The sequence below is a fragment of the Orcinus orca genome, chromosome 16 (assembly GCF_937001465.1).
Source record: "Orcinus orca chromosome 16, mOrcOrc1.1, whole genome shotgun sequence".
Taxonomy (NCBI): Eukaryota; Metazoa; Chordata; class Mammalia; order Artiodactyla; family Delphinidae; genus Orcinus; species Orcinus orca.
Genome location: NC_064574.1, coordinates 53,669,389 through 53,775,167, shown reverse-complemented (window position 1 = coordinate 53,775,167; position 105,779 = coordinate 53,669,389). Strand labels below are relative to the sequence as shown.

At 44.6% G+C, this 105,779-nt stretch overlaps 1 pseudogene; it reads left to right on the top strand.

Moving 5' to 3' along the window:
- Positions 1–21,473: 21,473 nt before the first annotated feature.
- Positions 21,474–98,881, top strand: LOC101271105 (ectonucleotide pyrophosphatase/phosphodiesterase family member 7-like; annotated as a pseudogene).
- Positions 98,882–105,779: the final 6,898 nt, after the last annotated feature.

The following is a 105,779-nucleotide window of genomic DNA, read 5'->3' as shown; positions in this document are numbered from 1 at the left end:
GGGAGAAACACTCCCAAACTCATTCTACGAGGCCACCAACCCTGATACCAAAACGAGAAAAAGATGTCATAAAAAGAGAAAACTACATGCCAATATCACTGATGAACATAGGTGCAAAAATCCTCAACAAAATACTAGCAAACAGAATGCAACAGCACATTAAAAGGATCATACACCATGATCAAGTGGGGTTTATCCCAAGAATGCAAGGATTCTCCAATGTATGCAAATCATTCAATGTGATAAACCATATTAACAAATTGAAGGAGAAAAACCATATGATCATCTCAATAGATGTAGAAAAAAAACTTTCGACAAAATTCAACATCCATTTAGGATAAAAACCCTCCAGAAAGCATGCATAGAGGGAACTTACCTCAACATAATAAAGGCCATATATGACAAACCCACAGCCAGTATCGTTCTCAATGGTGAAAAACTGAAACCATTTCCTCTAAGATCAGGAACAAGGTTGTCCACTCTCACCACTATTATTCAACATAGTTTTGGAAGTTTTAGACACAGCAGTCAGAGAAGAAAAAAAAATAAAAGCAATCCAAGTCAGAAAAGAAGAAGTTAAGCTGTCACTTTTTGCAGATAACATGTTACTATACATAGAGAATCCTAAAGACACTACCAGAAAACTACTAGAGCTAATCAATGAATTTGGTAAAGTAGCAGGATACAAAATTAATGCACAGAAATATCTTGCATTCCTATACACTAATGATAAAAAATCTGAAAGAGAAATTAAGAAAACACTCCCATTTTCCATTGCAACAAAAAGAATAAAATACCTAGGAATAAACCTACTTAAGGAGAGAAAGACCTGTAAGCAGAAAACTGTAAGACACTGATGAAAGAAATTAAAGATGATACAAACAGATAGATATACCATGTTCTTGGATTGGAAGAATCAACACTGTGTAAATGACTCTACTACCCAAAGCAATCTACAGATTCAATGCAATCCCTATCAAACTACCAATGGCACTTTTCACAGAACTAGAACAAAAGATTTCACAATTTGTATGGAAACACAAAAGACCCCAAATAGCCAAAGCAATCTTGAGAACGAAAATGGAGCTGGAGGAATCAGGCTCCCTGACTTCAGACTATACTACAAAGCTACAGTAATCAAGACAGTATGGTACTGGCACAAAAACAGAAATATAGATCAATGGAACAGGATAGAAAGCCCAGAGATAAGCCCACGCACACACAGTCACCTTATATTTGATAAAGGAGGCAAGAATATACAATGGAGAAAAGACAGCCTCTTCAATAAGTGGTGCTGGGAAAACTGGACAGTTACGTGTAAAAGAATGAGATTAGAACACTCCCTAACACCATACACAAAAATAAAGTCAAATGGATTAAAGCCATAAATGTAAGGCCAGACACTATCAAACTCTTAGAGTTGAAAACATAGGCAGAACAGTCTATGACATAAATCACAGCAAGATCCTTTTTGACCCACCTCCTAGAGAAATGGAAATAAAAACAAAAATAAACAAATGGGACCTAATGAAGCTTAAAAGCTTTTGCACAGCAAAGGAAACCATAAACAAGACCAAAAGACAACCCCCAAAATGGGAGAAAATATTTGCAAATGAAGCAACTGACAAAGGATTAATCTCCAAAATTTACAAGTAGTTCATGCAGCTCAATATCAAAAGAACAAACAACCCAATCCAAAAATGGGCAGAAGACCTAAATAGACATTTCTCCTAAGTAGACATACAGATTGCCAGCAAACACATTAAAAGTTGCTCAACATCACTAATCATTAGAGAAATGCAAATCAAAACCACATTGAGGTATCACCTCACACCGGTCAGAATGGCCATCATCAAAAAATCTACAAACAATAAATGCTGGAGAGGGTGTGGAGAAAAGGAAACCCTCTTGAACTGTTGGTGGGAATGTAAATTGATAAAGCCACTATAGAGAACAGTATGGAGGTTCCTTAAAAAACTAAAAATAGGGGCTTCCCTGGTGGCGCAGTGGTTGAGAGTCCACCTGCCGATGCAGGGGACACAGGTTCGTGCCCCCGTTCTGGGAAGATCCCACATGCCGCAGAGCAGCTGGGCCTGTGAGCCATGGCCACTGAGCCTGCACGTCCAGAGCCTGTGCTCCGCAACGGGAGAGGCCACAACGGTGAGAGGCCCACGTATCGCAAAAAAAAAAAAAAAAACTAAAAATAGAACTACCGTATGACCCAGCAATCCCACTACTGGCATATACCCTGAGAAAACCATAATTCAAAAAGAGACATGTACCACAATGGTCATTGCAGCACTATTTACAATAGCCAGTACATGGAAGCAACCTAAGTGTCCATCAACAGATGAATGGAAAATGATGATGTGGCACATATATACAATGGAATATTACTCAGCCATAAAAAGAAATGAAATTGAGTTATTTGTAGTGGGGTGGATGGACCTAGAGTCGGTCATACAGAGTGAAGTAAGTCAGAAAGAGAAAAACAAATACCGTATGCTAACACATATATATGGAATCTAGAAAAAAAATGGATCTGAAGAACTTACCGGCAGTACAGGAATAAAGGCGCAGACGTAGAGAATGGACTTGAGGACACGGGGTTGGGGGAAGGGTAAGCTGGGATGAAGTGAGAGAGTGGCATGGACATATATATACATTACCAAATGTAAAACAGATAGCTAGTGGGAAGCAGCCACATAGCACAGGGAAGTTAGCTCCGTGCTTTGTGACCATCTAGAGGGGTGGGATAGGGAGGATGGGAGGGAGGCGCAAGAGGGAGAGGATATGGGGATATATGTACAGCTGATTCACTTTGTTATACAGCAGAAACTAACTCACCATTGTAAAGCAATTATACGCTGATAAAGATGTAAAAAAAAAAAAAAAAAAAACAGATGGTCAGGACCCCTCAATCAATTCCCAGACTTGACCAGTTTACAGACCCAGGAAGGCTGGGTCCCCTTGAGGAAGGACCTTGATTCACAGACAAAAACGTATGCTCTTAATCTTTCTCCCACCTTTCCCCAAAGGGACCTATGCCTTTTATCAGAGTGACTGCATTGGGAAAAAGGGGGAAAATCAGACATTTCCAGGATCACTGAACACAGGCTCTGAACTGACACTAATTCCAGGAGACCCAAAACATCATTGGGGTCCACCAGTCAGAGTAGGGCTTAGGTGCGTCAGATCATCAGTGGAGTTTTAGCTCCACCATCTCACAGTGGGCCCAGTGGGTCCCCAAACCCATCCAGTGGTTATTAACACAGTGGCAGAGCTGGGATTCAAACCCAGGATGTCCAGGCTGTGCTCTTAACCACAAAACAGTCTGACATCTCTAGGAAGAAAGTATAATTCAGGGTTTCGGTCCCCATGCCCCAAGCCCAGCCCAAGGTCATGGTGTCAACCTTATTTTCTTGAAACTAGGCAGGAAAATTAGAGACAATCAAAAAGTCATAGGGCCTGACATCAAAAGAAAGGACATGAGTTAACTAAGCCAGCGGGGCTAGATCCCCCAGGACCATTCCTCACCTTCACGGCAGTTTGACTAGATCTGATGGTCAAGGTGGGGGAATGCCCAGAACAAAGGTAAGCCCTTTTACTCTCACCTGGGAAAAGGCCTGTAAATTGTTTGGGAGGCCTCTCAGATATAGAATAAACAAGTAATAAAACAACAAGCGACAGTGATGGAAACTGTGAAAGAGCTTATGGACTGTTTGAAAGAAGATATACACCCTCTGCATTGGTGGGGTCTTTGGATTGCCATCCTAACCCACACACCCACAAAAAAGATGCACCTGATCCCAAAGAGAGCCTGGAAAAGCAGATTCCAACACAAGGATTTAAATAAAAGTAGTTTATTTTGGAGGTGATTCCAGGAAAACGAATGATAAATTGAGGACATGGGACGGAGCAGGGAAGGCAGCTTATAAGGGGTTTGTTGGCAGCCAAGTTACCACTGTGGACCTAGAGCTTATCCAACTGGGAGAAAGTGTAGATGGTGCACCTCAGAGTTAACCCAACTAGGGGTGCGGGAGCTGGGTATTCACTCAGTCTTGACTGACAGCTACTCCCTGGAGGGTCCTAATTCCCGTATGATTCTGGCAAAGTGGGTATTGGTGGCCATAGAGTGCCTCAGGCAAAGCAAGTCAGCATGTGCAGAAGTGGTGAGGGCAAGCGATGGGGGTAAGGGCACCAACAACATCTGCTGCAAAGCCGAACCCCATCCTTTGGCAGGTCCCAAAGGTACCTGAATTCTCACCTGTCCACGGTGGGGCTTAGAGAGCAGGTTAGTTCAGCTGGGGTTGTGGGGGCAGAGCTCAGTGGGGTTCTGGTTTTACTCTTAACCACACAACCTCAGGCAGGAAAACGGACCTTTAGGAGCTTCAGTTTTCTCACCTGTAAAATGAGTGTAATAGTACCTTGTGGATTATTGTAAGAAGTGAACATAATTCTGCATATAAAGCTCTTAGCCTAACATATAATAAGGGCTCAAAAAGAAAGTGTATTTATTGGGAATTCCCTGGCGGTCCAGTGGTTAGGTCTCGGCGCTTTCACTGCTGGGGCCAGGGTTCAATCCCTGGTCGGGGAACTAAGATCCCACAAGCTGCACAGCATGGCCAAGAAAAGAAAATAAATAAGTAGAGGGGAGAAAATTTTTTTTAAGTGTATTGAATAAAATCGTTAACTCATATGCTTTTCTTACAAGGAAGGTAAGTCTGGCCCTGAAGTTGGCAGGCCCTGAGGCTTCCAGATGCAGTGGTGGAGAGAAGGAGGGAGACTGAATAAGGATGAGACTGACAGCCAAAGTCAGGAAGTCAGAGCAAGGGCCGGGGGGGACAGCAGCATCCCACACTGGAACCAGGTCAGCCACGAGAAGCTGTGCGTCTGACATCTTAAGCTGGTCATAAATTGGAGCATGAGGAACATAAACCCCATTGCTTCCCTGCTGAAATCCTTCTTGCAAATATCTAGCTATCGGGGAGATGTAGGGAGGAATCCAGTGGGTTGGGACCACCCTCTTCCCACTAACACCTGCCTTAGGTTGTTAGCTGAGGGACAGGGCTCCATCAAGGTGAGACAAACACTCTCCCCAAGCTCCCATCCATCCAGGTTGTCTGGGCACTGATCCTCCCATAAGGACAGACCCCTGATCCCAAGGAATTGCTGTTTCCTCTCCAGTGAGAAATCCCAACAGGGGTATTGACCCCTCCAAACCCATAACTTCTTCAGGCAACTGACCCACAAGCCATGTATCTCCTGGTGCCAACTACACATCACCCACAGCATGTCCATTGCCTGTATGGACCCCCAATGGACCCCCAAATGCTAGCCATGACCCCCAATGTCAGCCAGGACCCCCAATGTACTCAAAAGTCAGGATTTGTGCTGTTCTGCATCATTCCTGAGAATCCCATAAATCCCATCTAACTTCCATCAGCAGTCACTGGGGTTAGGTAATTTTCTCCTCCACACTGTACCCCAGGTCACGGTGCATCTTTGCTCAGAGTCTCTCAGCTTCTACTTCATTTGGAATGCACATGTACCTGTGTGTCCTGCACCTATAATTACACAAGGACTCATAGTTCCTACCAGGGACATCAATGAGCTTTCCATCAGCCCAACTATGAGGGCATAATCTTGCTGGTGGTTTATTCTTAACTTTAATTTTTTTGTTAAATGTTTTATATTATCAAGGTGCAAATGACAGTCCAACAAGTCACCAGATTCCAGGTTCAAAAATGTCACTTTTTGCCTTTGTCACATCTCACCTTTAATTCTGGGATGTGACTGGAATCCCGTGTTTTTCTTCCCCTCCTCCCAAGGATCATCACAATCCAACTCTTTATCTACTTGAGCAGTTCACACACAGCGTTTCTGAGGGTCTCGTCTAAGCCCCCAGCACCCAAATTTTTCCCTCCTCAGCTCTGAACCAAACTGGTGAGCAGGCATCTGCCAGGATGAGAATGCAAACACCAGACATCAGCATTTATATAAAACATTCCTGCCAGCCCTTCCTACAGGCGACCTGGGCACATGGATATTTGTCTTGATTATCCAAATCTCCCCTCCTCTTGTTCTTACTAACTGGGTACGCACTGTGTCCCATTGTTTTCTGCCATGAGGTGCTGATTGCTGCAAGAGCCTTTTAATACACATACAACACTTAGAACAAAGACGAATTCCTGCCTTTTCTCTGGAACGACTGTACCATAAATTGCAGAGTTTAGAGAAGAGAGCGTCAAAGGCAGCACCCACACGGCCTGTGCTTGCAAGAGACAGCCCTGGGAGAGGAGGGAAGCAGCCCCATCCCCAGCACCCTCATCTTGAGCCATGAGCAGCCCAGACAGGGTCATGGGACAGCAGTGAGAGTGAGCACAGTGAGTCCTGGGGCAGGCAGAGGCCCTGAGCTCAGAGCTTCTGGACAGAACCAAAGCCAAGCCCTCTGTGGCCCTAGGACTCTCAGCATCTCACCATCACCATCTTGATGTTCAAGGGCTCATTTCTGTGTGTCACTTTTTTTTCCAGAAAATAATATGTAATGCATTGTGTGAAGGGGAGATTAAAATGAGTTTCTATGGGCCATGGGATAAAAACCCATAATAGCTCATGAACTATTGAACCCACTGAGATTATATGTGTGTGTTTCCCTTTTTTCCAGAGAAAGATTCTGAATTCAAAATCACAAAGGGTTCCATGACCCCCAAGGCAAGAACAACCAAACTCTGCATTCACTTCAATATTTAATATACCTTGATCTTAAATATGACCAAGGAAGGGAGAAAAGGGGAAATGTCATTGTCTGGATGCCTCCACTACACAAGGCACTAATGTGAACCATCTCATTTCTTTTTCACATTAACTCTATGAAGTACTTATTAACAACAGCCCCATTTTTTAGATAAGGAGACTGAGGACAGAGAGTACAAATTACTTCCACATGCCATCCAGTTGATAAGAGTTATGGTGATAATATCAGCAAGATAATAATTGCTGATGTTCCTGAGACCTTACTATGTCTCAGGCACTGTTCTAAACACTTTATGTATGTTAACTAATTAAATCCTCACTACAGCCCATTGAGGTGATTACTATTATTGTTATTACTATTACTATCACCATTTCATAGACGAGGAAGCTGAAGGAGAGAGCTGAAACGTGCATCTCCATTATCTGCCTTGAGCCCATGCTCTTAACCTTTCAGTGACACCACCTCCCAGAACTTTCTGGTGATCACTGTAAGATCAGGCTGACTTGACTGTTTAGAACCAGCGAAGACCACAATGTGTTCTGTAATCATTCCAGGTTTAACATTAGCAAGTCTCATCCTTAGTTCAAACACCACTTGACACCCAGAAGCCTGCACATCCATGCCAGTAAAAAAACAAGAGGTGAAGAAAGCTCACCCAAGACCACAGTGAGTGATGGAAATAAGGTTTGAAGCCAAGTATGTTTGTCTTGTGAGCCTGAGCTCTTAGCCACAATGCAGTCACCTGCCCAACATCTTACCTTCCTGCACGGAAAGCCCTGGCTTGATGGAAGGCAGTGAGGTCCCTGGAAGGTCCACGTGAGGCACAGAAGGTAGACGGCAAACCCCTGGTCACCTCCAGAAGATTATACCTGAGAAGACCAAATACCAACCATGTAGGTTGGAAGACACCCTTGATTAACCAGATAGAGGAGGAAATTCCCCACCCCTTGGGCTGAGAAAAGAGTCTCCTAAGACATATCAGAAGTGGCTTTCATCTTTCCTCCCACATTGCTGACAACACTCAGCAAGAGTCCCAGTGGGTAAGGTTACCTGTGTTTGCATCCCAGCTATGCCACTGTACTATTTTATGAGCATGAGTAAAATCAGTTTCCAAGTAATGCTTCCAATGCTGAGTAGAATTCATACATTAATAATTACCACTGTTCTTACACACATGCATGCACGAGCACACATATTCATACATACACAGACAAAATTTAATGATCCTGAGGGAGTGAACACTTGCAAAAAAGATATGTGTTATCTCCCTACCGTGGACCTGTGGCATCTTACCCCTCATCTACACCTAGGTAGGATTAATATCTCTCTCTCTCTCTCTCTCTCTCTCTCCCCTAACTATTATCTCTCTTCCTCCTTGGCTTTATCAGTACAGAAACCCTGATAACCCTAGTCACATACCCCTTTTCTTGCTGGCTGGCTCCCTGCTTTCCAATCCCTCGAAGTTGGACCTGTACTTCAGCACCATGGCCAGAGCAAATTTCCCCCTTTCCTTCAGGGCAGTGGATGACTAAATTTCTGACTCACTCTCTGTCCCCATCCATCCCTCTCACTCCCTCTTGCTCTCCTTCTCTCTACCCCCTCCCTCCCCCTCTCATCCTTCCTCCTACGCTCTACTGCTCTTCCCCTCTACGTAATGCTGTTGCGGTGATGTCAAAGTTTTGCCCAAGGAGAGAAGTTGCTATGACATACAGAGACACAATCCAGCTGGCCAAGAAAACAGTTTCCCAGGCACAAGCACCACCTAGAGATACCATGACTTGGCTCTGACATCTGAATCATTTGGGCACTGAGCCCCTGTAGAAGGGACTAGGGGTCAAAAGGGTAAATACTGAGAACCACACTGCATTTACCAGTCCTAGGATGCACTCAGTCCAAACATGACATTTTCATCCCAGTCCAGAGCAGGGAAAATATTGAGGAATAAATGGGCTAAGAAGTGAGCACTCAGGTTCTTCCTCACTGCCCACACTTGCTACCCTCTCCTACCTGCAACTAAGAAAGGACAGTGTGTGTTATGTATACCCAAGTGTGTGTGTAATTGGCTCTGTATGTACATATATGCTGTGGGGTAGGCAGAGAGGATTAGGGAGAGAGGGAGGTGTCCATGAACAGCCTTAGTAATAGGATGGGATGCAGTCCACATCAATCCGAGAACAGAAAAAAAAAACAAAAACAGATGTTCACTACCTGGGGAGAGGTTCATTACCCTGTGCAAATAATCTTAAAATAGCTAACATTTTTGAGCAATTGACACAGCTAGGCACTGATAACTGCTTTATATGAATCATGCCATCCAATCATGACAACTCTATGAGGTAGGCACTATTCCCGTTATACAGATGAGAACACTAAGGCTCGGAGAGGTTGAGTAACTTGATCAGAGTCACACAGCTAGTAAGTGACAGACAGACATAAGCATGAGCATAAAAAAGGCAAGAGCAATCTGGTTTAAAGGGCAGAAACTAGTCCTATGCAGAAAAGTTCAGTGAATTAGGGTTTCACAAGCTTGGAGATTATCTTTTCCCCTGTCTTCCAATCTCAACAAAGAATTTTTATAAAGACAGTGCTGATGAGTTCTTCTCCATGTGTGTGGGATATCAAAGAAAAGAAAAGTGACAAATCAAAGCATAATTGTTTTTAGTTGGATAAATGATAGACCTTACTGTCAGGGTGTAATTTTTTTTAAGCCAGGACATTAATGCTGTGATGCAAACAACACTGGGCAAGAGAACTGGGAGGCTTGAATTTGAATTCTGGCTACTCTGATAGTTTGCTCAGTCCTCTGGGTCTTAGCCTCCCTCCACTCCACCCACCCTCCAGCTATCAAAAAGGAGGGGCTCCAACCAGGTTATCTGATCCTTCCAGCTACAGTAGTGCTTATGTTCCCAAAAGATGCTTCATGACAAGGCCTCCTTTTCAAGAGCAGGAAAAAAAAAACCAGCAGCACTGGACACTCTCTCCCCACCGAGGAGATTAAGGATTAAGGAGCAGGGCATCCGGCCACCAGTGGGGGCTACATCTGACTTCAGTCCCCCAGAAAAATGTTTGCTGAGTCTGCCTGGAGTGCCAGCTGCCTCCCAGTCCCCTCTGAAGCCAGTCACACACCCACCCCCCTTCAGGTGCTAATCCATCAGCTAGGTTTCCTGGGGAAACAGAACTCATTCTTAAGCTCTCTTTTATGGCTTTTACCCAGAATTGATTTGAATAAATCAGTCTAATGCTCTCTCTACAATGGAAACAATTGTAAAAAAGCTTTATTTGCTCAGCTTTGAAAGCCTGTTGGAGCTTTCTTCTTCCCATTCCAGGGCTGATGGGAAAAAAGGAAGCACACACATTAAATTTGACAAAGGAGGATTCCTCAAAAAGTGGGGACCCAAAACCCTCCCAGGATTCCCTAGCAAGGGGGTCCCCTGCAGGACTCACACCTGGAAAAGGAGGTCAGAGGTAACTAAATGGGGTTTATCTGCTCCTGATGCTAATACCTTGATATATGATACCTGCTGTGCTCAGTCAGAGGCTTGAGGAAGCAAGCCTTCCCGAAATCTCCTGTTTTCCTGGTCCTTCTGATTTCTCTCATAAAGGACACAGCAAGAGCTAACCTCCACTGAGTCCTGCCAACAGGCCAGGCACTGCATCAAATCTCAAAGGCACCTCTAGTTCAACGATCCCAGTGACGAGGGCTTTCTTTCTGTTCTGCAAATGCCCCCAAGGTCTTGCCTACCTCAGGACCTTTGCATGTGCAGTCCCTCTGCCTCTCTCCAATTCCCACACACACCCAGCCCTGCAAGGCTGGCCCTTTCTCTTCCTTCATCTCTTTTCCCCAATGCCACCTCATCCTAGGGGTGTTCCCAAAACACACTGGTACAAATGATATTCTCTCATGGACCATCCTACTCTTTTTCCCCATATCACTTTATAGCATAGAAGCAAAACACCATCTTGTCTAAGGATGCAGGTTTGGGAGCCAGGGACCTGAGAAAGATTCCTCACTTCTCCTCTTATTAGATGCTGACTTGGAGAAAGTGACTTGATCACTCTCAGCCTCAGTTTCCTCACCTGTAAAGTAGGGTTATAAAAGTGCCCCCTTCTTGGAGCGGCTGTAAAGATTAACTGAGCTGACATCTGTAAGGTGTTTAGAAATGCGCCTGGCAAGAGGTAACTACTCCATCACTGTTTGCTGCTACTTGTGTTGTGACTGTTTGATGCATGTCTGTCCCCCCACCTGCCTGTGTGCTCCAAGAGCACAGAGCTTGGTCATCCTGTTTCTCATAAGAGCCCCACGGCCGAGTTCAGGACCCGGCACACCTGGATACTAAAGAAATACTTGTCCAGTGAATGGAAATTTTGTTTGTTTGTTTTATGTTCACCTCACACAGGCTTTAGAGAGACAAAGAGAAATGGCACTGATTTTTACTATTTTACAAATGGAAAACTAAGGCTGAAAACCTCGGTTTATCCAAGCCTGTCCAATCAGGTGTCCAAGCAAGGCAAAAGCTGTGTGGCCAGCACATTTCCCACCAGAGGGCAGGAAGCAGAAACCTGGGGCTGCCCCTCTCCCTCTGGGACCTGAGACCACCACACCTTCAGCAAAAAGGAAGTCATAGCTCAGTTCCAGGCCCAGAGAATAGGTTTACAGGGCTGCCACAATCTTGCCCCACCTGCCCCTCCCAGGGGATCCTGATGAGCTGCAAAGATCAGGCCCAGGGCTCTGCCTGATGGTACAAGAGGTGGGCAGAGGCCACGATACAGGGACTGAGGACCCAGGGCTCAGAGGGTCCTCAATCTCAAATGAACACGTCGAACAGGGGAGCACACTCACAAAGCGGATTGATCTTCAAAATCAAGTAGAGGTACGGACCACATATTTGTTGAATGAGTGAGTAAATAAACTGATGATTGAATAAATCAGTGAATCGCAGCAACAACGATAGCCCTTATTTGTCCAGCTTCCTCCCTCCTCTCTCTAACTCCTGATTTGGGGAGGTAGAGACTCATAATGGCTAAGAGGGCATACTGTGAAACTGCTAGGGTTCAAATCCCAGCTCTACCATTTACTAACCCTGTGACACTAAACAAGTAATCTAGCCCCTCTGTGCCTCAGCTTCCCCATCTATGAAACGAGGGTGTTAATAGTTCCTTCCTAGTGAGACTGCGAGGTGTAGATGAATTCATACATGCAAAGCACTTGGAACAGTGTCTGGCACACAGCAAGTGCTGAAAATAAGTGTTAGCTGTCACCGTTACCGTACTGGCTTTTCTCTGTATGTTTATTATTTTCAGCCTTTATTTGATTTGCCTCTTGCTATAAGCTTCCTTGAGCCCTTTTGGGGAAGAGGCAGAACACAAATCAATTTAATAAATGAACTACTCAAATATAACATTTACAGGCTGGACTTAATCTAACAGATTTTCTACTAATAAGACACACTTGCAAATTAAACTGTCTAATTTGGCAATATCTTTCGAAATGTTAAATGCTCATACTCTCTGCCCCAGAAATCTCACTTCTAGGGATTGATTTTAGAGATACGCTCACATGAGTGAACCAAGGTGGCGTAAAAGGAAATTCACTGCAGCATCATTTGAGAAAGCAAACAGCCAGAAACAATCTACATGTCCATGCATGGAAGATTGGCTAAATGAATTTATGGTGTAGCCTAAAGCAGGATGTATGTTGCTACTAAAAATGGAGCAAAGTTTTATGCATTGACATGGAAAGATCTCTAAGATATAAGGTTTATGAAAAAAAAGTTGCAGAATGTTGTAGAGATCATGACTTCATTTGTGCCTCTAAATACACAGGCGCGCGCGCACACACACACACACACACACACACACACACCACAGTCATTATGGACATTTTAAAGATGAAGAAACTGAGGCTCAGAACCCTAAGATCCCACAGCTAGAAAATGACAACCTACACTCTTACCCACTCTGCCTTGTGACGGGATCTCAGCACAGGGAGACACAGTGGAGATCAGAGCACAGCTCCAAGGAGCCATCCTGGTAACAGATAAAGAGAAGCTAAACAGCCAAAAGTGCTGACACTGAGCAGAGCCTGGGAGTATGAACTGGCTCTTTTTTCTCCACTAGTTCCAATGTCTTGTTTTGTCTCTCTCTTTCGGACTTCAGCATTTAGGATAACACTTTCTAAAAATGTGCCATCCTCCAAAAAATAAATAAATACAATAAATAGGTAAAAATAAAAAATAAACAAAATGTAGTATATGCACACATGGAATATTATTCAGTCTTAAAAAGAAAATAGAATTGACACATGCTACAACATGGATGAAACTTGAGGACATTGTGCAGTGACATAAGTCAGACACAAGAGGACAAATGTTGCATGAATACACTTATATGAGGTTCTTAGAGCAGTCAAATTTGTAGAGACAAAAAGTAGAATGGTGGTGGGGGGAGGGGAGAGTGGGAATGAGTGTTTAATGGGTAAGGAGTTTCAGTTTGGGAAAATGAAAAAGTTCTGGAGATGGTTGGTGGTGGGGGCTATACAACAACGTGAATGTACTTAATGCCACTCAACTGTACACTTAAAATTGGTTAAAATGGTAAATTTTATGTTACATCTACTTTACCACCAAAAAAATAGAAAAGTTTTTAAAAATACGCTATTCTCCTAAACCATATAGAAAATCCATGGAAATCCATGTAGAAAAAACCTGAGGGAGATGAATGGGATCAGGGTTGGCGACAGTGGCTCAGCTGTGAGTACCACCCACCCCTCACCCCAGGTGCCTCTGCCCTACCCCCTGCCTTCAACCTAAAGCAGTTGGTTGAAACCCTTTGTTTTGATTTTCTTTGAGAAAATATCTCACCCTAAATCAATAGATCCATAACAATTATAAATTACTTTCAAATTTAGTCAGAAGACCAGACGGTGGCTCCATGACAACATTCAGGGGTCCCAAATTCACACTCTCCTGCTCTGAGCACATTTTCCACCTAACAGGAATTTCCACCCTGGTAATTGGTCCTGGTTTTGTGTGGTTTGAAGGATGTGTGGCTTCCCCTCATGACATTGTTCTCAGAAGTTTAAGGCCAAGTCCTCAAACCACTCAGGTTCACTCAATGACTGGTGATGCACAGACTCATCCAAATCTACTTGAAGTCTGTATTGGTTAGGATGCTCTTGGAGTCAAGTAACAAAAAATCTGGACTCAAGCTGGTTCACCCAGTAGAGAAATGTATTTTCTCATACAAGTGGCAGGCCAGAGGGAGGGCAGGGTCCAGGTGCCTTATGCATCTGGATAATTCCATCAAGACCTTGGCTCTTCCCATTTCTCTCCTCTGCCAACCTCAATCTGCACTCCATCCTGAGGCTGGTTCCCCTCCTGGTCACAGGATGGGTGGGATGGTATTTGGGGCTTCATGCTCTACTTTCATGTCCAGGACAATGCAGGGAACCTCTCTCTGTCACTCAGGAAATGCAAGTTCCCTTCAGCAAAACTAGGTCAACTTGAGGGGACATTGACCAGACAACAAGAAATATGTAGCTAATGATGAGAATATACAGTGTCAAACTGGAGAGGGACAAAATGGTTCTAGTGACAAAATTATCTCTATCAGAGAGAAAAACTCTTCAGTGGGATTTTTTCACAGCCTCCCATTCACTGCTCTGAGGAGTTCCCTTGCAAATGTCCATTATTACTCTGCTCAGTCATACCCTAGGACAGCTCTAGCCCTCATTACTCATGTTTAATAATAATAATACCTTGCATTTAATGTACTGCTTATCATATATATATGTCATATAACATTATATATTTATTTACATTTAATTATAATTTAATAATTTGATGTATGTATGTTATAATGTACTGCTTTATCATATATGTATATATAGTACATTAAATTCATGATAATTTGATACCTATCTGTGAAGTAAAGAATTAACCCAGCAGCCTTGAGTTACTCAAATCTTGTACATTCTCAGAGGGGCCTACTTGTATGACTAGCTTTTGGCTGGCTCCTAGGAACTGAGGTCTTAGAATGTTCCCTATGCTACTAACTGATTAGGGCACTGTGCATGCTTGAGGTCTTGAACCAGCTTGTGTGGATAGTTTGTGCAAAAAATATGATTTATAGGGCTTCCCTGGTGGTGCAGTGGTTGAGAGTCCGCCTGCCGATGCAGGGGACATGGGTTCGTGCCCCGGTCCGGGAAGATCCCACATGCCGTGGAGCGGCTGGGCCCGTGAGCCATGGCCACTGAGCCTGTGCGTCCGGAGCCTGTGCTCCGCAACGGGAGAGGCCACAACAGTGAGAGGCCCGCGTACCGCAAAAAAAAAAAAAAAAAAAAAAATGGGATTTATGGTGAGCACCTGCTTTCCTTCTGGGGAGTCTGAAGTTTCAGTAACTGCAATCAGCACTGCAGTTACCCCAATAAAAACCCTGGACTTTTAGGCGCAAGCAAACTTCCCTGGCAGAAAACATTTTGCATGTGTTTCTGCAGTTCATTGCTGGGGGATTTAGTATGTTCTGTGTGACTCCCCTGGGAGAGGACTCTTGGAAGCTTATACCTGGTATCCTCCAGCTTCTGCTTGATGTACCTTTTTCCTTCATTGATCCTGCTTTTTATCCCTTTGCTGTAATAAACTATAGCCTGACTATAATGAAGAAAATAAAAAATAGTCACCAGGGTAATGACATACACTAATTAGGCTAACTCAGGGGGTCAGCAAACTACAATCTGCAGGTCAAACCTGGCCCACCATTTGGTTTTGTAAATGAAGTTTTATTGGAACACAGCTATGCCCATTCATTCATATATTGCCCATGACTACTTTCTCTCTACAGTGGCACAGTTGAATAGTTGCAACAGACCACATAACCTACAAAGCCTAAAATCGTTACTATCTGGCCCTTTACGGAAAGAGTTTACTGGCCCCTGGATTAACTGGCCTGATGAGGTATAAAGGCCATTGGGCAGTCCAACTCCAGTGCCCACCACACCCCTGTTTATTAGTTTCAGTCAACATTACCTCTTAGACCAACAAGGTTCTATTTTAGTTTATCATCCACTGGGTAAAATAGTACTTCCTTTTGAATGCTCTTGTCTCTTTCCTTTTAAACCACAAGGACTTTCATTAAGTTATTTTATTTATTTATTTATTTATTTGTTGGCTGCATCGGGTCTTAGTTGTGGCACACGGGGTCTTTGTTGAGGCGTGCGGGATCTTTCCTTGCAGCATGGGCTCTTCCTTGTGGCGCACGGGCTTCTCTCTAGTTGTGGCGTGCAGGGTTTTTTTTCTCTCTCTAGTCGTAGCATGCAGGCTCCAGGGCACGTGGGCTCTGTAGTTTGTGGCACCCGGGCTCCCTCGTTGAGGTGTGCAAGCTCAGTAGTTGTGGCACGCAGGCTTCGTTGCCCCACAGCATGTGGGATCTTAGTTCCCTGACCAGGGATCAAACCCACATCCCCTGCATTGCAAGGCAGATTCTTTACCACTGGACCACCAGGGAAGTCCCTCATTAAGTTCTTTCAATCCAGGATTTAGTGTTTGTGAGCAAACTGATATAACAGAATGCACATGAGGTCTGGAGTAAATAGCCAAGCCAGCAGCCAAGTGGCAGCATTGTGATGGACATCTGATGTTACCGCCCACCACGCATACATTCCCCTTTCTCTTAGTGAGGTCACCCCCACTTTTCCTTTAGGGCCTGTATCAGTTGTCTATCACTGCACAACAAACGACCCCAAAACTCAGTGGCTTAAAACAACAACAACCATTTATTCTGCTCACAAATCTGCAGTCTTGGCAGGGCTCAGCCGGGCAGCTCACCTCTGTTCCATGCAGCCTCACCCTGGTTAATGGAACTGTTTACTTTCAAGACGGCAAATAGGTGCTTGCTGTTGGCTGGGAGCTCAGTGAAAGCTGTGAGCTTTGGGCCTCAGTTCCTCTCCATGTGGTCCTCTCAGTGGGCTGCTTGGGCTTCCTCATGACATGGTGGCTAGGTTCCGAGATCAAGTGTCCCAGTAGACAGGAGGAACGAGGAAGCTGTATTGTCTTTTATGACATAGCCTCAGAAGTCACAAATTGCCATTCCTACCATAGTCACGTGCCCAGATTCAAGGGGAGGGAACAGAGATCCCACCTCTCAGTGGGAGGGGGGCTGGTTAGAACCATTCTAGCTGGAGCCATTGGATATTCTTGTTTTAATAAAAACAGTTCGGCACTGTATATTTTTTTTCATTTGGTTGTGCCGGGTCTTAGTTGTGGTAGGCGGGCTCCTTAGTTGGGGCACACGGGCTCCTTAGTTGTGGCATGTGAACTCTTAGTTGCAGCATGCATGTGGGATTTAGTTCCCTGACCAGGGATCAAACCCAGGTCCCACACTGGGAGCACAGGGTCTTAACCACTGCACCACCAGGGAAGTCCCATATTTTTGCCTTATTTGTTGACACCACCTCTCTCTGGATGGAATAGTATGTTTGCAACATTCCAGACTCAACCAATACGTTCATTAAAACTCTTTGACTTGCAAACAGCAGAAAAACAATTCAAACTAGTTTGTATTAAAATGCTGTTGACTTATATACCCAGGAAGCTTGAACGAATGGTCCTAGCTTCAAGCTCAGCTGGATCCAGGTTCAAATAGGGTCATCAGGGCTCTCTGTATCTCTCTCTCTCTTTTTATCCCTCATCTCAGCTCTGCTTTATTATCAGACAAGCTTGATCCAGGTGGACACAAGATGGTAATTCAGAGCCTCAAGACTACGTCCTAGACACAGCTCTCAATGCCAATTTATGAAGAACCATCTTTCCCGAAACCTCTAAGAAAACATTTGTGGAAAACCATGATGGGCCCCATTCTTATAATATGACATTCCTGAACCAATCAATAGCCGTTGGGATCAAGCCTTCCAGTTGGATGAGCTTGAGTCACATGACTACCCTGAACTACAGGAACTGAACAAGATTATTCTGAAAGTGGGAAAGAGTGGTCCACCTAAGGTAGAGGTGCTGACCTGTCCTTTGTACCCAGTGGTCAACAAGCATGATCTGAAGAAGTGAGGAAATCACAAAGGGCTCTAAGACAGTATCAAGTAATGCTCTAGGACCCCCAAACCACATCTGTTCCCAAATTCCAAAAGGACAACTGGGTGAGCTGCTTGTTTGTTGGTTGGTTTTGATTCAATAAAGAAAGATGTGAGCTCCAGGATCTCTTGGGAGGCTGCCAGTTAAAGAACAATGTGGTTAAAATTCACTCTTGGAGCCCACACTCACGACAAATGCAATCATGGTTCTATATGGCTGGCATCAAGAGACAGTAATCTTTCAGCAACTTTGAAATCTTACTTGGTGTATTTTTCTCAGCCTTGTCACTAGAACTTCAAAGTTAACCTGAAGATACTCCTGAGTTAGTAGGAAGCTTAGCATTATTTCTTTCCTGACAAATCTTTGCCCTTCAGCTCCAGCGATCTCCAGGAATGCAAGGTGACTCTTCGTTGGGAAAATACTGCATTTGTCCCTTCCATAGGAAGGGCTGTTGCTCACCATACGTGGTGAGGTTTTTCCAAACCCAAGAAAGAAATATGTCCCCTTTGCTCCATAACCCGAGAAGAAAATAAAACACAGATTCTCACAAATAGGAGAAGGTTGAATTGTGTTTGTTATTCTCAGCTTCAAGGCTGCATTGATTACTTCTAGAAAAAAAAAGAGTTCTGTTTCTAATATACAGTCACCCCACATCAGATTTATATACTTGAGTTTAAAGGAAGCCAAGTAAAGTTATCTGTTCTTATTGTACCTGATTAACCTCAATACACAAATCCTACAAATCAATAGTTAATTAAAAATGTGGCACTGCTTCTGTAGTTAAGTTACCTCATCCCTCAGCAAACACTACCCACCTTGTATATTATGAAGCTAAAAGCCATGCAAGCCACCCTCTAGGGCAATGTAGAATTGTACATACAAGAAAATAAACATATTTCCAAAATATTTCTACACAGGGGCCTCAAATGTAATCTTTTGGCTGTACTTATAATTTGAGGCATCCCATAGAAGCTGCCTCGGGTGGTCTGCAGAGCTTCCTAAGTCTTGGAATCATTTTCTCACATGGCCATGCAGCCTGTATCCTCTGCATAGTCAAGGTTTGTAAAGATGCTCCCATGGTAAGCTGAAGCACTGGCTTTCCATTTTCCAATTGTCTCCAGGCTGAGAGCCTAAGAACTCACCCTCACCCTGATCTCATATTCACCCACACCTTCAAAGCTACAAATAATCAAGAACAATAAGGAAAAACTGATTTATTTGTCATTTCCTGGTTACTGGTAACTCTTTGTGGGTTTCTTTGTTTTTAACTTCACACTCCTTTCTTCCATAACAAAATCATACATATTTTTTAAATTATATATATATATTTTGGCCACACCTCCCAGCATGCGGGATCTTAGTTCCCTGACCAGGGATCGAAACTGCATCCCCTGTAGTGAAAGTGCGGAGTCTTAACCACTAGACCACCAGGGAAGTCCCAGAATCATATATTTTTTTGATGAATATACTGGTGCCCTGCCTTATTCCAAAGGGGGATTGAAGTGGCTAAGAAAACAGTGCAGTGGAAATAGCTTTGCCAGAATCACCCATTGCGGTAGACTCAAGTCAGACATTGATTTAACAAGTGATTTCTCCTGATGGTCTTGTCTGTGTCCCCATCACCAGCAGCCTCCTTCTGGTAACAGATGCATCCAACCCTGGCCCTGGACTCAGGTTGAGCCAATCATAGTATCTCAAACCCCTGGTCTACAGGTGGACAAGTGGCTCAGGAGGGCCCATCACAACACTTTTCTGGGAGTTTTCATACTGGAGCTAGGAAAGGGAAATCAATTTTTTTCCTGGTGGCAAAGCCATAAGGATGAATGGTCAAGACACATTTGCCAAGATCTCCACCATACACAAAAATTCCATCTACTGTAGGAGGAAAGAAACTAAGATATAGAAGTGAGAGATGGAGAGGAAATGGGCAAGAGAAAGCTGTTCCATGGTCTGGTTATGTCAACCAACACATTCCCTTTTCTGCTTCAGTGGGATAGATGCTGAAGCCTGGAAAAATACCCCATGAAGAGATAAAGACAAGACACCCATCCTCTGACCTTTACTGAAGTCAATGTTTACATATTTTAACTGATCCTCAATATCCAACTTAGCTGACAAACCCAAAAGACCAAGAATCTCACCAGCCAAGAGCAAGGGCTGTTGGTTCCTGCCCCTCCATCCTCCTCAGTTGCAGGAACTGGGGAAGACGCTATTCCTCCTTTTTATAAACCAACCCCTACCCAGGAACCCAGCAATCAGGGGCACCTGACCCTCCTCTTGGACTGTCAGGGGTTGGATTTTCAAGAACATGAACTTGGCACTTGGTGGGCACCATTAGCCACTGAGCTACCTAAAGAGAAGTGGAATCCTGGGAGACAAGGAAGCAAATTGGGTATCCAAAGAGTCTAGGCAGAAGGATGGGATCTGGGGATCCCAGGGGAGGGGAGTATCAAAGAGAAATGGGAGAGTAGGAGGGGACTGTCTATGGAGGTGAGATAGTTAGTGGCTGTAGCCATTTTAGAGGAAGCCTGCAGCCTCAGAAATGGGCATTAAAGATGTCAACCCAGTTTGGACAACCTAGTTCAGGTCACCAGCAGTGGTTTCTGGAAGCCACCTTGCAGCTGTGGAGTTATTTGTAGTGGTCCTGGGATAAGTCGGGGGCATACCCAGCAAGCCACAGCCTCCCTAGTCTTTATTAACAATAGTTAACATGTTATGAGCACTTTCTAGGTGCCAGGAATTATGGTAAGAGTTTACCAGGCATCATATCAATTATTTCTTGAAATAACCCTATGAGGCATGGATTCCATTTTTTTCTCCATACTACAGATGAGGAGAATTTATAGTCTTATAATTCAGAGAAATTAAGTCAGTTTATAGTCTTATAATTCAGAGAAATTAAGTCAGTTTCACCAAGTCAATGGCACAGCCAGGATTCCAAATGAGCTCTTTCTGACTCCAAAGCCACAATGCCAGGGTGCACTTCTGCCTAGACCCTCCCAGTTCTCCTCCAAGATACTGGACTCTATCACTGACACCCATACCTTCAGGCACTGGGTAGCACCTTTTCTCCAATTCTCAGGCCACCAAAATTGGATCAAGGGTCAGCACTGGTTCAGAATTGCAGTTGCTGGCTCTACATCCATGGCTGGACCACCTTGGATAGCATAAACCCCCATCAAAGCCTGCCTACATTCTCCAACCCTTCTTTACATAGTAATGAGAATGCTGGGGTTCACCATCCCCTCATTAAAGCTGACTCGGTTCCTCCAGCCCCACTCTGCTCAGTCTCCCTGCCCTTCCCCATCAACCCAACCCAGGGCGGCCCAGAATGCCTCATGGTCAAATCCACCCATGTATTGACAAAGGGCCATAATTTTCCCTCTCAATTTCAGAGCCAAGGTCTGTGCACTGGGCACAAAGGAGAGAATGCTTTGGATAATTTCCAATGAAATGAAAGTACAGAGAAGAGGAGAAATGAGGAAGACCAGCCCTAAAGCTGCACCGAGTCCCATAATGACAAATGCTGTACACTCATGTCAGGAAGCCAAGGCTATAAAAGCCACAAGTGAATTAGGAAGGAGTCCAAAGCAGTGATGTCATGTGAGAACATCTTTATGTAGCACTGCTGCCTTGCAATGAAGCTGGCGCTCACCTCCTGGTCAGACAAGTTCTCAGACCCCGATGGTGCCTCCCATCAGGAGAAGGTGAGGAAAAGGCAGAAATGAATCCAAAATGAATTCTGGAGTCACTACTTCTCTCAAGGAAGCCAGGGTGGCCAGGGAACACAGCCACCGTCTCCTTCTCCATGAAAAGCATTCCAAGAAAGATGTGAGAGTGGACTTTTGTCGGTCTCTGCCGACACCCCCATTAGCATCCTGATCTGTCTTTGGGGAGAAGTCCTCACTGTGTACAGCCTTGGCAGGAGGTAAATCCCAAAGCCCATTTCCCACTGCCAACCCCCTTCCCAAACACCCATGATGCTTCCTACCAGGACTTTGACTCTTGATAAAGGATTGCAAAGACAGGGGTCAGTTCTATCCCAATAGGTAGCTCCACCTGGCTGGCTCCAACCGCCACACACACACACACACACACACACACACACAGCATTCCTGCCCATTCCCCAAGCCTGGTTCTGAAGCTACCTGTGGATTCTGCGAGCCCCCAAGAACCTTACAGTAAACTCTCTTCTTGCTTCATAGACCAGGTTAGTTGCTGGTGTTTGCAGCCAAGAATCCTGACTGATGCACACTTCATTGTGTTCATTGGGTTTGGGTTTTGGAGCCAGCAGCTTTGAGGATATTTCAAATCATGGGCATTGGTGCAATTCTATAAAAAGGAGCCAGAAACTACTTAGATACTTGTCAGGAAGAAGCACCGACAGATGCTTGAGGAAATGTGCATGACTGTGATGTACTGAACGAGGCCCAAATTGGGGGAGGTCCTTCCTTTAGAGCCTCAGGGCCTTTGTACATGCTCTTCCCTGGGATTCCCATCTTCTAACACCCACACCTCATCCAAGCCTCAGTCTAAATGTCACTTCCTCAGAAAAGCTATCATAATTGGCCACAATATGTTGCCTTGTTGTTTATCTGTTTAGGGTCCATGTGCCCCACTAGACTGTAAGCTCCAGGAGGGAGAGACCAAGGCTATTTTTCTCATCACTCTCTCCCCCGTGCGTAGAAAAGTGTGGCATCTAATAGGCATTCCAAAAACATGTGTGAAGGAATTCACATTCATGGGATAGAATCACCCATCCAAATTATTATTATTATTATTATTATTATTATTGTTATTATTAAACCTTCATGACATCCATGAGGTAGATGTTATTATCATTCCTATGTTACAGGTGAGGAATCCTAGAAACAAGGAGGTTAAGGAATTTGCTATAAGTCACCTAGATGATGTAGGGTGGTGAGGGGATTTGAACCCAGGCATTCTAACTCCAGTGTCCTCTTAATTATCCCCACAGAGCTTTATGCAAAGTAGATGTTCTGATTATCTTTTGCCGTATAACAAACTGCTCCAAAAGTTAGTGGCTAAAAAAGTACATAATTTGTTCAGGGCTCCACAGGAAAGGCTTATTTCTGCTCTTCGCAGTATCAGCTGGGGTGACTTCAGTGGGAGCTGGAGGGACCATTCTCAAGACAGCCTATTCCGTGGCTAGAGAGTTGATGTCAGAGTCAGCTGAGATCCCAGCCAGGGCTGTGAGCCAGAGGCCTCAGTTCCTCCACTTGGGCCTTGCCACGGGCTGCTTGGGCTTCCTCACAGCATGGTGGCAGATTCAAAGAATAAGTTTGCAAAGAGAACTTAGCCTCCAAAGTCACAGAAGAGTTACTGCCGCTGCATCCTATCTGTGGAAACAGTCAGATTCAAAGGGAGCGAAATAATAGTCTGGCTCTCCATAGGGATGTGACGGGTTTCTAAAAGAATCCATAGGATGGGACTTCCCTGGTGGCTCAGTGGTTAAGATCCGCCTGCCAATGCAGGGGACACGGGTTCGATCCCTGGACCAGGAAGATCCCACATGCCGCGGAGCAACTAAGCCAGTGCGCCACAACTACTGAGCCTGTGCTCTAGAGCCCGCGAGCCACAACTACTGAGCCCACGCACAACTACTGAAGCCCACACACCTAGAGCCTGTGCTCCGCAACAAGAGAAGCCACCGCAGTGAGAAACCTGCTCACCACAACGAAGAGTAGCCCCCACTTGCTGCAACTAGAGAAAGCACGAGCACAGCAATGAAGACCCAGTGCAGCCAAAAATAAATAAATAAATTTATACAAGAAAAAAAAGAATCCATAGGATGGGAGATAGTATTGACATTACGATCGGCCACAGCAAACAGGATAATGCACGACTTCACCAGACTGTCCTAACTTACAAACCTGACTTTAAAATAACCACCCCAATCACCCACCCCCAAGGACCCCAACTAAGAGTTTAGAAAACCAATGGACTCAAAGAAAAGAAACTAGGGAAAGTAAAATTCACTCATGGGGCAGACGTAGAGAAGGGAAACTTCCCCCACAATATTTACATATTTTCACTTCACTTCCCTACAATGCCTGAAGCTTTACTGATTAGAAACTCATTTGAGATAACTAGTAACCAATTTAAAAATGCAAACACCTAAGGGTCTTGCCAGAGTCCTCCAAACCGTCCAAGCAGATTCATCAAGGATTTCCTCCTGCCCCCTGCTGAGAGGCAGTGACAAGGGGAGACTGGAGGAGGGCTACAGGTAACTATTGGTAAAAAGCACTTATGGATAGAGATGTGCCGTAAAGAGCAAATGGAGTTCAGCAGAGGAGGTAGAGAGGTAAGCTTTTTTATGCATCTGAACGAGTGCCCTGGTTTGGGGCTCTGCAAAAATAGCCCCAATCAGGCTGCAGGATCAGTTGCTCCTGTTGGGCCAAGCCACTTTTCAAAATACCCTTGCACAGCTGTGCAGAGTGGCCAGCTCCACTGGCCGCTGGCAGAGCCATAACACACACCATCACCACTCCCCTTAAACCTCTTCTGTAAGCACTTTGAATCAATGAAACAGGAGTGAACGTTTGCTGCTGAGTGGTATGTGCCACAGAGGAACATGGTTCCAGCTGAAATCAAAACCTTCCAGCTGTTTGCACCTATGAGAGCCCACAGAAAAAGCCCTTTATTCTGGTATGGCTGTTAGGCTGGGCAAATTTTCTCCATGGGGTGAGTTTCTCTCTCAGAGTTAACTTGCATTCTGAGGTGCCATCTGTCAATGACACTGTTCTCCAGTTGACTTTTCAAAGCACTGCTTCTCCCTAAATGGTCACCAGCCCTGCCCTGCAAGCCCCCAGATGACACTGAACTTAGGTGAGAAAGCAGGAGGTTTCAGGGGAATTCCAGTTCAGCATCTTAGAATCTCGGTGTGCATATTAACAAATTGAAGGAGAAAAACCATATGATCATCTCAATAGATGCAGAAAAAGCTTTCGACAGAATTCAACACCCATTTATGATAAAAATCCTCCAGAAAGTAGGCATAGAGGGAACTTACCTCAACAAAGGCCAAATATGACAAACCCACAGCCAGCGTTGTTCTCAAGGGTAAAAAAAAAGAAATCATTTCCACTAAGATCAAGAACAAGACAAGGGAGGCCACTCTCACCACTATTATCCAACATAGTTTTGGAAGTTGTAGCCACAGCAATCAGAGAAGAAAAGGAAATAAAAGGAATCCAAATCGGAAAAGAAGAAGTAGAGCTGTCATTGTTTGCAGATGACATGATACTATACATAGAGAATCTTAAAGATGCTACCAGAAAACTACTAGAGCTAACCCATGAATCTGGTAGAGTAGCAGGATACAAAATTAATGGACAGAAATCTCTTGCATTCTTATACACTAATGATGAAAAATCTGAAAGAGAAATTAAGGAAACACTTCCATTTACCATTGCAACAAAAAGAATAAAATACCTAGGAATAAACCTACCTAAGGAGACAAAAAACCTGTATGCAGAAAACTATAAGACACTGATGAAAGAAATTAAAGATGATACAAACAGATGGAGAGATATACCATGTTCTTGGAGTGGAAGAATCAACATTGTGAAAATGACTATACTACCCAAAGCAATCTACAGATTCAATGCAATCCCTATCAAACTACCACTGGCATTTTTCACAGAACTAGAACAAAAAATTTCACAATTTGTATGGAAACACAGAAGACCCCAAATAGCCAAAGCAATCTTGAGAAAGAAAAATGGAGCTGGAGGAAACAGGCTCCCTGACTTCAGACTATTACAAAGCTACAGTAATCAAGACAACATGGTACTGGCACAAAAACAGAAATATAGATCAATGGAACAGGATAGAAAGCCCAGAGATAAACCCACGCACATATGGTCACCTTATCTTTCATAAAGGAGGCAAGAATATACAATGGAGAAAAGACAGCCTCTTCAATAAGTGGTGCTGGGAAAACTGGACAGCTACATGTAAAAGAATGAAATTAGAACACTCCCTAACACCATACACAAAAATAAACTCAAAATGGATTAAAGACCTAAATGTAAGGGCTGACACTATAAAACTCTTAGAGGAAAACATAGGCGGAACACTCTATGACATAAATCACAGCAAAATCTTTTTTGACCCACCTCCTAGAGAAATGGAAATAAAAACAAAAATAAACAAATGGGACCTAGTGAAACTTAAAAGCTTTTGCACAGCAAAGGATACCATAAATAAGACGAAAAGACAACCCTCAGAATGGGAGAAAATATTTGCAAATGAAGCAACTGACAAAGGATTAATCTCCAGAATATACAAGTAGCTCATGCAGCTTAATATCAAAAAAACAAACAACCCAATCCAAAAATGGGCAGAAGATCTAAATAGATATTTCTCCAAAGAAGATATACAGATGGCCAACAAACACATGAAAGGATGCTCAACATCACTAATCATTAGAGAAATGCAAATCAAAACTACAATGAGATATCACCTCATACTGGTCAGAATAGCCATCATCAAAAAATTTACAAACAATAAATGCTGGAGAGGGTGTGGAGAAAAGGGAACCCTCTTGCACTGTTGGTGAGAATGTAAATTGATACAGCCACTATGGAGAACAGTATGGAGGTTCCTTAAAAAACTACAAATAGAACTACCATATGACCCAGCAATCCCACTACTGGGCATATACCCTGAGAAAACCATAATTCAAAAAGAGTCATGTACCACAATGTTCACTGCAGCACTATTTACAATAGCTAAGAGATGGAAGCAACCTAAATGTCCATCGACAGATGAATGGATAAAGAAGATGTGGCACATATATACAATGGAATATTACTCAGCCATAAAAAGAAAGTAAATTGAGTTATTTGTAGTGAGGTGGATGGACCTAGAGACTGTCATACAGAGTGAACTAAGTCAGAAAGACAAAAAACAAATACCGTATGCCAACACATATATATGGAATCTTAAAAAAAAAAAAAGGTTCTGAAGAACCTAGGGGCAGGACAGAAATAAAGACGCAGATGTAGAGAATGGACTTGAAGAGTGGGGAGGGGGAAGGGTAAGCTGGGACGAAGTGAGAGAGTGGCGTGGACATATATATATACTACCAAATGTAAAATAGACAGCTAGTGGGAAGCAACCGCATAGCACAGGGAGCTCCGTGCTTTGTGACGACCTAGAGGGGTGGGATAGGGAAGGTGGGAGGGAGGCGCAAGAGGGAGGGGATATGGGGATATATGTATACGTATAGCTGATTCACTTTGTTATACAGCAGAAACTAACACAGCATTGTAAAGCAATTATATTCCAATAAAAATGTTAAAAGAAAACAGAAAAAATCTCGGTGTAGGAGGAAATTTTTTTTTCCCAAGGTCTGGGCCAAACGTTGTTTATAATCTGCTTTGGTTGTTGGAAAGTGCTAGGATAAGGGTCTGCATGGGCAGTGGAAAGGGCACCTAATCAAGTGTCAGATGGTCAGAAATACTTCCCCATCAGACAACCCTTAAGTTGAAGACTAGAAGGTGATAAGAGTTATCTAGGTAAATAAGGAAGATGGTGGAAGATTGTTCCAAGCAGAGGACCAGCATATGCAAAAAATGATAGATGAAAGAGTTTTTGAGGGACTTCCCTGGTGGCGCAGTGGTTAAGAATCTGCCTGCCAATGCAGGGGACACGGATTCGAGCCCTGGTTCGTGAAGATCCCACATGCCACGGAGCAACTAAGCCTGTGCGACACAACTACAGAGCCTGTGCTCTAGAGCCCGCGAGCCACAACTACTGAGCCCACGTGCCACAACTACTGAAGCCCACGCACCTGGAGCCCGTGCTCCCCAGAACAAGAGAAGTCACAGCAATGAGAAGCCCGCACACCACAACGAAGAGTAGCCCCTGCTCGTTGCAACTAGAGAAAGCCCGCACCCAGCAACAAAGACCCAACACAGCCAAAAATAAAAATTTAATTTAAAAAATAATTAAAATAAAATAAAATAAGTGGATTTAGAAAGTCCTCTCATCCTTTATGAAAAAAGAAAAAGAAAGTGTGTTCATGGAGCTGAAAGAATTTAATCATTAGAGTAAGGGGTGAGGAATGCAGAAGTAAGTTGGAGCCAAACCATAAGGTTTTTCATCAGCCATGTTTACCGTGTGGACAAAGGGAGCCAGAGGAGTAACAATCCTCTTTGTGCTATAAAAACAGAAATCTGTCTCTGGAGGATGGATGGGGGGGCAGGATACCAGGTGGGAGGCTGCTATAAGCCAAGTGAGACAAGATAGTTGTCTGAACCAAGGTTGTGGCCATGTGGATGGAGGGGAGAAGATGGACTAACTTGATTGAGGTGGGGGCGGGGGGAGAATGCAGGATGGCATCTAAGTTTTTTGGAAGCATGATGGATGGTGGGGTGAGTTGGACCTGATGAACCTAAGCAGAAGAAGAAGTCAGGAAAGGAAGGGTAAGCTGAGGTCAGTGCAAGAGGGACATACAAGTGGAAGTGACCCGTGTACAGTTTGATACGCCAGAGTGGAGTCATGCAGAGAGTTCTGGAATGTAAATAAAGATTGAAGTGTTAGGGAACCATTGACTGAAACCACCCACCTTGGCCAGGCACGAGGATAACCACTTACATGAGTTGTCTTGCGAGAGACAAGGAACGTGGTGCTGCCGTAAAAACTAACCAGGAGAATTTGAGAAGGGACAAAAGGAGGGAGGAGATGCCAGTATATATGTCCTACCAACTTCCCAGAATCCTACTCACTGGACTCCATCTTGGCTGAGAGATGCGCGTGCCACCAGGAAGGACCCTGAGTCAGACCAAATATGGGCCAAGCAAGATAACTGGCCAGAGACAACCCAGAAACTAACCCCATTACCATAAAACCTGAGACTGCAAGCTACGTCGCAGAGCAGTTCTCCTGGGTTTGCTTACCCTGCTGCTCTCCGCCCGGGTACCCCTTCCCAATAAAGTATTTTGCTTTGTCAGTAGGTGTGTCTCCTCAGACAATTCATTTCCGAGTGTTAGACAAGAGCCCACTCTCAGGACTTGGAAGGGGTCCCCCTTCCTGCAACAGAAGGATCCTGGGAGTAGGTGATCCCCCAAAAGAAGGTTCAGAGGAATAAGAATAGAACCCGGGGGACAGATGAAGGGAAGAGATCTTCCAACCCTCAGACATCTTCCCAAAAAACACTGATTGGTGGTTTCTTCAGTATGCATTATTCAGGACCATATTTAAAGATCATATTCAAAATAACTCAAAACATTTAATATTGCTTTTTAAAGATTAAGTCTAAAAAACAGGACTTCCGTTATTACACAGACCCTAAAGCAATTTTCCAGCAAGTGTCTATCAAACAAAAATCTGATCTGACTCAAGAGAGTGTCACATCAAGTGTAAGAATCCAATTCCATTGTCTATAAGAGCCTTCTGCCAGGTACAAGACCCTAATCCAGTTGAAGTGATTTTCTATTGATTAACAGACTGGGAGTACACAGATTGTTGGTTTTTGAGATTCCTTCCCTGGGTCTTGATGCCACCTGTGAATAATTTTCACAGAGTCAAAAAGCTCCCGACCATCAAAATAAAAATGACAGTCGGTCACGGAGGCAGATTATAGGTCAATCACCTTGCTTATTTTTTAACTGTGAGTAGCCATTAATGTTACGGAGTAAGAAATCTGTTTGCATAACCAGATTTTTATAGGCTACTGGGAATAAAGGTTTCCTAAGTGGATGATTTTTACAACGATAGCCTTTGGATCTCTGATGGTACAGCTCTAATGGTACAGCTCTGATGAGGAAATGTTCCTTTAATTATGTGGAAGGCCAATTACCACGTTATAGCCACATTGTTTTGCAGATTGCATATAATCTCTCCATTTCCATAGCTTCAGCACTATAATTCTGGAGAAAACGCAGGCACCAAGAAGACACTTGAGGCACATTATGCTGGAGATGAAGATGTTTTAGCGAATTCAATTTAAGCTACAACATTAAAGTTATTTTGTTGAATAAAACATAATGCAATTATGAGCTTGTGTATGTCAACTCTATAGTGGAGGTAATAATAGCTAGAGAGAGAGCATCCTCTCTCCCCTTTTTCATGCTCATTAGAGTAATAGATAATGCTATGGAGAGAACCTTGCTCTAATATGTGCTTCATCTCAGGTTACGTGTGTTTCCTGCAACTGCACTTCGTGGGGGAAAAACAGTAAAGGGACTAATTTGGGAGCCATTCACAGAAGTGCTACTACTTGATGTTTTTAATCCACTGAGATTTCTTGTTCCCAATGCCAACCAGGAAAGCACTTTCTTGAGAAGCTCAGATTAATCACTATCTTTTATGTACTCAGCACTGAGAGGTTTGTAGAGAGAAAGTGAAGAAATCAGTAGAGTGGAGATAGAGGAAGAACATGATGGCGGAGAGGCAAAGATATTGCAGTGTTGATCTCAATCTTGCCACTAATTGGTGGGACCAATGACTTCCCGCTCTAGAACTCAGTTGTTCTTGTCTGTGAAATGGAGGAGTAGAAGGGTCTTCAAGGCCCCCTCAAAGTACTACCATTCCATGAGCACATCCTGAACATGTAGGAAGACTACATTTTCCAGCCTCTCTTGTTGTTACCATGCGACTGCATTTCCACCAAAAGGAATGTAAGAAATCACATGTCCCTTCTGGTCCAAGGTAATTAAAAACAAGTGTGGGTTCTCCATGCTTCCTCTCTTTCCCATCCGCATGGCTATAGGAGATGGCAGAATTACAAGATGGAAACCTCCAAGACCTCTGAAACACTGTTGGAGGAGGGCCACCAAGAGAGCTCCTGACTTGCACTGGACTGTTATGTGGGTGATAAGTAAATGGTTATTGTGTGAAACCTCTGAGATTCCAGGGTTTCTTTGTCACAACAACGCTGTCTAGTGTTACCCTGATTAACATATAAGGTTCTGAGAGATCTAGCAGACAGAGAAAGAAGTTAGACTTCAATTACACTGCTAATTTTGATTATATATTTAAAAATTAAACAGATCGGGCTTCCCTGGTGGCGCAGTGGTTGAGAATCTGCCTGCCAATGCAGAGGACACGGGTTCGAGCCCTGGTCTGGGAAGATCCCACATGCCGCGGAGCAACTAGGCCCGTGAGCCATAACTACTGAGCCTGCGCGTCTGGAGCCTGTGCTCCGCAACAAGAGAGGCCGCGATAGTGAGAGGCCCGCGCGCTGCGATGAAGAGTGGCCCCCGCTTGCCGCAACTAGAGAAAGCCCTCACACAGAAACGAAGACCCAACACAGCCAAAAATAAATAAATAAATAAATATTTAAAAAAAAAAAAATTTAAACAGATCATCCTACAAAGCAGATCATCCACATTCCTTTTAAGCATACATGGCACAAATGCAAAATATTGACCACATACATAGGCCATAAGGAAAATCTCAACAAAATCCACATAATTGTCGTTATACAGATGACATTTTCTCACTATAATGCAGCAAAATTAGAAACTGACAGTAAAAAGACAGCTAAACACAAGCATACATTTGGAAAATTAAAAATATTCTTCTGAACAATCCATGAGTTAAAGGAGAAATCACAATAGAAATTACTAAATATTTACAACTGAACGACAGCAAAACTGTATATTTTATGCCTTTTTTCACATGGATTCATTCAGCTACTTGGCTTTCACTTTCATCATGTTATTCTAGGAGGCAGTGGTTGCTTATTCCACCCCCTACCTACTTTTATGGCGACCTGTAGTTGATAAGAACATACTTCTTTCTTCCAGAGAGCTAAACACTGAGCTGAATTGTGCAGCAACACAACCATGGTAGGAGCAACTATGTGTTACTGGTGGGGCAGACAGTGGGGGCAAGGGACGGTGAGCATGTGCACACTTGCAAACCTGTGCAGTGACAGACACAAATAATCCCCTGGGCATCCCTCTTCTGCCATGTTGAGCATCTAGGCAGCAACTAAAAGCCAATCACTGAGCCATCTCAACACTCATTTTAACTTTTGGTAGCAGGCTGCAACTGAGAGAAAGAAAAGTGACAAAAATGTAAAATAATTTACACACATGTGTAAAGGAAAATGATGAAATCAATTGTATATTTATCTCTCTTTACCTCTTCAGGCCATTTGTCTCATCATATACTAGGTGGCCACCTACAAACTTTTTCCTGGGGTAGTGCCCCAGACACATGAGGCCCTTTCCAGGAGCCACAGTGCAGGTTAGCGTGTGGGGCAAGTGTGCACTCAGGGAATCGTGTAGGAAGGAGCTTCAGACGGTGCTTACCTCTGGGAAGGAGGGATATGGGATTCTGTGGGGTGGCTTGGCTGTATCTGTGATGTTGTTTCTTAAGAAACCAAAAAAGGTCCAAAGCCTATATTGAAAAGTTATGTTGTTAATGGGGGTATTATTTCCTTGTTGTCTGTTTTTTTCTGCATGTTGGAAATGTTGCACAATTTAAAAGAAAATAATAAATTACAAGAAAAAAGAACTTAGAGAAACACCTAAACCTCCTTTGAGGCAACATCCCAACTGACTTGAAGTTGCCGAAAAGCTAAAAGCAGACCTAGCTGGAAAAGTGACTGAGAATTAGTCTGAGAAAGCCTCAAAGGAGGGCCTCCCAAGGAGACATCTTAAGCGGCCCCACCTGTCCCACTGCAGGTTCACCCAGCGCCTAAGAGTCCTACATCTAGCCAAGAGCTAAATACTAGAATGGAGTTTGATTCCTGAGTGTCTGGCTTGATGTGCCTTTGTGAACTCCAAGGTTGATGTTATAATCACAGATGTAACAGCAGATGGGATATAAAATATGGTCCTGGAAGGAGCAGGACAGCAGCCCCACTTCCCCCACTGAGGGATGCCGCAGCAGCACACCCACGTGCCCTCGAATGGAGGCCCCCTTGCACCCCCTACACCCACTCATTCTCCGCCCTGATTTGGGGAAAGGGTGCCTTTAGCCCCATCTTGTATCAACTCTTCAAGGCTCTGGGAATGATCCTGGAACATTTTCAGATCCATCTTGGGCACCAGCAGACCCCAAATGGTTAAGCGCTTTCCCCTCCCACATCTGAAACACCAAAGTTCATCACAAATTTCAGCCTAAATTGGAATGTTTCTCTGCAGGTTTTGTAATTAAATTCTAGCCTAAAAACAGTCATTCACTTACACTTTGTTTATTTGTTTGTTTGTTTTTGTGGTACCAGTTGAATTTCTGATGAAGTTTCCTTATGATGGTGGTGCCTAGTTCAGGGCCCAGCAGCGGGGCAGCCAAACCCTCCCTATACTGCCCAGGGCTCAGGGGGTGCGAGAAGAAACAAAAAGTTTAAGGCTGAGGCCCCAGATGCAACAACCAGGAAAATCTTGTCAATCAAGCAAACAAAAATCCTTCTGAACTCTACAATACTACTGTACTACTGCACACCTAAAAAAAAACAAAAAACTAAACCACTGCTCTCTAGATAATGGACAGCCTGCCCACTCCAAGACAGGGTTGCTGTAATCAGAGCTCCCTGATCAGCCCTGGATCCAGTCATCACTCAAAAAATGGTTATTGAGCACCTACTGTGTGCCAGGCACTGCTTCAGACACTGAGGGTACAGCAGTGAGCAAGATGGACAAAAATCATGGATCTCATGGGGCCGACAGTCTAGGTGAGGGAGACAGACAGTAAAAAATATTAATATATTAACATGTGTTATTGGGGCTTCCCTGGTGGCGCAGTGGTTGAGAATCCGCCTGACAATGCAGGGGATTCGAGCCCTGGTCCAGGAAGATCCCACATGCCGCAGAGCAACTAAGCCCATGCACCACAACTACTGAGCCCGTGCTCTGGAGCCCGTGAGCCAGAACTACCGAGCCCGCATGCCGCAACTACTGAAGCCCACGCGCCTAGAGCCTGTGCTCCACAACGAGAGAAGCCACTGCAATGAGAAGCCTGCACACTGCAACGAAGAGTAGCCCCCGCTCGCCGCAACTAGAGAAAGCCCATGCGCAGCAACGAAGACCCAACAGAGCCAAAAATAAATACATAAAATAAATAATTTTTTTAAATGTTATTAATATATCATGTATGGAATGTATTAATACAGTTATAGCTAATTAATATGTAGTAATGTAATAATATATGTATATATAACTATATATTAAGACATTACATGTATAATACATGCACATTACATATACATATATAGGTGCAGTTAGAAAGCGAGTGACTGAGTTCTAAGTGCTAAAGGGTAAAGTAAAGCAAGAAAGGGAATAAGTGCGGGGCGTGGGTTGCAGCCTCAGCTGAGTGGCCAGGGAAAATGACCCTGAAGGCCAGGGTCAAGTCCTGCAGCTCTCTTATGAGAAGAGCATTCCAGGTGGAGAGCACAGCAAGAATGAGTGACCTACAACTTGGTTGGTTGCAGGATTACCCAGAGCAGGTGAGGAGGGCATGCGTAGAGCAGCAGGAGGTGGGGGGCTTGGCTTTGCCCAGTGAGATGGAGCTGCAGGAGGAGATGTGAGCATGGGGGTGACATATTCTGGCTGCTGCAGGAGGAAGGACAGGAGCCGAAGAGCCAGTCAGATGCACTTTAATGACCAAGAGGAGAGATGCAGTGGGCCTGGAGCAGGGAGGCAGCTATGGAGGCAGAGGCAGGGAAAAGCCCTTGGGAATCGCTGCTGGGAATCACTGCTGGAATGGGAGGGGGATGCAAATCTCAGAAGTGATTTTATTTCTATGTCCTTTCACATTTCTGTGCCTTCTTTTTCTCCATCTTGAAATTGGGCATAACGTCACCTTGCCTGCTTCCCTGGGATGTTTCGTTAGATTCGGTGACTCAGAAAGGAACCAACACTCATGACACTGACGGGAGGATAACTTACCTTCCCGGTTGTGCTGTCATAAATGTAACAGCCTCGAACTCGCCAAGCTAGAGTCCATCCTCCATCAAGATAGGAGTGGTGGAGAAAAGCACACCCCACACACAGAGAGCCAGTCTCCCCAAAAGCCCATCCCCACTGAGATCCTCTTTTATTACTCTCAGAAAAATGGTGCAAAAATTTGATTAGGCAAGATATCAAAGTTCTGGTGTGTGACAGAGAGGGCTCTCACTTGCTGATGACGTGCAGACACGGCAAGTCAGAAGTACTTTTTTATTGCTCTGGGGCCGCTCAGTATCAGAGTTCCAAAGCAGCTGGCTGAGTGAGCTCGTTCCCAGCCACTCAACCTTCCAGAACATCATCTCTGCAAATCTGCAGTGCAAAGCTGATTTCTGAGATCATCCTCTGGGGAGGTTGGGTGGGATGGGCCACTGTCTCCACAACAAGCAGCAATGATAGCAGATGGCAGATGCCCAGCCCTTCCCAGGTTGGGGGTGGGGTGGTCACTGTCCTAGGAACACAGGTGTTCCAAATGTAACATCTGTGAAGGATTCTCCTCTCTGTTCAGTCCCACCACAAGAATCTCATTAACAGATGCTACTGTGTTTAAAACGTTAAAGTCTCTCCTTCGGAATATGCAATGTCTGGATTTTGCTTCTTTAGTACAGAGGCGTTGGGGGCGGGGGTGGAGAGTGTATGAGGGGTGTAGAAGATTGGCCATGAGCTGGGAATTGTTGAATGGCATCATGGGTACACAGCATGCATTAAACTACTCTCTCTACTTTTAATATATTTGAAATTTTCTGTAATAAATTTTTAACCACCTTAGAGCAATTTGGCAATATCTAATAAAATTACATTCCCTTTCACACAGCAATTCCACCTCTTGAAATTCTTCAGATATACTAGCAAAAGTGCCAAATAAAGTGTTATTCCTTGCAGTACCGGTTCTAAGAGCAAGAGGCTGGAAACAAGCTAAGTGTTCATCAAGAGGGGATTGGTTAAATAAATTATGGCACATCAAACAATGGAATAGACCTGTGCAGCCGATAAAAGGAAAAGAACACTCTATGCCCTAACATGGAACAAACTCTAAGATAAAATATAATGGGCAGAATAATGACCCCAAAAGAGTCTATGTTTTATCCCTGAAACCTGAGAATATGTCTCCTCACATGGCAAAAGGGACTTTACAGGTAGGATTAAGTTAAGGATTTTGCAATCAGGAGATTATTCTGGATTATCCAGGTGAGTCCAGTGCAATCACAATAATTATAATAGGGAGGAAGGCGGGTCAGAGTCAGAGAGGGATTTGAAGATGTTACACTGCTGGCTTTGAAGAGGGAGGGAGGAAGGGGCCATGAGTCAAGGACTACAGGCAGCTTTTAGACGCTAGACAAGGCAAGGTAGCAAATTTGGTTTTAGCCCAGAGAGACCCATTTGGGATTTCTGACCTCCAGATTGTACAAAAATTAATTAGTGCTGTTTTAAGTACTAAGTCTGTGGTAATTTGTTATAGTAGCAAATAGGGAACGAATATATCATTTAAATGGAAAAAATAAGATGTAAAACAGTGTTTATAATAAGCTATCATTTATAGGAGATGGGTAGGTATAGGTATAGATATAGTTATAGATATAAGTATACTTTCTGGAAGGAGACAAGAAACTGATAACACTGATTGCCTGTGGGGAGAACTGGAGGCAGAGGAAAGGGATGGAAGGGTGACTTTTCAATGTGTATCCCTGTCTTAGTCCATTCGGGCTGCTACAAGAATATCATAGACTGGGTGGCTTACAAACAACAGAAATTTCTTCCTCACAGTTCTGGAGGCTAGAAAGTCCATGATCAAGGTGTCAGCAGATTTGCTGTCTCCTGGTGTCTTCTTGCTGTATCCTCACATGGCAGAAGGGCTGAGGGAGCTCTCTGGGGTCTCTTTCATAACAGCACTAATCCCATTCATGAGGGCTCCACACTCATGACCTAAACACCTCTCAAAGGCCCCACCTCGTAATACCATCACATTGGGGGGTAGGATTTCAAATTATGAATTTGATGGGGTCGCGGTTGGGGGGTAGGGGACACAGACATTCAGACTGTAGGAGACTTTTGTACCTTTTGAGTTTTGTACCATTTGAATAGTTTGTCTAGAAAAAACAATAAAATTTCAATTAAAATAAACCTCCCTCCATTACCATGATGTACAGATTTTCAAGGTTCAGATTATTTTAAACGTGTAAACTCAAAAGCACGGAAACAGAACGATCACTACCCAGTGGCTGGGGCTCCTGGGTATCTGGGAAGCAGAGACAAAAATGGGAGGAAAATCTTACCAGATTTCATTGCCTACATGGCACTCATCAACTCAGAGGGAGTTGGGCAGTGGGCCCTTTCAGGACTGACTTGGGAAGTTTCTCCCAAATAATAAATAAGCCGATACTATAGACCTTCTCCAGTCTCCGCTGGGTTCTTCTCCCTCCCTGAACACACCCCAAAATGGCAAAAGGAACACAGCCAATGCCACCTTTCCTGGAGCCTGGTCTGTCCTTCCATGCTCCACATGGGCCACAGCTAGGCCCTTCACACCCCTTGCTCCACCTAAAAAAATCCTCAATTCCCCTGATTTTATATATCACCTAGGGAACCAGTGGCAGACTGTAATAGCTCCAGGCAAAAATGCTTCCAGACCTAAAATGATTAGCTTTATGGGAGCTATTATGCAAATGTATGGCCATTTCAAAGCTATTCAGCCTTGCAAAGACCTAGAAGAGAATGGGGAGTCGAGAGGAATTCAAAAGTTTTTGATTATCCAAGTTCACTCAAATTCTAATTTGAATATTAAAACTCACTACAATTATTATGTGACACACACAGACACACACACACACTCGTATCATCAGATTTGCTAAGCCTTACTTCTATCATGCTCAAAATCAGGGTGGTGGAGAACTGACCCAAGAACAAAGGTTGGTCTAGTGTTATCAGTCCCAGTGTGTGGGGGGGGGTTCTCTCCCCTCACCTTTGTACCTGGACCACAGCATCAGCCTGATCTCTTGGACAACCGAGAGGAGGCAGCTGCAGGTACGCCCAAGCTCAAAGACTATGAGCCAGGTCCAGACTGAGATTCCTGACAACCCAGAAAGAGACAGGAGAACATTTACTCAGCACTTGCTACCAGCCAGACACACTTCAGAATATATCACTTGTATTAACTCATTTACTCCTCTCAGCAACCCTATGAAATCGGTATTGTTACTACCAACCACTTTGCCAAATGGGGAAACTGAGGCACCGCTGATGCATGGCAGAGCTGGGCTTCCATCCAGCGATTCAACCACTCTGCCCCCCCATCTCCTGGATCCATGTATGTTTCCCCTCTGAAGCATATAAAACTAGTAGTTTGGGGTTTCTTAAGTATGACATGGGTGGACAAGGATCTGGAAAGGACGGTATAGGACCCTGAAAACAGCCTGAGTTCAACCTTAGCCCTGACAATACTCCTTGTGTCATCATGGTTGAGAGTCTTTTATCAGTGTTGTTGTTCTTATTATTATTAAAATTAAGATATGACTTTTACTGTAATAATCACCCTCATTTTTTATAAGTAGTTTTCTTTTTCTTAATTTTTATTTTACATTGGAGTATAGTTGACACTGGAGTGTAGTTGATTAACAATGATGTGTTAGTTACAGCAAAGTGATTCAGTTATGCCCATGCAAGTATCCATTCTTTTTCAAATTCTTTTCCCATTTAGGCAATTACAGAATATTGAGCTGAGTTCCCTGTGCTATACAGTAGGTCCTTGTTAGTTATCTATTTTAAATATAGTAGTGAAAATTCACCCTCTTAAAGTGTACACTTCAGTAGTTTTTAGTATATTCACAAAGTTATGCAACCATCGCCCCTATCTAATTCCAGAACATTTTCTTCACCTCAAAAGAAACCCCATACCTATTAGCAGTCACTCCCCATGCCCCTCTCCCTGCACGCCCTGAAGCCACTAATCTAGGTTCTGAGGGACCAGACTCTCTTCCTCTCCATCTGCACAGAAGGGTTGGTAACAGCACCCGCCTATTGGTCTGTGATGAGAATGAGATGAGATGGTGTGTAGTAACACACTGTGTAGTGAATAGCATACAACATATGCTGAGATCTAAATCCAGGCACTGGGCTGATAAACACCTCTCCTCTCTACCCGCCATCATCAAGGCTGTGTCAAGAGAGACCCCCAGCTCCAAGGCCTAACTCAGAAATGCAGGATATTGGTCAGCACGTTCTCTCCTTTCCCAAATGAATGACCCTCCTGAGAAGACTTTCATGGATGAGTGCAAACCCTGCCTGATGAGTCCTGGACCCCACACCCAGCAAAGGGCTTGGATGTGACGGTCTCAGACTGTCTGATCACACCATTCCCTTTCTTAATAACCTTCAGTGTCTCCCCATTCTCCAAAGATAAAAAATGCATGCCTGACTCTCCACAATCTGGCCTCCACCTACCTCCTCCAATGATCGCTGAATGTTGGAGAGATTCCAGTTACTCTGGAAAAGCTCCTTTGAACTCAGGTTCCTCCTATTGCTCATTTGTGACCTTAAAAAAATCACTTTACCTAAAGAAGATGTGGTACTTATATACAATGAAATATTACTCAGCCATAAAAAGGAATGAAATAATGCCATTTGCAGCAACATGGATGGACCTAGAGATTATCATACTAAGTGAAGTCAGACAGAGAAAGACAAATACCATACGATATCACTTATATGTGGAATCTTAAAAAAATTATACAAAAGAATTTACTTACAAAACAGAAATAGAGTCACAGATGTTATGTAGAAAACAAACTCATGGTTACCAGGGGGAAAAAGGAGGGGAGGGATAAATTGGGAGATTGGGATTGACACATACACACTACTATATATAAAATAGATAACCAATAAGGACCTACTGTATAGCATAGGGAGCTCTACTCAATACTCTCTAATGACCTATATGGGAAAAGAATCTTAAAAAGAGTGGATATATATATATGTATAACTGAATCACTTTGCTGTACAGCAGAAATTAACACAACATTGTAAATCAACTATACTTCAATGAAAACATTTTTTTAAAAATCACTTTACCTCTCTGAGCCAAAGGATCCTCGTCTTTAAGATGAGGGAGCAACAATGGCTCCCTTGCAGAGCTGCTGTGGTTATTAAACAGGGATATAATTGAAGCGAAACTGTATGGCTCCTGACATACACTAGGCCAGAGCTCATGTATTTTTTTTTTGTAAAGGACCAAATAGTAAATATTTTACGTTTTGTGGGCCACACAACCTATCACAATTACTCAAGGCTGCACTTGTAGCACAAAAGCAACCAAATACCATATGTAAAGGAATGGATGTGACTGTGTTCCAATAAAACTATATTTACAAAAGCAAGTTGTCAGCCTGTTTGGACTGTAGTTTGCCAGTCGATAAATCTCTCTCATTCTCCTACAACACTTTATTCCTGAGCCACACCGGACTCCTCCCAGCTCCCTGCCCACAACGCTGCACCCCTACTCCATGCCTCCATTCCAGCCAGTCCACAATCCCAGAATGTCCAGCATGAGCATCCTACCTCTCTTGTGGACACTTGCCTGGCTTCCCTGTGCTCTGCAGGCTCTCCTAGCCTGTACCCCCAATCAGCAAGCATCCATACCATCTCATGGTTAAGTGGTTTACAATTCTAATTCTCTCTTCCAAACTGGACAAGGAAGCCCTATGGTCCACCTATCCTCAGGGCCCAGCACAGCACCCAGCACATTGTAGGTGATTAGTAAATGTTTATGGAAAGAATCAGCAGTAATCTCCACATACAGCAGGACGAGGAATCTCTCAGACATGACGCTGAGTGAAAGAAGCCAGACACAGAAGAGTTACTACTGGATGATTTCAGTTATACAAAGTTTAAGAATAGGCAAAACAGATCAATGACCATAGAAATCAGAATAGATGGTTACCTCAGTGGAGTAGGAGGTGATGATCTGGGCAGGAGCCCAAGAGAAATGTCTCGGTGCTGAAAAGATACTGTATCTGCATCTCCCTGGTGGTTACAAGGGATATCAGTTTGCTAAGCTACCACAACGAAGTACCCCAAAGCGGGCAGCTAAAGACAACAGATATTTGTGGTCTCAGAGTTCTGGAGGCCAGAAGTCTGAGATAAAGATGTCAGCAGGGCCGTGCTCTCTCTCCAGCGGCCCTAGGGGAGAAATCTTTCCATGCCTCCCTTCAAGCTTCTGGTGGTTGCCAGCAATCTTGACTTCTTAGTTCATAGAGGCATCATCTCAATCTGTGCTTTCATCTTCACATAGCCTTCTCCCTTGTGTGTGTGTGTGTGTGTGTGTGTGCCCAAATTTCTCTCTTCTTACAGGGACACCAGTCATATTGGACTAAGGGCCCACCCCAATCCACTATGACCTCACCCTAACTAATTATATCTGCAACAACCCTGCTACCAAATCAGGTCACATGCTGAGGTCCTGTGGGTTAGGATTTCAACATAACTTTTGTGGGGACACAATTCAACCCACAACAATGATGCACACATGTGTAAAAAACAATCATCAAATTGCACATTTAAGATGAGTGCACTTTACTGTGTAAATATTATGTCTCGATAAAACAAAATGGAAGGAAAAAAATAAATAAGCAATAACCAAAAAGCCCCACTTCTCTGTCAGCATCTGAGAGACACAGCCAGTAATAATACCCCGTACTTATGGTGAAGGTATAATGTGTTTTTAAAAATTATTTTTCCCCTCATGGGATCAGACATGTACATCCTCCCCATAAATTCTGCTGGGTTTCTGGGATCTGCCTCTTCCAGAGGTCAGGGAGAGAATGATGGTGAAGCAGAAATCATTTTCGGAGTGAAGCCGCCTCAAAATTAGCAAGGACCAGCCAGCTGTTCACTTTCCACCCTATGTGCTGCCCTTGGCAGACAAGAAGGAATTTTTAAAGACTGATTACACATTCTTTTTTATTGGTGCCATGTTTGTAGTATTTGCTGTCCCCAGCTGGTGCCACAGTAGGTGATATAAAAAGATGTATGAATAATGTATACAACAGCTCCAGAGTCATCAGAGAACCTAGCTGCCAAAACAGGGAAGGCACGGCGGGCAGAGATAATGGATTTGAGAGGGAAGCAAGGGACATGCATATTCCTGATCAGCTTTCCCTGAAAACCGTGGGCTACTGTCAGCTTGAAGATGAGCAAGTGGGATCTGCATCCGGCCCTAGAGAAAGCTCCCATGAAGAATGCACAGGGGGGGCTTCCCTGGTGGCGCAGTGGTTGGGAGTCCGCCTGCTAATGCAGGGGGCGCAGGTTCGTGCCCCGGTCCGGGAGGATCCCACGTGCCGCGGAGCGGCTGAGCCCGTGAGCCATGGCCACTGGGCCTGCGGGTCCAGAGCCTGTGCTCCGTGGCGGAAGAGGCCACAACAGTGAGAGGCCCGCGTACCAAAAAAAAAAAAGAATGCACAGGGTATGAGACTTCCCTGGTGACGCAGTGGTTAGGAATCAGCCTGGATCCTCCGCACAAATTGCAAACTGTGCGAAACAGGAGGTTAAAGGCGCTGACTCTCCAAGTGGGGAGATTGTTAGCAAAGTGGCTGGAATGGCGAACCCAAGCACCAGGAAATGAAAAACGAGAGTGGGCCCCAACAATGGTCCCCCTGACCAGTGTCACTGGAGTCAATAGATCGAGACTGAGTTTGGTTCAGAAGCAAAGGAAAATTTCTATTTTGATCAAAGAATGGAGAGGAGTTGCCAGGCTGTCACCTGCTAAAGAAGACGATGTGTCACCCATACCTGCACCTGGAATTTCTCCCCGGGCAGAGAAGAGGGGATTTAAGAGCGCTGCTTAAAGGAGCTCCAGAGACGGGCGCGAGCCGCGGCTAAGAGCGTGGACCCCAGAGACAGGCATGGGACGCTAGGGCTGCTGCTGCCACCACCAAGAAGCTTGTATGTGAACACAGGTCACTATCCACACCTCCCTTCCAGGGAGCCTGTGCAGCCCGCCACTGCCAGGTCCCAGGATCCAGGGACAACTTCCCCGGGAGAACACACGGCGCACCTCAGGCTGGTGCAACGTCATGCCGGCCTTTGCCGCCGCAGGCTCGCCCCGCATCCGCACCCCTCCCTCCCCCCGGCCTGAGTGAGCCAGAGCCCCCGAGTCAGCTGCTGCTTTAACCCCGTCCTGTCTGAGCGAAGAACAGACGCCCTCCGCTAACCGACACACAGAGGAGGGGCCAAACCCAAAGCTGAGCGCTGGGAGCTGTGCAAACAAAGAAGAGAAAGGGAAATCTCTCCCAGCAGCCTCAGAAGCAGCGGTTTAAAGCTCCACAATCAACTTGATGCACCCTGCATCTGTGGAATACATGAATAGACAACGAATCATCCCAAATTGAGGAGGTGGACTTTGAGAGCAAGATTTATTATTTTTTCCCCTTTTCCACTTTTTGTGACTATGTGTATGCTTCTGTGTGATATTTTGTCTGTACAGCTTTGCTTTCACCATTTGTCCTAAGGTTCTATCCGTCTGTTGTTTTTTTTTCTTTTTTTAAAAAATTTTTTCTTAATAATAATTTTTTATTTTAATAACGTTATTTTATTTTATCTTACTTTTTTTTTTTTGCGGTACGCGGGCCTCTCACTATTGTGGCCTCTCCCGTTGCAGAGCACAGGCTCCGGACGTGCAAGCTCAGCGGCCATGGCTCACGGGCCTAGCCGCTCAGCAGCATGTGGGATCTTCCCAGACCGGGGCACGAACCCACATCCCCTGCATCAGCAGGCGGACTCTCAACCACTGCATCACCAGGGAAGCCCATCTTACTTTACTATATTTTATTTTATCCTTTCTTTCTTTCTTTCTTCCTTTCTTTCTACTTTTTCTCCCTTTTATTCTGAGCCGTGTGGATGAAAGGCTCTTGGTGCTGCAGCCAGGTATCAGTGCTGTGCCTCTGAGGTGGGAGAGCCAACTTCAGGACACTGGTCCACAAGAGACCTCCCAGCTCCACATAATATCAAACGGCGAAAATCTCCCACAGATCTCCATCTCAAAACCAGCACCCAGCTTCACTCAACGACCAGCAAGCTACAGTGCTGGACACCCTATGCCAAACAACTAGCAAGACAGGAACACAACCCCACCCATTAGCAGAGAGGCTGCCTAAAATCATAATAAGTCCACAGACACCCCAAAGCACACCACCAGACGTGGACCTGCCCACCAGAAACACAAGATCCAGCCCCATCCACCAGAACACAGGCACTAGTCCCCTCCACCAGGAAGCCTACACAACCCACTGAACCAACTTTAGCCACCGGGGAGAGACACCAAAAACAATGGGAACTACGAACCTGCAGCCAGCAAAAAGGAGACCCCAAACACAGTAAGATAAGCTAAATGAGAAGACAGAAAAACACACAGCAGATGAAGGAGCAAGATAAAAACCCACCAGACCTAACAAATGCAGAGGAAATACGCAGTCTACCTGAAAAAGAATTCAGAATAATGATAGTAAAGATGAGCCAAAATCTTGGAAATAGAATAGACAAAATGCAAGAAACATTTAACAAGGACCTAGAAGAACTAAAGATGAAACAAGCAACAATGAACAACACAATAAATGAAATTAAAAATACTCTAGATGGGATCAATAGCAGAATAACTGAGGCAGAAGAACGGATAAGTGACCTGGAACATAAAATAGTGGAAATAACTACTGCAAAGCAGAATAAAGAAAAAAGAATGAAAAGAACTGAGGACACTCTCAGAGACCTCTGGGACAACATTAAACACACAAACATTCGAATTATAGGGTTTCCAGAAGAAGAAGAGAAAAAGAAAGTGACGGAGAAAATATTTGAAGAGATTATAGTTGAAAACTTCCCTAATATGGGAAAGGAAATAGTTAATCAAGTCCAGGAAGCACAGAGAGTCCCATACAGGATAAATCCAAGGAGAAACACGCCAAGACACATATTAATCAAACTGTCAAAAATTAAATGCAAAGAAAACATATTAAAAGCAGCAAGGGAAAAACAAGAAATAACACATAAGGGAATCCCCATAAGGTTAACAGCTGATCTTTCAGCAGAAACTCTGCAAGCCAGAAGGGACAGGCAAGACATATTTAAAGTGATGAAGGAGAAACATCTACAACCCAGATTACTCTACCCAGCAAGGATCTCATTCAGATTTGATGGAGAAATTAAAACCTTTACAGACAAGCAAAAGCTGAGAGAGTTCAGCACCACCAAACCAGCTTTACAACAAATGCTAAAGGAACTTCTCTAGGCAGAAAACACAAGAGAAGGAAAAGACTTATAATAACAAACCCAAAACAATTAACAAAATGGGAATAGGAACATACATATCGATAATTACCTTAAATGTAAATGGATTAAATGCTCCCACCAAAAGACATAGACTGGCTGAATGGATACAAAAACAAGACCCATATATATGCTATCTACAAGAGATCCACTTCAGACCTAGAGACACATACAGACTGAAAGTGAGGGGATGGAAAAAGATATTCCATGTAAATGGAAACCGAAAGAAAGCTGGAGTAGCAATTCTCATATCAGAAAAATAGACTTTAAAATAAAGACTATTAGAAGAGACAAAGAAGGACACTACACAATGATCAAGGGATTGATCCAAGAAGAAGATAAAACAATTGTAAATATTTATGCACCCAACATAGGAGCACCTCAATACATAAGGCAAATACTAACAGCCATAAAAGGGGAAATCGACAGTAACACATTCATAGTAGGGGACTTTAACACCTCACTTTCACCAAAGAACAGATCCAAAATGAAAATAAATAAGGAAACACAAGCTTTAAGTGATACATTAAACAAGATGGACTTAATTGATATTTATAGGACACTCCATCCAAAAACAACAGAATACACATTTTCCTCAAGTGCTCATGGAACATTCTCCAGGATAGATCATATCTTAGGTCACAAATCAAGCCTTGGTAAATTTAAGAAAATTGAAATTGTATCAAGTATCTTTTCCAACCACAACGCTATGAGACTAGATATCAATTACAGGAAAAGATCTGTAAAAAATACAAACACATGGAGGCTAAACAATACACTACTTAATAACCAAGTGATCACTGAAGAAATCAAAGAGGAAATTAAAAAATACCTAAAAACAAATGACAATGGAGACACGACGACCCAAAACCTATGGGATGCAACAAAAGCAGTTCTAAAAGGGAAGTTTATAGCAATACTAGCCCAACTTAATAAACAGGAAACATCTCGAATAAACAACCTAACCTTGCACCTAAACCAATTAGAGAAAGAACAACAAAAAACCCCCAAAGTTAGCAGAAGGAAAGAAATCATAAAAATCAGATCAGAAATAATGAAAAAGAAATGAAGGAAACGATAGCAAAGATCAATAAAACTAAAAGCTGGTTCCTTGAGAAGATAGACAAAATAGATAAACCATTAGCCAGACTCATCAAGAAAAAAAGGGAGAAGACTCAAATCAATAGAATTTAAAATGAAAAAGGAGAAGTAACAACTGACACTGCAGAAATACAAAAGATCATGAGAGATTACTACAAGCAACTCTATGCCAATAAAATGGACAACCTGGAAGAAATGGACAAATTCTTAGAAACGCACAACCTGCCAAGACTGAATCACGAAGAAATAGAAAACATGAACAGACCAATCACAAGCACTGAAATTGAAACTGTGATTAAAACTCTTCCAACAAACAACAGCCTAGGACCAGACGGCTTCACAGGCGAATTCTATCAAACATTTAGAGAAGAGCTAACACATCCTTCTCAAACTCTTCCAAAGTATAGCAGAGGGAGGAACACTCCCGAACTCATTCTACGAGGCCACCATCACCCTGATACCAAAACCAGACAAGGATGTCACAAAGAAAGAAAACTACAGGCCAATATCACTGATGAACATAGATGCAAAAGTCCTCAACAAAATACTAGTAAACAGAATCAAACAGCACATTAAAAGGATCATACACCATGATCAGGTGGGGTTTATTCCAGGAATGCAAGGATTCTGCAATATACGCAAATCAATCAACGTGATACACCATATTAACAAACTGAAGAAGAAAAACCATATTATCATCTTAATAAATGAAGAGAAAGCTTTCGACAAAATTCAACACCCATTTATGATAAAAACCCTGCAAAAAGTAGGCATAGAGGGAACTTTCCTGAACATGATAAAGGCCATATATGACAAACCCACAGCCAACATCGTCCTCAATGGTGAAAAACTGAAACCATTTCCACTAAGATCAGGAACAAGACAAGGTTGCCCACTCTCACCACTATTAATCAACATAGTTTTGGAAGTTTTAGCCACAGCAATCAGAGAAGAAAAAGGAATCCAAATCGGAAGAGAAGAATAAAGCTGTCACTGTTTGCAGATCATACGATACTTTACATAGAGAATCCTAAAGATGCTACCAGAAAACTACTAGAGCTAATCCATGAATTTGGTAAAGTAGCAGGATACAAAATTAATGCACAGAAATCTCTGGCAATCCTATACACTAATGATGAAAAATCTGAAAGTGAAATCAAGAAAACACTCCCATTTACCATTGCAACAAAAAGAATAAAATATCTAGGAATAAACCTACCTAAGGAGACAAAAGACCTGTATTCAGAAAATTATAAGACACTGATGAAAGAAATCAAAGACAATACAAAGAGATGGAGAGATATACCATGTTCTTGGATTGGAAGAATCAACATTGTGAAAATGACTCTACTACCCAAAGCAATCTACAGATTCAACGCAATCCCTATCAAACTACCACTGGCATTTTTCACAGAACTAGAACAAAAAATTTCACAATTTGTATGGAAACATAAAAGACCCTGAATAGCCAAAGCAATCTTGAGAACAAAAAATGGAGCTGGAGGAATCAGGCTCCCTGACTTCAGACTATACTACAAAGCTACAGTAATCAAGACAGTATGGTACTGGCACAAAAACAGAAAGATAGATCAATGGAACAGGATAGAAAGCCCAGAGATAAACCCACGCACATATGGTCACCTTATCTTTGATAAAGGAGGCAGGAATGTACAGTGGAGAAATTACAGCCTCTTCAATAAGTGGTGCTGGCAAAACTGGAGAGGTACATGTTAAAGAATGAGATTAGAACACTCCCTAACACCATACACAAAAATAAGCTCAAAATGGATTAAAAACCTAAATGTAAGGCCAGAAACTATCAAACTCTTAGAGGAAAACATAGGCAGAACACTCTATGACATAAATCACAGCAAGATCCTTTTTGACCCACCTCCTAGAGAAATGGAAGTGGGGGCAAAAATGAACAAACAGTACCTAATGAAACTTCAAAGCTTTTGCACAGCAAAGGAAACCATAAACAAAACCAAAAGACAACCCTCAGAATGGGAGAAAATATTTGCCACTGAAGCAACTGACAAAGGATTAATCTCCAGAATATACAAGTAGCTCATGCAGCTTAATATCAAAAAAACAAACAACCCAATCCTAAAATGGGAAGAAGACCTAAACAGACATTTCTCCAAAGAAGATATACAGGTTGTCAACAAACTCGTAAAAGGATGCTCAATATCACTAATCATTAGAGAAATGCAAATCAAAACTACAATGAGATATCATCTCACACCAGTCAGAATGGCCATCACCAAAACATCTACAAACCATAAATGCTGGAGAGGGTGCGGAGAAAAGGGAACACTCTTGCACTGCTGGTGGGAATGTGAATTGGTTCAGCCACTATGGAGAACAGTATGGAGGTTCCTTAAAAACTACAAATAGGGCTTCCCTGATGGCGCAGTGGTTGAGAGTCCGCCTGCCGATGCAGGGGATATGGGTTCATGACCCAGTCCAGGAAGATCCCACATGCCGCGGTGCAGCTAGGCCCGTGAGCCATGGCTGCTGGGCCTGCGCGTCCGGAGCCTGCGCTCCGCAACAGCAGAGGCCACAACAGTGAGAGGCCCGCGTACGGCAAAAAAAAAAAAAAAAAAAAAACTACAAATAAAACTACCATATGACCCAGCAATCCCACTACTGGGCATATACCCTGAGAAAATCATAATTCAAAAAGAGTCATGTACCAAAATGTTCATTGGCACTCTATTTACAATAGCCAGGAGATGGAAACAACCAAAGTGTACATCATCGGATGAACAGATAAAGAAGATGTGGCACATATATACAATGGAATATTACTCAGCCATAAAAAGAAACGAAATTGAGTTATTTGTAGTGAGGTGGATGGACCTAGAGTCTGTCATACAGAGCGAAATAAGTCAGAAAGAGAAAGACAAATACCGTATGCTAACACATATATATGGAATCTTAAAAAAAAAATGTCATGAAGAACCTAGGGGTAAGACGGGAATAAAGACACAAACCTACTAGAGAATGGACTTGAGGATATGGGGAGGGGGATGTGTAAGCTGTTAAAAAGTGAGAGAGTGGCATGGACATATATACACTACCAAACGTAAAATAGATAGCTAGTGGGAAGCAGCCGCATAGCACAGGGAGATAAGCTCGGTGTTTTGTGACCACCTGGATGGGTGGGATAGGGAGGGTGGGAGGGAGGGAGACGCAAGAGGGAGGAGATATGGGAACATATGTATATGTATAACTGATTCACTTTGTTATAAAGCAGAAACTAACACACCATTGTAAAGCAATTATACTCCAATAAAGATGTAAAAAAAAAAAAAAAGAATCCGCCTGCCAATGCAGGGGACAGGCGTTCGAGCCCTGGTCCAGGAAGATCCCACATGCCGCGGAGCAACTAAGCCTGTGTGTCACAACTACTGAGCCTGCACTCTACAGCCCACAAGCCACAACTACTAAGCCCGCATGCCACAACTACTGCAGCCCATGTGCCTAGAGCCTGTGTTCCACAGCAAAGAGAAGCCACCATAATGAGAAGCCCGCACACCACAACAAAGAGTAGCCCCCACTCACCGCAACTAGAGAAAGCCCGTACACAGCAAGGAAGACCCAACGCAGCCAAAAATAATTAAATAAATTTATTTTTTTAAAAAAAGAATGCACAACGTATGTATTCCAACATAGCAATCCCACATCCGGAAATGCAACCCACCAAAATACAATCATGAATGTACAAATATTTATGGACAAGGATGTTCATTTCAGCACAGTCTGAATTGTGGGGGGAAAAAAACTAAAGCTACTGATAAAATAGGGTTTCTCCAGAAAGTCCCCCTCTTGGGGCAGAAGCCCTCCAAACAGAAGCTGCCTCGTAATGAGACAATCCCTGACATGTGTTGATGCATGGAGATCTTTTTTTTTTTAATATCTTTATTGGAGTATAATAGCTTTACAATGTTGAATTAGTTTCTGCTGTACAACAAAGTAAATCAGCTATATGTATACATATATCCCCATATCCCCTACCTCTTGAGCCTCCCTCCACTCTCCGTATCCCACCCCTCTAGGTTATCACAAAGCATCGAGCTGATCTCCCTGTGCTATGCAGCAGCTTCCCACTAGCCATCCATTTTACTTTTGGTAGTGTATATATGTCAAGGCAACTCTCTCACTTTGTCCCAGCTTCCCCTTCCTACTCTGTGTCCTCAAGTCTGTTCTCTACGTCTGCATCTTTATTCCTGCCCTGCCACTAGGTTCATCAGAACCTTTTTTTTAGATTCCATATATGTGCATTAGCAAACAGCATTTGTTTTTATCTTTCTGACTTACTTCACTCGGTATGACACACTCTAGGTCCATCCACCTCATTACAAATAACTCAATTTCGTTCCTTTTTATGGCTGAGTAATATTCCATTGTGTATATATGCCACATCTTCTTTATCCATTCATCTGTCGATGGACATTTAGGTTGCTTCCATCTCCTGGCTATTGTAAATAGTGCAGCAATGAACACTGTGGTACATGACTCTTTTTGAATTATGGTTTTCTCAGGGTATATGCCCAGTAGTGGGATTGCTGGGTCGTATGGTAGCTCTATTTTTAGCTTTTTAAGGAACTGCCATACTGTTCCCCATAGTGGCTGTATCAATTTACACTCCCACCAACAGTGCAGGAGGGTTCCCTTTTCTCCGCACCCTCTCCAGCATTTATTGTTTGCAGATTATTTGATGATGGCCATTCTGAACGGTGTGAGGTGATACCTCATTGTGTTTTGATTTGCATTTCTCTAATGATTAGTGACGTTGAGCAACTTTTCATGTGTTTGCTGCAATCTGTATGTCTACTTTGGAGAAATGTCTATTTAGGTCTTCTGCCCTTTTTTGGATTGGGTTGTTGGGGTTTTTTTTTTTTTGATATTGAGCTGCATGAACTACTTGTATATTTTGGAGATTAATCCTTTGTCAGTTGCTTCATTTGCAAATATCTTCTCCCATTCTGAGGGTTGTCTTTTCATTCTGCTTATGGTTTCTTTTGCTGTGCGAAACTTTTAAGTTTCATTAGTTTTCGTTGTTTCATTTGTTTATTTTTGTTTTTATTTCCATTTCTCTAGGAGGTGGGTCAAAAAAGAACTTGCTGTGATTTATGTCATAGAGTGTTCTGCCTATGTTTTCCTCCAAGAGTTTGCTAGTGTCTCGCCTTACATTTAGGTCTTTAATCCATTTTGAGTTTATTTTTGTGTATGGTGTTAGGAAGTATTCTAATTTCATTCTTTTACATGGAGCTGTCCAGTTTCCCCAGCACAGCTTATTGAAGAGGCTGTCTTTTCTCCATTGTATATTCCTGCCTCCTTTGTCAAAGATAAGGTGACCATGTGTGTGTGGGTTTATCTCTGGGCTTTCTCTCCTGTTCCATTGATCTATATTTCTGTTTTTGTGCCAGTACCATACTGTCTTGATTACTGTAGCTTTGTAGTATAATCTGAAGTCAGGGAGCCTGATTCCTCCAGCTCCATTTTTCGTTCTCAAGATTGCTTTGGCTATTCAGGGTCTTTTGTGTTTCCACAAAAACTGTGAAATTTTTTGTTCTAGTTCTGTGAAAAAATGCCATTGGTAATTTGATAGGGATTGAACTGAATCTGTAGATTGCTTTGGATAGTAGAGTCATTTTCACAGAGTTGATTCTTCCAATCCAAGAACATAGTATATCTTTCCATCTGTTTGTATCATCTTCGATTTCTTTCATCAGTGTCTTATAGTTTTCTGCATACAGGTCTTTTGTCTCCTTAGGTAGGTTTATTCCTAGGCATTTTATTCTTTTTGTTGCAGTGGTAATTGGGAGTGTTTCCTTAATTTCTCTTTCAGATTTTTCATCATTAGTGTATTGGAATGCAAGAGATTTCTGTGCATTAATTTTGTATCCTGCTACTCTACCAAATTCATTGATTAGCTCTAGTAGTTTTCTGGTGGCATCTTTAGGATTTTCTATGTATAGTATCATGTCATATGCAAACAGTGACAATTTTACTTCTTCTTTTCCGATTTGGATTCCTTTTATTTATTTTTCTTCTCTGATTGCTGTGGCTAAAACTTCCAAAACTATGTTGAATAATAGTGGTGAGAGTGGACACCCTTGTCTTGCTCTTGATCTTAGAGGAAATGCTTTCAGTTTTTCACCATTGGGAATGACGTTGGCTGTGGGTTGTCATATATGGTTTTTAATATGTTGAGATAGGTTCCCTCTATGCCCACTTTCTGGAGAGTTTTTATCATAAATAGGTGTTGAATTTTGTCAAAAGCTTTTTCTGCATTTATTGAGATTATCATATGTTTTTTATCCTTCAATTTGTTAATATGGTGTATCACAGCGATTGATTTCATGCACGTAGATCTTGAGAGACAACAAGATGATAGGACTTTCTTGCAGTGGGGAGACTGAATGTAGTGAAATAGAAGAGCACAACGCATCAGTTGGAAATTTATTTGGAAGAGTTGGGGGGGGTTGCCCATCCATGGGTAGAGGTCCCTCCTCTGCTCTTTCTTTCTCCCTTAGCTCCATCTACAGAGGTTGAACAAAAGAGATGCTTGCTTTCCCAGCCTCCCTTGCAGCTAGGGGCAGCCACGTGACCCAGTCTTGACCAATGGGATGCAAAGGGATGTCTCCTGGGAAGATGTCTACTCCTTCACAGAAAGACTAATCTCATTTCTTCTTCTTCTCTCCTCCTCCCCCTCCTCCTCCTCTTTCCCCTCCTCCTCCTCCTTCCCTCCCTTCCTCCCTCCCTCTCTCTCTCTCTCCAGACCTTTGCATGGAGCTCTATAAAGATTTCCTGCTTGAGCCACAGCAGCCATCTTATAAACATGGGGAAAAAGCCAAGATAGTGGCAGAATCCCCATCCCAGAGCCCTGACATCATGAAGTTTCTGAACCATCCCCAGAAACACCAACCTCTAGGCTTCTTGTGGATCTTCCCAATCACATGCCAAGAAGTGGGTTCTTGGTTGCTTGCAGGTGAATGCGCCCTAACTGCTCTGTGGCCTGGCCTGTAGCACCCATTCAGCCTCAGAAAAGTCTTGGCCTTTTGCCTGGGCACTTGGAAATACCAGGACAATTCCTGTAGTAGGTTGAAGAGTATCCCCCCAAAATAATCACATTTACCCCCAATCTCAGAATATGACCTTATTTGGAAATAGGGTCTTTGCAGATATAATTAAGGTAAGAATTGAGATGAGATTATTAGGGTGGGCCCTAAGTCCAATGACAGTGTCCTTAAAAGAAAAGGACATAGAGATATGTAGGGAAGAAGGCCATAGGAAGACAGAGGCAGGAATTGAGGTGATGCAACCACAAGCCACGGATTGCCAGGAGCCATCAGAATCTGGAAGAGGCAAGAAAGGATTCCCCCCAGAGCCTTCCACGGGAGCATGACCATGCCAACACCTTAATTCCATACTTCTGAACTTCAGAACTGTGAGAGAATAGATTTCTGTTGTTTTAAGCCACCCAGTTATGGTGATTTGTTGCAGCAGCCCCAGGAATCTACAACACTCAAGTCTATTCCATGGCCCTAACACTTGCTGGGACCCACTGGTGAAACTGGTGTGCTTTCCTGACCAGGCTGTGGGGATGACCACCTCACCCCAACACCATGGCCAGCACACCTCCTCCCTTCCTTCCTGGCTCAGAGACCTGTTCCTTCCTCTACACTGGGCCTGGAATAGCAAGATGCAACAACGAAGTGAACTGTCGTTTTACAAGTCTAGACAGTCTGCATCCTCGATGTAAGGTCCCCTTCAGAGGAGAAAAAAATACTTTCATTTAATTCACTTTGCAACTAGAAAATGTGTCTTTATCTAGATTAAACACAGATGAAATGCCCATCGATAGGAGACAGGATAAATAAGTTATGGTATGTTTATCAGTGAATATTAAATAATAGTTAAAAAGGAATAAGGTATACTGAGATATTTATAAATTCAGTGATACAACGTTTGGGATTTTCTTTAAAATAATATGGGAAGTGGGGAAACGGATGGAGGGGGCATCTAGATGAAACATGTTTGGTCAAGAGTTGATCATTGTTGAGTTGGGTAAAGGGGGATTCATCTTACTATTCTACTTTTGTTTATGTTTGAAAGTTTCTGTCACAAGTTTTTTTTAATGAGGCAGTCTTTCTGCACTGTCTTGGAAAGATGTTCATGATATATTCTACATTAAAAGAAGCAGCAAATTGAAGAATAATATATACAGTATAATCCCACTTATTTGTATGTGTGCTTTATATTACTAAGCATGGAGAATCATCTATACTTATTATTATGCATAATAATTACAAGATCTATAATGATTTAATTATGAAATCTATAAATTCTGTAATAATCTATACAACAAATCCAGTAACAGTGATAAAATTTGGCCTACTCTTATTCTCTCTCTAATCACCATTTCTTTTCCACAATAGCACTTCTCGCCAATGTGATTATACATTCACAGGCCCGCAAATGTTAATACTCCATAGATATTTGCCCGGTGATTGTATGACTTCACTGCCTCATACCTCTAGTTCCCAAGAACTTGCTGAATTCACCAAATGAGCAAGTGAGAGACTGGACCCCAGGAGACTCTGGAAGTTTATTACCATTCCAGAGAGGTTTATTATTTACTTCTTTTAAAATAGAAATTCTGCTCTTGGCAGAATAGCCTGTGGGCTCAAGTGCAAAATTATAACATGAAGGCAGACCTTGGGAACCACCCAGGCAGACACAAACAAGATCACAGACTTGAAATCGAGCAACACAAAAACCCTGCAAGCCTTCCAACCAGGAAAAGTCGGTTTTGACAGAAGGATTTCGCTGGGACCCAAAGGTCTGCTCACAGGGGTTGGGGGTTGGCAGCAGTGGTTAGGCCAAGGGCAGTGGGGAGCGGGGGGCTCCACCAGAAATAGTCTATCTTGCCTGGGGTTCGCTCTGCCAAGTTCAGCCCACATAGTTATCAAAAGGCTTGGACACAAGTAAGCCAGGCCCAAGGTAGGCACACTGGCTCAACACGGGGCGTGGTGCCTGATGTCAGGATTCTTGCCTTCTCTACCCACACTGTAAATTTAAAGAGGTGCACCATGAATGCCCTCTCGGCTCGGAGGGGGGCGGGTGTGGCAAGAGAAGATCAGAACTCGCCCAACCCAACACACGCCACATACCACCCACCACTTACCTAAAAACACCGTACAAAGTACAGGCTGAGAGTTTGGGCACTGGTGCCAACAGACCTGGGTTCCAGTCCTGGCTTGGCCAAGTGGCTTCAATTCACTAAGCCCCCATTTCTTCATCTATAAAGTGGGGCATGATGGTTCCTACTGGGCAAGGTTGATGTGAAGATTAAATGAGATGATATGCTTAAGGCAGTTTAAGCAGTCCATGTCCCAGAAGCAGACCCCTTGAGATAAGGGTTTGGGTACAAGTAGTTGATCTGGGAGGTGATCCTAAGAAGCACGACTAGGGAGTAGGGACGTGAGACACTGAGGAAGCCAATACAGGAGGTGTGATGAGCAGGTCCCTACTATGGGCAACTGGGGCTCAGTCACACTGGGAAACTCAGGGAAACGACCTGGAGCGAGTCTCAGAACCTTGTCTCCTGAAGTGGAAGGAAGATGGGTTCTGGAAGGAAGCTGCCTATGGTTGGCTGAGGATGTTTCCAGTGTGGTAACTTCCTGGTACATCTGGTCTACCCCCCGTACAGCTAAGCAAGCAGGTGGTCATGGGTGCAAGAAGAAGCTCTGTGTACAAAGGAGTGTCTGCAACAGCCACATGCTATAGTGGACAAGAGAGCAGACTTCGAAGCCAGGCTGCCGGGGGTGGAATCCTGACTCCACCACCTACAAGCTGTGGGGTCTTGAGGGAGTACCCAGCTGATAACCAGGGCTGTCGACAGAACATGAGGACATGAATGTGAGCAGCAAAGGTCACTCCACTGGGCCACAGTGTTCATTTATAACGTCAACCCAGTGATCCGGGAGAAACACAAGTGCTTTGTAATATACAACACAAGTATAATCAAGACAACCACCCAAAGGTAGGTGGGATGGCCCAGCAGACATGCAGAAAGAACCCTGTGAGTCTCACCTATAGCAGTGATTCTCCAGATTCTGTACATCAGAGTCACCAGGGAGGGTTGGAAAAATGCAGATTCCTGGGTTCCAGCACCAGAGATTTTAATATAGCAGGTCTCTCGTGGTGCCCAGGAATCTGCACCTTAGCACACTCTCCAGGTGATTTGATGCAGGTGGACAAAGGACCCTGTTTTGAGAAACACAATGCTAATAGAACCCAAGGCATTAGTTTTCATATCTCCTGGCAACACTAGGTGGGTAAGAGACGCCTCCAGGGAGAGGTCACTAGTCAGCTTTTAAAACAAATGTGTACATATGACCTCACATGATACACATACATGCACACATCAACACCACCAACAAACAGGTCTTGGAACACCAGCTGTGTTGACTCAACAAAATTAATGACCCTGCTCCCAACATACTCCAGAAATTATCAAAGAATAATTCATAAGTTCCACCACCACCACAACTACCACCAACTCTCCCCCCGATAAAAAAAAAAACCCTCTTGAGAATGAGCCAAGGTTAATGAGGCTGGTGATTATCTGCTCAGTAAGTGCTGGTCACGCAAGTTAAACTGCCCCAAGGTGGATTCAGTCTGTGGGTCCAATTTTTCCAGGAATGCAAAGAAAAATGTTTGCACGAGAAGAGAGGCCAGACGCCACAGGCCTGGGTGAGAAAGAGAGAGAGCAGTGTTCCACCAGGATGAACTCAAAATTTGGTCCAGCGAGGGCAGCTGGTTCCCCAGATGCCTTTGCTTCCTCTCTATCAGACTCACTCTTTTCCCGCTCCATCTCCTGAGCCAAAGGCAGCAAGAAGAACCTCTCCCAAACCTTTCTGTCACCTTGAGCGACTCTCCCTACCCCCTGCATCTGAAAGTGAAGGTAGTTCCCACCTTTTCTGCTTATCCCCCCATCTGTCTCCAGACAGTAGGCAGACAGGCTACATTCAATGCATGCCAGAGCTGAGGAATTTCTCCTCTGATGTGCACAGTGCCTTGAAAACTTTATTGCTCAAAGCCAGGTCCTCTGGCCAGCAGCATCGTCATCAGCACCTACTCAGGATCTCGTCAGAAATGCAGAACCTCAGCCCCCTCCCCCACCCCCGCAGACCCACTGAATTGGAATCTGCATTTTAGTAAGATCCTTATGCGATTTGTATGTACACATTAAAGTCTGAGGTCCCACTGTCCTCAGAATAGGGCCTGAAATTCTCTTCATATGGAGGGACGCTGCCTCAGAAAGTTTGGGGGTGGGGGGATAATAGACCTCTGCTGTCTCTGTGAGGCTCATTTCAGGTCTCCCTGGAGATAGCACCCAGCTCTTCTCCAGTATATGTTTTTTTCCATATTAATGGGAAATTGGTCAATTTTATACTGTCCCGTAACAAACAGAATTGTGTTTGGCAACTTACATAGATAATTTCACTTACTTTTAAACTTCTCTCATGAGGTCTCAGATGGTTAGACCACAGTCCAAATCAGAGCTGCACACCTGTTTGGTTTTGCCTGCACAGTTTTTACATTTTTGTTAACTAGCTGCCAATATTTTTAAATGAGGATTTCCACGTATTTTTAAAAATCTGATTTCTAACTTCTACTAAAAAATCATACCATACGGCACAGTCAACTGAAGCAGAGGGGTGGCTGTACCTCCTGGTGGGGCCTCTGTTTGCCCCCAGCCCCATCCAGCCCTGTGGGCAATGGAGTCGGCAACTCCCGATATCACATTTCTGGTGTTTACACGGCTTTCCTCCTCGTAGAAACTGGAGGAACAGGTATGTTCCCCACACACGTTCCACCCCTCTGTTGGTTTCCCGTGGCTGCTATAGAAAACAAGTTGGCTTAAGACAACAGAAATTAATTCTATCACAGTTCTGGATGCAGAAGTCCAAAATCAAGGTGCCAACAGGGCTGTGCTCCCTCTGAAGACTCTAGGAAAGACTCCTTCCTCCCTCTTCCAGCTGCTGGTGGCTCCTGGCGAGCCTTGACATCCTTGGCTTGTAGCTGCATCACTCCAGTCTCCGCCTTTATCGCACATTCCCTTCTCCCTGTATCTTTGTGTCTCTAGATCTACATCTCCCTCTTCTTTGTCTTGTGAAGACTCTAGTCATTGGATTAGAACTCCCTGCTCCCAATCCAGTATGATCTCACCTTAACTTGATTGCATCTGCAAAGACCCATTTCCAAATAAGGCCACATTCAGGGGTGCCGGGTGTTAGGACTCGGACATATCTTTTCAGGGGACACAATTTAACCCACTGTGTAGACCACTAACCACACTTCCCTCTGCCTCATTTCTTACCCTTCTCCCTGCCCATCCCAGATGCCCACCAAAACCTTGGGAAGCTGTCCCCTGACCCTTTGCAGGGATGCTTTTCAGCATTCCTCCTCCAGGCCCCCATCTCAGTCTCAGCCCAGCCATCACTTCCCCTGGGAAGCCTTCTCACCCCAAGTCCCCCATTAAGGGGTCCTTGTCTTTTCCCAAGCTATATGCCATGCCGTGAAGTTGCCTTTTAGAGTATCTCTCCTACCACTGTCCATAAACTCCCAGAGGGAGTTTGTCCACTATTTTAACTCTAGTATGTAGCACTATGTGTATATGTGGATATGTATGTAGGAACTCAGATATTTGTTAAATGAATGAATGAATGAGCAACAGAATGAATGGAAGGCAGAGAGCAGGGAAGAAGAGGGGGAGACAATAACATGTATCACAGCAAAGGTTTACAAGGATTGTATGCTGTGGCAAGGGACACTTTAAACAAAATGTCAGGAACTGCTCAGCACTTTTTATTTCTTTTCTTAATCAATACTGCCCCATCTCAGTACTTGCTCCTGTCTCATTAACATTTATCAACAAGCTCGATGATACGTGGGCTTTTGCAATTGTTTCCCCACTCTGAATATTAGTTCATCACACAGGCAGCCCATTTAGCATCGGGTGAGAACAAAGGCTTCTTCTAATCTGTATCCCATGGGTGACACCGGATTTATCAATGTCATTCCCAACCCAGGCCGGCTGGGGCCCTCCCTCCTCCTTTGGAGCTGCATCAATTCTAAGAATTCTTCATAATCCAAACTGACCTTCCACCTTACTCTATCATGCCACCCTTTTTGTTGAGAGAGGAGGGTCCTTCCCCATCCTGCCTGGCAGTGATGTACAAGCAAGTAATTTTCGTCCCTTCCGTGGGGCAGCTATTGACAAGTACTGAGTGTGTTTCAAAGCCCAGAAGGAGCTGCATTTGCAGAGTGAGGGAAGGGGGCTCTGGGGCTGATCAAGACGTCACCAGGTATTTCCTTCCCTGCAGTTCCATTAGGAGAGCTGTGGGCATCTGTCACAGGCCAGCCCAAAGCGGTCTCGAAGTGACCCTCTCAGCTTGCTCCCTGGCAATGACCTCGTTACACTCAAGCTTTGGCTGAGAAGAACCTAGAGACCTCAGGGTTAGTGGCTTTTTATGTCTAGCCGACCTATATCACTTGTTATCAAGTGTACCCTACGGCCCCGTGAGCACGAAGAGACTGTTTTTCTGCACAGGTGGTTGGTAATTTGGTTCTCAGAAACTCACACCGCTTCTCTGGGCCTCCTTCCGCGGAACTGAGACAGCATTTGTGTTGTTTCAAAGAGCCTCTGACATCTGGTAGATTCCAAAAAAAATCACCACTTAAAATTCGTCTTCTCTCTGGATTTTATTTCATCCGAGACTTGTTTTCCTTTGCTGGCAGTCTGCGGAACCATTGGGAAGAAGCATCAAGGGTGTTGCTCTGTTCCTGTGGTCCCACCTGTTGCTCACCTGCATCTCTGATCATGGCACCTCATGATTCCAGCTCATGGCTCGTGGGTCTTAGGTTGGGAGGGGGAGGGCTAGGGGACTGCAGACACTGCCTCGGGAGGAAGAGAGAAAAGGAATCTAAACAACCGGGTCTTACCTTGGTTGTGGCTGGTTAGGAAAGCACGGCCCCAACAAAGCACAAATTGGACAAAGTTTTTCACACTTACCTCTCAGCCTCCTCCATCCTAGGCCAACACCAGGCTCTCTCACCCTCTGGGACGTGCTCATCTGTGAAAACCCCTCCTCCCCCACCAATATCTGCTCATCTGGAAGGAAGGAAGTTTCAGTAGGCAGAATCCTAAGATGGCCCCCAAGATTCCCACCCTCTGTTGTCCATGTCCTGCATAATCTCTCCTTGAGTGTGGTCAGAATCTGTGATTAGGTTACGTGGCAAAGGGGAAGGGATTTTCTGATGTAATTAAAGTCCCTAATCAGTCTACCAGGAGTTAAAAGACAGATCACCTGGGGTGGGCCTGACCTAATCAGGGGAGTCCTTTAAAGAAAGTGAAGTTTCAGAGAGATTCACCCCTTGGCCTCCAAGGAGAAACAGAGGGTGATGCTGTGAGCTGCCTGTGGAGAGGGGCAGCCTCTAGGAGTTGAGAGCCTCAGCCCCACAACCACAGAAACTGAATTTGGCCAACAAACTGAATAAGCTTGGAGGAATACCCCAAGCCTCATATGAGACCCCAGCCCTGACTGACACCTTGATTACAGCCTGTGAGACCCAGCTAAGCTCTGCCCAGACTCTTGACCCATCGAAACAGTGAGATAATAAACGGGTGCTATTTTAAGCAGCTAAGTTTGTGGTAATTTGTTACCCAGTAATAGAAATTTAATATGGAAGTAAACTAACACTTTTGATCATCGATGGAAGTTACTTCCATTCCCTCTGACTTAATCATCTTTATTTCCACTCTGAAAAATGGATGCTCTTAACTCCATTTGTTATAGATGAGGCTGAAGCCCAGGAAAGCAATGGAATTTAGCAAAGGCTGCCTCACTATCTGGCACTTGAGATAGAACTCAGCCCCAAGTCTGTACAAATAAAATCCACAATCTTTAAAACACCAACTAAGTTTTGCCCCTCTCCCTAATCCTTACTCTTCAGAAACCTGTTCCTTTGATAAATCCCAACCAAATGTTCAAAGTTGCTGAACTCCTAATTTTGACAAAATTTAGTAACTAACCCCCCAAACCAATAATAATAATAAATAGTACTTTGAGCCCATATGTTTCAATCACTGGGATATCCCCATAGGGATAGATGATAATATTATTGTTGTTGTTGTTATCTCCATTTTACTGATGAAGCATAAAAAGGTAAAGATCACACAACCAACAAGCAGTAGAAATTGCACTTGAACCCAAGCAAACTAACATCAGAGCCCTGCTTTTAACCATTACACCATACTGTCCTCCAAGAACAGTCTTAAGTCTGACATTCTGAAACAAAACAGTGCCCAATAAGAGCTTGGAAATGAACATATCTTCTGAAGGCTAACGGAGTAGAATTCACTTCAGAACTTGGGAGGAATCAGAAATAAGTAACTGTATTTAAGTGAGTTCTTCTGTGTAACTGATGGGAGCAGCCAATGAGGCTGTTCACAAATATTTTGGCTCTCCTTCCAGGCACATGGAAGTTAGGCATGACCATGTGATCTATTTTGTCCAATGAAACATGAGCAGAGGTAACTCATGTCATTTCCAGGTAGAACACTTAAGAGACTGTAGGATTCCCCTGTGCTGGTTATCAAGGAGACACATGCAGATGGAACTTTCAAAAGCCTGGACTCCTGAGTGACTAACAATGGACACACTACCCCCAAAATGCCCAGATATACACTAGACACATAACATGACCAAGAATAAACCTTGCTGTACTGAGCCACTATGATTTGGGGATTGTTGTTACAACAGCATAACCCAAACCATCCTGACTAATACACTGTCCTAACTAGGGCTTCTTACCCAAAGCAAAGGCATTTTTAAAGTTAATGACATTGTAAATAATAGAGCAAATACCAACACAATCTGCCACTTTGTTAGGCTAACGAGCCCAAACAAAGCCAACAGACATAAGTTAAAAGAAACAAATCAGGGCTTCCCTAGTGGCGCAGTGGTTGGGAGTCCGCCTGCCGATGCAGGGGACACGGGTTCGTGCCCCGGTCCGGGAAGATCCCACATGCCGCGGAGCGGCTGGGCCTGTGAGCCATTGCCGCTGAGCCTGCGCGTCCAGAGCCTGTGCTCCACGACAGCAGAGGCCACAGCAGTGAGAGGCCCGTGTACCACAAAAAAAAAAGAAAGAAAGAAAGAAACAAATCATTATATTGAAAGCAGAACTGTCAAAAGAGGCACAACTGACTAATTTAGCGATTGGTGATGAACATCAGGCAAGACACAGATGTTGTCATCATCATCATTTATTGTATGCCTAATTGCACATAATTTCTGACTAAGGAAAACACAAGGTGTTTAATCTCATCATCTATAGTTCAGAGAAGTAACTCTCCATTTTTTTACCCCTTCACTCTGGACTTATTTATCCAGAAATGTGTCAGGCACTGGGCTGGGTGCTGGTGACACAACAATGAACAAGGTAGGTGTGCCTTGGCCCTTGAGGAGCTTATTGCTATTGGGGGAGAAAAAGAAAAAATAATAAAGTCTATGATGAGAGTAGCAAGAGGCTGAAGTGGAGAATAACAAAGAGTCCTCTTCATAAAAGGGGTCAGGAAAGACCTCTCTATGGAGTGGACATTTAAGCTAACACTTAAAGGATGAGCAGAGGCTAGTTTGGGGAGGAGCAGAGGAAAATCATTCCAGGCTAAAATAACAGGTTCTGGGGTAGGAAAAAGATTGCTGAGTCCAAAGACCCAAAAGGAGGCCAGGGTGACTGAAGCAGAGTAGGCAAAGAAGAGGAAGCAGGAAGGAGGTGGAGAGGTGGGCAGGAGCCTGAAGGAGACCCAAGGTCTGGCTTTTTTTTTCTCTATGCAGTGGGAAGCCAAAGCAGGGACCTTAAGATCCCTTTAGCTTCCAGGCGGGAAATGGGTTGCTAAGGGTTGAGAGCAGAAGCAGGAAAACCAGTTAGGAGACCACTGCCATAGCCCGGCTGAGATATGATGTCCTGTCCTGGCAGCAAAGATAGAGAAAACAGACAAGTTGAGATAAAGTTCAGAATCACAGGACTTGCTGATGGAAGAGGGCAAAAGAGGACAATGCCTGGTTTACTGCCTTGAACAGCTGGGTAGCCAGTGCACTATTTAAGGAATGGGGAAGGCATGGCTGGGGCACAGAGAGGGAGGAGGACGAAAAGAAAGAGTTTGCCTTTGCTGGCTTTGGACGTGTTAAGCATGAGATGTTGACTTTGCTGACAAGCGGAAAAAAGAAAGAAAAACACTGGATGTGTAAGCTGGTATTCAAAGGAGACAGAGATGGACCTTTGAGGGTCATCAGCCAAGGAGCAGCAGCTAAAGCTATGGAAATGGAAGGGCCAACCTAGGAGCAAGTCCAGAGAGAGCAGAGGACAGTGTCTGGACTAGGCTGTGAGAACAGCCAACGTTTAAGAGGTGATTGTGTTGGACAAGTAAAGACCTGACTGAATGCCATCCCGCTCCCTCCCAACCCTGCATCATGCCAAGAGGGGGCTCAGCCTCTGGGGACTTCCAGTGAGCTCCCACGTGTCTCTCCTTCTTCTGAGACCTTTTCCAAAATCCTCCTTCCATACTTACTGAAACAGGATTCTCAACATATGTGCCTTTTCCTCCCCCACCCAGTCTAAACAAAAACTTTTGATTATGAGAGGAATAAAGAAGCCTTCAGTGTCTGTCCTGCACTGCTAATTAAATCAGATTTCTTGTTATTCACACCTGGCAGTCTAATTTCTTCTTTCTCCTCTCCCAGCACAGTCGTAGCCTTAATTATTGACCTTTTCACTCTTCTAACACCACTGTTTCCCCTCATCTTTGTTCTCAGGAAGTTCTGCTCACACGATTATCTGCTGGTTCCTCACCTGGGGATAGAAATTATTTTCTGTGGACAAGACCTCCCCTTCTAATCTCAATCAGAAAGCCAGAGATCTCTGTACATCAAATATTAAATTCACGCTCGACAGATCATGCTTCTGGTTTCTTTCCTGCCAGCCTGTGGATGAATAGGTTTATATCCTTCACAGAGATGTCCCACCAAATTTTCACGAAGTTGGAGTTTCCAAGTGTGATAGTGATAGTCACTCCTGCTCCTTTCTCCTGCTCAAAATGCAGCAGGAGAAAGTGTTACATCATCACATTTGCAGAGTATGCATCTTGTTCTCAGGGCCACATTTAAGGGAGATAGACAAACTAACAGGCATTCAGAAAATGGTTGCCACAATGGAGAAGAAAATCAAAGCCACACAAATAAGCAATGGTCAAAAGAGATAGAGATATTCAGTCTAGAGAGAATATGCCAGTGCAAGGGGTCAGGAAAAACGAGACCTGCAGTGTGTTTTTGCAAATAAAGTTTTATTGGAACTCAGCCATGTCCATTTGTTTACATATTGTCTATGGCTGCTTATCATGCTACAGTGGCAGAGCTGAGTAGTTGTGACAGAGGCAGTCAGGGACACAAGGTCTATCTGGCTCATCAGAGAAAAGGTCTGCCAACCCCCGCTCTGGAAAGAAAAGGGAATGAGGGAGGGAGGAAGGGAGGGAAAGAGGGGAAGAGAGGAAATATGGCTGTATTCCAAATATCTATTGTAAGAAAGAGGAATTCGATTTGTTTAGCATGGCCCAAGATATCAAACAAGGAGCAACAGATTTGAAGTTACAAGACAAGAGTTCAGCTGAAGATAGGATGAGCTCTCCAGCAGGCATGGAATCCGCACCAGAAGGGCTGCCTGGAGCAGTGAAGATGATGTCGCTGGATGTCCACATGTGTCAAGTGGACTAAGGTCCCCCAGAGACATGCAGGTTTGCTAAAGATTTTGCCAAAGGAAGCATGCAAGTTGAAGAGGTTTTGAAAGGCACGGTGTGGTTGGAGAAAGGGCTGTGGCTAAAGAGAGCAGAGAGGAGAGATTATGGGGAGGAAGGACAGAATGACGTGGCCATATAGTGAGGAACTTTACAAAAGATGGAGGTTTAACCATGTGATGTGTGACATTACCTCTTCTATGTTCTCCTGAAATCTTCAGTTAAAGCAATATTCTGTCAATGTTTCTGGGGTTGTATTTGTGGAGATTTCTAGGAGGGGATGTGACGTGGCATTTGCCTTAAGGAAACAGCATATTAGCCCAAAGAGACCTGGGTCCATTCCAGCTGAATCCAACCCTTATAGGTATGTCAGAGATGCCGGGAGGCCATTCTAATCCTGCCAACCCTGAGGCCATAGCAGTCTTGGAAAACATTATCTGGCTTATTAACACGAGCACTTAGCTGAACACTCAACATGAACCTTGCCAAAGTGAAGCCACAGGAATACATTTTTTAGATTTTTCTTTCATTTCAGATCCTTCTTAAGAATTGCTAAGGCTCAACCACATGTGGAAGATTCCAGGAGGCAAAATAATTTCTGAGCTTTGGGATTTCCCTGAGGATGGTCCAAATCTGTGAAAATTTCATAGGAATTCTCCAAACCCATACAATGTACAACACTAAGAGTGAGCTGTAAAACTATGGACTTCGGGTGACTATGATGTGCCAGTGTTAGGTCCATCAATTGTAACAAATGTCCCACTCTGGTGAGGATGTTGATAATGGGGGAGGCTGTGCATGTGCAGGGCAGAGGATATATGGGAAATCTCTGTACCTTCTTTTGATTTTGCTGTGAACCTAAAACTGCTCTAAAAATATTGTCTTTAAAGAAAATTTTCATAAAAGTTTCAAACAAGAAGGACATTGAGGACATAAGTTGGCTCTGGGTTGGATCCTAGGAACTCATGGATCTTCAGCAGATGGGAATTGTGTACCCCACATGCTCACACCCTCGTGGGCTATTTCTATTACACTCAAAACTTAGTAGCGGGCTTCCCTGGTGGCGCAGTGGTTGAGAGTCCGCCTGCCGATGCAGGGGACACGGGTTCGTGCCCCGGTCTGGGAGGATCCCACATGCCGCGGAGCAGCTGGGCCCATGAGCCGTGGCCGCTGAGCCGGCGCGTCCAGAGCCTGTGCTCCGCAACGGGAGAGGCCACAACAGCGAGAGGCCCGCATACCGCAAAAAAAAAAAAACTTAGTAGCTTTGAACCACAATAATTTGTTATTTCTCATGATTCTGTCCGATGGCTGGGCATTTCCTCTGCTGGTCTCACGTGGGCTCACTTGTGTGTCTACATGCAGCTGGGGGCTCAGCTGGGCTGGAAGGTCAACATGGCCTCACACGCATGCTTGGCAGATGGTGCTGCTGGTGGCTGGGAGCTTGGTTTTTCTTCATGTGCCCTCTCATCCTCCAGAGCCCTTCTCCACATGGCCCCTTGAGCAGAAGATCCAGGGCTTACTTGGTGCTGGCTTCCAAGAGAGCAAAAATAAGAAGCTACAAGGGCTCTAAAGGCCTAGGACCAAACAACAGACACCCTCACTTCAGCCGCATTCTATTGGTCCAAGCAAGTCATAGGCCAGCCCAGGTTCAAGAGGAGGGAAATAAACTCCACCTCTTAATGAAGAGTTTGCAGTCACACTGCAAAAGGGCATTTGTGGGATGCTGCTCTCATCTTTGGAAAATACCTAACAAACATACACATAAACACACACACAATCCTTTATATGCAACCATCCCTCCAGGTGCATCCACTGCCAGCCAGAACCTAAACTTGACAGTACTCAATGGAAGAAAGAAATTAGAGTGTCCTACATGCCAGTTCTCCTCTTGCTTGACATCAGCCCCATCATAAGCAGACCCTATCAGAGTTTACATCCCTTGAGAAGCATTGTAATTGATCTTTGGATCAATCAATAAGTATTTGAATCCACAGCAACAGCCTGCCCATAGGAAATGTTCAGCTCATGCTAGGATTTTACCTTTCTGCTAAATCATGCTGAAAGAACCACAGTGAAACTTTATATTCAAAAAAATGTTCAAAGCCCCAATCAGTAACAGGTTTAACAGGATGCATCTCCTAATCCTTTCCTTTCATCACAGACATCTCTTTTTTTTTTTTTAGCCTACGGGCCCCTCCCTTCTGTTGAGACTTGCACCTTTTCCTACCCCAGTCACATGGCTCTGGTGGGGGCTGCCATGTTCTTACATGACTCCGCCCCCCTGTCCACAGTTGATTGGTTCAGGGATGGGCATCTAACCCAAACAGGCCAATCAGAGTTCTTCCCTCAGGTTTGTTTTTCCTAGCTGGAACTGGGAAAATATAGACATGCTCTGTGATGACAGGAACTCTGGAGTGAGACAAAGAGGAGCATTTGTGGCCACACTCCTCACCTTATGGAGAAAGCCAGTCCCCACTGAGAGAAAATTGAGGTGATATGCAGACAAAAGCAGACACAGAGATGGAGAGAGAGATCTGGTAATGTGTGAGTCCCTGGTTCCTACAGCCCAGCTGCATCCCTGTCTTTCTGCAGAATGACTTCAGTGACATGGGAAATCATGCCTCAAAAGGCCTCTTGCAGATGCCATGCCCATAGCCCATTGGTACTCACCATTCTAGTACTGCATGCACCCCAGACTAAAACTCGCCATGTTGGCCTTCTTCCCTTCCTTGAATCACTTCCCCACTCCCTTATGGGTGCTCCCTGGAGTAACCTCTCAAATAAACCACTTGCACTCCCATCCTTGTTTCAGGGTCTGCTTTTTTAATATATATAAATTTATTTGTTTTATTTATTTATTTTTGGCTGTGTTGGATCATCATTGCTGCACGCGGGCTTTCTCTAGCTGTGGTGAGCAGGGACTACTTTCGTTGCAGTGCGCGGGCTTCTCATTGTGGTGGCTTCTCTTGTTGCGGAGCACGGGCTCTAGGCATGCAGGCTTCAGTAGTTGTGGCTCGCGGGCTCTAGAGTACAGGCTCAGTAGTTGTGGCGCAAGGGCTTAGTTGCTCCATGGCATGTGGGATCTTCCCAGACCAGGCATCGAACCTGTGTCCCCTGCATTGGCAGGTGGATTCTTAACCACTGTGCCACCAGGGAAGTCCCTCAGGTCTTTGAGGGCAAACCAGACTAAAGCATAGTCCCTTTTCTTACCTACACTAGTAAGACGTGGGTTTCTGTCACTTGCAACCAAGAGTTCTGACTATTACCTTCTGTTGGGATGATTCCTATAATGTGTTTGGAAATTTCTCCATCTCCACTCTAGTAACTATGTCATAAACATGTAGAGTTCTTAACAAAGTTTAATGGGATTCTTGATCAACCGTAAGTTTCACAAAATGCACTGCACTTCTGTAACAATTCCCAGTAACTGATATAACTGCCATGCAAAAGAAAGTAAGAGTCAGAGACGGCTCTACTGGGCTGGCAAAGAAGAATCTGGTCCAGAATGGCATGGGTGGGAGATGCTTCTGGAACTGTGGTACCCTCAAGCCTGCATGACCCACTGCTGAGTACTAGGACAGCTTGAAAACATAATGGCCAGGAAGAGACTTACTCTCTCCTCCATATTTCATCTTCCACCCCATCCAAAGTGCTCAATAAATATTTGCTAAAACAGATGATGGATTTATACCTTCCAAACCAGAGCTCACCAAAGAGAAACCAAGATACACTGCAATGCTGTGACCATAAGCATTATAGTGACTACAATTAGAATTCTCTCTAGCCAGCCACCTCCACTAAGCTCTGTTGATTACACAAAATGTTGCACTTTGGGGAAGTTTCAGTGGCCATGGTGGATTGCTGCATGACTGCTGGCTGTTTTTTATGTGTTTTATGTGTTTTTATGTTTTTCCAGAATATTGAGATATATATGTGTTGTCCCTAAAAGGGCCTAAGTGATTAATATACAATTCCCAAAGAGCCAAACTACTTAGTACCAGTATTCACATTCCCTTGGAGAATCTACATACCAGGGACTCAGAGTTCTCTCCTGACCAAAGAACGCCTGGCCTCGGACAGTCCTGATCCTGGTAACAACAGCTCCCTTCCAGGCCTGGCTTCCCCAGAGTAGCATACGTTGTTCTTTGCCACCAAGGGTATCCAGGGATGCAAACTAAAGATAATGATGTTTTATTGGCCCTCAATCATCTGTCTTTTCCACGTGTCGGAAGGAGTGCCAAGTCCAATTTGTCCAAGCACAAAATAGCATATTGGCATCATTAGATCAGATAAAGAAACTATCGGTAGCAATTTATTATTGTACTGAAAGTAACTAACATTTGTTGAGCACTTACCAGTACTAAGGACCCATGTAAGTGCTTACCTGCTGCATTAGCCAGGATAGACTAGGTTATGCCACAATAACAAATTAACCCCAAAATCTCAGTGGCTTGGCAACAGAGGCTGACTTCTCACATTCCATGTCCACCACGGGTTAGCTGGGGACTATGCTCTATTTGGTCACTCAGAGACCCAGGATGATGGAGACTCTACCATCTCAATGCAAGGCTTCCACACTTACTGTGGCAGGGGATGAGAGGGTGAGATGGTTATGCACCAGCCCTTGAAAGCTTCAGGCTGGAAGTCATAGATGTGGCTTCCACTCAAAACACATGGCCCACGATTACAAGGGGACTGGGAAGTGAGGGGGTGCATGTAGATATCCCATGAGCAGTAAGCATTCCTGTCAACATGCGTCATCTCATTGGAGCCTCACAACCTCAGGAAATATATCATTACTCCTTTTTACAGAGAAAGAAACAGAGGCACAGAGAGGTTATGAGATTTGCCCCAAGTGTAAAATGTAAGCCCAGAGCAGAGATGTGAGCCCAGGCCTGCAAGCTGCAAAATACCCTCAACTGCTTCGCTGCATACTCATCACAAAATTCTACAAAATTCCCTTTTATAGCAAAACACCATGCTAATTAATAAGAGAGGCCAAGTTATGCAAATACAAAATGGAGCACCCCTGACACACCACGTCCTCACCCCAAAAATTCAACCTAAGCAAATACTTGGAACAGAATTATCAGGCAATTTCAGGAAGAGGGAAATGGGTCATCTCCTCTGGGTCTGATATCCAGCCCACAGTCCACCCACATCAAGATAAAAACCTTCTGAAAACTTCACCTGAAAACCTAGGCAGACTGTCACCTCCTGTCACTAGAAAACCCACTGGTGACATCTTTATACAATTCACAGATCTCTCCAAAGCTGCAAAGGTAAATGTCATCCATGTACCTGTAGAAAGCAGCCACAGGCATATCTGTTAGGAGACTGCTGTCATATCTGGATGAGCAGCTGAGTGAAGATGCTTCCAACAGGCTAATTCCTCCCAGCCTGCAAAACTCAATTCTAGCACCACCTCCTCCAGGGAGCCCTCCTCCTCCTGGCTTCTCCAAGTTAGGACCCTCTCCCTGTTCTCCTGTGTCACCTCCCATTCACACCTCTGGCAGGACCCCCCTTATTTGTCTGCCTGTCCCCTGGACTCTGAGCCACCCACAGGCAACCTTGACATCTATACTTCTGTGCCTCTGGCACCTGACACATAGTATGTGCTCAATAAATGTGGGGTGGATGGGTGGATGCTTAAGCCTGTTCCCTTGGGGAATTTAAACCCTTGTGTGCAGCAAATGTGTAGCCAAGTATTAAAATTACAGTCCCAGCCTCACTTCTGCTGTGTGGCCTTGGAGAGGTTCTATAGCCTCTCTGAGCTGTTTATTCAGCTACAAAGTAAAAACCATCTCATAAATATGTTGAGAAACGTTAAGTGGAAAGCAGAGGGTATTGAAACAAAAGCTCATACACAAATGTTCACAGCCAGATTATTCACAATAGCCAAAAGGTGGAAACAACCCAAATGTCCATCAGCCGGTGAATGGATATATAAAAATATTATTCAGCCATGAAATGGAATGAAGTGCTGACACATGCTACAACATGAATGAACCTTGAAAACATGGTGCTTATTATAAGAAGCCAGACACAAAAGGCCAAATATTATGTGATTCCATTTATATGAAATGTCCAGAATAGGTAAATCCAAACAGACAGAAAGGAGATAAGTGGTTGCTAGGGGCTGGGGGAGGGAGGAATGAGGAGTGACTGTTAATGGGTATGAAGTTTCCCTTTGGGTGATGAAAATAGTCTGAAACTAGATAGTGGTAATGGTTGCACAGCACTGTGAATGTACTAAATGTCACTAAATTTGTCCACTTGCAAATGATTAAAATGTTTTTTTTTTTTAATCTCAAAGAGAGATCTGAACTCCCATGTTTATTGCAGCATTATTCACAACAGCTAAGGTATGGAAACAACCTAAGGGCCTGTCAATGGATGAACAGATAAAGAAAATGTGATACTCTCTCTTTCTCTCTCTCTCTCTCTCACACACACATACACACACACACACACACACACACACATACACACACACACACACACCACTGAAATATGATTCAGCCTTAAAAAAGAAGGAAATCTTGTCACTTGCAACAACATAAATGAACATGGAGGGCATTATGCTAAATGAAATAAACCAGAGAAAGACAAATACTGCATGATATCAGTTATATGTGGAACCTGAAAAAAGAAATGGCAAGCTGAACTCATACAAACAAGAGTAGAATGGTCTTTTGCCTCCCCATATAAACTTTAGAATCAGTTTGTTAATAGCCATGAAATAATGTTGCAATTTTGATTGGGACTGCATTGAATCTATAGATTAAGTTGGGAAGAACTGACATTCTGATGATACTAAGCCTACCCATCCATGAACATGAAACATCTCTCCATTTACTTAGTTCTTTGATTTCATTCAACAGAGTTTTCTAGTTTTCCTCATATAGATCTCATACGTATTTTGTTAGATTTACGTTAAGTATTTCTCTACTTACATATATACACATACATATGATATATACATAATTAAATACATTGTTGTTATTACTAGTGTGAACAAACTATTACCTGTTAGATCAACTAAACAGAAGGGAAACAAAAGTTTTAATTTTACATTTACCTTTACTTATTCCTTCTTTGATGTTCTTCCTTTCTTTATACAGAAACAAGTTTCTGACCTATAAAAAATGGTAAATTTTATTGTTATTGGACCACAATGATTTTTTGTAATTCTTATAGGGAATTTTCAACTAATAATCTTTCTAGGGTTTCAAAAAAATTAAATGGGATAGAATAGATGATGTATATACAGTTCCCAGCCCTCTGGGCACTCAATCCACAGTGGCTGTTTCCATAGTCATAATGAACAGTAATTTGTTCTCCCTATAAAAACAGGCTATACTGAGTAAAGGAAAGCTCCAATCTAATTTGTTCTCCAAATGTTCACAATAGTGGAATTCGTGTAAGAGTCCAAAATATTTCACACTGTTTGTCTTTTTTTATCGTGGTAAAATACACATAATATTTAGCATTTTTTACCTTTTTAAAGTGCACAGTGCAGCGGCATTAAGTGCATTCACAGTGCTGTGCAGCCGCCACCACCATCCACCTCCAGAACTTTTCCATCACGTCGAACGTGCCAACTCATTACGCTCCAGGTGTTCTAATCCACAGCAGAGCTGGAGCAGAATTATCAATGTGGACTTTGATCAACTGCAGATAAAAAAAAAAGGGAGAAAGTGGGAGCAGGCCGTGAACTCAGCGATGTGAGCGTGTGAGGCACTGGGGACATGACGGGGCCCAGGGCCTTAGCATTGCTGCTGCCCGTCCTGTTGGGCTGGGCCGGCTGCCACCCCATCCCAGGAGGAAGAGCTTCCACAAGCTGCTGCTGATCTCCTTTCATGGGTTCCGCTAGGACTACGACCAGGACGTGGACCACCTGGCCGGGAGGGCGTGAAGGCCAAGTACCTCACACCGCCCTTCATGACAATGACCTCCCCGTCTCACTTCACCATCACCTCAGGTAAGCTCCGCCCTGCAGCCAGGCCATGATGTGGGCGGAAACCCCGCATCCGCAGTTCCCTGAAACAGAGCTGATTCTCAGTCATCTCTGGGGAGACCGAGGCAGCCAATGCCACTTGGGGTCACCCCCTGGAAGAAGCACTAGCTTAGAATACTAAGGGATGCACAGGGCTGTTTCTAGAACCCATGGCCTGCAGGCAGAATGGGGACCACGGCTGCAGCCTCCTAAGGGATCTCCCCAAAGCCCGGGCCCAGCCTACCCTCCACCCTACCCTCCACCCTACCCTCCACCCCGCCTTTCACATCGTGGCCGGTGATCTTTTTAAAAAGTAAATCATTAAAAGAATTTTATAAAAATAATAAAACATTAAAGTTTAAAGTAATCAGTTAGATCAGGTTACTCCCCTGCTTAATACTGGTGCATTGGAGGGACACGTATGATCTTTGAAGAGAATTCAAATTTTGTCTTTCAGTGATCCAGAAGGTCCCCATGGCCTGGCCCCCGACCTGCTCTCTCCTGACCTCTCTCATCTCTCTTCCCCTCACAAGCTTCCCTCCAGATCACAAAGGTCCCCTGCCTGGGCCTCCAACCAGCTCCCACCGGCCTCAGGGCCTTTGCCTAAGCTGGTCCCTCCAGCTCACCTGAAGCATGTTATCCAACAGGGGAGACAGACAGACATTAGACAAGTAAACACACCAACAGATGCCATTACAAGTTAGAGAGGCACCAAGAAGAAAGAGAAGAGCTTCTCCAGGAGAAGACAGCAAGGGCAAATTGACTTGAACTCAGAGAGGCAGGGAAGGGTTCTCTGAGGAAGGGGCAGTTGAGCTGCGAGTGAAAGAGACCTCAGGAGTCCAGAGGAAGGAAAAGCATTCCAGGCAGAGGGAACAGCATGTACAAGGTCTTTGTGACAGAAAGGAACGTGATTGTTCCAGAATCTCAGTTGCCACTAAGCAAATAAAGAGATTCCAATCTAAAAGAGAGACAGAAAGACATTTACACATTACTATACATAAGACAGATAACTAATAAGAACCTGCTGTATAGCACAGTGAACTCTACTCAGTACTCTGTAATGGCCTATATGGGAAAAGAATCTTAAAAAAAAAAAAAAAAAAAAGGGCTTTCCTGGTGGCGCAGTGGTTGAGAGTCCGCCTGCCAATGCAGGGGACACGGGTTCGTGCCCCGGTCCAGGAAGATCCCACGTGCCGCGGAGCGGCTGGGTCCGTGAGCCATGGCCACTGAGCCTGCGGATCTGGAGCCTGTGCTCCGCAAAGGGAGAGGCCACAACAGGGAGAGGCCCGCGTACCGCAAAAAAAAAGAGTGGATATATGTATATGTATAATTGATTCACTTTGCTGTACAGCTGAAACCAACACAACATTGCAAATCAACTACACTCCAATAAAAATTTGAGAATAGGGACTTCCCTGGTGGTGCAGTGATTAAGAATCCGCCTGCCAATGCAGGGGACACGGGTTCGAGCCCTGGTCCGGGAAGATCCAGCATACCTCAGAGCAACTAAGCCTGTGTGCCACAACTACTGAGCCCGTGCTCTAGAGCCCTCAAGCCACAACCGCTGAGCCTGCACACCTGGACCCCATGCTCTGCAACAAAAGAAGCCACAGCAATGAGAAGACCACGCACTGCAAGGAAGGGTAGCCACGGCTCATTGCAACTAGAGAAAGCCTGTGCACAGCAAAAAAGACCCAACGCAGACAAAAAATTAATTAATTTTTTTAAAAATAAAAATACTTGGCCCTACCACATAACAATTAAATAAAAATCTTTGACGATGGGGGAAAAAAAGGAAAAAAAATAAGAAAAGGAGGCAGTCAGGATGCAAAGGATTCCACTACAATAAGACTAACATTAGCTTCCATTTCTCAAATGTGAGCCTGATGCAGGGCTCTGTGCCAGGTGCTTTGCCTCCATTATCACCAGTACGATACTGCAAAGCAAGCACTGTCCCCGTCCACAGGTGAGAAAACGATGACTCAGCAAAGCTGAGTAACTGACCAGTCACTCGGTCAGAAAGTGGGAAAGGAGAAGCCAGTCTAGGAACAATGGTGTCCCTGGCCACACAAAACTGGTTCTGCCCAGTTCTGAGCTGGGACTCTGCAGACCCCTCTCGCAGGGCAAGGAGGGGTGCTGGTAGCATGAACCTCACCCCCACCCAGAGAGCCACTCACTGGGGTCCGAGGGCAGCTCTAGGAACCTCTGACATGATGGGCAAACTGCCGGTGCCTTCTTGCTGGAAGAGGTTTTCATCACTTCCACCTGACTCTCAAAGGTGCGTTTGAATCAGAAACTCAAAAAATAAAGCTGAGCAACCACTCAGAGAGAGATTGCTGAGAGAGATTTTCCTACATGTAAACTCTTTGAGAGGCAAGTCATTCGGGAACTATTAGCACCAGGAAGCAGGGACTAAAGAGCCCTTTTCTGGAGAAAGCGAACGCCACTTTCCAGGGGCATTAACTTCATAACACTTAAAAGATCTCCCATGGGCAGACTCTGGGTCCCTGAATGCTGAAAATACAATGGGCACAAAATATTGTAAGGTAAGGCACACTCACCTTTTATTTATTCCCAGAAGGCTTCTGATGAGAAGATACAAACAGTGAGAGCAAATTTTTTAAATTACAAAATCCCCCCAACACCTCTCCTACATTCACTGCCAGCAGGGAATGGAAACAGGTACAGCTTCAGTGGAGCGTAATTTGACAACATCCCATACAATTACAAATGCACAAAACTTTCTTATTTGGCAATTCCACTTGTAGGACTCTATCCTACCATTACATACTTGCTTGGTGGAAAATGATGTACATACAAAGATATTCATTACGTTAGTGTTTGTAAGAGCAAAAGAAAATAGAAACAACGTGACTATCCATCCAGAGGGGAGTGGTTAAGTAAAATGCTGGACATGCATAGAATGGCATACTCTGTCACCTTTAAAAGAAAAACTGAGGAAGCTTTTTGTGTCCAGTAAGAAATTATCTCCAAGATGGATTAAGTGACAAAAGCAAGATGCAAAGAATATGTGTAGTATGCATATGTGTGTGTGTATAACATGTGTGTATATATGTGCATACAATTGCTTATAGATGCACAGAGGACCTCTAAAAAGAAGAAATTGGTAACACTGATTCCTCCAGGAAGAGGACGAGGTAGAAGGGAGACTTTGGATTGTACATCCTGTGTACCTTTTAGATCTTGGACCATGTGGATGTATTGCCTATAAATAACAAAATTTATATACATAAGGTACTCTTTTTAATTCACCCCTTATAGAAAAACCATGTTCCTCTGTCCCCCTTATTTATAACCGACCTGCCATTTATTGAGTTGGTGAAGAGTCACTGCTTTAAAACGGGTTTTGCAGCCTCAGCACTACTGACATTTGGGACCAGATGGTTCTCTGTGGTGGGGGCCATCCTGTGCACTGTGGGATGTTGGACAGCATCCCTGGTCTCTATCCTCTAGGTGCCAGGAGTGCCCCCTCCTCCCACGGTGACAACCAAGAATGTCCCCAGACATTGCCCAAAGCTGCCTGGGAGACAAATTGGCCCCCAGCTGAAAACCCGTCTTTTGTTAATATATATATAAATTTATTTTATTTATTTATTTATTGGCTGCATTGGGTCTTCGTTGCTGCGCTCAGGCTTTCTCTAGTTGAGGCAAGCAGGGGTTACTCTTCATTGCAATGAGCGTGCTTCTCATTGCAGTGGCTTCTCTTGTTGCAGAGCACGGGCTCTACGAGCGTGGGCTTCAGTAGTTGTAGCACGAGGGCTCAGTAGTTGTGGCTCGTGAGCTCTTGAGCACAGACTCAGTAGTTGTGGTGCACAAGCTTAGTTGCTCTGCAGCATGTGGGATCTTCCCAGACCAGGGCTTGAACCTGTGTCTCCTGCATTGGCAGGCAGATTCTTAACCACTGCACCATCAGGGAAGTCCTGAAAACCCGTCTTGAGTGGTTGAACCACTACCTGGCTTACAAAAATGCTCAGCAAGTACCACGATCATCATATCCTTCGATTCTCATAACAGTGATAAGAAGTCAGAACAACTGAGATATCCAAGGTCCATGAATGTACAAATCTCTCCTGAGGTCCCACAGCAGCTGAGGGGCAGAAGCAGGATTTGAACTCAGCCCTGGACGGTTCCAGACACTGGTCCTCAATCCTTGCCTCTAGCAGGCCTACAGCCCTCTGGTGTCCTTCCTTCTAATTAAGTAGTCCAAAGGTATTCCAAATACCTTTAAATGTTGCACATCCTCAGAGCTCCCAGGCAGCGGGTAGACACCCTGAATATGTTGTATTAATGACATAGATGCCACCCTAGAACCAGCAAAAGCACCAGCACTTATCTTCATGAGCTGGGCTCAAGCCAACCTCTGTCTGACTCCAGTCCACTGGAAAAGCATCATCCGTAACAGAAAAAATAATGGATAAAAATTGGTGCTGCCAGCACCCAAAGACCTCTTCAGATTCCAGGGGTAGGCCTGACACAAAGTATGATAAAAGGGGCTCTCTGGGCCCAACGACTAATTAAATGGAGTTCTTACGAACACCTTGGGGCAAGTTAACTCAGAGGAGAGGTGAGGAAATGATGCTGCTTCCCTGATTCTCAGCTCAGCTGCACAAGGAGGCAGCTCCCATAAGGGCTCAGGTCTGAGAAGCCACGTAACCACCCCTCCAAGCTTCCTAGACAGAGTCCAAGGGGCCAGGGACCAGGTGGTCCCAGGCAGGGAGCACGGCAGGGAGAGGCCATGCCCTGGGCATAAGGCTTAGCTGACTTGGCTCGTTGGGTCAGAACTCTGGGCCCCCTGGGTCCACATCTGGGCAGCAGGGCCTCTCCATGCCTGGGGGCTGTCAGGTGTGGTGAATAGCTGAGCCCTCACCCCAGAGCTAGAATCACATGGACCCTCATCGGCTTTCCTGATGCTGGTGAAGAAAGTCTTCCTGGAGAATTTTTAGAGGGCTTACAATGTATTCATCCTTTCAGTAGACGAATACTGTTTGAGCATCTCTTGTTGGGCCAAGCAGTGTAGACGGTGGCCAGCTACACACTTACATGTCTCCAGGGTCTGGCCGTCTTTCTAGGGCTTGACGCACAGCTCGGGCTCCCACCCTTTCTGCTCCCAAATCCCACAGATCTTTTGATGCGGGTGTTTCCTTCTCTCTGGAGTTCCACCAGAGTAAAGGACAAACAGCCCCTTTCTTGGGGATCCTTCCACCTCTTTCCTTCCTCTCTCAGGGAATCAGACAGGAGAGATTTGCTCTTACTCCCCTGGGTCCCCCCCAAACCTTCCTCTACACCCGAACTCCTCCATGGCTCCCACAATGGGCTGAGCGTGTGACACCCCAAAGCCAGAAGGAGTCTCTGCTTTCTCCACTTTCTCCCATGGCATCCTTTCCTCGGAGCATGAAAAACAAAAATCCTGACTGTTTGAATGAAGGAAAGAATACAGGAGAGAGGATTTTAAAAATAAAGCTGACTATTAATTCAAAATATCCTACCTCATCATCTCTTCACGTGAGAAAATCTTTGCATCTTTATAAAGGGTGTGTTTTTCCTCCAAGTATTTGGCCCCCAGCACCACCTGCAAGACAGTGGAAGTGGGGCCTCTGTCTAGGGTGGAGGCTCCCAAGACCTGACACTGGGGGCGATGTTCTCCCTCCAGCTCCCAGGGCTGGGCACTGGGCAGGTCTGCATGTTGCTCAAACTGCTCTTCTCTCTCATAAGAAGGGCAATTACTTCCTCCAAGGTAGTTTTCTCCTTCCCACCTGGCTCCATCCCCCACCCTTCATCATCCCCCACCTCCATGTACACACACACACACACACACACACACACACACACAGAGAAACACACACACACAGGGGTCTTAGCCACAGCACCTGGTAGTTCCTTAAAATGGAATGCCGTATTCATTTTCTATGGCTGCATAAAAATTAACCACAAACTTTGCAACTTAGAACAACACCCATTTATTATCTCTCTGTCGTCAGGAGTCCGAGCATAGCTGAATTTAGTCCTCTGCTCAGGGTCTTACAAGGCTGCAATCAAGGTGCCGGCTGAGGTGGTGTCTCATCCGAGGCTCAGGGTCCTCTCCCAAGCTTACGCAATTGTTGGAAGACTTCATTTCCTTGCAGCTGTAGAACCCATGGCAGCTTGGGTCCAGACCCTCTGCTAAGAGCACACCTGAGGAGGTCAGGCCCACCTGGGATAATCTCCCTTTGGATTAACTCACAGTGAACTGATTAGGGCCCTTAGTTACATCTGCAAAATCTCTTCAACTTTTCCATGTCCACTGGTTAGAAGCCAGCCACAGGTCCACCCATGTGCAAGGGGAGGGAATTATACAAGGTGTATATAACCGAGGCAGGAATCTTGGGGCCATCTTAATTCTGCCTACCATGAATAGGTCTTGGATGGGGCCCAGACAACCAGGGGGTGAGCATCAGTCTTTGTGTAAAGGCAACAGGTAACAGGATGATGCCCCAGCATGGAGCTCCAGAAAGCCCCAGAATTATGGTCTAACCCTGGAGGCCTAGGGGCTGATGCAAGAGGGGCACTGACTGGCCATGGAGGCTGGACACCCCACATCACAGTCTCCACATCCATAGGAGACCCTCTCTATTGCTTAGACAAAGGCGATGACAATGAAGATGATTTTGAAGAAGGAGGAGGAAGAGGAAGATTATTAATTTGAAAGTACTTATACTAATCTCCTAGGGCTGCCATAACAAAGCACCACAAACTATGTGGTTTAAAACAACAGAAATTTATTGTCTCACAGTCTAGAGGCCAGAAGTTTGAAATCAAGGTGTTGATAGAGCAATACTCCCTCTGAAAGCTGTAGGGAATCCTTTGTCTCTTCCTAGCTTCTTGTGGTTCGCTGGTGATCTTTGGCATTCCTTGGCTTGTAGATGCATCCCTCCAACCCTCCATCCAAACCATGGAGTTCTTCCTGTGTCTCCGTCTTCACATGACCATATTATTATAAGAACACAGTCACTCAGATTAGGGGCCCACCCTACTCTAGTAGGACCTCACCTCTACAATGACCCTGTTTCGAAATAAGGTCACATTCTGAGGCTCTGGGGTTTAGGACTCCAACATATCTTTTTTGAGGAGCACAGTTCAAACCATAACACATAATTAATTGATAGTTACAGGCATGGCTACATCCAGATCCTCAAATTATATCATCAGAACGATCAAGCTCTCTCTTTACTTCTCCCTCTCCTCCTCTCTATTTCTCTTTCCTAAGAGTGACCACAAAATTCCCAAGATTGACTCTCATTGGATCAATTTGCTTCTCAGAACCAATCTCTGTGGGGGGATGGAATGATGCTGACCACCCAAACTGGGACCACATGCCCACCCCCAGGTCAGGGTGGGGAATGGCAAGTCCCACACAAACCACATCACCCATTGTGGGGGGATGGTAGTGGGTCCCAAGTGGAAAGTCAGGGACTGTTATCAGAGGGAGGAACAATGGAAGAAGGACTGGCAGAAAGCTCAGTGATCTACCACCCAGCCTGAGCCCAACAGCGTGGGGATGGGGCGAGTTGCAGTCGATGACCCAGAGTACTACTGAGTCCCAAGAAACCCCAACTCCATCCATGGGGCTGCCCACAGGGCACAGCCTCCCAGTGGATTCAGTGACCACACCTCCCAGCACTGTCCCTCTGTGTCACTGAACTCTGTCATAATTTCCCTCAGACCTTGCCAAATGAAAAGCCATTCTCTGGGGGTGAGCAACTCATTCTGCTAGTTTAAGTCACGCAATTCCCTCTCCCTCTCCAGAAGCCTGTACTTACTGCTCCATCACTGGTAATGACAATGAACATTTTTGCAATCACAGTTTTTATTGCAAAGTGATTGAAGACCAGCAAGAATAAGTTATGCTGCTGAAACTATGGAAATCCCGCCAAGCAAATAGTGGGTGGATAGGAAGTCTTATGGCAGCAGCTTGTATTTCCTCCCCCAAGGAACTGACTGAAAATAAGAAGCCATCACCACCATGTTTCAAACAAAAGCCATGATATTATAATCTGACAATTTTAGATCTAGTCAAATGGATATGGCCCAGGGGTGAAAAGGAGACGTTCCACAACGAGACAATGGTCTAGAATAATGCAAGTGAGGTCCTCAAAGTTCCACATTTCCTCTTTTCTTGAAAGGACACTCTCTGGCATGCTCAGGGCTCATGGTGGCCAGAAATAAAGTCTCTCCCAGTTCCAGAACCCCCAGGGCAACCCCAAAATTGGAGCAACCACTTATAGCTGTGTAGACCATGTGCTTCACAATTCTGAAAGGGTTGTTTTCATGAATACTATGTGGATGGTGTCCCCTGAAGGTGTGCAGGGCACAACTTGCACAAATGAGCAGTCACTTATATTCTATCTCAAAATCAACTTGTAAGAAGTAAAAATTCCTCAGAGATGTTGTAATCAGTCATGAGTCCACCTCTCCTTCATGGGACAGAGCAAAAAAAGTGTGGCGAAATGCGCTTGGATGATCTTTAAGACTAGATCAGGGTTTCTCAACGTCCCGCTATTGATATTTGGGGCCAGATCCTTCTTTGCCTTGGGGGGGGGGCTGTCCTGTGTGTTGTGGAGTGTTTAGCAGCATCCCTGGCCTCTACTCACTAGATTCCAGCAGCATCCCTCTCCTAGTTGTACCTATCAAAACTGTCTCCAGACACTGCCCCATGTTCCTTGGGAGGTAAAAATCACCCCCTAATTGAGAACCTCTGGACTAGATTGTAATATGCAAATCACATGTAAATCAGAGAGCCAAAGGTCACATACATGATACTCTAGCCAGTGAACAAAAAATCTGAAAGAAGTAAGAGAGGTAGGGAAAGAGAAAGGAAATTAAATTCCTGCTGCCGGTAACAACACAAGCCCAGCAGATGTTGTTGGAAACCCAGTTAGAAGATGCCATAAACCTTATTCAGCTCCCATCCTGCTCCCCCAGAAACAATTTTCTGCTGAAAAAAGTCCTGAAAGCCAGCAAAACCACAAACATGAACAAACAGAGCAAAGAAAACCACAGACTGAGATAGAAAAGATGTCCCTCCAACACCAGCCATTTCCACGAAGGGATAAAAATGGATTCATGGGAAAAAACTGAAAATAAGGAAGGCTGGGAAACTAGGATATTCCCTAACTTTTCACTAGGGAAATTTCCACCTTGCAGAAAAAAGCAGAGAAAATTGCACAATGAAGCCCCGTGTACCTAGCACTGAGCTGCAAAAATGTGTCCACATTTTGCCAGTCTTGTTCCACTGTCCTCACCCAAGGCCCTGTCTTTCCTCCTTCCTTTCCTTCCTTCCTTCCTTCCTTCTTTCCTTCCTTGAATCTTTTATAGCAAATTTCAGACATCATGTCATATTATGCATAACACATCAGCATGCAGTTCTAACCTAAGAGTTTGGTCTGTTTTTACAAAACCTCCATGTCGTATTTAACAGATATGACATGAAGAAACTAGGATACTTGGAGAAAAGATCTGATTGACACCTTAGAGTTTCTCCTACCAGTGCTTCTCAATTTTGAACATGTACATGAATCACCTGGAGATCTGGTTAAAATGCAGACTCCGGTTCAGTGGGTCTGGGGTGGGGCCTGAGAGTCTGCATTTCCAACAAGCTCCCAGATGATACCAGTGCTGCAGGTCCATGCGTCACACAGAGAAAGGGTTGGCCCAAAACACCAGAGCAGTGGAGCAAAAAATCATGACTGCTCAGGATTCCAAGGCCTTGAATGAGAGGAGAAACTGGAACCACCGGAGACTGAGGGCTCAGATGTATTCGTTTCTTGTGGCTGCTGTAACAAAGTACCATAAACTGGGTGGCTTAAAGCAACAGAAAGTCTGGAGGCCAGTAGTCCAAAATCAAGGTGTCAGTGGGCTGTGTTCCCTCTGGAGGCTCCAGGGAAGAAGCCTTCCTTGCCTCTTCCAATTCTGATGGCTGCCGGCATTCCTGGGCTTGTGGCCACATCACTCCAATCTCTGCTTCTGTAGTCACATTGCCTTCTCTGTCTGTGCCTTCTCCTCTTCTGCCTCTTGTAAGGACACTTATCTTTGCACTTAGAGCCCACACAGATAATCTAGGATAATCTCCTCATCTCAAAATCCTTAACTGAATTACAACTGCAAAGACCCTGTTTCCAAATAAGGCAACACTCACAGGTTCTGAGAATAAGAATATGGACATATCCTTGAGGAGGGGTGGGGGGCACCATTCAGCCCACTACACAAGTAAGAGGGGGAAATGAAGTGAGAAAAAAATGCAGAAGAGAGGGGAGATCCCGTTTCTGTGACAGTGGCTGGTAAGGCAGGCCAAGGGTAGAACTGTGTATTAACAGACTTCCCAGATGGAACGCAAGTGCAGCCGTCTGCTTCCGTCTGCTTCCAAGGCTTCTTGAAGAGAGAACGTTTCTGTTTCTGACAGCGGATTAAAGGAAGAGGTGAGGAGTGAGCAACCCATTCTCTGTTGGCCTAGTTCCTGAGGAATCATGCCTCTGCCTTAGGGCCATTCTCAAGTCTTGTTCAAGGATAGAATGATTTATTGATGGCCATAATTAAAAAGCAATGCCAAAAAAGAAGCAGTCAGCACTTTACATCTGCACTTACACATGAGCAAGAGCGGTTTGGTAAAATGGGCACTAGGGTCTTATTTCCCCGTCCAGAAAAGGGCTCCCATCGTGGGGTGTCCTGTTGGGGTCAAGCCTCATGTCTGCAGCAGGAGTTGATAAGGTTTTAAATTTCAACTGGTGCACTGAGCCACCTGTTCTCATCCCCAGCACTTTTATTACAGGTCTAGTGAATCATCAGTGGGTGGGACTCTGAATGTGTAGACTTGGGTAAGTGTGGTTTTGAGCTCCAGTGGGGGCTGTTTTTCCACCAGTGTCTTGGCTGTAGGTCTGAATGAGCTTGTCTGCTTGAGATTGGAGCACTGGGTTGATTTAAGGTGGTTGGTTGACTTGATTTAGCAGCTATTCTTCCTCATTGATTTCATACTAGCTGGTTAATAAGACCTTTCTTCTTTGGTTTGGGGAATGTGAACTTAATGAAGCACTGGACCCCACAAATCAGGAGGAAAATGAAGACATGTTTACAGCTTAATATGGTAGGTTGGTTCAAAGGAACTACTGAATGAAACAAGTAGGTCCTTAAAATATTGTTAAACAACTGAATGCATGATAAAGTGTGTCTATGCCCAAATGGTCTATTGGCAAATAGTTACTGTTCCACCTGAAAATTAGTAGGTAGGAATTGAGCAAATGTTTGCAGGGGGGAAGGGAGATGCTCTTATTGAGTATATTAGGTCATGCATTTTATTTTAATTCCACTAAAGGTTTAATTTATAGGTTTATTTAATGATTTAACTATTATGTATAGGTTTATTTTCATCCCACTACAGTATTTTTTTCCCAAGTTGACTTTGGACTAAATCAAGGTCTGCTTCCTATTTCTTCAGTTTGTACCTGGCCACCTACATATGGGGCAGAGGATGGGATGGAATTTGTTCAATTAAATCCAACAAACATTTGTTGAATGCCTACTAAGGGCACAGGTCTCTGCTTTGTGCCAGGGAAACACCAAAATAAATAAGGCACAGCCCTACTCTCAGCCACGTCAGGGAGCAACAGTTGTAAGAAACAGAAGGCAAGGCTCTATCAGGCAAACTCATGAGCATGGGAACCAAATTAGAGGGAATCAGGGAATAGAAACTGCAATTATAGAAACCAAACTTCCTCCTCTGGCTCTCAGAAGCCCTGTGGTCTTTCTTATCAGCCCCATGGGCTTTCTTGTCTGCTTCCCTCGCTCGTGACCACCTTTCTCTTTTCGCTACTGGTTCCTCATGGGAGACAGCAGAGCCCACCACCAGCTGGTTAGTTACTGTGTCTCTTGGTTCAAGTATCGAGAAAGACAGAATTGGGTTTCCGGCCAACCAACTGAACACAGGGAAGAGACTTGGTACAAATACGGTGCCTAAACCTGCCTTTCAGCAGGGCCTATGAGTAGGGGAATTCCAAGAGAAAATACCTGTGAGTACTGCAGGCACCAACACACTCTATTTTTTAACTCTCTCCCGCCCCCTAGAGTGTAAATACCATGAGACAGTTTAAGACAGTACTTGGCTCAAAATATTTGAGAAAGGGAGAAAGTAAGGGGTTGGATCAAACTCTAGACTTCCTGGTTTCCTAAATTCACTGTGCAAGTATTTGGAAATAAATAAACATCAGTCCCTGAGAACCAGGAGAAGGAGTTGAATCTAGCTTGGTTCTTTCCCAGACCTGAAATGTTCGGCTGGGTGAAATACCTGTACCTTGCCATAACTGATACAGTGTGGGAGTATGCATTGTACCCTGATTAAAGCATAATTAGCAAGCAGCAGGAATCCCATTCACTAGGAGAGCTCATCCTACTTCCTGTTTCACTTGCACAATTACCCACGTCACCAGACACTGAAATGACAGTAATGACAGACTCTCAGAATGATACAGCCAGAAAGGCCCTTGGAAACCATTAACCACACTCATTCTATATACAGGGAAACTGAGGCCCAGAGAGAGAGCAAGGGCTTACAAGAGCCAAGGCGAGGTGTCCTGCCTCCAAGCCCAGCCTCACTTGTGCAGCATCACGTGACCCAAGTGAAACCAGCTCCTTTGCAGTCTCTGGAACTCCAGGCACAGCCAACACTATCACCTTCACGTAGTTTTTCCAGCCAGGTCTCCCCCATGGTCTCCAGAATAGAAAATGCAATTCAAGTAAAACCATGATAGCTGCTCCCTGCAGCTGCTTGTTTCTTAGCTTCGCCTCTCCTCTGTCTTGTTTTGCCCACGTTCCATAACTGGCCCTTGACCGGGATAAAGAGGCCTGAGAAGCAGGAAGGAGGAACCAACATGGCAGTGGAAACTGCTGGGTCTCATGAGTGGTCCCCAGTCACCGGCTGGATTTAGAACATGCCTTTAAGTGTCAAGGGTGGAAATAACCCAAACACCACGGAGACAATTCCCTTTGTACAACTACTGGGACGAGCCATGCCACAGAATGGAAGGGTCATGCTCCCTGAGCTCATTTTAGGTTAGTTGTTTGAAACTTGTGTAATATCGCTTTGAGGGGGAAATGGATGCTATGATTGGTTTCCAGGCTAGCCTACTTAACTGATGCTATAATTGACCTCTGGGTCCCAGGGCATGGAAGCCAGAATCCATAGGTTGAGGGAAGAGGAAGTTTCTTTGCCCGTGGCTTCCTCCAATCCCTCCTGCCACATCCTCCCAGTGGCTCTGGACCCCCATATTTCCCCAGATACCACAGTGATCCAGGTTCTGATGGCTGCCTGCCCTCCCGCTGGTCCCTTAAGGAGGGGGGCAGTGGGCTACTGTCAACCCAGATTTTGGAGCAAGGGGCAGTCTGCTGGAACTAATCCACATGCAAGTGTGAATGACAAACAGCCCCTGAACCAGTGGTTCTGACATGTCAGCAGGCACTAAAACCACCTGGAGAGGTTGTTAAAATGCAGACTCCTGGACCCCACCCCATGACTGTAAATTCAGCAAGGGCTACAGTGGGGACCTGGGAATGTGTGTTTTTAACAAGCTACTCAATTGATTCTAATGTTGATGGTAGAAAATACCATGGAGAAACACTAGAACAGGTGAAATGGCAGGTGTTCATAATTCCGGAGGGATTTTTTTTCTCTTTACTCGGTGGAGAGTCACATAGACCGGGATTCAGGATACTACAGATTTAAGAAAAAAAAAAAAAAAAAGGCAAAGGAGCACTCCCTGGGTGAATTACCTCTGTGCTTCCATGTTGTCTGCTGCGATGGCATGGCTCAGCCATCAGGAAGCTGTAACAACAGGAGGGTTTCTTGTAGATTTCAAGAGCCTTCCATTATTCATTTGTGAGGCTCCAAAGATTCCTGCCCATTTGGCTTCTACCTACCCCTAACAGAGTACTCTCACTCATGGTATTCACAGGGTGCAATGCTCAACATCATCAGGCATTCGGGAAATGCAACTAAAAACCACAATGAGATACTGATACCTGCTAAGTTGCCCATAATCAAAAAAAGGAAAATAGCAAGTGCTGGCAAGGATGTGGGGAAACTGGAACCCTTGAACATTGGTAGTGGGAATGTAAAACGATGCAGCCACTGTGGAAAATAGTTTGGTAGTTCCTCAAAAAGTTAAACATAGAGTTACCATATTACCCAGGAATTCTACTCCTAGGTTTAGACCTAAGAGAATTGAAAGCAGGGACTGAAACAGTTACTTGCACATGAATGTTCATAGCAGCATTATCCATAGCAGCCAAGAAATGGAAACAACCCAAATGTCTATCAATTGATGGATGGATAAACAAATTCTGGTCTATCCAGACAATGGAATATTATGCAGCCATAAAAAGGAATGAAGTATAGATTCATGCTATGATGGGGATGAAGCTGGGAAACATGATTCTCAGTGAAAGAAGCCAGACACAAAAGGCCACATATTGTATGAGTCCATTTCTATGAAATGTCCAGAATAAGTAAATCCATAGAGACAGAAAGCAGATTAGAGGCCGCCAGAGGCCGTGGGAACGGAAGGCTGTGGAGTGACTGCTAGCAGGTAGAGTCTCTTTTGGGGGTGATGAAAATGTACTAGAACTAGAAAGAGGTTGCACAACATTGTGAATGTACTAAATGTCACAGAATTGTTCACTTTAAAATGTTAATGGGGCTTCCCTGGTGGCACAGTGGTTAAGAATCCACCTGCCAATGCAGGGGACGAGGGTTCGAGCCCTAGTCTGGGAAGATCCCACGTGCTGCGAAGCAACTAAGTTTGTGCACCACAACTACTGAGTCTGCGCTCAAGAGCCCACGAGCCACAACTACTGAGACCACGTGCCACAACTACTGAGACCACGTGCCACAACTACTGAAGCCCGCACACCTAGAGTCCATGCTCTGCAACAAGAGAAGCCACCGCAATGAGAAGCCCGCACAGCGCAACGAAGCGTAGCTCCCACTTGACGCAACCAGAGAAAAGCCCACGCACAGCAACAAAGACCCAACGCAGCCCAAAAACTAAATAAATAAAAATTTTTAAAAATAAAATGTTAATGGTTGGGACTTCCCTGGAGGCCCAGTGGTTAAGACTCCTTACTTCCACTGTAGGGGGTGCAGGTTCAATCCCTGGTTGGGGACTAAGATCCCACATGCCACGCTGTGCAGCCCAAAAAAAAAAGGTAATGGTTAATTTTATGTTAATTTTACCTGGGGTAGGGAGGAGCAGGGGCTGTAATCAAATTTCCCAGGTTCCACACTGAACTCTGCCTTATGACCTTGAGTAAACTCTGTGCCTCTGTTTCCTGCAAAGAGGGAAAGCTCTAAGGGGGCTATAATAGTTCCCACCTTACAGGGCTATTGGGAGCTTTAGATGAGTTAATGTTCCCGAAGTAACTCAGAAAAAGGCGTTGGCGTATGGCATGATGGTAAATGTGTGCCATGATTCCATCACACAGACCTACCCCCCATTACACATGCAAACCAAGGCTTGTTCAAGTTCACACAACAAGTTCAGAAGCCAGGTCAGGGTTGGCACCTAGCTCTCATGGACTCTAAGTCCATGCTCTTCCCCTGTCAACAGTCTGACTTGATCCCTGACCAAATCTTGACACCTCGAGGTCCCAATCCCTGGCAGCAGCACAACTTCTTTCTGGTGACCCCACTCGTGGTTGGTTGTCAGGCCTGCCAGCAAGGCAGAAACAATAAAAACACAACTGTGTTTGCTTCTTCCCCATTGAAAGCTTTGGCCACCCTAGGGGGACTTTACCCACCAGCAGTCTGGCAGCGACTCTGACCAAGTGGAGAGCTTTTCCCTTCTCTGTGCCCATGACCATCAAGTTCTAGTCACAGAATGTCCCTCTTACCATGGACATTGGAGACATCATCACTATCTTATTACAGTCAGTAGGGTCACCCAGAGGCTCCATCTCCCAGGAGGCGAGGGAGTGGACACTCAGCTCTCTCCTTGGATCTTTCAACTCCCTCTTTAGACTGGCCTCCACGTGCAGTCCCCTTTTCACTGGTGCAATGTAAGATCACAGGGGTTTTTTCCATATCTGGTTCAATTGTTATGTTCTCAAGAACAATCTAGCTTACATTCCCCCAGTATCTGTCTTCTTTCCCTAAGCAGAAAGAAATAAGTCTGCACCCATCTACGTCTAGAAATCCTTCCTGGGACTTCCCTGGTGGTCCAGTGGTTAAGACTCCACACTTCCAATGTGAGGCGGGGGCTGGGGGGGGCCGGTTTGATCCCTTGTCAGGGAATGAGGATCCCACATGCCACGTGGCAAAAAAAAAAGAAAGAAAGAAAGAAAGAATGAAATCCCTCCTGATTCCCTTGGTTGCTTCAAACAGTGCAGCCCATGGGAATCCTAGGAGAAACCCTGGGATGTTTGCCGAGAATCAGGCCCACTGGATGTTCCATACAGAATCATATCGTCACAAGCAAATGAGGAAACTCATCCCACAGGAAGTGTCCAAATCCCAGGTTCTCAGCTTCTGGACACAGAATAACCCGAGGAACTTGGCCTCCCCACCCCCTGCCTTCCCCGCTCCCTCATCAGCTTCCACCAACTTCTCCCAGGGCTGTGAGGTCTGTTCCAGGGAGCAGATCCAATCTGGCAGGTGTGAGATGTGATGACACTTCCTTTGTGGCTGCCAATGTTTGCATCCCAGAGAAACAAGTCTGAAGCCCAGAGGGACAGCCCCAGGATTAAGTAGGCCAACCAGAAGGATGCTGGGGGAGGTGGTCTTAAGAACACATGGACACCCCTGGCAGCATCCGTTCATAGAACTTAACAGTACCTTCTCTCCTTTATTCCCAAGGTTGCTGGATCGAAGATCACAGAGTCATTCACAACATGATGTTTAACACAGAGACACTCTGGAAGTATCCCATCAAGACCACACAGAACAAGACTGAGTGGTAGGACAATGGCATTCTCCCCCTCTGGATCACAGCCCAGAGACAGGTACCACCAGAAACCCTGGGCTGACTTCCTGGGACATCGTCTCTCATTCCTAGGCATGTGGGTGGCGGGTTAGACGTTGTGTGGCCTTGGGCAAATGACTTAACCTCTCTAAGCATCTGTTTCCCTAAATGTGGTATAGGGATCATGATGATGCTCTTATTTAATAGAGTTCATGTAAGGATTAAATAAGATGTGCACTTAAGGCATATCTCAGTAAGTTTTAGCTCTTATGGATGGATGAGGCTCCATGAGGGCAGAGTTGGCTTAATCATGATTGTACCTCCAGGGCTCATCATAGGGTCTGGACCCAGCAGCTCTTTAATAAATATCTCTTCATACACTTGCCTCTGACTTAGGCATAAAATCCCTTAGGAACAAAGTTGACCACTCAAGGCATGAAAAGCTCTGATGAGAACATTTGCTTGAAAGTATCCCAGCAGCCACTCATTATTGCTTTGAAAAGGCAGAAATGAAATTAGTGCGTTGAACTCCCAGCCCCAAACCTGTTACCAGCTTTTGCATTTTCTCAATGAGCTTCCAGAGTCATCACTTCAGAACAGATCCTCCTCCTCTTCCCCTAAGACACCAGCCTTGGCTCCAAAGCTTCCTCGGGTCCTGACACTTCATCTCTGTGCTCCCAGCCCATGCCGTGCACATTACATTGCAAGGGGGTATAATTGCAGCAGCTCAGAACCGTCTGTGGACTTACACTCCCAGAGCAGGGTCCAACCAGCTCCACCCTTCTCCAGCTCTGTGACCTTCAGCAATGACCTCCACTCTGTGCTTGATTTGCCCCACCCATAGAATGAGGATGGCCAGAATCCCTGCTTCATAGGCTTGTTGGAAGGATTAACTGTGATAACGCATGTAAGTTGTTTGGCACTAACTGCTTGAAATGATCATTCTTATGAATGGAAGCTGAACCATTTTAGCAGGACTTCAGCTACAGGTCACTACAGCTGTAGGCCAGAACTATCCAATGGAACATTCTGTGATAATGGACATGTTCTATTCTGCATGGTCCAATGTGGAATCCACAAGCCACAGGTGGTAATTGAGCCCTTGAAATGTGACTGGTAAGACTGAGAAACTGAATGTTTAATTGTATTTCATTTTAATTAATTTCAATTTAAATCTAAATACTACACAGGCGAGGGGCTACCATATTGGACAACACAGCTCTAGAAGAATCACAGGGGGCTGTCAATGACCCTACTCTACCTCAGGTTCATTAAGTGTTGGGCTCTAGAGTCCTTCCTCTTCTGTCACCTTTTTTTTTTTTTTTTTTTTTTTTTTGCGGTACACAGGCTTCTCACTGTTGTGGCCTCTCCCGTTGCGGAGCACAGGTTCCGGATGCGCAGGCTCAGTGGCCATGGCTCACGGGCCCAGCCGCTCTGCGGTATGTGGGGTCCTCCCAGACCAGGGCACGAACCCGTGTCCCCTGCATCGGCAGGCGGACTCTCAACCACTGCGCCACCAGGGAAGCCCCAACATTTTTAAACTTTGAGGCATAGACCATGCAAATAAACTGTCCATACAAGAAAAATAACAACCATAACACTCACTATGCACCAGGCCCTGATTTAAGTGCTTTATGTATATTAATTTATCACAACCCTGAGGTGGGTGCTAAGGTTATGCCCCTTTAACAAATGAGTAAACTGAGGCACCAGGTGATACCACAACTTCTCACAGTCACAAAGTTAGTGAGAGGCAGAGCTAGGATTTGAACTCACTCTGGGTTCAGCAACTCTTAACTCTTAACCATGACATAATATTTCTTCAGTGGCCAAAGCATTTAGTCATGGATTTCGGAGTGAATCTTGTATCTGCCTAGCTGCTAAGAAGGCCTGGATAGTCTTCCTTAATTCACTATTCAAAACCCAGGGCCTCTCTTGCTAAGGAATTTGTTCACTGGCATGAGGCTTCTGGTGGCATTCTCCCTTCCTGGTGTTTTCTTATACATGGTTCTTGTCTCCCTGTCATTTATTTGCAGGGCTTTGTTTCCTCCTGCTCAATTCATAATCAGAGTGCTTTTCTTCTTTGCTGAATTCATAAGCAGTTGTGCAAAAAGAGGGTCTGGTGCAGGGCCAGGCGACTGACAACACACCACTTGTTTGGCAAGCGAATGTCAAGTTGGTTCATCGCGTTCTGCCGTTAGCAGCTCCTGCCCAGGACAGGGCCATCAGCCAGCTCCCTGAGGAGGTGGTGCAAAAGCTCCTGTAATCAGAGCAAACCTGCGGCCCCAGGTCAACCCCTCCCACCCCAGAAACAGGGGCACAAATGCCAAATGCCATTCGGGGACACATCTGCATTGTCGGGCAGGGCTGCAGGAGGGTGGCCTGCCCTGTACCCATCATTGGAAAATTCCTTCCTTCTTCTGAGTCTCTTCCAGGCAGGCTTTGTGGAGACTGATGCGTTAACCTTTAATAGGACTAAAATGTTTTCCGTCAGTGACATTAATACTGCCAGAGTCCATCATGATTCATGAGAATCGGTGTCCCTTGGCAGATGATGCCTAGGAGATGGGATTCCCAACCACTTTTGTCTCCACCATCCATGGTCCACGAGTGTATCCACTCCATCAGGACTTCCCCAATGGTCAGGCTATGAACAGAGAGGCTCCAATGAGAGCAGGCTGGGATTTTAAATGAGCTCCTGGGATAACTGAACCTGATCAATGGCTGAGGTGTTTCACCAAGTTCAGTAAGCCCTAATTCTCAGAGAAAGGCAGACAGCCATGACTGTGAGACCCAGGAAAACCATAAAAACCTAGGAGCATGTTTCTCCTCTCTATGGAAGAGCCACAGATCATATTAAGATGTGAAATGGCAGAGGGATGATATGGGTGAGATTCTCATGTCTTCCAAGACCGGACCATGGTAGGCTACCACCAGGAGGGGATTTGGAGAGAGGGTGGGGAGGGCAGCTACGGTTCTCGGTGTCAGCCAGGTCTCCAGACAATAGCTTCCAAACTTGGAAGAGGTGTGAGAAAGAGGGTGCCGTCAGCTTCTGCTTAGAAAAGTATTAATAGAAACATAATGCATCCCAGTATTGGCTCAATCCGTGTCTATCACACATCATAAAGATTCTGAGAATAATAATCCGACCTCCGAAAATGTGTGGGAGGGGGAGAAAACACAGAATCTTGGCCATCTAGCTTCCTTCTGTTCAGTGACGCCTCCAGAATACAGAAAAGCAATGAAAACACTCAGAACCAACCTCAACTTCTGAATTTCAAAAACATGGAGTCCATCTCTTTCCTCTCAGCCATTCCCTAGAACAAGTAACTAACTCCTTTCCCTAAACCACTAAATATACTCTCCACCAAAGCACAACTGTGATGAACACTTCACAGGCCTTCCTAAAACCCGTGCGCTTTTTGACATTAATTCAGTCCCCTAAAAAAGGAAACAAGACAGAAAAAAACAAACTAAAACTCCTTCCTTAACGATTGGTTCTGAAGAGTTTTGGTAGATTCTGTACAAAACCCAACAGTCAGGCTTTGCCATAAGACGTACCAACTCTGTTTTAAAGAAGCAACTTAAGAGTAATAGCCACACTGATGCAACACTACACTAAGGAAGGATAATGCACCCAGTAAAACTAGCGATTTTCCAACTGCTATTGCTACTGGAAACACTGATTATGCTAATTAAAGGGTAGAATAGTAAATACCCACTCTTTTGCATCCAATTAAGTGCTGAGATTGTTTCTCAGAAGTAGAAACAATCTGTAGAAAATAGCACTTTTGCTTATCATAGGTCCCAAATAAACAGAGTCAATTGTGTGTGTATGTGTGTCTGTGTCTGTGTGTACACATGCTCACACACACATTTCTCTCTGAAGCTCATTTCACAGAGCAGCATAAATCCTCAAATTCCTATGGGACCAAGTGAGAAAAATCACAGTTTCCTAAGACTACAGCTTGGGATACCTTTAAAGAAAGAGTATGTTTTGAGGGACTTCCCTGGTGGCACAGTGGTTAAGAATCCACCTGCCAATGCAGGGCACACTGGTTCAGTCCCTGGTCCAGGAGGATCCCATATGCCACGGAACAACTGGGTCCGTGCGCCACAACTACTGAGCCTGTGCTCTAGAGCCTGCGAGCCACAACTACTGAGCGCACATGCCACAACTACTGAAGCCCACGTGCCTAGAGCCCATGCCCCACAACAAGAGAAGCCACCACAATGAGAAGCCCGCACTCCTCAGCGAAGAGTAGCCCCCGCTCGCTGCAACTAGAGAAAGCCCACATGCAGCAGCGGAGACCCAACGCAGCCAAATAAATAAATTAAAAAAGAGGGCTTCCCTGGTGGCGCAAGTGGTTGAGAGTCCGCCTGCCGATGCAGGGTACACGGGTTCGTGCCCCGGTCAGGGAAGATCCCACATGCCACGGAGCAGCTGGGCCCGTGAGCCATGGCCGCTGAGCCTGCGCGTCCAGAGCCTGTGCTCCACAACGGGAGAGGCCACAACAGTGAGAGGCCCGCGTACCACAAAAAAAAAAAAAGAAAGAAAGAAACAATATGTGTTGAGAACACAGCACAAGAAAACAATTTCAAGTTGGGAACATCTGAGATTTAACATGCTGGATATGCAGGGCTGTCTAAGACCCTCACAATGTCAATGTCAGCTTATTCTAAATAATAAAATAGTCAAACTATGTTCTACAAAACGTTAGAAGCTTCATCCTTCCAGCCAATTCCATACTTGACAGCAAAGTCAGTTTCCACGGATGTTAAAGTACCGTCGCTAAAAACTGAGAATTATGTCTAATGCCAATCAGAAATGCAATAAATATTAGAGGATTTGCAAGTTAAAGCAACCATAGAAATTCTACTATCAGAAAGGAAAATGTGTTACCTGCAGAGGTTACAAATAAGATGCTAGAACCCAAAAGCAAAAGCATTTCTGTAACTATTTCCATAAGTTAATCAAGAGTGAGAATAGGATGGGTTTTCCACCCCTAAAAGGAGACATGATTCATGCATTCATTCAACCCACATTTAATCAGCAGTCAGCACTTACTCTGAGCCAGGCCTGTTCTAGGTCCCAGGAAAAGTACATTCAACAAGATCAGCACAGCCCCTGATTTCCCAGAGCTCACATTCTAGAGGAGAGAACTAGATAGTAAAAAAGTAAGCAAATTAAGGTAATTTCAGGTTGGGAAAAGTGCTTTAGAGAAAATAAAACTGGATCTCAAAATAGGAAATGAATGCTGGAGGGCAGAGGGGACAATATTTCACCTACAGCTATGGATAGCAGAGCTTCTGGAACCTCGCAAAGTACTTAGTATTAAGACTTCTGTCTTAAGTCAAGCTTCCTAAAAGCAGAGCCTGAGGCAGGGATGTGGTGCTTATAATGTATTGAGGGAGAGTTCTCAGGAGATGGGAGTGAGGAAAACTGACAGGGCAGGAGGAGGACCTAAGTGAGACGTGGCCTCAGCTGGAGACCAGCTTCAGCCTGATCTCACGGGGAGCACTGGAACATGAATTGCACCCCCAAGTCATCCCACCCTGAAGCCAGGGAGCTGGCTTTATGTCCTGAAGTCAATCACTGGCCATGAGCTGCTGGGGATAGAGGAGCAGTATAGGATACCTGCCCAGGTGAGGCAGGACTTGGCCACTTGGCAAGGGAATTTTCCAGAACATGGGGGAACTGAGAAACATTAGTAGCCACCCTCACAGAAATGTGTGTGGGTGCAGGCCCAGTAAGGGGATCTTGGTGGGGTACCAACAGCATCCCCTACAACTTCCAAATTTGTTTCCTGCTTCTCTCTCTCAAATGGTACATGGGAAGTTTTGGCATTATGCTTAGTTATACTTTTCTGCCCATTTGTAGACCAGATAGCCACAACCCAGGTGCCACTATCCCACAATTCTTCCCTGTAATTTGTTCTCCATACCAAATTGACACCGTCACACCAGCACCCTCTCTTCGTTCTTTTAAAGCCAATGAACTTTACAGTGTTTTTCATAACATCCAAATCTTGGGTGATACAAGAAGTGTCCCAGAACAGCCCTCAAGTTAATAGCCAAGATGAAGGAAAATACTTGCTCCCCAAATAAGCAGGTCAGTCTTTCATGGAACCAGAAATCTATCCAGCTTATACTATGTGCCCAGTCCTGGTTGAGGAGCTGCTTTACAACAGAAACTATTTAGTGAGATGGGTCCATCTTATTGTTAACTCATTGGTGAGTGTACATAAAATTATTTTCCTAACAATTTTACCAAGCTTTGTCAAAATCTAGCTTTCTGCTGGGGAGCAAATCATTTAATATTTTCATGACTTTGAAATCACTTGTGTTGTTAACACAGCCTCATTTTTGGCCTGAAGACTCAGTTTGGCTCAGAGTAAATCCTTCACCTTGTAACCAAGTCAAAGCTCTGCTCCCCCGCATGCTCCCTACCCTCACCGTAAACCCTCTGGTGGCCCCAGCAGCCTGGGGTGGAAGGAGTATGGTCTACTCCTCTCAGGCCCCCCACACCTCTTTCCCTGGTTTACCCACTGGTGACAAGGAGAGGGAAGAGATGGCAGCTCCTCCCATGATGGCTTGGTGGTAGGCCAGGGCCCTTTTCCTGTTGGCTATAATCTACTGCCCTGTGTAGTTGCCCATGGCCTGACATAGAAGGTGAAGGTCACTGGGCCCCAGTGACAAGGGCTTCAGGGTCAAGCAGCAACCCCAGGACCTGCCCAGGCCTTATAAGACTCAGCTGCATTTCATGGCTGACCCACCCCATTCCTCTGACATAAGGAATCCCATGCCCCATGCTGCAGCCATTTCTGCCATGACTGGAGGCTCCAATCTCATCTTCCTTCTGCAGATTCCAACCTTGGGGTCTACAGGCACATTTCAGATCCACCTTCAGGACCCCTCAGGAGACAGAAACTGGAGGAGATAATCATTGCCCCCTCTTCATCTGACCATGCGGTCTGGCCCATTGCTCTTTGTTCCTCTCCAGGAAACTAAAAGCTGAGCTCATTGAACACTAACTAACATGCTCCACATGCATTTAGTCCTCACAACCACCATACGAGGTAGCATTAACATCCCCGCTTTACAGATGAGGAAACAGAGGTGGAGAGCATCTGAGTGACATGCATCCAAGTGGGAGAGAAAAGATAAACCCAGGCAATCCAGCATCGAGCACACCTTTAACTGCCCTATTGTCTGCCTCTGGGTTGGGCGTCAAGCCCAGAGGCTGAACAGACATCTGCACAGGGAACAAGATGACAGTCTCCCCTTCACACAAACACCCCCAAATTTTATAAACATTATACATGGGAACCAGTTAGGCAGATTCTCCCCTCTCCAACAGCCCCAGAGGAAATCCACAGATCTTATCTCATTGGCTCTGACTGGGACCTGGGCCCAAGGCTGAACCAATTGCTATGGCCAGGAGATGCAGCATCCTCTGACTGGCCAGGCCAGAGCCACATCCCACCTCTGGAGCCTGATGTGGACCCAACATATCTTGCGTGGAGCAAGAGTAGGGAGGAGAGCTACCAGGGGATGTCAGATGCTCCAAACCAGCAGACAGGGGAGGGGGTGCTGGGCAGGCAATCATAATAGCTGTCCACTGCACACACCGGGGAAGGCTTGTGGTGGCTTCTTAGGTCTAGAGGCAAAGAAAAGAGTGCCTACTATGGCCAAAACACAGTGCCCAATACTTTATCTTAAAGTTACCTGGATTAACCCTCACAAAAATCCCATCAATTTTTTGGCATTTTACAGGTAGGAACACTGAAGCACTAAGAGATTAAACTCACTCACCATTACCAACTTAGAAAGTGCCATTTTTCTTCCATTCTAAGGAACTGTTTTTTTCATTTTGCAGTCCCAAACTGGAACGCATATGCCAGTCACTGGAGTGTCGTGGTTTCATAGGCAGCATTTTTCTTCATAGGAGCACATAACATAACGGCAGTTCTCACAGTTAACGGTGTTTTAGATTCCACGAGATCCTGGTGATGCCAGGAACGAAGCCCAATCCTGTCCGACTCTGAAGCCACATGTTTTCCATACCTTTGGACTGGGGCAGGGATGCTGACACGTTGGACTTTGCACATTATGAGAAAGATAGGAGAAATGTCCCTGATAGACTTTTCTTCTTGCACTTGCAGGGGAGGAAAACAGCGTCATTCCACTATCCCGGGGGAGACGCCAAGTACAAAGGGGAGGCCGTCCAGCGGTCCCTGCTGGAGCTGTACACTGACCCAGACAGCAACGAGACGGAGTGGAGGGAGAACACGGATACCGTCATGAACTGGTTCAGTAAGGAAGACTTTGACTTCGTGACTCTGTACTACGGAGAGCCGGATAATGTGGGACACCGCTTTGGGCCCGAGACAGAGAACAGGAGGGTGATGACTCAGCAAATCGACAGAACCGTCGGGTACCTGTTGGAAGCCATTGAGAGGCACAGCTTGACTGAGCACCTCAACGTCATCATCACATCTGACCACGGCATGACCACTGTGAAAAAGAAGCCCAAAGTCACTGAGATCCTCCTGACCAACTACATCAGCTTCAGGGACTTGGTCAAGTTTGATATTGTGGACTATGGCAGCTTTGGGATGCTCCTGCCCAAACCAGGGCAAGAGGAAGCCGTTTACCAAGCGCTGAAAAATGCACACCTTCACCTCAATGTCTACAAGAGGGAGGAATTTCCAGAACGCTTCCATTTTGCCAAACACGAGTGGGTCTTGCCAATCGTGACGTATGCTGACTCTGGTTATAACATCAATGGGGTGAGTAGATTCTAAAATGAATAAATTCCATCTTGAATTTGGAAGGCAGTCACTAGGGAAGGACCGTTCTGAAAAAAATTAAAACATAAGTGCATGCATGATGAGTTGCAACCCACTGTTTTCCAAGTGTTCCCCACCCCCCACCCCACATCCCAGACAACCCATCCTGTCCCATGTTACTATTATGCAATGATAATGACACACATCCCTGACCAAGGTTAAGTGTCCAGAGCTATGTTAAAAATTTAACATGAGTTATTTCATTTTTGTCTTCCCAACAACCCTAAAGATAGGTATTCTTATCTCCCCATTTTAGCGAGGAAGAAACTAAAGCTAGAGAGAAGTGATTTGGAATTAGAATTGTAAGGCTGATGTCTGAACCCAAGCCTATGTGTTTGATCATTATGCACAAATCACCAAGAGATTGACCCAAAAAAACACCTTCTGGTTCCCATTTGCATATATCCAGAAATACGCAATCCTGTTCACTTAAAAATTTATACACAGATGCCCACAGCAGCATTATTCATAATAAACAATAGGTGGAAACAACCCAAATGCCCATCAACTAATGAATGTGTAAACAAATTAGGGTCTATCCATACAGTGGAATATTATGTAACGATTAAAAGGAAACGAAGTACAATACATGTTATAATTTGAATGAACCTTGAGAACATTATGCTCAGTGAAAGAAGTCAGATGCAAAAGACCACATATTGTATGATTCCATTTAAATGAAATGTCCAGAATACACAAATCTATAGACACAGGGCATAGACTGGTGTTTGTCTAGGGCCGGGGGAAGTTGGAGGGAATGGGGAGTAATGGCTGAAGGGTACAGGCTTTCTTTTTGGGGGGATGTAAGTGTTCTAAAATTGGTTGTGATGATAGTTTCACAACTCTGTGAATACACCAGACATCACTGAATTGTATACTTTAAATGGGTATATTGCACTGTTTATGAATTATATCTCAACAAAGCCATTATGAAAAAAATAAGGAAGCCTGAAGAAGAAAGTACCAAAATCAATGCTAATTGTGAGACATAAGTGAGGTTGTTTTTTTTTTAACTACTAACTTTGTTCATGGCAGAACAAAGTTTAGGTGTTCAAAACATCACATGACAGAAGACCATCCCAGGTACAGCTTGAAGAATCCCTGTCTAAGGCTATGAACAGGAGTCAAACATTATGTTTACAATCTGTATACTCAGCTTGCTACAAGTCCAGAGAATAACACATACGGGAAAACTCATAAGCTTATTGTTTATTGTTAGTGGAAACATTCACAGTAAAATGCAACACTTTATTGGTATTTTGTAATCCTTCAAGTGGCCTGGAGCTAATAAGGCCTTGCCAAGAACAGATTCCATAGTCACTGGCCTCTTTTTAAACCTGGTTCATGATGTAACAGGTTGAGAGGGATGTTAAGACATTTAATCAAACAGTCATATTCCCAGAGTGACCAACTAGATAGTCTGAGAGACAGGATGCTGTGATCAGTTTAATCTTCCAGAAAACTGACCATTAGACAGAAAATCCTTTGGGCCTCAGTGCCCTCGTTGAATCCACTTCTCAGATTCCCACCCACCTGCCTGCCTTGATGGGCGTGACTCTTCTCACTTCAGGACTGAGGAGCTTGCAAAGCACATGAGGCCATCACTGGGGGGCACTTAACAGTTCTTAACAGGCTGCTCCATGGCCTCAAAGGCCGTTGGACCAGTTTCATTAGACAGGTGAGGGAGCCTAAGCTGAACAGACAAGAGCTTTCTATACTGAACAAGCCAACTAGGAGACCAACTTTTCAATATACAGAGCATCACATGTCTTACATGCCAGAATATATGTTGGTCCTAAGAAAATATAAACAGTGCTGTGCTGTGACTGATGTTACCTTGTCATTTGAAAAGGAGGACAGACAAAAACCTACCCAGCATTCATTAAACAATTACCTACAGTCCTTACTCCCTCCTCTCTAATCCTCTCCCAGACTCCAAAATGATATAGATAGATAGATGCACTTCTGTGCCTTAAGAAACATACCTGGCTCTAGAACCAGTCTAGGTTCAGATACCTGCTCCAACACTGGCTACTACATGACTCAGGGCAGTTTCCTCAGCTGTAAAATGGGGATGATAATGATAGTGCCCTCACTTTAGAAAGCATTCAAAACAATTCACAGTACACAGTAAGCCCTCTATGTTTAAGCCTATTATAACTGTCAGTATTACTATCTTAATGCTGTTTCTAATAGGTATGTTTTTCTTTATTCTCTTCCTTAAAGATCTTCCATTCCTTCCTCTCTCTGCCACTGCAGACAGCAGTGTCCTTCCTTGTCATTTAAGTTTTCAAAGACTTCCTGGATCCAACAAGCATGACATTAACTAAAGGGCAGTTTTCTTTCAGGGGACTGGAATCTAAAATGGCTCTTTTGTTATTATTTTTTAGCAAATTATATTTCAACAAAGGAGATCATGGCTTTGATAATGTCTACATGGACATGAAGATCATATTCAGAGCTTTTGGGCCAGATCTCAAGAAGAATCACCTGGCTGAGCCTTTTGACAGCATCCACATCTACCCCCTCATATGGAAGCTCCTGGGGGTTACCCCTGTGCCCCACAATGGCTCCCTGGCAGTCACCCAGGAAATGCTTATAGACGCTTATGACCAGCAGCCAGGTGTGATAAAAAAGCCACCACTAAGAGATTGGTAGTGTGTCCTGAGACAGAAAAGATTCAAAAGGGGGTTTCCTGAATGCGGGAAAAGTCAAGCAGAATAATCCTGTTTCCTGGCAGCTTCAGTGCCCCCAGCACAAGATTATCATCAGCAGCTCTGAACAGGTAGCAGAAGAAGTAGGAAATCCCTCGCTGTGTTGGTGACATTTTATATAGTGCCTGTGGGGCAAGAAGGAAGGCTCTCCATAGAGGAAGTCAGGCGATAATCCTTCTGAGCCTCAGCAAGCATGCATAGTCTGCGCCCAGATACCCCTTGTAGATTCTGAATAGCAGCCTTCCTTCAGCAACTCTGTGCATGCGGGTGCCTGGAGGAAAGAAAGCTGCTCACAGGGGAAGAACGAAGCCTTAGCACTCTACTCATGGCTAAAAAGAGGGGCAGGGGTTCCTGTAAATGAGGTTGTGAATTCTGAAGACTTCAAAATCCTAAATCTGGGTGATATAAAGGAAGAAAGGAAGCATCTCTGGGAATTCATTTATTTACAAACACTGGCCAGCTTTTCTTTTGCGGGGAGAGACTTAGAACACTGCCGGATGATTTATCAGATGCTTAGAGCAACCACACTTAATTGAAATGGAGTACAAAGAACAGCTTCCTGCACCCTTTTCCTTTCTTCCAAGCCACTGCCCACAATCTTCTTGTGAATTTACTGGAAGCAGGATGTTTTGCAGAAAACTAAGTGAATGGATGGCAATTCTCTAAGTTATTGAGAATTTTTTTTTAAATTTTAGAGTTTTGCTACAACTCTTTGAGCCCTACCGCCTGTCCCATAGTCCTGGGAGCCTGAGGTAAGGTGTGTTTGACCACCAGTTACTGATAAGCAGGACATCCCACCAACTGATTTTCAGCGAATTAGCTTTTGGCAAAGTGGTCACTAGGCAAATGGGTCATTTGGCGAATAGGTTGTTTAGTAAATTGTCTTTCAACGACTTGCCCTAAGAGATTTCTCTACAGTGAGCACTTCCTTGGGTTAAATGTACATTTTGTTTCCATAATTAATATTCACTAGCACCTCAATGGGAAACTTCCCAGGGACCCAGGAGCAGCCTCTTAATCAGATCATTTAAAACCATCTGATTTTTTATTAACAGGAGCGGACATGCAGAGGGCATCTGCTCTCCAAAATACAGCTATCGGTCTCGGGATTGTCGCAGGAGTTCTTGTGGTTCTGTTTGTTGCTGGTGTGACATTCACGGCCTTTGGTTGGAAAAAAAGTGAGTAGTCTCTGCAGGTTTTCTGTGGTTGATCAGTGCACATAGTAATAATCCATTTCAACCACTTCCTGAGTGCCTAGGGGTCCAGCACTTTGACAACCCAGTAACCAGGGATATCCTCGTGGGCTTGCATCCTGGACAGTCATACAGGGCCCAGGACTCAGAACAGCCCCCAGCTTGGTCTGATCTCAAAAATCTTGATTTTTTTTAACAAGGGCCCCATTTTCATTTTGCACTGGGCCCCAAAAATTATGTTCCGGTCGCATGCGCTTCCCAGGGCTGCTGTAACAAAATACCACACACTGGGTGGCTTATAACAACAGAAATTTGTTGTTTCACAGAACTGGAGGCTAGAAGTCTGAGATCAAGGTATCCACATGATCCCTCTGAAATCTGTAGCGGAGAATCCTTCCTTGCTTCTCCTAGCTTCTGCTGGTTGCCAGCGATCCTCAGCATTCCTTGGCTTGTAGACACAATCTCTGCCTCCACCGTCACACGGCCAACTTCTCCCTGTGTCTCTGTCTTCACATGGTGTTCTCTCCTCTTATAAGGACACCAGTCATGGGATTTACGGCCCCCTGTATTCCAGTATGACCTCCTCCCATCTTAATAATACCTGCAGAGACCTTATTTCCAAATAAGGTCACACTCCTATGTACCCGGGGTCAGGACTTCCAACATATCCTTTCGGGGGAACACAATTCAACCCATAACACTGGTCCTGCCACCAACCAAAGCATTCTGTGGACCTGTTGCACCTCTTTCTACATTTCCAAAGTTATATAAGGAGATTGAGCCTCCCGCAACCCTTATTACACCCAATCCTGACCGTTCCTCTACGTTCAAAGAGCCCCTGACTCAACAGTAAGGGGGCCTCCTGAACACTGTAAACAGCCTAAGGAAAGTCAGAACTTTACTTAACCTTAACTCCATTACAAAGCCCACATTTAACATAATTTATATTTGAACTATAAAATTTTCCTATAAGTTGAAACATGACCTATAAAGGTCTCTACACCCTGAAGCAACATTTTAGAAAGAAATCAGTTGGTCCTTTTCTACAGAAACCATTAGCCATAGGAGGGATAAAGGAAAAACCTCAAGGTACTGATTGAATGGCCAGTCCCACAGCATAATTTCTAAAAGGCAACCATTCCATACAGTTAAAATGCATTAGCTTTTTATCATCATCATTTAAAAAAGCCTCAAATCCAGAGGCTGAATCTTTACTATAACATGTGCACATACACATCTCCTCTGCCACTGACAGGACTAATTGGATATACCCTAATGCTTCTTGAAACATCAACACCACCTGGAATTCACTTTTTATGTTAAACAGCAGTCCTAATCTTCACTTACACCTGAACACACCACACCTGTGAGGTCCATGGGACATTACAAATCCCTTCAGTGCCTTGATCCTTCCAAGTTCAGATCTGAGATGTATTACCTTATGATCTTTGTCCCCACACCAAGAGCCCGCACACAAAGATAAAGGTGTCTTCTGTGTGCAGGTCAGTGGTGTGGCCCACTCAGGGTTCTTCCCCAATCTGCTAGCTATCTATGGCATCAGGAAGGCTGGACCAGCCTAGATTTATTAATATCTTAGTATAACATCATGCAGTATCACTTACTCTGGTGTTAACTGTGCATGCCCTTTTGCTCCTCAGAGGAAAGGCAATTAATAGCTATTATGTGTGTTAATAGAAAGTGTGGTATTTATGAGTTTAACTGACCCATTCCTCTTGGTGTTCACTGTCTCCTGCAGGCAGAAAGCTGATCAAAACAGCACAGGTGAACCAGTACGCCTGACCAAGCTCTGACATAGTTCCTTCAGGACAAGATGCAACCATATCATATGTCAGGTGTTTCTACCCCAGGACGCTGTGACTCAAAGGATTTATGCAATATCTCAGACCCAGAAACCTTTAATTCTGCGTAAAAACACAGCAATAACCACAGTCAGTCCTCTTTATAAATCAAGTGTTGACGGAATAAGACAATTTTTGTGTCAGATGCTGTGCTCACGTGGTTCTGGTGGAAGAAGAACAGATATAAGAGAATAAATGCATTCAATTAGAATTAATTCTCCTCTCTCGTTCTCATAGCTGAGCAGGGCTCAAGTGTTTCTCATCTGAAAGGGGTAATAAGATTTCATCTGTCCTTCTCATCTACCTTGTGCAAGCACATTTAACAAATTAGCTCCCAAGACACTTCCAAATGGAGTTTTATGAGAGATTTGTGAAGGTAAATGTATTAGACTTTGAACACAGTTCAAACTCCAGAGGCAGCACCAGTGCCTTTCACTGTTCTGCTTTTCACTCAAGACATAATAAGGTCAAATGAAAGTAAATTTTTTCTTTTCTTCCCATCCCCACCTCTGTACCACTCTTACTCTTCTTCCGGATTCCTTTCCCTGCAAAGTCAAAGCTACTACTCTAAGCCCTCATAGTTCCATGTGCTCACCGGCGCGGTACATATTGCCATTGTACTTCTTTATTTGTTTGTGTGATAATTAGTTCAATACCTACTTCCCGCACGAGACCCTGAACCCCTGGAGAGCAGCAACCACTCGGGTTCTTCTCACTGTTGCATCCTCAATGCCTGATAGTGCCAGGCACATAGTTGGCGCTTAATAAGTATTTGGTGAACGAAAGACTCTATGGGTTAGAAACAGACCCTAACTGGGGTCTGGGGCTGGGGGATCAGGGGCTCCTACCTTGTGTTGGAGGACGTCATTGAGAGGTCAATGAAATTGAGGGTAATCATTGTTAAATCCATCACACCTGCAGCCTGCCTTTATCGCTCAAGCTCGCTTTAGTTTTTGCTATAAAAGACTGGCAAGTCCTCTAAGCCTAAACAATAAGACGTAGCCTAAACAATAAGATATAGCCTAAACAGTAAGATGTTTGCCCGAGTTGTTTTCCAGGAACTTGGAATCAGCTGTCTCTAGTTCAAGCTGGTTAAGACTGGTTAGGACCACCGACCCACCGATC